This window comes from Mandrillus leucophaeus, unplaced genomic scaffold (genome assembly GCF_000951045.1).
Source record: "Mandrillus leucophaeus isolate KB7577 unplaced genomic scaffold, Mleu.le_1.0 Scaffold376, whole genome shotgun sequence".
Classification (NCBI taxonomy): domain Eukaryota; kingdom Metazoa; phylum Chordata; class Mammalia; order Primates; family Cercopithecidae; genus Mandrillus; species Mandrillus leucophaeus.
The window spans coordinates 2,105,851-2,208,302 of NW_012103987.1; the positions used below are offsets into that span (position 1 = coordinate 2,105,851).

At 36.4% G+C, this 102,452-nt stretch overlaps 1 protein-coding gene across 3 annotated transcripts; it reads left to right on the plus strand.

Annotated features, from left to right (window-relative positions):
- Window positions 1-20,352: 20,352 nt before the first annotated feature.
- A1CF (APOBEC1 complementation factor) lies at window positions 20,353-98,269 on the plus strand. 3 transcript variants are annotated; one of them, XM_011990284.1, is made up of 13 exons: window positions 20,353-20,447; window positions 45,888-46,031; window positions 55,736-55,880; window positions 62,595-62,729; window positions 64,751-64,881; window positions 70,080-70,318; window positions 78,063-78,227; window positions 84,038-84,135; window positions 88,401-88,674; window positions 90,667-90,848; window positions 93,649-93,785; window positions 94,800-94,942; window positions 97,948-98,269. In XM_011990284.1, exons 3-13 carry the CDS (start codon window positions 55,860-55,862, stop codon window positions 98,097-98,099), a joined length of 1,677 nt encoding a protein of 558 aa, XP_011845674.1. In that variant the 5' UTR covers window positions 20,353-20,447; window positions 45,888-46,031; window positions 55,736-55,859; the 3' UTR covers window positions 98,100-98,269. The 3 variants fall into 3 exon arrangements, with proteins under 3 accessions (XP_011845674.1, XP_011845672.1, XP_011845673.1); XM_011990282.1 differs by lacking the exon at window positions 55,736-55,880 and having other exon boundaries at window positions 20,377-20,447; window positions 90,643-90,848; XM_011990283.1 differs by lacking the exons at window positions 20,353-20,447; window positions 45,888-46,031 and having other exon boundaries at window positions 55,860-55,880; window positions 90,643-90,848.
- The last annotated feature ends 4,183 nt before the right edge of the window (window positions 98,270-102,452 follow it).

A 102,452-nucleotide genomic window follows, 5' to 3' on the forward strand; every position in this document is an offset into this window, starting at 1 on the left:
TGCATATATATTTAGGATAGTTAGCTCTTCTTGTTGAATTGATCCCTTTACCAATATGTAATCACCTTCTTTGTCTCTTTTGATCTTTGTTGGTTTAAAGTCTGTTTTATCAGAGACTAGGATTGCAAACCCTGCCTTTTTTCGTTTTCCATTTGCTTGGGAGATCTTCCTCCATCCCTTTATTTTGAGCCTATGTGTGTCTCTGCACGTGAGATGGGTCTCCTGAATACAGCATACTGATGTGTTTTGACTCTTTATCCAATTTGCGAGTCTGTGTCTTTTAATTGGCCCTTTTAGTCTATTTACATTTAATGTTAATATTGTTATGTGTGAACTTGATCCTGTCATTATGATGTTAGCTGTTTATTTTGCTTGTTAATTGATGCAGTTTCTTCCTAGCATCGATGGTCTTTACATTTTGGCATGTTTTTGCAATGGCTGGTACCGGTTGTACCTTTCCATGTTTAGTGCTTCCTTCAGGAGCTCTTGCAGGGCAGGCCTGGTGGTGACAAAATCTCTCAGCATTTGCTTGTCTGTAAAGGATTTTATTTATCCTTCACTTATGAAACTTAGTTTGACTGGATATGAAATTCTGTGTTGAAAATTCTTTTCTTTAAGGATGTTGAATATTGGCACCCACTCTCTTCTGGCTTGCAGAGTTTCTGCCAAGAGATCCGCTGTTAGTCTGATGGGCTTCCCTTTGTGGGTAACCCGGCCTTTCTCTCTGGCTGCCCTTAACATTTTTTCCTTCATTTCAACTTTGGTGAATCTGACAATTATGTCTTAGAGTTGCTCTTCTCGAGGAGTATCTTTGTGGCATTCTCTGCATTTCCTGAATTTGAATGTTGGCCTGCCTTGCTAGGTTGGGGAAGTTCTCCTGGATAATATCCTGCAGGTTTGAAAACCAAGTTTTCAAACTTGGTTCCATTCTCCCCGTCACTTTCAGGTACACCAATCAGACGTAGATTTGGTCTTTTCACATAGTCCCTTATTTCTTGGAGGCTTTGTTCATTTCTTTTTACTCTTTTCTTCTCTAAACTTCTCTTCTCGCTTCATTTCATTCATTTGATCTTCAATCACTGATACTCTTTCTTCCAGTTGATTGAGTCAGTTACTGAAGCTTGTGCATTTGCCACATAGTTCTCATGTCATGGTTCTCGTCTCTGTCAGGTCGTTCATGGACTTCTCTGCATTGGTTATTCTAATTAGCCATTCGTCAAATCTTTTTTCAAGGTTTTTAGTTTCTTTGCACTGGGTTCGTAGTTCCTCCTTTAGCTCAGAGAATTTTGATCGACTGAAGCCTTCTTCTCTCAGCTCGTCAAAGTCATTCTCCGTCCAGCTTTGTTCCATTGCTGGTGATGAGCTGCGTTCCTTTAGAGGGGGAGAGGCATTCTGACTTTTTGAATCTTCAGCTTTTCTGCACTGCTTTTTCCATATCTTTGTGGTTTTATCTACCTTTGGTCTTTGATGATGGTGATGCACAGATGGGGTTTTGGTGTGGATGTCCTTTCTGTTAGTTAGTTTTCCTTCTAACAGTCAGGACCCTCAGCCGCAGGTCTGTTGGAGTTTGCTTGAGGTCCGCTCCAGACGCTGTTTGCCTGGGTATTAGCAGCAGAGGCTGCAGAAGATAGAATATTGCTGAACAGCAAGTGTTGCTGTCTGATTGTGCCTCTGGAAGCGTCGTCTCAGAGGTGTACCTGGCCATATGCGGTGTGAGGTGTCAGCCTGCCCCTAGTGGGGGATGTCTCCCAGTTAGGCTACTTGGGGGTCAGGGACCCACTTGAGCAGGCAGTCTGTCCGTTCTCAGATCTCAACCCCTGTGCTGGGAGAATCACTACTCTCTTCAAAGCTCTGTTGGAAATGTAGAAAGCACCTGTCTTCTCTGTCGCTCACGCTGGGAGCTGGAGGCTGGAGCTGTTCCTATTCAGCCATCTTGGCACTCCTCCCCATTTTACTCTTTTATCTTTTAATTTTTGTGACTACATAGTAGGTGTATATATTTATTATGCACATGAGATATTTTGATACGAGTATACAATGTGTAATAATCACATCAGGGTAAATGGGATATCCATCACATCAAGCATTTATTCTTTGTGTTACAAACAATCTAATTATATTCCTTTAGTTACTTTAAATATGTAGCTAAATTATTTTTTATTATAGCCATCCTGTTGTGCTATCAACTACTAGATTATATTCATTCTTTTTAACTATTTTTTTGTACCCATTAACCATCCCCACTACCTCTCACCCCCATTCCAACCTCTTGTAACCATCATTCTATGCTACATCTCTATGAGTTTGTTTACTTTTGGCTCCCACAAATAAGTGAGAACATGTGAAGTTTGTCTTTTTATGTGTGGCTTATTTTACTTAATGTAATGACCTCCAGTTCCATCCATGTTGGTGCAAATGACTGGATCTCATTCTTTTTTATAGTTGCATAGTATTCAGAATATTGTTATGTACTACATTTTATTTATTCATTCCCCCATTGATGGACACTTAGGTTGCTTCCAAATCTTGCCTATTGTGCGTACTGCAGCAATAAATATGGAAGTGCAGATATCACTTTAATATACTGAATTCCTTTATTTGGAATATATACCTAGCAGTGGAATTGCTGGATCACATAGTAGCTCTATTTTTAGTTTTTTGAAGAACCTCCAAACTGTTATTTTATAGTGTTTTATAGAACTAATTTACATTCCTATCAACAGTGTATGAGGATTCCCTTTTCTCCACATCCCCGCCAACATTTGTTATGGTCTGTCTTCTGCTTTCCACAGTGGCTGAAACATTTATATTCCCACCAAAAGCATAGCATTCGCTTTTCTCTGCAACCTCACCAACATCTGTTACATTTTGACTTTTTAATAATAGCCACTCTTACTAGTGTCAGATGATATGTCATTGTGTTTTGGATTTGGATTTCTCTAATGATTAGTGATATTGAGCATTTTTCATATATTTATTGGCTGCATTTATGTCTTCTTTTGAGAAGTATCTGTTCAAGTCTTTTGCCGGTTTTCTAATGGAATTCTTTGTCTTTTGCTTGTTCAATTGAGTTCCTTATAAATTCTGGATATTAGACTTTTGGTGGAGGCATAATATATGAGTATTTTCTCCCTTTATCTTTGTGTTGCTTGTTTACTCTGTTGATAGTTTCTTTTGCTATGTAGAAACTTTTTAGTTTAATTAGATCTCACTTATCTATTTTATGTTTTGTTGCAATTACTTTCAGGGACTTAGTAATAAATTCTTTGCTACAGCTGAGATCAGAAGGGTCCTTCCTAGGTTTTCTTCTAGGATTTTTATGGTTTTAGGTCTTATATTTAAGTCTTTAAGTATTCTTAATTTTTGTGTGTGGTGAAAGGTAGAGATCTAGTTTTATTCTTCTGCATATGGCTAGCCAGTTTTCTCAGCATCATTTATTGAATAGGGAGTCATTTCCCTATTGCTTGTTATTGTCAACTTTGTTGCAGATCAGAGAGTTATAGATGTGCAGCTTTATTTCTGAGTTCTCTATCCTATTCTATTGGTCTATGTGTCTGTTTTTGTACCAATACCATGCTGTTTTGCAAATAAACCTATTTTCTTTACAAATTACCCAGCCTCTGGTATTCCTTTGTAGCAATACAAGTGGACAAATCCATTTCCATATCTTGGCTATTGTGAATAATTCTGCAATGGAAGTGCAGAATTTCAACTTTAATTTCTTTTGATACATACACAGAAGTGGGATTGCTGGATTACATGATAGTTATATTTTTAATTTTTTGAGGAACCTCCATACTGTGGCTGTACCATTGGACATCCCACCACCAGTGTACAAGGATTCCTATTTCTCCACATCCTCATAAATACTTGTTTTCTTTTCTATTTTTGATAATGGTCATCTTAACAGGTGTGAAATGTTATTTCACTGTATTTTTGACTTGCATATCCCCGATGATTAATGATACTGAACAACTTTTTATATACCTGTAGGCTATTTGGATGTCTTCTTTAGAAAAATGTCTATTCAAGTTCTTTGTTCACTTTTAAATCACGTTTTGTTTTGCAAGTATTTCTATTGAATTATAAAAGGTTCTTATATTTTGCATATTAAACCATTATCAGACAAATTGTTTGCAGAGATTTTCTCCTATTCTTTAGGTTGCCTTTTCACTCTAATTGCTCCTTTGTTGTACAGAAGCTTTTGGATTTGATGCAGTTTCACTTGTCTATTTCTGCTTTAGTTGCCCATGGTTTGCTATCATTTCCAAGAAATCACTGCCAAGACCAATGTCAAGAAAATTTTCCATTAGTTTTTCTCCTAAGAGTTTTATAGTTTCAGGTGTTAAGTCTTCAATCCAGTTTGAGTTGATTTTGTATATAGTAGAAGATATAAGACCTATTTCATTCTTTTGCATATAGATACTCAGTTTTTCCCACACCCTTTATTGAAGAAACTATCCTTTCCCCATCACATATTCATGGCACCCTTGTCAAAGATCAATGGACCACATACACATGAATTTATTTCTGGGCTCCCTATTCTGTTTCATTTGGCTGTATGTCTTTATGCTAGTAGTATACTGTTTTAATTACCATAGACTTTGTAACATAGTTTGAAGTCAGGAAGTGTGATGCCTCCAGCTTTGTTCTTCAAGAGAGATTTGGCTATTCACAGTCTTTTATGGTTCCCTTGGGAAGTTTAGGATTGCTTTTTCCATTTCTATAAAAAAAAATGCCATTAGGATTTTTCTGGGATATCATTGCATCTACAGATTAAGTAGTGTGGAGATTTTAACATTAAGTCTTCAAACTCATTAATACAGGATGTCTTTCCATTTATTTGTGTTTTCTTCAATTTATTTCATCAATTCTTTAGAGTTTTTAGTGGTTAAATCTATTCCTGTTGCTCCATTTATTATAAATTGAATTGTTTATTGATCTTTTTCATGTATTTCATTGTTTGTATATAGAAATGCAAATGATTTTTACATGTTAATTTTGTATTCTGCAACTTTACTGAATTTGTTAATTAATTCTAACAGTTTTTTTTGGTGTATTCCTCAGGCTTTTCTACATACAATATTATATAATCTGCAGAAAGACACAAAATATGTTATATTTTGTGCAGGTAATTACCAGAAATTTTGATGCTTATTGAATCCAGTAATCGGAAGAGATTTAGGTTTCAACAAAGGTGATAAACTTTAAAAATGTGCCTTGACATTATTAGTTTAAACAAAAGGAAAGAAAACCATCGTAGTGGACACTATGTGGTTGCCTTTCAACATTCTTTCCAGCCTCTTCCCTTTGTGTGCCAGCCCATGTAGATTTCAAATTGTACACTGATTAATCTTAATCATTATATTGTCATCCCCTCTTGCCAATAATCAAAGAAATGAGATGTAAGCCAAGCAGCGTACAGCTTTTCCCTACAGACAGAGTTTGTAGGAGAATGGACCCATGAAGATTGTCTTCCTCCGGACCTGTGTGTAAGGATGTAAGGCCTGAACCAACCTAAGCATGAGGCTGACACATGAAACCAAGAGCATTGGCTGGAAAATGAAGCCAGAAGCTCTATAGCAAAACCAAAGCCTGTGCTACTTGAGGATCTCCAGCTACCATATTTTATCAAATCTAATACACTGCCAGTGTAAGATATCCTACTTCATGTACCAGTAAGACAAGAAAAACCCTGCCCCGTGACATAATGCTTTTTTATCCTTTAGATTTTTTAAAAAACTTTCTTGCTGAAATAGTTTCTTTAGATTTATTTGGATATAGATTTTCATTACATAGGCTTTTATACATAATAATAAGGAGCAGATGGAAAACAAATTTAAGGTCATCACAAAACTTCTCACACTCAGTCTGGCTCTCGTTAGGTCTAGGTTTCTCCACATACTTTTCCTCCCTGTGCCAGTAAGACCACTGAATACACATTTTTAAAAAGAATCACACACTGCTATCTTCAGGACTTTGTTCCAAACCAGTGATAACTAATCCTTCAAATATTGATTTGCATGTCCAAGTAATAACATCATTATACTCACTATCTGGTCAACAGTGATTATAAGATGCAGTTTGAGACATTAAAATATGGAAAATGCATATTTTAGAATTGCTGAAATACGGTATGTATGCCAATAAATGTCCTTATTTTTTATTACTTCAGTGGACCCTGTCAACATGAAAACATGCCCCCTGAGAGGCCACCCTGCCTCCTGTCATCATTGCTGAATTACGTCTTTAGAACCACGTTGAACAACTAGAGAGCTGGAGCCAAGGAGAATGTTTGAGTTGAAGGATTTTGTAAGGCAGTAGTGATTTGCTGTTTGAATGGTGAATTATTATTGCAACTTTCCACATTATTATAAAACAATTCTTAAAGGGCATAGAAACTGGTTGGCAGTAGATATCACAGTTACAGCCATATTACAATTTGTGGTCCAACTCACCCAAACTGAGTAATATTTGACATTACTCGTCTTAATACAAATTCAAATTTGGTATTATTAGTTTAAAAGAAAATTTTCAAAAGTAGTATTCTATGTAAGTATGGTGAGTGATGATCTATGTTCTGGGTCATTAACAAGGGAGTGGGAGGTAGGTTTTTCATAGACTATGAGGTATGGCAGTTAACTAGAGCCTGGAAGCTATCTTCATAAATTAGACAACAAGTTAAGAGTAAACATATTTCAATTAATAATATTATTTTTACAAAAGAAATAATCTTATCTTGAAACTAAATATTCTTCAAAATCGGTTGTGTACAGCAAATGCGTTTTCAGCCTGAATCTCCTGATATTCCGTAACAGTCCTCCAAAAAAACAAAACATTATTTAAATTCTCAAATACATTTTGATCTCTAGAGAAGACAGAAGACAATGACAGCAGTAACAAAAGATATTTTAAAAGGCTATCATGTATTAAGTTATTTATATGTGACAGGCACTGTGTTATGCACTTAATACACAGTGCCCCATTTAGTCTTCACCTATGAAGTGGGCAATTTTAATATCACCATTTTATTAAATATAGAAGAAAAAACTGAAGTTTGAAAGTACTAGAAAACTTGCCTACAGTTCTGTTGGGAAATGCAAAGCTGTGAATCAAACCTGGTGTTTTAATATCCTACATGTATTTGCTTTCCTTTATACTTCATTACTTTTCAACATCAATTTCCAAGGTGACATAATAAACCTAAGGACCTCTTCTAGGTCTTCTCAGGCAGATCAAAAAGCTACTTTACTCAACTCTCTCCGGTGTGTTCAATTAGCTAATACTGATTTAAATATATAACCTGCTCAAATTTTTTAGTTCCTCCAGCAAACTGGGATATGGGAGAAATGTTTGTTAGATGCGTAACTTAGGCACTGAGTACAGGATTGGCAACATTTAAATATTTTCTTGAAATTTATGCTGACTTTTGAGGTCCATTTTTAATAGACAATATCTAGTTACATATAAATATGGAGAAAGAGAAAAAGAGAGAATTAATGAAAGAGGTGGTTATAGGCACGTGGATATAACTTTAGGGTTTTGAACATCTATAAAGTATTTCTCAATAGCAATATTCAGGGTCGCGTATGGGCATAAGGTTGGGCAATCCTGGGTTCAAGTTCTTGCTTACTGGGTGAGTGACCTTAGGGAAGTTACTTAACTTATCTGAGTTTAATCCCTTCATCTATAAAATAGGGAAAGCATTACTAATGCTTTCCTTTGACAACTGTTTTGAAGTTTTGGAATGGTATGCGTAATGTGCCTTACACAATGTTAATACATACTTATACCCGTTCATTCATACATTTCTCCACTTAATATTCACTGAGCATCTACTATGTTTCAGGCACACTTATAAGTATTGAGGATACAGCAATCAACACTCAAACAAAATAAGATACCTACCCTCCCCCCATAAAGTATATGATTTTATGAAGGGAAACTACATTAAATTTGAAAGTTATACAAATATATGTAAAATTACAACTGAGAAAAGTGTGCCTGGATGCAGCAACTAACTGAAAGAGCTCCCAATAGCCACACTGGAACAATTTGAATAATGAAAGTATTATTGGGTTATACCCTGAAGTGTAAAATAAATATTCATGAGTCAATACTGATTTAAATAAATGAGTAAATAAATAAATAAATAGGGGCAAATAGACAAATCTCCCATGCAGAAGAATTCCAAATAATATATGCAGATACTATACCCAAAAGGAGAATGAACATAACTTTCCACTTCTTAAATGTGGGCTATGCATGGTGATTTCCTTTCAAAGAGTACAGTATGGAAAGGGAAAGGAAAGAATAATTTTTCAATGGAGAAACATGACAAACACTATTTCATCTAGATGATCAAAGTCAACATCAACAGCCATATATCATGTTGCTAGAATATATCCTTGATAGAATGTCATAAAGGCAGCATTTTACCTCTGTGATCTTCCTACCAAAAACCTGTAATCCCAGTCTAATAATGAGAAAAACATCAGATAAATTCCAATTTTGGGACGTTCTGTAACATACTTAATCAGTACCTCTCAAAACTGTCCAGGTCTTCAAAAACAAAGTCTAAGAAACTGTCACAGGAAAAAGAGAGCTTAAGTAGACACGATGAATAAATGTCTATGGTATCCTCGATGAGATGCTATGATAGAGAATATGAAGTAAAATCTAGTGAAATCTGATTGAAGTATGGATTTTGGTTAAACATTAATACCCATATTGGTTCATCTATGATAACATGTGTACTATGTTAATACTATGTTAATAATAGGGGAAACAGGGTGTTGGGTATATAGAAACTGCACTACCTTTACAAATTTTTTGTAAATTTAAAGCTCCTGTAAAAATAATGTTTATCTTAAAGAAACAGTTGCAAAAACATCTAGAATGCACTTGTCCTACACCTTACTAAACATTCTTTCAAAAGTTAAAAAACGTTCCCCTAAAGAGAGGAGGAGGGAAGTAGTAGAGTAGGCAATAGCTATATTTGACTTTTGTATGTGTAGGTATATAAATGGCTTCCTGAGGCAGTCCTAGTGAAGCTGAGTTAAGACTCATTAAAGAGTAGCTACTTTTTTTCTGTTTTTATTCTGGCAAGTTTTGTTTGTTTAATTTTTAGAAAAAGGATCTTTGCCTCTTTATCTATAAATCTACACTAGTAGAGTCACTCACTGAGTTAGCCTAGCCAAGGACCATTGCCTGATTGCCTGGGAGAGAATAAGGTATATAAGTGTGCGTTCTCTCCAAGACAGCACCATTAGCCATTAGTCTACAAAGGAAATCAAAGTGTATTAAATGCTTACGTGCTCAGCAAGGCAGCAAGCTCTACATAGAGTATCCATCTCACTTTTTCTAGCACTCCCAAAGATAGGTATGAAAAACCCATTTTATAGATGAGGAAACTAAGGTTCAGCAATTATGTGGCTAGACCTGCCAGAGCTCAGAATTAAATCTTTGACTCCTGCTTTTTCTATACCAGCTAGAATAATTTGTTTGTATTGTATGCCATGGATAGCATAGCCCTAATGAGATAAAATCATTTTTAAAGGCTTGTCTTGGTCACAGTTATATAAGAATATATATAAAAATATATAAAGTTTACAGGAGGATAAAAATGTCAATCGACTATGCTAATTTTTTTAAGTATAGTGAAAAAACAATTCCTCTGGCATAAAGTCAGCAGTCAGATGTTTGAACTCAGAGGAGCTTAGCAAAGGAGGTCTTGCTGATTTAAGTGTGCCTTTAATTGGTGCTTTGCTTGAATGTCCTTTTTGCAGCAAATGAATCCACAATAACTATCATTAACACGAAGCTCATTTTCCAACTGAGTGAACAGAACTTAGTGAGGTTGTAAAGTGTCGTTGTTCCATTTTCAGTGGTGCTTCATTGTGTGAAGTTAATACATTAGAAGTAATCCATGTGGACAGGCCAAAATATTTCCAGCAACAAAACGCAGAAACATTTTGGTTGGCCAAAGCAAACACAATCTGGGATGCATTTTAAACCATGAGCTGCCTTCCTCTCCAATCCTCTTACTCCAAGATTTAGATATAATAACACTACCATGAGCTCCCAACATACATTTAAATTTATGTTTTCACACAGACTCAATATACTGTGAGCCCTTTCACTCTCTCTTTTATATTTTTGTCAGTAACAAATAAAGGACTCTCTTCTTCTCTTATTACTAAATCCTTCTTAATAATGAACTAATCATATCATTGGAACTCATGTTTTACTTAAATAATCTACAGTTAACATTCATTGAATACTTACTGTGCACTGACAATAGGCTAAGTGTTTTATAGAATTATCTTAATTAATCCTCAAAATACTCCATTTTATTTTAAAAAGCAGTTAAGAAACATGGAGAGTAGTTTGAGACATTTCAAAATGCATTTAATAGTGGATAAAGTATACATCATGTGAATTACATCTCAACAAAACTGTTTTGAAATAGAGCTGTATCTATCATCTATCTATCTATCCCTATCATCACCTATAAGTGAGATCCAGAAGAGAATAGAGGGAATGGTGCAGAGGTGAAGAGATAGCAGCTGATCATTTCTAGAATTGAATAAAGTCTAAGTTCTCTTAGAGGAAGCCCTAGATACACTCTAGTGAATCCGGAAAATAAGAGAGTGAGAACATTTTAACAGAATATATGCTTTGGAAGTCCTCCTTTATCTATCCCCTCAATCTCACATCCTCTTTCTCAAACCACTACTAGTAAAATTTGATGTATGGGAATACATATATAACTATATATTTATGCAAATATATTATGCAGTTTGCTATGCATGTGTTTTGGCTTTGTTTTGAATTATTTATTAAAAGGTATCATACAATACAATTGCTGTGCAATTTTCTCTTTTCATGTAACAGTAAACCATGAGGATCTTGACATGTAATTCTAGATGAATCCAGGTTTTTATTTACGGTAAGGTTTTCCATTTTTAATGCTATTTAAAAATAATCTTTGTGAACTTTTTTCAAATTCAGAGAAAAATAGAGAAGTTCATGATCCTCTCAAAAACAAAACAAAACAAAAATACTCCATTTTAGAGAGAAGGAAATTAAAATAATTTCATCAAGATTTCACAGCTAATGAATAGGGGTTCTAAACTTGAAGTAAGAAGGAAATCTAGCTTTAGGGCCCAAATGCTTAGCCCCTGCACCTTCCTACCAAGTACTTAGTAGTGTTACTTCTCAGCGTGTCTTCCCAGTGCACTCCAGTACTGACCTCCCAGGTCAAACCTAGAACTCACCAAGGTCTAATGTCAGAATTGAAGTGTTGGAGTTTCTTATCTCAGTTCCCTCTGTTCTCCTCCAAACTGATCCTTTTGCCAGCCCTGTATAGGTCATTTCCTTATGAGACTCAATTACCTAAATTGCTGAAAGAGATGGTCAGACTAAAAACTTTTTCAAATCTCATATTCTCTCTCTTTTCCTGTTGATTGGAACTTCTGATTTGATGGTCCACACACAAGTTCACTCTGAGCTTCCTACTTACCAGAACTTTAACCTCATCAAGTGCACCTGCCCTCTATGAGTCGTGGTACAACAAGTTGGTAGAATCACAGTCACAGAATGAAAGAATCACAAGATCTTACCACTGGAAGGGAAGTTAATAGTTACAGGGTGCCGATGAGTACCCAGGTGATGAGGGGCAACACAAAAGCAGAGGCCAGTAGCCCCCAATGCCATTTCTTCCTAAAGCCAGACTGAACTTAGCTGCACATCAAGGCATTTATACCCAAGTTCTGTTTCTTTCTCTGATTATTTTAGTAGAACAAAATGTGAGAAGGAGATTGGTGAACACTAGATAAAGATCACAAAAAAATGAAAAAGGAAAGAAGGCAAGAGACTATCAACTGCCACCACCCTACCGGTAGAGAGTGGGGAAGAAAAAACATTTGCCTGCTACTTAAAATATGCCCATTATGCTCTATGCACTGTAAAAAGCATTCTTTTTTAAAAGAGTAAAAAGTAAACAGTCACTCTTCAGCAGACTAAGAATATAAAACAAATGGCAGTGAGCAACCCCAGTCCTCTCTCTTTTTTGACCCAACTCTGTTCCAACACATCAAATTCAATTGGTTTAAACATCTCTTTACCTACCACTTTACTTAGGAACCTCATCGCCAATAGCAGTAGATTTAACTTTTTAGAATAATAGTCTAGATACTACTAAGATATCTTAGTGTCAAAATTCCAATAATACTGAAAATAATATTTTTAGTTGTCCAAGATTTTTCTTTTATAGTAACCTTTTTTAAATGAAGACAACTTTCCATCAAATGTCTCTGAGAATAATTCTTTGACAATCTAACTTTGGAATTTGTTGCTTCTCTTTCAGCGTTGCTGTTTTAAAAATACTTATTAATTTTGTCTGTTCGTTTCTTAATTTATCATCCCTGTTTGATTACTGTCAAATTTTAAATGTAGGTTTTATAGTAGTCTGCTTCCAGCAAGAGTGTGTGTGTGTGTGTTTGTGTGGAGAGAGAGAGTGGGTGAGGGGAGAGAGAGAGAGAGAGAGAGAGGCTGTGTGAGGACTGCTGAAGTTTACATAGTTTATCCTCTGGGTGCTGGGGTTCCTCATGCTACAGTCATAACCTACCTGGGCCGTTTGCCACTTTTCTAGTGCCAAAAATCACTAGCAAAGTGCTCTTAGTGAGGCTTTAGAGAGCAGTGTGCCCAGCTCTATCATTTCACCTCTCTAAGTGATTCTCCACATTCATAAAACAGGATCAGAAGACAGGCTTTCTAGACTTCCTTTCAATTGTAATGTTCTATGATCTAGAAAGCTGTATCAGTAAGAGTTCTCCAGAGAAACAGAACCAGCAAGGTGTGTTTATACGTGTCTCTGTGTGTGTGTGTGTGTGTGTGTGCAGATGTAAAATCTATATCTGTATGTGTGTGTATATATATTTTACACACACAGCTCACTCATGGTACAAACACATAGATCATTTAATTATTTTTAAAAATGTAACTTGGAGATTAATAGCCCTACTTTACAAATAAGAACACTGATATTCAAAGACGTGAAGACACCTTCCACGGCCTCTTAGTGAGTCGAGGGGCAAAGTCTGTATGCTTTTCTGTACCCCAAGCTGGTTCCTGGTGTGAGAATACTTTGCACAAAACATTTAACCTCATTATCTCATTTTCCTCCTCTTCTTCAAAACAGAAGAAATTGCCCCCCCCGCTCTAATTACTTTCCACAGTTGATATAAGGATAAAATATAAATACATATAACAATGTCTTAATTTCCAAAGTGATCTATGAAGCTCAAAGCACAAAGCTCAAAGCACTCCACAGTGTAAATACATGATGTCTTTAACCAAACCATGCAGATGGGCTTAGACCTTGTGGCAGAAAAACCCTATGGTTTTCAGACCAGTGTATTTTGAGACCACACGGAATCACAGTTTCATTTTTGTTTGCTAGGATAATGGAAGAAATACGGTTAATGTTCAAGACTCCTTTTAAAACTGATTAATATAAAATTAATATAGGTGAATACTTTTTATTTCTTGTTAAATGTAAGGGGTAGAAATGCAGTTCCATTACATGAGTATATTGCATAGAGTTAAGTCTGGCCTTTTAGTGTAACCATGACCCAAAAAGTGTACATTGTACCCGTTAAGTAATATTAAGTAATATCTCATCCCTCATCCCCCTCCTATCTCCCCATTCTTCCAAATACAGGTAAATATTTAACATGAATCTGTCATTGGACTAAGCACTTGCCGTCACATCTCTCCTCCGAGTCTCATGGGAACTCTTCGAAGTGGGCGCTATTATTATCCCCATTTCTAGATGTGAAAATAGATGCTTTGAGAGTGAGGTGACTTACCTGAAAGTAGGTAACCGGTGAGTAGTAGCCCAAGTAACTGGGCTGTAAAACCCAGGCTTTTTAACATTATACTCTACCAGCTTCTAATACTGACATGATTGTTGTTAAGACCCACTGAAAGTATAATGGAAACTGCAAAGCACATTTGAAAGATCATTTTCCATTTTGTATAAGTTACAAATAACACAAATTGAGAATTTGGCTCCTCAAACATAGCCTCAGTTTTGTTTGAAAGGTTAATATTCTCTTCACAAAAATCTTGCCATTAGTTTCAGATTTCTTTTTCTTTTTTTCCATTTGAAAACGTGTGAATGCATACAATTAGCATTTCATTATTCCACTTTTGTTACTCTTAACTCCCAAGTTATTCTAGTATTTATTAAGAAAATCAGAAAAAAATGCCCTTTTTATTTTATTGATAAATGTTTTCTACTTGGATATAGAAAGTATGGATTTGATGAATTAGTCCTGATTTAAATTCTGACAATTATAGTATCTACATCTAGTTTTTATTGGGGAAAAAATGAAAGAATACTGCCTAAATTGCCATAGTTAGCTTCTCAGAGTCATTTGTTAGTCATCTGTCAAATGTTTGTGTGGTGCACACACAAACACATGTGTATACTTATTTTAACTTTGCTTCCTCCAGTGTTCCCCACCTTTTGAAAAGAATATATCTCTTTCTATCAAAACTTAGTAAAATTAACTCATAGAAATAGGTAATGACATGATTATTAAAAGAGAGGTTATTTGATAACTTTTTCTCAGGTCATTATATAAAAGCTAGTGCAGATTTTTCTGTAAGAATTTGTTTATTTACAGTAAAGAGAATGGGGCAGATTCTAGTACAGATTAAAGACCCAATGATCTGTATTTTCTAACATGACTAAAAGGAATACACCATATTTGGTAACTGGATTTCTTTTTCTAAAGTTGCTCTTTTATACTAAATCAGTATTTGCATTTATGTTGGTTGTGCTAAATAATATTTCTTTTTTTAAAAAAAAAAAAGACCACATTGAAAAATTCTAATTTCAAAAACATTCATTAAACAAAGGAGTAAGGATGAAAAGGAACAAGGAAAGGTGGGAGGTACTTAACTCAGGGTGAAAGGTCAGGGCCAGGCTAGCATTCCACTGTTATGGTTTTTAGATGTAGCCAGGACTTTACATTAATTTTTAAGTTCTCATCTGATGCTACAATTATGTTATACTAAAATACCATTCCAACATGCCAGGAGAACAAGATGCAATTTCCTAAAGCACAAAACAAAGGAGAGAGAGAGAGAGAGGGAGAGAGAGACAGAGAGAATGTGTGTGTGTGTGTGTGTGTGTATACCTATGCGTGTGTACCTGTGTGTATGTTTAATCAACTCAACACTAGATGGCTCTAGTTACAAAACCAATACATTTTCAAAAATCTAAAACTCTGGGATAAGACATTAAAAGAACAGATGAATTCTAACCCACTGAATCAAATTCTGCTGTCTTCTAAAGTCTTCCAAGCATTAAGAATAGCATTGAGCATTTAGGTTTGAAATGTTATGAATCTCCAAAGGAACAGGCATAAATCCTAGAAGTTCTTACTTCACAGATCAAAACAAGAAGTTGCACTGACATCACCTCAAAGGCTACAGATCTAGTCTACTCTGTAATCATCACACTCTGTAAATACATGGTACTCTATTATTTTCAAGTCATTTTTACATATATCAATTCCCTTGGCCCTCTCAACAATCAGTGAGGTAGATTAGGGATGTAGTTATTTTCCCCATGAAAGGCAAGGACTCAGACTCAGAAAAGGGGCAGAAACTTGCTCAAGATTAAGTAGTTCATAAGTCATAGTGTCTTGGGATTGAAATGCTAAGGTCCTGACTCCTAGATCAGAGTACTTTCTAGTCAATAGGCAAGGAAAGAGAATGAGGCTTTTGCACTACTCAGTGTGTCTAATGTGGCCCCCTCAATTCTTTGAAATGCTCCCTTCCAGTGAATTCAATACCCCCAGCCACCCACTAAACACTCAAAAATGGAATGTTGAATTCCGAGGAGATTGAAATCAATGAAGTTTTGTGTTTGTTTTTTTTTTTTTTTTTTTTTTTTGAGATGGAGTCTTGTTCTGTTGTCCAGGCTAGGGTATAGTGGCGTGATCTCGGCTCACTGCAACCTCCACCTCCTAGATTCAAGCGATTCTCCTGCCTCAACCTCTCAAGTAGCTGGGATTACAGGCACCAGCCACCATGCCTGGCTAATTTTTGCATTTTTAGTAGAGACAGCATTCACTATCTTGGCCAGGCTGGTTTCGAACTCCTGACCTCGTGATCCACCCAGAAGAGATATTTTTATTGAGCCAGGGCAGGGAGGATGGTGGCAGGGAAGGAAGCTTCTTATTCTTGGTAATCTTTAACTTTTAGTTATATTATAGTTTTTTTAAAAGCTTTACATTTTACCTTCGCCAGCAAAAATTAATTAGTTTTACCTAAATGTAGTCTGATACTGAAAGCAAGATTTGTTGAAATCCATAAGCCAAATATTTCATGTATGAATGATTGATCATTGCAACCACCGAATGAGTACTTACTAAGGACCTGGTATAGCCTATTTTTGTAAGTATCTTCCTTTTTGAGCATTTTCATTTCAGCAAATAGTATCACCATCCAGCCAATGGCCACATCCAGTAATTTGAGACTTCTCCTTTAGATGTCATGCCCCCCTCAGTTCCCACATCCTCCTGATGATTTACCTCCTACACATTTCATGGACCATGTCTACTTTCCTCTCTTCCCAGAGCCACCACCCTAATCTTAACTACCATCACCTACCACCTCCCCTCTTACTGGTCTCTTTTAGATGCTTTGCCTCCTTCAAGTTCAAATCACCAATTTACTTGAATATGTACATGAGTAAAATTATTCTAAAATAACCAAGAAAAAAAAAAAAGGAGAGAGGCAGGCAATGTTATCCCATGGCAATTTATTCTCCACTCTACAGCCAGAATCTATACAAATAGTTCATCCATGTGGCTCCCCTTCTTCAGATGCCTCAGTGACTTCCCATTGGCCCAGGATAATGCTGGGAATCTCATGATGGCCTTTTGTGAATCGTCTGACTTAGCTACCTACTCCAGTCACTGTCCCCATCACTTTCCCTCTTGCCCTTCACAACCGACCTTCTATCAGTTGCTTGAATACGCCAAACTCATGCGAACTCAGGGCATCCGTGTGAGCTATATCCACTCACTAGAATGCCCACTTCCCATCCACACATCCTTCAGGTCTCAGCTTAAATGTCCTGTGTTCTGGAAGGCTTCCCTCAAGTACCTCCCAACCCACCCAGCCCTACATGAGGTTAGGTCCCTATGTTTTGTGTTCTGTTTAGTATTCTGTACTTCTCCTTCATAACACTTATTACAACTATAATTAGTTAATCATTGGGGTATTTGCTTAGTGTGTGTACCTTATATCTGGTCTGTTAACCACTGAATCCCTTAAGACTAGCACAGTATTTTCCAAATACTTAAAATTGTGATCCACAATAAAAAATAAAGTTTACTTCATAACAAATACACACAGATAGATACATAATTAGAAAAAAAGTTTTCTAAATAATATTACCCTTTCCAGATGCAATTCACTTGCTATTTTCTGTTCTATTTTAATATGTTAGATACAACCCACTTTATTGATTTTATAGCCTAATAGACTCAAATCTCATTTTAAGTAATCACCTTTCTAATGCAACACTTAGCAGAGAGAAGTGTCTCAGTAATTGTTTGTAGAATAAAGTAATAGAAAATTCACATTTACCAGCCACTATCTAAACTGGGTTTATTTTTACAATGTAAAGGCAAGCCTTGCCATCCTGGGTACAGTTAGCTCTCTCGATTAGACTGATGAGATCAAGGTCATAAACTTGATCTCATTCTGATCGATTGGTTTCTCTGTCCCAGGGCCACAGACTTTCTCTCTAAGTAGCCCTCAGAAGAAGAAAGGCTGATCCATTGTTTTTGTTTTTATTCCTGATCAATGTATTCCTATCCTTGTAACAAAATGGTTTAAAAAACAGAAGCAATAAAAACAGAAAGCAATAACCTAATAATCCATTACTACCAAATTCATTACTACGATTGGCTCTTAGGAGTAATATATGAATTGTCCTACCAAAATCATCAGATTTTGGGTTAATGCGATTATAGTCCTGCCCTGTTGAATGCCAGGATCCATCAAATAAGAAACTGACATATTTTAAATAACTGGTTACAATACTGAATGTTTGTGTTCCTCCTAAAGTTAATATATTGAAACCCTAACTCCCAGTGTGATGGTATTTGGAAATAGGTCCTTTTGGAAGTAATTATGATTGGAGTAGGTCATGAGGCTAGGTCCCTCATAGTAAGATTAATGCCCTTATTTTTAAAAAGGAGAAGACATGAGATCTCTATTTCTGCATGCATGCACCAACAAAGGCCAGGTAAGGACATAACCAAAAAGAGGGTCCTGCTGGTGGCCTGATTTTGGATTTCCAGCCTCCAGAACTATGAGAAACAAGTGTTTGTTGTTGAAGCTACCCATTGTATGGTTTTGTTTCTGTTTCCTTTGTTTTGTTTTTAGATGGAGTCTCGCTCTGTCGCCCAGGCTGGAGTGCAGTGGTGCGATCTCTGCTCACTGCGATCTTCACCTCCCGGGTTCAAGTGATTCCCCTGCCTCCGCCTCCCGAGTAGCTGGGACTACAGGTGTGCACCACCACGCCCAGCTAATTTGTTTGTATTTTAGTAGAGACAGGGTTTTGCCATTTTGGCCAGGATGGTCTCGATCTCCTTACCTCATGATCCACCCGCCTCGGCCTCCCAAAGTGCTGGGATTACAGGCGTGAGCCACCACACCCAGCCTTGTATGATATTTTACTATAGTAACCTGAATGAACTGAGACACTAGTTAATATCATTCTTTTTACCTTTTGGGTTTTGATGTTCTCCTTAGATACCTAGAAATCCTAGCTTTCCTTTCTTCATCTCCACTTATCACCATCTAAGCACCTATCACAAAAAACAGTAAAGGAAACCCTCTCCAAACTGTCCATCTTACAATATCAACAATTCTTTGTTGCACCAGGCAAACTCGAAGTAAGAATTCCCCACTCAACTGGGAACCATGCAACCCCAGACTGAGCTTTCACTAGGAAACCAACAGGTCTACTTTGTGAGGGAATCCCTTCCCAAGAAGGAAGTAGAGGGATGTGTCCCTCATTCAGCTATCTAGCTGGGTGGGCATAAATGCTTTCTCTAGGTCTAACATCAGGGGAGCAATTCTGGGGTTAAACAATTGTTCCTGGGATGTTTTTGTTAAACCCTGTCATCCATAGCTATGGGAAAATGGTAAATCATTTCATGTTTGAGAACTGAAATAATTTCATGTTTGAGAACTAAAAACTGTAAGCAGAACTAGCATTTCAACAGTATCTTTCATCTCTTCTCTTACGTATTCATAGATATGCTTAATTGATGGATCTTCCTTTGCGTCTATATTATAGAAGGATTGTTTGTTCTGTGCTTTTCTATAGACAAAAATGCTCCCCTAATAGTTGGTTCCTAGAAAATTAGGCTCCTCTTACTAGAACTAAAGGCAAGTAGGGGTATCCTTTAATTCTAGTTTTGGAATGTGTGGTTTCCAAACTCTGAAACCAAAACTTACTCAAAATTAGGAAGGTTTTGGTTCTTCTTCCTTTTTTAATAGTGGGCTTTATTACCCTTAGGGATTTCTTGTATAGACTACAGCTCTTACCAGAGAACTTAGAGTATAGAGTTTGTATTTCTGTAAATACCATTTCTCTATTTTTCAAGAAACTCAGTTAGCACTGAGATTTCAGGCAATGAACAATAGCATCAGCTATCATATAACCCCAGTTTGTAGCTGATTATTGTGCTTCTCACAGAGTGGCCCCCTCTTAAAATCTAAATGAGCAGCTTGTATACAAAAAAGTATGCTTTCCCCAACCTGATCTGGCCTAAATCTATCTACTTTGTTATATAAATGCTTTGTGTGTTTTCTGTTTATAAGCCAGCATTTATCAATGTACTTGACCTAAAACTCTATACTTTACTCCATGTAATACAGTGATATAAAAAGTGTAAAACAGAGAAATATTCTCCTAAATTACCTTAGCCATAATATCACTTTGGCATAGTAAAAAACGAAGAAACTAACATAAAGAAAAGCTTAGGTACCAAATTGCAGTGAGTTTTACTTTTTAAATATATCGTATAAGTCAATAAAATATCTTCAAAATAATATTTACCCCAATATTTTTACAACATTTATTTTAATTTTGTAAACAAATAGCAAAGATAGTTTTAGTAGATTATATCTGGGCTGTAGTGACCCAATTATCTGGTCAAAGGGCTGCATGGATGCAAGAGACAGGGTGAGTTAAAGTTTAACTCCCAGGAATTGTAAACCAAACCTAAAGCCACTGAACCTTTGGAGTTTGATATGACGATTAGAGCATAACCCGAGTAACACGTTGAATTCGCCATAATCAAGGAAACCTTTTCCGGGTGGGGATCTCTGAAATTACTCAGGTATGATCCATGTGTTTCGCTTTTTTCTATTTCAACTCTGTGGAACTGTGCATTGTGGTATCAGTGGGAATGCAGTAAAAACAGCTTTTACCTTCTTCTATTATCGAGCCTAATTCAAGGAATTATCTAGCTTGTTTTTAGACAAATGAAACAAGCAGAAAACAAAAGAATAGATTGGAATTATTATATAATCTCAAAATGAGATAGCTGCCAGGATTTAATAAATTTCTGTAGACTTACCACGGAGGGTTCAAGAGTGGAGCCAATGTTGTGAGAAGTTTATTTAGCTCTAATCAGACAGCAGGCAGAGTTGTGGTTGAGTGCCTGTCCGGATTCTAGGACCCTGAGAAACAGAAATGTAATTAACAAAAGAAACAGTTTTAATATCACCGGCAGATTTTCAGTTCTGTGTGTGGGTCGTAATTCCTATCATACTTTAGACTTCGTGTATTCGATTATCTCCTGAGCTACTACCACCATAAAAAAGAAAGTCTTGGTAAACTCTTGTGATTTCCCCTGCCATTATCTTGCTAACCAAAGGAATGTTTAAACTATTCACTTCTGATTCTGGCCCAAAAAATATTACGGAAAATGACTGGTTTTCAGTGTGTTTTATCTCAATCTTGGAATGGCTAATTATTATATTGTTTCCACAATTTGGGCAACTGTGCTGAGGTGGATGTATTTTCACATTATTTTCTGTACTCCAAAAACATTATTCACAACCAGAATATAATGGTATTTAAAGAAAGAAATCAATCTGGACATTTACCAAAAATATCCTGTTTCTACCAGAAGCCCCCTAAACTCTCTGACTTTTTGTCATGATTACCTATGTAAGTTCCAAGAAGAATGGATTCCAAACTAAACGAGTTTATTTACTATAGGAATTTTCAGATATGTATTGTAATTCTCCAAGACGATGAAGAACATAGCATTATTTGCACATTGTGCAGGATTAGTGTTTTGTAGAGCATATTTTGGTAAATTCAGCTCTAGTTATAATTTAGGAGCATCAAAAAATGTGTTGGTCTGCTCTGAAACTTTCTTTATAATGTGTGCTATGGAGCATGCAATGGAAGCATAGGTCTGGAAATGACAGTGATATCACCTATTTGTCAAAGCAGTAAGGTTTTGCCCTGCTAAATACAGAGAAAGAGACAAATGACTTATAAGGTTCATACTTTCTGGAATAACATTGACTCTTGCCCATTTTAGACAACTCTTAACATTTTACTGTTCCATTTTACTATTTATCGATTTTAAGGGAAAAAAGAAGACAGCTGGCAAGGAAAAGAAATATTGTTGTGGGCAAACATTATAAAATGACATAATGGATATTAAAACACTATAAATACTTAGTTCTTATTTTCTACTGCACTAATACCAAGCTGGTTTAATGTCATTTCAAATATCAACATTTCCGACACTATATTCAGTGGATGTTAATGAATGTGGCTCAAAAGAAAAGTGACTCCATTGTCAAGTAAGTTGAGGAAATGATATTAGAAAAGTTATAGCAGGTCTTGTTACCACATGAGTGTTTTAAGTAATAATGATAGCAAGTATCTATGAAGTACTATATTATCAGGTCTACTTCTTTTTTTTGTTTTGTTTTGTTTTTGTTTTTTGTTTTTTGTTTTTGTTTTTGTTTTTTGTTTTTTGTTTTTGTTTTTGTTGTTTTATTATTATACTTTAAGTTCTAGGGTACATGTGCACAACGTGCAGGTTTGTTACATATGTATATACATGTGCCATGTTGGTGTGCTGCACCCATTAACTCGTCATTTACATTAGGTTTATCTCCTAATGCTATCCCTCCCCGCTCCCACCTCCCCACAATAGGACCTGGTGTGTGATGTTCCCCTTCCTGTGTCCAAGTGGGTCTACTTCTAAGTTCTCTCCATGCATTATCTCATGTTATTCTTAGAACAACTCTATGGTGTAGATGCTATTATAACAGTTTATAAATGGGAAAATGGAGGCACAGACAAGTTACCTAACAGGTTCAGCTACTCAGTTAGCAAGTGGCAGAGCCAGGCTCCTTTGTCTGGCGGTCTCATCCAGAGCCCAAGCATGTAACCATTATATCACACCCTCAAGCACTGGGGACTCATGACACATGCAAATATTGTCATTTATCACAATTATCTAAGAGAGTAGGCAATGTTTTGCTTCCTGGGCTTAATTTACAACAGAACATCTTCTTTCAGGAATATCTATCACTATCTCTCAAAATTAGTATTTCTCAGAATACAGGAGAGAAAGAACAAATTGCTTTTATAGCCCATGTCCAGCATTCATAACAATGAGAATCAGTTGAAATCATCACAATTGAAACATCTAAAGGACTTTAGAGTCTAGTCTTCTTCCACCAAATAGGACTACGCCTATCTGAGAAACTTTTAAAATTAATTACAGAAAGAACACTAGGCTTTTTGCCTCGACACAGCTAAGTGGAAACGCCTATTGCAAAACTCCCTAGGTTTGTGACCTTGGGCATATTGTTTGACTCCTCTGAATCTCAGATTCCTCAAATGTGAAATGGGGGTAACATCTGACCCACAGTATTTTGTGAAGGTTAAATTAGATGATAAAGCAAAGGAGAGAAATGTGGCCCTGGGTGCTTAAGAATTCAGCAAAAATCCCACTTCCCTTTTCACCCTCCTATTTGTAATAACCTCCAGAAAAATTTTCTAAAATTGCCCAAGTATACCTATTAGGCCTTGTTTGTCAAAACAATACTAATAAAGTTGAAATCATAAACTGTACATAAAAAAATTTTGATGAATCACAAATAGTAGCACTATTCCATTTATTCAGAGAAAGTCAGTCTGTAATTTTTTTCAGTATTAAAGCACACACACAGAGTATATTTTTATTTTAGAGATTATCGCTGAAGAAAACTCTTAGTTATAAAACCCCGACACCTTTCCACCCAAACCCATGGGACACCCTGACACGGGGCATGCTTATTTCATCATGGAGGCAGTTGATGTTAAAAATCTGTTTCAGTAACTGTCTTTTAAAATATTGTCATCCCTTAGAAAGCTTAGTAGTACTGTGGGTACTATTGCACAATGGTTTTCATTGCCTTATGTGTCTCTAAAATGACTCAATAAGTTCAAACAAGACAGTATTGATCGGCAGAGGATAAACACTATTTTATCTTATTCACAGAAACAGTAACCAGGCTCCTGCAAAGTGCAGCTCTCACAATCCAACTGCCCCCAGGAAAAGCATCTGGAAAAGGAGCAGCACCCTTGCGGTGACATTCCATATTAGAAATCTGTATCCCATCTGCTCCTTGGCCTGATCCTGTAAAATCCAGAGAGTTATTAACAAATGTTTGCTGCCGATTCAACCAGGAAAGCTACTTCATTGTTTTATTTCATCAAATCTACTCCAACTAGGTTATCAGGTTTTTGTTGTTGTTGTTTGTTTGAGATGGAATATCATTCTGTTGCCTAGGCTGGAGTGCAGTGGTGCAATCTCAGCTCATCAGAACCTCCGCCTCCTGGGTTCAAGTGATTCTCCTGCCTCAGCCTCCTGAGTAGCTGGGATTACAGGTGCACACCACCATGCCCAACTAATTTTTGTATTTTTAGTAGAGACGAGGTTTCATTATGTTGGCCAGACTGGTCTCGAACTCCTGACCTCGTGATCTACTTGCCTCGGCCTCCCAAAGTGCTGGGATTACAGGTGTGAGCCACCACGCGCAGCCTAGGTTATCAGTTTTAATAACCACTTAGAATTTTTAATTTAATAAACTAAAATTTTGTATTGAATATTTTTTATTGATGCAATCCAAAAATTAAAACATGTCCTTTTGTAAAAAAATTATTGTCTTGACTAAAACATGCTGGTATCTTGAGAGCTCTAATTTGATTTCTTTTAAACATATGTAAGCTAATTTTCCTATATAGATTTATATGTGGAGTTTTATGCATATATGTATTAATCACATGAAGAACATTTTCCAAGTTTGTTTATTCAATAAGAATTGGTCCCTGGTAATATTAAGAGGGAAATATTAATAAGGATGTAAGATAAATCCCTCTGATTTGCACAGTTAGGTGCAATGCTCTGCTCCAGACATAATATGAGTGAAGAGAATTAGCTCATGACAATTTAGGCAGACAGAATGTCTAAGTGAGCAGATCGGTTTGTAATTCTATAAAATCTCACTTGCAATGATGTAGTGATGCCTTCCCTTCCTCCAGCAATTAAAAAATAATCATTGCTTTAGGATGCCCAATTGATTTAAAAATCACTAGGTTGAAGTAATAGAACTAACTACAACAATACCTTATTTCTATAGGATATTCTAGTTTATAAAGTTTTTCATATAGTACTTATATAGATTTTTAATGGCAAATTTCTTCATAGTTGATGTCAATTCAGTATGCCTAGTTTCTTCAAGGTAACTGTGTCAATGTTCACCATTCCAATTGTACAAATCTGATTAACTGAAAGATGCTCCCACCTAACGTTTATAAGCCCAACTCTGTTTATGTAGCACAATGATGATTAGATAGTGGGCCTTTAACATCTTCACTGGATATTAATGTGCCTATCAATTAAGAGGTTAGATGAGGACAGGCGCAGTGGCTCATGCCTGCAATTCCAGCACTTTGGGAGGCCGAGGTCGGCAGATCACCTGAGGTCAGGAGTTCAAGACCAGCCCGGCTAATATGGTGAAACCCTGTCTCTAGAAAAATACAAAAATTAGCCAGGCATGGTGGTGGGTGCCTATAATCCCAGCTACCCGGGAGGCTAAGGCAGGAGAATTGCTTGAACCCGGTAGGCGGAGGTTGCAGTGAACCTAGATCATGCCATTGCACTCCAGCCTGGGCAACAGAGTGAGACTCAATCTCAAACAAAAAAAAAAAGAAAGAAAGAAAGAAAAAGAGGTAAATGAAAACAGTGAAGAGCGGACATATGGGTTCATGTGGAAGGTGAGAGAAGAACCACTCCCATATAGGACCTAGAAGAAAATAGCCCTAAAAAGATGTAATTATAACTCAGTCCAGATGCTGTAACTAACACAGTGAAAGATATAAAGGAACAGAGGTTTATAAAATCTCCTACCTGCCTGGCAGGGGACTGGCAAAGCATTGTGTACAAATGAAATTTTTTATTTCTATTGATTTTAGTATTCTTCTATCCACCTCTTCTATTGGGATTCTGCTTAGTGCTTATCTTTCCAGCTGGGGCCTTCAGCATGAACTAAATAGTACTTTAAATTATTAGGTGTAATTAAATGCTAATGCCTCTGACTTTTTGCAATGGAAGTCAGAAATCAAAATCTGGTTCCATAGGGGGAAAAGTGTGTTGACACATATAGATGTTCATCTCAGGAATCCTCTTTCTAACTTTCTTTTCTGAAGATCCCTAACAACTCCTTGCCATTGATGTACTTATTACCAACTAATTATAATTGGCACTCTATGATGATGGTAACGATGATGTTAATAAAAGCCCTTACATCCTGTTACATCCTGCCACATGCCAGGCACATAGGTGAACTCATTTAATCCTCCATCTCTCTATGGAATGGGTACTATTGCTATGCCATTTTTCCCATAAAGCAACTACGGCTTAGGGACACAGAGAAACTTGCCCCAGGTCACACCACTAGTAAGTGGTGCAGGAGGGGGTCCAGGCAGTCTGGCACAGGCCACCCTGTGAACAAAGGACAAATGGAACACTGGGAAGCATCGAGGCTTAGAACTAGAAGAAAACTTTTGAGATCTTTTATTTGACAGAGAAAAGCAAGTTGGCTTCCCCAAGTTAGGTTTTTGTTAGAATGAAAACCCAAGGGCAGAACCCAAACCCTCAGTGGGGCTTTTCCATTGTACCACTTCCCACTGTATAGCATGTCTAATTCAAGCCGATTCTCTATGAAAATTCTGAGAGATGAATTACTAGAACCCCTGTGGTTACAGAGGAATACTCCATTCACTCCAAGTCTCACCTTCTTTTCTGTGCCCAGACTCATGGACTGACGTAGCCAGAGACTCAGTTAAAGGAGACCCATTCTGTGACTTGGAGAGACTGACAGGCCCACATCACAGAGGAAATACATGCAGACATAGGCATGGATATGGTTTAGCTTTTCGTCCCCACCCAAATCTCATCTTGAACTGTAATCCTTAGACCTGTAGGAAAGAACCTGGTGGGAAGTGATAGGATTATGGGGGTGGTTCCCCCAGCTGTTTTCATGATAATGAGTGAATTCTCATGAGATCTGGTGGTTTTGTAAGTGTTTGACTTCCCTCCTGCACACGCTACTTCTTTCTCCTGCTGTCATGTAAGAAGGCCCAAGCTTGCTTCCCCTTTGCCTTCCGCCATAATTGTGAGTTTCCTGAGGCCTCCCCAGCCATGCAGAATTGTGAGTCAATTAAACCTCTTTTCTTTATAAATTACCCAGTCTCAGGTATTCTTTATAGTGATGTGAGAACAGGCTAATACAGGCACCATGACCATAGTGACAGGATAAACCATGGAGACATTACTGAAAATACAAAGTAATTGTCGTAAATGACTTGGTTGCCTTACACTCAAATTCTGTTAGTGTCTGAAGAGGACATAGCACCTCCTACCTGGAGGACATACCGTTTTCCCCATGGAAAAAATAATTGGGCTGCCAGGTCTGTATCTGCTAAGGGAGTCCCATATTTAAACTGACCTAATTTAGAACTTTAAATTGAGACTCAGATGCCCCCAAATAGCAGCTCCACCAACCTGAATAGAGTTATTCATTTAGAATAAGAGTTTGTTTCCACGAGTTTTGTTAAAATACAAATTAGTTGGGATGTGGGGTGTGAGCGATAGAGACTAAAATCGCTTAACAGACTAACTAGCCTGGCAAAGCCTTGTGGGAAGCAAGTTTTGATGATGGGGAAGAGAAGATGTCAAGAGCAGATGGTCCAGGGAGGAAGTGTCACCAGTAACTTGGGGGTGATATAAGGGACATGAGTAGCAGGTATTTGTCCGATCTTTAAGGAATAATTAACTTACTAGAGAATTTTGTCAGTAAAGTCATTTGAGTATCACACTTGCAAGATACTAATTCATCCATGTCTAGTTTTCTCATTATTTCACAGATATTAAACAGGTGCATTGACTTGAATTGACATCATGCAGGAAATGCCATTATATGAACCCTTAAGATATTTTAAGAGAAAAACCTATAATGCCTGGAAACTCTTAGTTTTCTCTGACATTTAAAAACAGCTGTAAAGTTAAATCCTTTCTATAATAATTTAGTAAATCAGAATTGCAAAGCATTTCCTAAAGCCCAAGGATCCAAAGCTCTGACCTGTGGTGTTGGCATAGCAGAGTGAGAGACAAATTACATGTTAAAGCAGAAGGCTCTGGACCTGGAATGCTTGGATACAAATTCTGGCTCCACCACTTGCTACCGTTTAACTCTAGGCAAATTACTGAACTCTGTGACTATTTCCTCTTCTGTAAAGTCAGGGTTGTTTTAATAATTAGATCAGAAATTATAAAGTGCTTAGAGTAATACCAAGCAAGTGTGCATAAACTTTAGCCATTTAGCTATAACTCTCATCATATTTCTGTGTTGATTACAAAATGCTTTACTAGAGGAAAATAGATGAGAAAGAGGCCATGAGGTAAAAATGTAGAGTGCTTTTTAGAGTAGAATGAGCTTAGAAATTAACTCTATCCCCATCACTGGCTTGCAGTGGAAATTTGAAACAGTCTCTCCATAATTTTCTTGTAGTGTTTTTTTTTTCTTTCTTTTTTTTTTTTTTTAAGAATCTCAGTCCATCTCCCAGGCTGGAGTGCAGTGGTGCAATCTCGGCTCACTGCAACCTCCACTTCCCCAGTTCAAGCAATTCTCCTGCCTCAGCCTCCTGAGTAGTTGGGACTACAAGTGTGTGCCATCACGCCTGGCTAATTGTTTGTATTTTTAGTAGAGACAGAGTTTCACTGTGTTAGCCAGAATGGTCTCGAACTCCTGACCTCATGATCCTCCTGCCTGAGCCTCCCAAAGTGCTGGGATTACAGGCATGAGCCACTGCACCTGGCCCTCTTTCAGATTTTTTTCTAAGACAGAGACACTCCCTATCACAGACAGGGTCTTCTAAATTAGTACAGAATGATTTGAAGGAACCTGGGTAATTATCAGAGGAAGCAAAAGAGAAATACAGATCCTCACATCAGAAAGCAAATCTCTAAGACTTTATCATTTTCATCGTTATGAAAGAAAAGATCAGTACTCAAAGCCACTTATGATGATGCACGTAAATTAGTATAAAATCAGAACAAATACAATATGGCTTTAAAATAGAAACATAAGGCTATCTTTCCTTACAAGTGTCAGATTGCTTCTGTGCCACTGTAACACAGAGCTTTAGATGGATTTTTTTAAGCTTCAATCAGAGATCAAATATATTCCATTAGTCAGTGATTGACAGACTTGGTGAAAATTGAGTTTTCAACTTAAACTTCTCCAAATTGTCTGAGAAAATCAGATGCAGCAACTAAGTTCAGAAGGTCAGAGTCTCAGGCTAAAAAGAGAGGGAGAAACCTAACACTAGAAGAAGAATGAATAGAGCACACACAGCTCATTAGGTCTCTATAATATACCACGCAAATCATTGGTACAAGGACTATCGAATAATCAACCGCTTTTAAGCTGAAGAATATCATTATATGCCATGATTACTGCTTCACCGATTCATAAGACAACTTAAAAATTAAACATATATACAAAGACATTCTACTTTTCTCATTAGTCCATGCCATTATATAATTTCTAAATTCTGCCAACTCTCTTTCCTAGGAATCTTCTAGAAGTCAGGCATTTTGGGAATAGCTGAGTATCATAACTGAATAAAGACACCACAACAGTCACCTGTAGTAGTCAGATCTTACAGGTACTAGAACAATAACAGCACAAAGACCGAGTTATGTGTATGTATTAGTCAGCATTCTCTAGAAAAAACATAATATATGTATATATAGGCAATAAATTTATAAATGCATAAAACATGTAAAAATATAAATTTATGTAAATAGGCATATAAATATGTAATACTACACATATAAATACAAATAAAGAGATTTATTCTATGGGATTGGCTCATGCAATTATAGAAGCAGAAGTTCCAAGATTTGCAGTAAGCAAGCTGGAGATTCAGGGGAGCCCATGCATAGTTCCAGCCCAAGTCCAAAGGTTTGAAACCCAGAAAAGTCAATGATATAAGTTCCAGTCCAGAAGCCATCAGGTTACAGTTGCAAGAAGAGCCAATATTTCAAGTCTGAAGATCAGGAAAGGCCAATGTCACTGCTCTGTCATGCAGGCCGAGCTCAGCTTTTATGTTTTATTCAGGTCTTCGGTTGATTGGATGAGGCCCACTAACATTGCATCTGCTGTTAAAATTTTTCAAGATCTTTTTGGGGTGAAAAAAACCTATCATTCATCTTTCAATCTTCAGTGTTGACAAGGACAGGACATTTATGAGTATTCCTGTTTCTGAGTTTCTGATAAGCTTGTCCAAGTTGAGCACAGGCTGGAAAATGTATAAGAGTATTGGAGGCAGAGCAGTTACAAAAGGAAAGGGGCATATACAAAGGTCTCTTGTGTGATGTTGTGCTGCAAACACTGATCTTTCAGAGTTTATTCACCCCTGTGTATATATACATATTCATGTCTGCACATGTGTGCTAGTACCCATATACATCTATACACACACACAATCACACATACCTGAGACCTAATGGAATAGACATGAATTTGCCTTAGCCAGGGAAATTATAGAAAGAATAATGGGAAACAAGGACAAAGGCACCTAGATAAAATAAAAAGCAACTGGTGTGCCTAGGAGACCTGATGGACTTGGGCGTGGAATAGCTCCAGACTTGCACTGAAAGAAAATCAGGAAAGTCAAGTTAGGACCAAGTCATGGCAGGCACTGAATGTCAGGTTAAGGGGCTGAACTGTTTCTTTCTAGTTAGTGATGGGTCCAGTGAAGGATTTAGGGCAGGAGAATACTAGAGGGAATATTTTAGGGAGATTGATCTTCCAGTGGTGTGCAGAACAGATATGCCATGCCTACAGGGTAGTAAGCAGTGACGTTTCTTTCACTCTACACTTTAGCCGAGCTCAGGTTAAGTCCGATAATGGAAGATGGGGTGGGAAATAGAGCTAGGAGTGTAGAGGTGGCAACAGGTAAGGATACGTATGTACCGAAAGCAGAAAACAAGTTAAGATCCAGGCTTCATGAGATGCCTATATTGAAAATTGCTCTGGATAAAGAGACTGTTAGGACTTCAGAGTTAGAATTCATAGCAATTCACAGAACTGCTCAGGCTCTTCATTATTCATCTGACTCAACGTTCCTACATCTGCTCCTTTCTCATAAGAGCTTTCCTTGCTCTCTGTCCTTTTTCTACCCCACAGCTTTTGCTTCCTTTCCATACATAGAACCACACAACAAATACTTGTTGTATGCATGCAGTGGTCATATAAATATCTTATTGGCTAGTCCTCATCAAAATTAAGTTGAAACAAATCATTTGAGCCAGAATCTACTAAGAGTCAGATTTTTTAAGGTAGTTCAAGGTTTTTATTTATAAATACTAACAACTAGGAGAACATTTACTCATTCGAAATGATGAAAACCTAGACAAAACAGTTATTAGAGAAAATTTTGAATTATTCTTTTCTCCTGCTATCTAATTTCTACCTTTCTCATGTAGTCTTTTTCTTTTTAATTAGATTTTTTATGTGAGCATATGGCCCATTTATTTGGCAGGTGGAATAAATTCAATTACTCTCAATTGTTTTGTTTGACCTGTAACATGTATAAGTTAGAGCTTTAGTCAGCTGTTCTAGATGCAACTGCATATTGTTATCACCTGAGAAGCTTTATAATCTATCATTTCCTGGGCCCCATTCCAAACCAGCTGAATCAGAATCCTTCCAGGGTGGGGAAGATGATGCCTAAGCACAGGTGATTCTACCATGAGTCCAGGCAGGGAGCCTGGTTTTTGTGCACAGCTTCTGTATGTCATAGCTATCGGCACCTGGCTCTGCTCTAGCTGTTCTTAAGTAATCTTTTAATGCCAATTGGGAGTATGTTTTAATAGTGGTACAATATTTTAAGAATAAGGGTTTAAAGCAAGTTATTGCAAGTAACAGTTAAGGGATTTACTCAAACTGGACACAACCTCTGTTGGAGCAGATTACAGTGAAGTTTTGAGGGCATGGGATAAAAAAGAGGAAGGAGAGATTTAACGGAATGAACATTATTTGCTAAAAGTTAAGAACGCTTGCAGTTAAATCTCGTGCTATTTTGACAAGATGTGCACAGGTGCATAGGTGAATGCTTCCTCTTCTGATATTTCCTTGTGTAATTTATAGTTCAAACTAAATCCTAGGGATTTAAAATGCTTCTCATTGATATTTAAAGGGCATTTTAAACCAGTGGGAAAATGTCTTTCGAAACAGATAAAATGTACCTTTATAAAATCCACTTAATGAGAATATGCTAAAAAGCAAGATGTGTTTCTATTGGATCATAAATTATATAATTTTAAACGAGTTTTTAAATGAAAGTAAATTGTTCCAACTATTTGAAATTACTTTTTCCTCAAACAAAACAAAAAAAATTTCTAGATGTCAGGATTGTTTTACAAAAATGATGATCTGATGATCTGTTGGCCAGATTAATATGCTTAACTTTCCTAAGAGTTAAGGTAACATTATTCCTTTAATGAGCTTGTATATGATTTCTGATTTGATGTAGTTTTTTAAAAATTGGGAAAACATGCTTTCTCTACCCCTTGCATGTTTTAATGCCCTGATTTAATACCGGGGTGTGTGTGTATGTGCATATACACAGATATACACATATATACACAAACACATATTAAAATTATAATAATCATTTGTTCATTATATATTTGCTTATTCTTTTTCTCTGATAAACTCTAAGACAGTGGTTCCTATGGTATTTTTTTTCTCTGACATAGTTTTTCTTTTCTCTATAGATATTTTCACTACAGTGCAATTTTTCCAGTATCTTAGGTTTTGCTATCTTAAGTTACTCTACTTAGGACTTAGAATGATTCCAAATAGGGTGGTATATAGATTTTAAACCTCAACAAACAGTAATCAAACATCAGCTAGCCCTATACGTCCTTGCAAAAATAACAATTTATTTAGAAATTGTATCAGCATTACTCCTTTACAACATTTAATATCTTGCCTTGAAAGTTCATTATACGTGTCAGATGGATTCAGAAACTTCTTTAGCCATAGATATCACCAAAAGAGCAGGAAAGAGAACAAAAAAATTAAAGAATAAAACAGAAAAAGAGATAGAAGAAGGAAAAATGAATTACATGGACATTCGAGAATGGAGAGAGGGAAGACCCTACTCATTCCCTGTGTGTAGCTGTATGTAACACAACTACACAAAGTAGTTGTGTTGGGTGTCTTGAGAAGCACTTGGGGCTTTGATTACCTCAACTACAACCTCATGAGATATTTGGTCTATAGATAATTTCTTCCTCTCTTGCTATCTACAATCCTGAAGAACTAAAAATCAGTGGAAAGAAGAATCAACATCTTAAATAATTTAAATGGCTGGGCACAGTGGCTTACACCTGTAATCCCAGCATTTTGGGAGGCTAAGGCGGGTGGATCACTAGAGGTCAGGAGTTCAAGACCAGCCTGGTCAACACGGCAAAACCCCGTCTCTACTAAAAATACAAAAATTAGCCAAGCATAGTGGCATGCATCTGTAATCCCAGCTACCCAGGAGGCTGAGGCAGGAGAATTTCTTGAACCCAGGAGGAGGAGTTTGCAGTGAGCTGAGATCACCCCACCACACTCCAGCCTGGGTGATAGAGCGAGATTCTGTCTTTAAAAAAAGCAAAAGAATTTAAATATAAGAATAAAAGTAAGCACAAAAGCTGAGCCAGATCTTGCCAAATGATACATCACTTGGTAAACCATGAAGGTGCCACACTTGCCAAGGAGTAATATTTCAATGAGATGTGACTCAGTGCATAGCAGACAGCTGAGTCCATTTGGACCATATCCACAGGGGGTCAATCCTTGATGTGTCCGAGTGAAGCGTCAGACAATCTACCCACAACACTCCTCAAAGGAGCTATTACCATAGCTCACTTTCATTCCGGCAAAGAGGCTAAGTTACCATAGTGCTTCAGATGCTCCAGACCATGTGCCCCTATGGAAGAGAATGTGGACCACAGCATCACCCTCATCAGCTCATTACGGTGTCCTGTTTTCTTCACAGCAACACTTTAAGGAAGGCAGGGTAGCTATAATCTCCACATCTCCTGTCTAACTTTTTTTAACATGAGGAAACTGGAAAGAAGTAAAATTAGTAATTAGGAACACAATCTTAGCCTCCAGGCTACTTAAATTCAGATCATCTGTCTGCCACTCATTACCAGTGTAAACTTAAGCACTTTAAGCTCTCTATTCCTTGATTTATTACCCGTATCATAGGAATAATAATAGCTACACCACTGAGCTTTTATGAGGATTAAATGAATTATGTTTAAAATTTTCAGAACATAGCATTTGTGTTCAGTAAATGTTAGCTATGTTTATTATTCTTACTTAAAATATTTTTAAATGTTGCCACATAATAGGCAAAAAAATGTTATCTTGGTTTTTTGTTTTAATTTGCCTTTTCCTGATCACTAAAGATTACCATTTTTAAATCATAAGTTTATAAGCTATTCTGATTTCTTTTCTTTAAATTGACTGTTCATTTCCTTTGCTCATTTGTCCACTGATTTGTGTCTATTATTTATTTAAAAGTAATCTGTATATTACAGATAATATTTCTCTATCTACTATATAAATAACAATTATTCTCTTCCAGTCTGTGGGCTTTTTAAATTTCATTTATTTTGCCATTACAGAAGTTTGTAATATTTTTGTAATCAAATCTGCTAGTCTTTTCATTTATGGTTCTTAATATGCTTGGTTCAGAAGACCTTCTGTACCCTGAGATTATAAAAACACGCCTACATTTTCTTCTGGAGGTTACACAATGTTTTTAAAGGTTATTTCTTTATTCTATTTAGAATGCTGGCATGTAATGAGGTGATATGCCCGCTTTATTTTTTTTCTCAAATTGTTTATGATCCCCCTATGAATTTGAAATAGCACCTATTGGTGAATTCCAGTACAAACAAAACTATGGGTCCAGAGTTTTTATTTTACTCCATTCATCTGGTTCTCTATTTCTATGCTTGTTGTAATCTTAACTGTTAATTAGGGTGGTTCCAAATCATTATAAACTGTCAATATATGTTGTGGCATTTATTGTACATTGTTCCTGCCAGGTGAATTTTGAAATCAATTTGTCAAATTTCAGAATAATTTCATTGGACTTTAAATTAGAATTGCATTAAAGTAATAATTTGGGAAAAACTGATCTTTTTACATCAATAAGGCTTCCATTTATTAAGGCCTTTAGATCTTTCAGTCAAATTTTATAATTTTTATATAGGGTTTAAACATTTCTTATTAAGTTTATTCATATTTTATGTTTTTATTCTATTGTTTAGACCTTATTATACTTCACTTGCTATTTCTGTTCAATACAGAACATTTATTTTATAAGTTTCTTTGTAGTAGTCTTTCATTAGTTTCAATTGTATTATATAGTTGATTTACTTGTTTTTAATGAGAATAAATGATTGTGGTGTTTCATTACTAAGTCTAATGTTTGTTTCATGTTTCTGAGAGACGCTTTTTATCAATTTAAGGATGTTTTGTTCTATTGCTAACTTATGAAGATGTTTTCTTAAACCAATAGTGGGTATTAACTTTCATTAAGTGCCACTTGTAGATTTACTGTGATGATCGCGTGTTTTCTCTTTATCAATGAAATGAATTAAACTTCCAGAATCCCTAATGTTCAATAAACTTTATATTTTTGTACTGCTCTCATCTTGCTCATTGTATATTATTATTTTGTATGCTTTTTCATATATAGTTCATATCTATACTCCTATATTTGTCTAGTGTTCTACTTTGTAGTAAATTTTTCTCTATCATATATGATGAGTTTGTAGATAATTTCAGAAGTTTTCTATTAGTTTCTACTCTCCAAAAGGCTTTATATAGCAAAGGAATAATTTGCTTCTAAAGTGATTTATAAAACTTGCCTAATAAAACAATCTGGACCTGGTGTTATTTGGGAGGAGAACATTGAATGTTTTCAATGTAGATTATGATTACTAGTTTATTCAAATTTTTAACTTATCCTTGAGATAATTTTAAAAATTCACACTTTTCTAAGGTTTTGTCCACTGTATGTATATTTTTCAAATTATTGGTAAAAGTATTCTCTTTTGTAAAAGTCTATGACTCTTTGGTTATATCCAATTTTTCTCTTGTTTTGAAAATTTATTTACTCCTTTTTACCTTGTCAGGATTGCTAGCTGGATGCTAATTTACTACTACAATCAGCTGTTACATACATTTATCAAGTATACAGATTTGTTTTATTAATTCTACTTTTATCTTTGATTCCTTCTAATTTCTTTTTGTCCATTTCACTCTTATCCTAGCTTCTTTAGTTGAATGCTTATTTTCAGCGTTTATTGTCTTGTAATTAATAATAAACAGACTATAGTTTACAAAAGTCTACTGTACATTTCAAAATAGCTAGAGAGAATGATGTGAATGTTTTCAGCATAAAGAAGAGACAAATGTTTAAAGTGATAGATATCCCAATTATACTGTTTTAAGCTTTACAAACGATATAAAAGGATTAAATTATCACATGTACCCTCAAAATATGTACACCTATTATGTATTAATTTAAAAAAAAAGCAAGAATAGAAACTTGACCACATCTTAATGAAAAGCATGACATTTTCATTAACATTCATTTATTAACATAATTTTAACTTTTATATTTTGTATTATGAGCAAGAGCTATATATCATAGAAAGCTAAAAATAGTCAAATAAGCAAGAATGAAGAAAACAAAAATAATTTGTTAATTCACTCACCCAGAGATAACCAATTAGCCTTGTGTAATCAAAGTATTTTTGAATATAAAAATAAATACAAATGAAATCAGACCATACATTCGGTTTTGTAACCTGCCTTTTCCACTTTACTATATTTCACAAATATCTCTCTAAATTATTATATATTCTTCTAGAACATTGATTTGATTAGCTATACTTTATCACTGCTTATCCAAATATTTCTTTATCATTAGATATTTCAGTTGTGCCTACCTTTCATAACAATACTAATATGTTCTATGAGAGGTGACAAGCATGAACAGTCTTAGGACCTTAACGACTTTTCTACTATGCAGCAAAAACAAAGATAAATGAAATAACTGGATCCATTATTAAGGCAACATAAAAGAGCTCAAGATAATGCATTTGAAATTGAATTTTTCTCTGCATTGGAGAAACAGGAGGAGAATAACCAAAGAGAAAATCACAGATCATGGCTAAGATGAGTTAAACAAAGCAGCAAATGAAGAATAAGAATGGAATATTTCTATAGCACCTTCTACATGCCAGGTACTATGTTAGGCACTCTCACATTCATTACTTTATTTATTTCATGCTTAAAAAAACCTTCAAGTTAGGTATCAGTATTCTTATCCTTTTTTAGACTAGAAAACCAGACCTCAGAAAAGTTAAAATCATGGCGGCAGAACTAATTTTTTTTTACTTTTTTTTAAGTTCAGGGGTACAAGTGCAGATTTATTACATAGGTAAACTTGTGTCATGGGGGTTTGTTGTGCAGATTATTTCATCACCCAGGTGTTAAGCCCAGTACCCATTAGTTATTTTTCCTGTTCCTCTCCTTTCTCCCACCCTCCATCCTCCAAAAGGCACCAGTGTGTGTCGTCCCCCTCTATGTGTCCATGTGTTCCCATCACTTAGCTCCCACTTATAAGTGAGAACATATGGTATTTGGTTTTCTGTTACCCTCCTCTGCAGCAGGTTCCACAAGTTTAAAGATGCTTACATTTACATTTCAGTTCTGTGACTGTGTAAGTTTGCTACAGATAATGCAGGAACAGAACTGAAATTTCAGTGTAAGCTTGTCCTTCTTTAAAAATGTGGAAACCTACTACAGAAGAAAATTTTTGTCAATACTTATAAGTAAAATTAACATGTCCACTATGAACAACTTTTACATTTCTTTTCTTTCTTTAATTTAAGCCTTGTCTTGGCCCAAATTGACAAGTTCCAAATTAATATATGATTTATTACTAATGCCTTAATAACATAGAGGAGGTTCTGGTTAATATTTTTTTCTAGTATTGTTTTAAAAAACTAAGATGTTGCATATTGGGACTTTGTGTGATGTCTTCATGGCTACATTTTGAAATCTTATGTATACGTATTCTCTATTAATTTTGCTACAGCTCATGATGCATGACCAAAATGCATGCTACCACATGAATTAATTTCCAAAATAGACTTAAGATCAATTGTAAATATTTTTCCAATGTGGATATTAGAGCTTTATAGCAAGCAATGCAAAGTAATATTTACTTAGCATCATCAGGCAAATTAGACTTCAGTCATAAATCCTTCACCAACCATTTCAGTACTATCTAGAATTTCTTTCATGTAAAATTCCCAGGAGATACTCAAGGGCTGAAATTCATGCTAAAACCACTTGTACAACTCGCATGTTACAGAAAAGTTATGTCAAGGCACAATTAAACGTTGAGGAAAGACTGGATTCAGTTTGGAGAGGTCCCAGTGGCAAGTGAAGCCATCATGGATTTGAAATGCACATGGAGCACACCACTGTACAGACCCCAGTGGCCTCTCACTCAATTACAAAAGAACACTTCTCTGCTTACCAAGTCAGAAATAGTCTTTGTCCCCATTCAGTTTTCTTATCCAATTTCTTCTGAAAAATCAAATCAAAATGGTAAACATACTATTAAGAGAATGCCTCTATTTCCTAACTCTAAATTGTTTACCACGGTGCAGATATTAAATTAATATTTGCTGACCATTTTGTTAAAGTCGAGGATAATTACTTTAATTTTTAACCAAGAAACCTTCTAACTTTAATTCTGTGTTTATCTTTTGTCTCCTTTCTGTTCTTCTCTGCCTGTCATTCACACTGACCATTTCTTTTGTTTGTATAAACTTTTGGGGTACAAGTGTAATTTTGTTATATGCCTAGATTGCAGAGTGGTTAAGACTTTTAGGGTATCCATCATCCAAATAATCTACATTGTAACCATGAAGGAATCCCTCATCATCCACCACCTTCTCACCTCATTACCTTTCCAGATCTCCATTGTCTATCATTTCACTCTCTACCTCCATGTGTACACATTATGTAACTCCCATTTATGAATGAGAACAGATTTGTTTTTCTGTGCCTGACTTGTTTCACTTAAGAAAATAGCCTCCAGTTCCACCTAGGTTGCTGCAAAAGATAAAATAAAATGAAATAATTTCGTGATTTTTTTATGGCTGAATAAAATTCTACTATATATTATATATATAATACATTAATACATAATATATATACTATATATATATATAATTTTCTTTATCCAATTGTTGATGGATACTTATGTTGATTCCATATCTTTGCCATTATGAATATTGCTGCTATAAACATATGAGTGCAGGTATGTTTCTGATATATTGATTTCTTTTCCTTTGAATAGATACCCAGTAGTGCCCAACTACCATTTCTAGTTCTGTTTTTGCCAAGCTATGCTTTCGTGACTCTTTAAATGTGTTTTTCTGGTATGTACTCCTCTTACCTTTGTCTTGTATCTTTCCCAATTTACCATTTGAAAGACTTTTAAGAAAAAAAAAAACAGGCCAGGCATGTTGGATCACGCCTGTAATCCCAGCACTCTAGGAGGCCGAGATGGGAAGACTGCTTGAGCCCAGGAGTTCGAGACCAACCTGGGCAACATAGATAGCCCCATCTGTATTTTCTTTTAAAAAAATTTATACATATATAATAAAATACTCATTTTCCTTCTTTCTCTGTTTCCCTAGCTGCCAACTTAATGGTACACTAGGGCAGTAAGACCTTCTACCATTCTCATAACTTCAGGCAAATCTAGATAACAAATCTCACTCAAAATCCTCGCTTAGTTTTCTTTCCATGACTTGGTTCCTCATGTGGGATCAGTTTTTTAGGTACAAGATAAAAGTGTTTCCTCTTTCTAGCTCAGGGTTATAATCAAAGAGCAGGACATACTATCCAGCTAACAGGTTTAGATTTAGAAAAGTCAGAATGTACTACCCTGCCTGTGTCTCTCTTCCAACTTCCTTCTCATCTGTTTCCCTGCCAACTTCCCTGAAACTGGACCCACTGGCACCTGAGGCCAACAGGGTCAGGAACTGCAGCTCCAACTTTGCCCAATTTCCATTGAGTAGTTGCAGCCAAGTGACAAGGTGAGCTATTCATTCCAACCCCTCTCTGCCTTTCAGGAAGGCAGAAGTCTTGAACCCCCAATAATTTCTGGATCTTTGTTTTCTTGGTCAAATAGTCACTGGTGTTGCAAATATAAAACCAGAAAGAGATAGAAAAGTGTACAAATATCAATTTTATATTTTAATCACTCTGCACTCTGAATTTTTTTACTTTTCTTGTCTCTCTCACAAGTATGATGACATATTCATAAATGCGGAGAAACCACAAAGATCAATTTCTTATATAAAACAAATCCATTCCAGGATAGAACTTTCAGGAAGTAACTGGAAAAAGAGAAATAATAAGTATCAGGACTTTCAATTCAGATTAATTTTACTTCTGATTGACTGTAAGTCACTGTAATTTATAAAATTGCTGATCCAAAGTTTTGCATTTCTTCTATAACTGTCTATTAAGCACTTAGCATAATGTCAAGCTGAGCCTTCTGGGCAAACAAAGATGAAGTACAAGATAGTCCCTGTGCTCAGAAAGCTCACAGTTTAGTGAGAAAGTTAGACATGGAATCCGATAAATACAGTCATGTGTGAAACAATAAAAGGACATACAGGTTTTCTTTGAGAGCACTGAGGAGCTGACACTTAAAGGTTACCTACAGAGGTTGTCAAAGAAAGCAAGCATCACAGAGCAAAGAAGATGTTAATCAAGTCTAGAAGAATCAGTAAGGCCAATGTGGCGAAGTTAGGAGGCATGGGAAGGAAAAGGCATTCCAAGCAGGGAAACTGGAGGTGTAAGAAAGTATGGGATGGCCCAGTGGCAGGGCATGTGAATGACACCGAAAGGGGAGTCTAGGATCTAGTCCTGAAGGGACAACGTGTCATGCTAAGAACCTGGGACTTTATCCTTCTCACAGTTGGTTTTGAAATTCTGCCTCTTAGATTTAGAGATTGATAATTATAATAATTAAAATTATATAATAGCTACTTTTTATTGGATATTTATTAAATGCCAGAAACCATTTTAAGTATTTTAAATGTATATTCATTATTTAGCTCCCAATATTAATATTGACTCCTCAAAGAACATTATGACGGATGTATTATTATCCTAATTGTATTAATTTAGTATTAGTAGTAGTATTTTGAGACAGGATCTCATTCTGTCACCCAGGCTGAAGTGCAGTGCAGCTCATTGTAGGCTCAATCTCCCAGGCTCAAGTGATTCACAGCCCAGGTAGCATGACTACAGGTGCATGCCACTACACCTGGCTAATTTTTTGTATTTTTTGTAGAGGTGAGCTTTTGCCAGGTTACCCAGGCTGGTCTGGAACTCCTGGACCTCCCAAAATGCTGGGATTACAGGCATGAGCCACCACATCCGGTCCCCTCCTAATTTTCTGTGTAAAGAAACAGGCTCAGACAGCTTCCTCTAGGACGAAAGTGGAAGAAGAAAAGATGGGACCCGCCGGGAGGATTGGCCAGGCGCGGTGGCTCACGCCTATAATCCCAGCACTTTCGGAGGCTGAGGCGGGCAGATCACCTGAGGGCAGGAGTTCGAGACCAGCCTGACCAACATGGAGAAACCCCATCTCTACTAAAAATACAACATTAGCCAGGCGTGGTGGCGCATGCCTGTAATCCCAGCTACTCAGGAGGCTGGGGCAGGAGAATTGCTGGAACCCGGGAGGCGGAGGTTGCGGTGAGCCAAAATCATGCCATTGCACTTCAGTCTGGGCAACAAGAGCAAAAGTCCATCTCCAAAAAAAAAAAAAAAAGAAAGAAAGAAAGAAAAGAGGTGACCATTTTTACATAGCAGGTTTGGTGGTGAGGATACATTTGAACCAAGTGTTCCATTGCTAATAAAAACATACTGTCTGAGAGGACAAGGAGACACTGATCACCAGTTAATGGAAGCTGTAAGAACTAGAGGAAGCCCTGGCTTTCAATACTTTGTATCCTTTCCTTATCCCATTGTTAGAAGGGATATAAAGAAGAAGGGAAAGGGGAGGAAATCATACAAGCAGGAGTTGACATTTCATCAGGCCCTTTCTGGAGTTCTTTTGCTGTTCCTCTACTCTGCTTCTCTCCTCCAACATGAGCTGTTAGCAAACCTAGGGCAATTCTTCACAGGTGTTTTCTAATTTCATCTTCACAACAATATGATGCACAGCCTGCTCATCACTCCGGTTCACAAATGAGGAAATTGATGCTTAGAGACAGTATGTGAATATATGATTCTTTCCTGTAATATTGACTGTAGCCTTCCCCTCCATCCAATCTCCATCTTTTTTGACCCTTTCTGCTCTCAGCCATCCTCAACTAGATAACAGTGCTGTGCCACAAACCTGTGGATTTTCTCCACAAAAATTATATAAGTACACTATATTTTACTTAGTCTGTATTGATATATATTAGTTGTACATATTTTGAGGGTACATGTGATATTATGATACCTCTATACAATGTATAATGATCAAATCAAGGTAATTAGAATATCACATCAAACATTTATTTTCTCTTTATGTTTGCGACATTATGAATCTTCTCTTCTAGTTATTTTAAAATATATAATGAATTATTGTTAACTATAATTTCCCTACTATACTATCAAATACTAGAACTTCTGTCTTGCTGTACCTTGTACCCCTTAACCAACTTCTATTCATCTCCTTCTCCCCATTACCTTTCTCGGCCTCTGGTAACCACCTTTATACTTTTAACCTCCATGAGATCCACTTTTTGTATTCTAGTTATTGATCTTATTTATTATCTCTCTCACCCCCTATAAAACTCCATGATATTTTGGGGGATGAGAGGTTTGGTTTTTTTCTCATTTCCATCCCTATGTCTTGAAAATTCTTAGAAGACAGTAGATATTCAATACATAATTTCAGAATTAATAGGTGATAAATACTCATGAATACTTTTCTCTGTCTTTCCAAAGTCTTAATGCCTGCCCTGTTTGTTTTAAATTCTATTGCTTCAATAAGATAGTTTGAGAACTATCCTTTCATAATTCTGATCTGAAGAACTTACAAGGTGCTAAATTAGAAGATGTATTGCAAAGCCTTTATTTCAAATTGGCCAATATGTTTAATAAAAGTTTGACTTGCTTAAAAGAAATATTTATCTGGGATTCAAGTTCACTCCTTAGAATAGGTCAACACTTTGAGAGGGAGTTGTTTTTGCAAAGTAAAAATTAAAGGTTAAGTGTTTCTTGTGGCAAATTTTGAATTTTATTTCCATGCCCTGATTCCCAATTACGTGACACTATAGTTGAGATATTATACCGATTTTCTCAATAACTTCAGAATGAATTTATATGTGATCAAAAGACTTTTCTGATTTCAAGATACCTTTAATAACCTTTACTAATTATTAACCAAAACTAAAGGCAGATTTTGCAAATACAAACTTGTCATTTCACCATGACTGTTATCTTTTTGATGGAAAAGATGAAGTTCAGCAAAGAACAAATCTACAACTTGGCCAGAAGACGGTAGACTTTGCCTTCAAAGAGTTGTAACACGTACATAAATAATCTCATCAGACCCTATCCTTACTCTTGCAGGTTAATTAAGCACAGTGGGAGGGTTTGAGAGTGTCCTCATGAAAAGACAATTTTAGTAACATTTGGGAAAAGAGCAAGGGTTAAATTTTATCTGAAAGACTAGTTTCCTTTGTAAGTCTTCAAAATGTTTTGCCTTTTGCAAAGTACAGACGCTGAAGCTGGCATGTTAGCTTACTAAGTTAGCAGATTCCCCCTAAAACACGATGCCCTAAAGCCAGGCAGAGGGTAGAACTGGCAAACAGAGAGCATTAACTGTATGCTTCTTGAAACAATCAGTGAATGCAAACTGAATTGCCCTGGGTCAGCAGCAAGCAAGAACAATCAGAAAGGTGAAGGCAAGAATGTCCATGTTTATATAAAGAGGATGACATTGTTCTGCCCTAAAAAGAGCTAACTCTGTATAATCTCATGTTTTCCTTTGATATTCTAAATTATACTGAAAATATACTTCCTTTTTTTTTGAGACAGAGTCTCACTCTGTTGCCCAGGCTGCAGTGCAATGGCATGATCTCAGCTTACTGCAACCTTCACCTCCCAGGTTCAAGCAATTCTCATGCTTCAGCTTCCCAAGTACTTGGGATTACAGGCATGCACCACCACTCCTGGCTAATTTTTACATTTTCGATAGAGATGGGGTTTCACCATGTAGGCCAGGCTGATCTCAGACTCCTGACCTCAGGTGATCTACCTGCCTTGGCCTCCCAAAGTGCTGGGATTACAGGGATGAGCCACCGCACCTGGCAAAAATATTACTTTCTAAATGATACTTATCTGTTAGCTTGGGGACATTTATTTAATTATACTACTTCAGTAGTAGAATACCTATTTCTATTACTAATAGTAGTACTATAGTAATACTAATCATAATGATAGTAGTAATCGTAATAACTAGTAATTATAATACTCTAATGATAGTAGTAATAGTAATATTAATAGTATTAGTAATACTACTATTAGTATTGCTATTGCTACTAATATTACTATCGCTACTACTATTACTATATTGGTATTATTACTACTATTAGTAATACTAGCACTGTCATTACTAATAGTGCTACAATTAGCAATACTAGTGCTACTAGTAATATTAGCACTAATATTAGTGTTATTAGTAACGGTTGTACTATTAATACTAATATTAGTAGGTAGTCCTAATAATATTGTTATTGTTACTAATAGTAATACTCTATTACTATTCTGTCATTCAAGTAATAGCAATTTTAGTAATAGAATACCTTAAAGCTGCATTTTTCAGAAATGATCACTTCAGCTTCACTTTTTTCTTTCACCCAATTTTTCACCCAGTTTCTTATATTATAAATGATGTCTTCATTCTGAGCCTTTAAAGGACAATGTGAAGCAGTACATGCATATGACAGAATTTCAAAAGTACCTATATTCAAATACATTCAGGTTGCATTTGATTCAGATCATTGTAAAACATATTTCCTCTGTCCTGGTTGGCAGAGCACATTCAGCAGGGTGAAAACCCAGCATAGAACCTTCCCTGAGCCACCGATAACTGCAATCCAGTGTGGCAGTCTTCACCTCTGTGTATGTGGGAAACTCCAGGGCCTCACACTCCCACAGCTTAGAACCTTCAAAATGGACATTATCTTGTTCTGGGAATCTGTGGATATGAGCAACCATCACATTTGGAATGTGATTCAAATCTTGTTCCCAAAATAGAAAATATAGACAATGAAATGCTGAAATTATATATTTATATCTGTATGCACAAACATGAACATACGTAAACTTTCAACACCTTTTAGAATTTACAGAAGTTTCATTGTACTCTACCGAACACGTCTGTGGTATGTGATCTGGATGTTAGCAAACCCTTCCACGTCAACTCAAAAGCATCCATTGTTCTTGCTTTGTTAAAATTAATGTCACATTTTTATTTCATAGAGTACTTTGCATGATGACTTCTGTGTATATGATACTGGCACATTTTGTTCTAAACGTTTGTCTTTGGAGAATAAGTATATAACTATATTAGTGGACATATAGACTAAAGATCAATCTCTGAGAATTCTGATGCCTTATCTTAGTCGTTAGAATTAGTGACAGTGCCCTCTTCCTGCATCTGTAAGGAACATCCTTCATATTATTTTAATAGATGTGAGTTGATCTGTTTTGGAGTATTTGGTGACATACTGAGATAAGTGGATTCAGAATTGCTAATCTGCATTCTAATTGGAGAATGGATATTGTTCATTTTTTTTTTGTTTCTAAATTTCAACTAATATTGTGCATTTTTAAAAGTTTTTTTTAGAGTACATTTACACAGCCTTGTTTGTATGCTACTCTTAGTTGCTCTAACTTTAATGACTCATTTACAGAGAATATTCCCTAAAGATGTCCTTCATAAAAAGGAGAAGTTTGGACTTGACAACAGTAATTTACTTAATTTATCTTAAATTTGGTTTCAGTGAGCAACCCTAATTAACCTGATTTTTTGCTGATAATCACTCTCAATGGAATCAAATCACAAATCCGGGGATGGATTGAGCGGCACCCAGAAGGAAGCAGCCCTCCGCGCACTGGTCCAGCGCACAGGATATAGCTTGGTCCAGGTAGGAATTTCTTGTGAAATCTGCTGAGACTCACCACTGAATTTGCACGGTGGTGGGAATATTAGTGGTCCTAAGATGCAAAATGGGAATGGTCAGTTACATAGCTCTTTAAAGAAATGTCCCTTTCTAAAAGAGAAGGAAATTGCAACATTTCTGTTTTGTAGATGACCCTGAATTCATAGGATGTAACCTTCTGAATGTAACCTTCTTTCTACTCTAAGTTATCAGTTCAACCTTAACTTGTCGCAGAATCAGTGTCCACAGTTATAGAGATTATCACAAAAAGGCAGCTAGAATTTGCCACCCAACGCTGTGAAGTAGCACCACATTGGTGTTTCAGGAATCAGCAGAAAATAAACTACAGCAGGAACCAGGCTTAGCTTCCAGAGAGATCACTGCACACATAAGACTTCTACATGTGGGATCCAAGGAACGAACGCTTTGTGTCTAGCTGCTGAAGTTTATTTTCTCAGAACACTTGCTCATCCAGTCTAGGATATGTAATACTAACTTCTCTCCACTTTCAGCATTTTGTAAAAGGAAAAAATAAAACACCACAATCTTAAAACTGTCTATTTGTAGACACTGTCTTTTAGAAATTATCTCTGTGTGTGTGTGTGTGTGTATATATATATATGTATCTCTTTATGATATCTTCTTTTAGAGAACTAAAATGCATTAAAAAATGTAGTGTTAGATACATATATTATCTTATTTAAAGAGAAAAATGGTGCTTTTCTACAGTAGGACAAAATATTTTAATTTCTCAGCTATTTTCTTTCACTCACATATTTTCCCAACTTAACCAAATCTAGATACTACTATGAATTCAAATGTCATGTGTGATTAGCAATAAAATATACAATAGTGTCCTTTCACTAGATGCTCCTTTGTCAGTTGCAAATTTTACATTTATTTTATTTATTTATTTATTTATTTTTGAGATGGAGTCTCGCTCTGTCACCCAGGTTGGAGTGCAGTGGCACAATCTTGGCTCACTGCAAGCTCCGCCTCCCGGGTTCACACCATTCTCCTGCCTCAGCCTCTGAAGTAACTGGGACTACAGGCGCCCACCACCACGTCTGACTAATTTTTGTGTGTGTGTATATATATACATACACACACACACACACACACACACATATATACATATATATATGTGTATATGTGTGTGTGTGTGTGTGTGTGTGTGTGTGTGTGTGTGTGTGTGTATGTGTGTGTGTGTGTGTGTGTGTGTATATGTGTGTGTGTATGTGTGTGTGTATGTGTGTATATATATATATATATTTTTTTAGTAGAGACGGGGTTTCACTGTGTTAGCCAGGATGGTCTCGATCTCCTGACCTCGTGATCCATCCACCTTGGCCTCCCAAAGTGCTGGGATTATAGGCGTGAGCCACTGCTCCCGGCCAAAATGTACATTTATTTTTAATTAATTTTTATAAATCATAGCATGCTTTGTTAGACATAATATAATAATAAAGTTATTTTCTTCATCCTAATTAAGAGTGTTAGTCTTTTTTAAGATTTCAAAAAGTTTCTATTATTTCATAAGTGACTTTTTGAAGTTTTGTTTAAGTCAATGGAGATACTGACATATTAGTTTTTTTAATACTTAAAAGTCAAATTATTCCAGGCTCATTAATAAACTTTTGAAAAGAACGTTTTCTTTCTTTTTGCAATCAACACTTTCATAAATGTTATAAAAACAAGAATGTTTTTGAATCTTTTTAAAATTTTGAACTTCTTGATATTAGAAACATTTGTGCAAAGACAGTGGAAATAGAAAACATTTCAAGCCTTTCAAACAGCAATCTGTTAATATTTACATATAAGAGTGTTCCCTTTCTGGAACTGTATTTCTAATGACCCATAATATAAGATAGAAATATGTATAAATCTGTCTAGGGTGAGATTAGCTGTAATGCATATCACAAACTTAAATGTATAAATATAAGAAAATTATTAAGTGAACTATGAATGTGTAATTATTATACTCAACAAGCAGAATTTATGAAAAATAATCTTAAAACAATATAAATTGTCAATTTCATTGAATTCAATTCTGGATAATGGTTCTTCCTTTTCCCCCAGATGAAATTCAGGTTAAGTCTCATAACTTTTCTGGTAACGTCCAGGTAATAAAAGATCCTTCATTAAAAAAATTGTTATTTTTTCATATTGATGTTATTCCAAACTAGATCGTTCGGAATAATAGTAAAGACATAAAATCGTTCAAAGTTACAGTTATTTCCCTTTCCCAAGTATGTCAGAGTGGAGGATAATTTCTTTTCTGTTTTTCTGCACTGTGTTTTCCTTTTTCAACACCAGTTTGGTAACTACAATTTCTGACTCCTGATGGAAGCAGAAGGGAGAAATAAAAGCAAAGGAAATGATGAAGGGAAGCTTTTACTGAGCTACCTGCATTGGGTTCTTGGGCCTAACAGGTTATTGAAGCTTGTGAGATTCTTTGTAGGATCCTCAGACACCTAGCCTTCTGCTGGGTTCTCTTTGATATTTGAAGCAGCCCTCATGGAGAGGATGGAAGATAATCATTAATTCCTACATGTGGCCAAACTCTGGTCCCCTGGAAACACGCATTCCCTGGAATGTGGAAACACCTAGCAAAATCTGGAAACACCCCTGGAAACACCCAGCAAAATCTGGAAGTTGAGGTGTCTCAAAGCAACCACCTCTCCTTGCCAACAACAAAGCTGCAGGCCAACCCATTGTTCACAGTGAGAGATTTCAGAACTGAGTTAGACCCACCAGCTTAGTGTGTTCCCCAAACACAAAGGCAGGGAATACACATCAAACTGTTTAAGTGGTTTCTCCTGCTTTAGGCAAAATGATAGGCGCCTCCCAGTCCCTCCCACTTAGGGGGAACTAAGACTCACAACACAACAGCAGTTGTCTCCAAATATCTTTCTGTAAATTCCAAAACTCCTCTCAAACTCTCCAATCTCTTTTCTAAGCTTAGGGTGTAAGGTGACAGTTAACAAGAGAAAAATAGTTTCCTGCTACCTTCTCATCCTGCTTGGCGCTCTAGTCACTTGGTTTCATACCTAAACCAGAGGCCAGAGTTAATGATAATTTATTACATATTTCAAAATAGCTAGAAGAGAAGATTTGAAATGTTCCTAACACAAATAAATGTTTGAGGTGAAGGATATCCTATAACCTGATTTGATCCTTACCTGATTTGATCATTACATATTGTATGCATATATTAAAATATCACACATGGACTCCTTAAATGTGTACAATCATTATGCATCCATTTTAAAAGTCCAATTCCATCTTAAAATCTTGTTACAGATGAAATAGTATTCAGTTACTAACAGTAATCATATAAAAAATTCTGAAGGGCAATTGTAACATATTACTGTTAAAGCTATGAAGAAAGCTTGCAAATAATTTTTTTGAAAAGAGACCCAAATAACAATGGAGATAATCTTACTCCATTAAAAAATTTTACTCCATTGTAAGGTCAAATGTTATGATTTAAGGACATTTATCTGATACAGAAAATAATGATATGTATAATTTAAAATATTTACATATAAAATACTCCTAAAATATATGGCCAATCTTTATTTTATGTTGATCTTATCTATTCAATAATATTCAGAAAATGTTTATAATAACGACTTAGACCACAAGTTAATTGTAATAATAATAATAATAACAAAAAATATTCTAACTGCTTTGTGTATACTAACTCATCTAGTCCTTACAATACACTGTATGGTAGCTACTATGTTTATCCCCAATTTCCTGATGAAGAAAACAAGGCACAAACAATTTAGGTAACTTATGAGATGAAGATTCTGTTGTTATTGGCCAAAATTTTTGGTTAGACTCAGAAAACTAAGAGTTGTTATAATGTTGTTGCAATGTGACTTTTAAGATTGCAATTTTAGAGATCAGCATGCTACAGCATATGAAAAACATTTTTTTGGAACCTAAACTTTGTAACATGATTCACTTTAAGTAATATTCATTAGCAGCATGACTGTTGAATCAGAAGTGCTTCAATAATGTAGAAGCCTAATGTTCCAAAAGCTAGTTATCTATACCTAAGTCCTCTAATCAAAAATGTAAATACCTATATAATTCAATCATTTTGAATGAATTGAAGAATGCCTCCTGATTTTGGCTACAGAGTGTGGAAAATTATCCAAGACTTTAAATCAGAAGGCCTATAATCTAATCTAGTCCCTACCGCATATGAGTTGTACAATCTTGAATAAATCCCTTAACATCTCCAGGCCATAATCTCCTGGAAGATCAGCTAGGAAATACCCAACTATTTGTCCATGATTTTTGTGATTCTAGTATCTTCTGAATCTACTCACTGGTTAGCACACTGGACTATTCGGTCGAAAGGGTAGCCTAAATATGTAGAAACACAACTTCAAACTCTTTGTAACTTAAGGAAAATCCTTTAGTCTTACTAATACTTCAGCCTTCCTACTCTGGATTATACAAAAGATTAATACGATTATCCAAAAAGAAAGAAAGAAAGGCAACATTAAGAACATCAAGTTTACTTTTTTAAAAAAGTTTTTGTACAAAAATTAAGATAAAGAAACATCCTAATACAATCCAAGAAGCATACCCATAAAATGATAGTTTAGAATTTTGTAAATTAGGGTTTGAAGGATTTACTTTTGCTGTATCTTTGCAGTCTCTGATATTGAATGTTGAATATTTGCAGAACAAGAATTCAAAAAACAGAGGGTGATGAATTTGTGCTCTCTTATCACTAGCAGGACAAATACAGCTATCAAAAATAGAATTTTGTGAGTTACTTAATAACGTGACCCAGGCTTTTATGTAGCAACTGATGCAATAATGCCTGCTTCTAAGGGTTTGGAAATATGCTTTGTGATCTCTTTTTAAAATAATTAAATATCTTTGGATATTGATGGCTGAAGTTTTTATCAAAGTACTTTAGAGAATAAAAGAGACGTAATGCAGTACCCCGCATATAGTAAGTATTCAATACATACTCTTGATGAAAACTGTGTAATGTTACTAAGTTAAACTTTAAGCTTCATAATTGTATTATGCCTTGTAAAAATATTTTTAAAGAAAGTATGCTACAGTATTAACATGTGAATAGTCTTTGTCTCTGGGTAATGGAATTATGTATGGGGATTCTTTTCTCTACTTTTTTATTCTTAACTGTACTTACAAATTTCAAAAGCTAGTATATACTTCTCTGATAGCTAAAGACAAAAAAATATCACATTATGATGAGCCTTTCCTCAAGAATGCGTTAATGATGTGGGTCATAAACTATGATATGTGATGCTCCTCCCACATGAAATTTTCTCCTTAGAACTAGAAAAATACATTCTCATAGGTGAGCATATTCAGAAACATATACACTTCCACCCAATGTGGTGTCTGTTGACATCAAGTTTAATTCTACTGCAACTAAACCTAAATGTATATTTAATAAAAATCACCCTCAAGTAGTCTGAATATTTTTAAAAATAGACTCATTATATCCAATATATATAAAATTTAAAATGTGGTGTGTATTAGCTTTGTTTACCCAGTTATCCTATTGGTAATCTATTTTCTAAAAATCGTTACAGCACAATTTTTATGAGGTATGATAGTCCCCTTGCTTTCGTAAACCAGTGATCATCCTACATAAACATCAAGATTTTTTGTTTTGTTTTGTTCTTCTCTTTTGCTTCCTTAGTCCCTATTATTGAGAAAAATGTATTAGTGCCAGGTCTTGGGATTATAGAATATAAAAATGCAGTGCCTGACCTAAAGTTCATATAAAGTGGGTGAAATGAAAAAGAATGCATCCAAAATTTACAACAACAACATAAGGCAGCCTCAAATGAGCAATACAGCTGTGAGTACCAAAAAGATCAGCATTTTCTGTATAGAGCCTTAAAAGTGACAATGCTCTTTGACCTGAGGAATGAGGACAAACATTTAGGCATAACGATGTTCATCATGCTGAAATTTATAATTTTTTAGAAATTTAAACTTAAACATATCCTAAATATCCAATATAATATTAATGGTCAAATAAACTATGATCATTCTTATATTTTCAAATTATATAATAATATAAAATTATGATTTCAAATAATTTTCAAAGACATGGAGAAGTATTCAAATTTTAACATTTAGTTAAAAATCTGAAGGCTACATATAAATTTGTGAAGAATATTTTAAGAAATTATTCACATATAATAAAGAATATTATAAAATAACAAAGTTTAATCCCTTAGTTTTTCTTGTCTGATGCTCTTCTTCATTTTCTAAATTTTCTATAATAAATGCAGATCATTTTTATTACAAGGAAAAAATCTCATAAGGCAGAAAAGATTTCTAAGGGTCATTCAGTCAGGAGTAAAAAAAAAAAGAAAAAAATCATGGAAAAAAACTTCATGATTAAATTTGGGTGATAAGTCCCTAGGTTCACTAGACTATTCTTTCTAATTCTACATATACATGAAATTTGTTTAATATTGATATAGTCCAATCCTTCTGTTTTGCAGTTAGAAAATAAGCCCCAGAGGTACACAATTATAAATTAGGGGTCAACAAACTATGCCCCACGAACCAAATGTGGCTACAGCTTGTTTATGTAGTAATTGCAGGCTATGAATTTTGTTTTTTTACATTTTAAGGATTTAAAAAAAAAAAAAAAAAAAACCTAAAATATCAACTATTTGGCCTTTTACCAAAAAAAAAAAAAAAAAAAAAAAAATTGCTGACTCCAACCTGATTCCTTAACCTAGCGCTCTATATTAGAAGCGAGTCTAGGTTTTAAAGAAAATTATTTAATTTAGTATTTAATCTTCTGTAAAAGAAGTAGGTGCATCCCTTCTTGTGCTGCCTATTCACACCAACTCAAGCACTGGGCCCTCACTCATTCATTTATTAATTCATTTGTTGATTCCACCACAAAGAGAGACACGTTTCTACCTTTATGAAGATTAGTCTCATAGAAAAGATAGAAAATAAACAGATAAAGAAACAAGCAAAGTAATTACAGATCATGGTAAGTGCCAAGAATGTGATAAACCAGGTTGTATAAAACAGAAAGCCAGGTGACCTTCTTTAGGAAAAATGACAGTGGAAGCTAATACTTGTAAGACGAGAGCAAATGTACTTTGCAAGGAGCCAAGTATCCCTGGAAGATGGAACACACAAGCAGTACTCCTTAAAGAAAATATTTATAAAATACAGAACACTTTTGGGTAGTGAAGACATTAATGTGTCTTAATCTCAAAGATCTAGTGAGATTACAGCAGATAAGTAGGTGGCTTTCATCTTTCCCTTCCTCTATTAATCAGCCATGGACCTGGTGTCCTGGGAACAATCTCCTCAAGCTAGGAACAAAGTACAGTATTCTATTCCCACCCCTCACACTTTCCTTTCTACGTATACTCTCTTGTATGGAATTTCAATGAAATCACTTGTTTTGATTCTAATTTATTCAATTCTTCAGCAAATACAAGCCATCAGGTACAAAGGATGGCGCTAGATCAAGTCTAACTAGAATACCGTTCCTCTTCGAAGAGTGCCCCAAATTAAGTTAACTCTCCATCCATCTTTCCGGTTTGAGATAATGTATTTAGGTAATCTTAATTGAATGTTTCTCAAATGGCATTTTTTTCCTATAAATAATACAATAAAAATAACCTGAGGGCCTCGGGTTTACTAATTGGCTTCATCTAGACTGGCTCCAAGAGGAGCAGATGGAAAAACACTGTGGCATTGACATTCTTTTTCAACCACTGCACAAAAAATCCTAGGGACAGAAATAGGAATTTGACTTCATGGCAAAATATAGCTCCTGGGTCCTACTTTTTCCTCTATTGCCTGTTCTCGCCACCTGCTCACATCCCTGCTATCCAAGGACTTAGGTCATTCACCAAGTGCATGGATACCAACTCTTTAAATAGGTAGCAATAAGCATCAGAACAGGATGGGACCAGTAGATCATCACAGGGTCATGCTTCCCTAAGCTTATCACCCCAGCCACCCAGAGGCCAACTTTATTTTAAAGCTCAGAAGCAATCTTTCTTCTACTAGCCAGAGATGCCATAGCATGGTGCAAAAGACTCCAAATGAAGGAGCAGTTCTGCGAATCCCTTTATGGAGGGGGTGTGTGCCCAACATTTGTGGGAACTTCATTACCCCAAGGAACACAGATATGTTCCAGAAGCTATTATTTCCAAATAGCAATGAATTTCTCCTCAAATAGCCTCATAGGGTGTTGGCTATATGTGAAGTCTTTGATACAAGATTCAAAATCTTCATAAACTACACAAGGTAGTGTTTTCCCTTAAGCTAGAAGGACAGAGTTTTTCTATTTTATCAGCTTAAAAATTGGTGTGAACCTCATGACCCAAACATGCAGAAGCATGACCAGGTCTTGTGAACTTTGGACTGTGTGTGCTGACAAATTCACAGTTTTTTAAAAGTGCTATTCATTTGTTAGTACTGATTGGCAAATAAAATTAAGTGACTCTTCACCATCAGAACCTGAAAGCTTACCATTATGAGATACAAAGACAGCTTTCAAGCAAGCTAGGCAAAGAAGAAATTATTGAGATCACAGTTCCTTGCAGTCATGAATTTGTATAGGATTTCAGCAGCTGTGATCCTTTATAACATTGTTAAAGAGGGGCTGAGCAGGGAACCAAGATGACATTAAATGGTACATTGTCCACATCATTAAATAACATCCAATCCCATATAGAGAGAATTATTCCACTTTCAGTTCTCCTTCAGGCTTTTAGGTGAGGAAAGTTAGTTGTTGGAGGTATGATTTAAACACCTCTCCAGGCCCTGCTAACCTTTTTAAGTCCCGAGAGCAGGACTAGAACGCAGAGCTTTTAGTAGATGACAGTGTCTAGGTAGAAGTTGATCATGATTTCCCTTGTTTGCAATTGTTTTTATAATTACCGTCCATTTGTGGGAAATGATACTGATATTCCACTTATAAGAACAATATATATTTTCTTTTTGGTATAAGTTTATTTAAGTAACAAAGTGAATCCACGCATAAAGTCATTAGGTAATTAACAGAATAGGTGTCAATTGGACATGGAATTGGAGATACACTGATTTTTAAAATTACAACAACATCCTCTTAAGGCTCCAATTGACTAACTCACAAAACATCCTATGAACATTTTCCTCCATTAAACATGATATCAAATTCAGCCTTCCTTTCACAAGCACCCTCACACTCCCACAGGACTACTGCAATCACCTAGTCAACCCTCCTACTCCTTCATAAATGAAATAAAGTCAGAAAAGATTTAGTGCCTTGCCGAGTCCCTCAGCTTGTCAGAAATTAAAATTCACAAGGGTGTTGTAAGGAGAAGAATGATTGTATAAAATTCCTTACATGCCTCAAACCCGGTGCATTAGATGGGATTATGTTTGGCATATGTTGAACTAGGAAAAGACAGAAGAGCAGTTAACCAAACCAAATGTTCTTTATTATGTCTTTATCTGCACATGGGAAGTTTCTCACAACTTAATGAGATCTAGAGGCAATAATAATAATTAATTCCGAAAGGCAAATTGTATCTGTAAGTAAACAAAATGTTATTGGGCCTATTGAATAAATTACACATTCTGTAAGGATAAAAGCCCCAAATGGATTAAGGAATGACTAAAGTTGTCATCTAATTACTTCTTGGAAGGAATTTAGAGGTTCCTATAGATGGAAGCAGTGTGTCTGGGCACGTGCCCAGAGCCAGAAGTGAGCATGAGCACAGCAATTCCTGACCTCAAAAAAAAGGAAATAATGCTTTGCAGTCCATCATTATGCAAACTTTGCTGGAAAAGGTAAGCAGAGGGTCGTAGAAGTGACTTGGCATTTTACAGATTCTCTTTTATAGAAAAACACACACACAAATGCTTTTTGTTTTCTAATTTTGAAAAACACTCAAAAAAATTTTCTGTTTTGTAATTTTGAAAGAAAAAATGTTTTGTTTTCTAATTTTGTCTATTTTCAAATTCAATATTCTTATGAATGACCAAAATCTTACATTATAAGAAGTTTTGCAAAACACAACATTTTAAAAAGCCTATTTTCTTTTGAATGCTTCAAATGTTGATACTGAATAATCCTTAAACATAAAGGGAAATTATTAAAATATGTTATTAAATGCATCAATTTGATAACATAAATTGCTTCTGCTTCCATAAGATAGTTAACAACTTCAAGTGAAATTAGGATTAATTTCCTTGGAAATAGACTTTTAATAGTCAACCTTCCCAAGTGAAACAGGAAGGTGACTCATAATTTACTAATAGTTGTTTCCTCAGAAGAACCATATCATACATTTTTTAAAGATAAAAATGTCAGGGCTTTGTAAAAAGTGAAACCAATAAATGAATTTTCAAGAGCCAAGAGCCATTTGCATCTTTCTTCATGATTTTTGCCATAGATACATGCCACCAATATTATTTATTTAGAATTCATTCAATCAACTCACTATTTTTAGTCATTTACTTTAAAAGTAAACTTTTTCTCACTTATGTAAGAAACCCACAGGTTTTGTGTGCTAATTATGCTTTTTCTAATGTACATTAAAATAAATGCATAATTATTAAAATAAGAAATATTGACCTATAAACTACCTAATATCATCCTCATATATTTTGGAAACTCTAGGCTGTATGATGATAAAGCTAAATTAATATTTGAATATTATGTTCATATCCTAGCTTTTCCTGTCATTGTTTCTAATTCTACATCTCTACAAAATTTCCACAACTCATTTAGTCTTTATATCACAATTTTTATTACTCTTCATACTTTAGGAACATTATATCTGGCATACACCTTGTAAAAATTGTAGAAAATAACTAATAGAAATAATGCCAACTTCTACAGTATATTAAGCCAAATAAATTCTGCTTTCTAAATTCCAGTCTAAAAACAGATTTTACCAACATGAAATCACTGATTTTAACAAGATGTGAAGGTGAACAAACTATACAAAATAGATAATTATTTTATATACAATTTAAAAATGAATATTCCCTACAGCACTGTTTGTTGTCCTCAGGCAATAAAAACTTTGGAAGAGACTAAAGGCAAAATCACATTGAAGAGGGTCCTGTTGGTACATTTTAAGGCCCCATAGACTTTCCTTAAACTATCTATCACATAATGAAGGATCTAGTATATAGGTGGAATACAATAGAAATAATGTCTAATAAATACTTTTATTCAATTTCACAAATCAATAACTAGGAAAAGGCAGTATAGACTCATGAAACACAAGTGACATAGTCAAGAGAGATGACCTCCATGCCTTGTTGTCAACTTTAAGAACCATACACAGGAGTTTGGTCACAGAACCACTGTTCTGGGCATGGTCCTGGTGACTGGCAAGCTGGTAAAGGCTTGAAGTGCTACTAAGCAAGCGTAGATTGGCCAGGACCCAAGGGAACAGGAGCAAGAATAAATACAAACCTGATCAATTCGAAAATGCATAGGAAAACATCTGAAACAAGTTTAGTTATGAAAAATACACAGTTTCTTCCCTCCTACGGAGAGGGGAAAAAAGAAACAAAGAACCAAAGAGAACCACAAAGATGATTACAAACTGGAAATACGAACTTTCCAAAGAGCCATTAAAGAGACTGAAATTACTACTCAGGAAAAAACAGGCTGAATGAGGGTTCATTAATTAATGTCCTTCCAGTTTTGAATGAGCTTGTTTATGGGAAACAGTAAACATCTGGTGTCCATGATTGGTGAAGTTGAGCAGGAAAATAAACGTAACACACAACATGAGGATTTAAGAGGCTGGTAAGCCTGAGAAGAATAATCATCACAATTTTTGAATACTATATAGGCCATAAAGTTCACCAAATTGAGAACTGCAAGGAAGCCTGGAAAAATCAATGATAGGACCTTTATTCTAGTGTTTTCTACAATAAATTAAACCAGTGTGATATTAGACAAGTTATGTATCTCTGGCCTTAGTTTCCTCCTCTATAAAATTAGTATATTGTGTTAATGTAAAAATGAAAGAGAGATAATGTAACTACAAGTGTCTTCATATTTTGTCTCTGCTGTTTACTGCTTGTATGAATTTGGACATATTTTATGCCTTGGATTCCTTGTCTATAAAATGAAAATAATAGTAGTAGCATCCTCATAGATTTGTTGAGAAGATCAAATGAATGTAAAACACTCAGCAAAATACCTAACTCAATTGGAGATAGTTGTTTTTGCTGCCATTACTATCATGTGCAACTAACAGAAGCTAACTCTAACTGGCTAAGTAGGAAAGAGTTTATTGAAAGGATACTGGTTCACAGAAACTTTAGATGTGGAGAATCCGATTCAAGGGTAAGCTTTTAACAACAAAACCCAAAACCACATCACATATTTGTCATGATAAGAAAATGTTATCTACCATCACAGAATGCTCAAAATTAAAGTTTGCACCATTTGTGACTTTTGCATCAGAACTCAATTTTAGTAAAGGAAACCATGATTGTCCATGGTTTAGTAAAGGAAACCATGGTTTTCCAATAACCATGATGGCCCCAGCTGCAAGGAAGGCTGGAAAAATCAAGTGTCTGTCATTTTTAAGTTCTATAGGAGAAGGCAATTTTTGCCCAGATTCCCCAGGTATATAACAAGTTCAAATGCTCAGTGGCCAAAATTAACTCAGTTCATTCAACCTCCATGCTAAGACTTATGGCTTAGAATGATTTATTGAGGAAGGTTTTGTGGGTTTTATCCAAGGTCAAGAAGATGATAGACATAATCTCTTGAAGACTCAATGGCTCCATCATGAAGGACTTGAAATATCTGTGATAGGAGGAAATTTCCAAGTAATCTTGACATATGAACTGAGTAATTGGGTAGGCTCAGCATCCAATATTTAAATTAAAGCCACTAGATTTATAGTTAGAAATTGTGTCCTCAATTGTTAATTTACATAGGTGAAGACTTTCCACCTATTTGTATATGACTCTAGAGAGACAAAGGTTTCTAAGTCTTTGATTGGAAAAATAAAAGTTTCCAGAGTTTAATAAACATTCTCTCATGAAAAGCAAAAATCTATATTCTTTTAGTCTGAACTATTAATACATTTGTGCTGCTGGGGAGAATGCTTCCCTTGAGGAAGACATCAGCTAGGAGGGAAAAGACCAGTTATAACTGGGCTTTATCTATTTTAAACTCCTCAACTGAGAAAATAGTGCCTGACATATTAGCAACCTAGAACCCAACTGTCCTTTCTGAGTAATGGACAGCTATTCTAACCCCATGACTAATGCCTAGTGCCTGTCTTAAATTGATCTGAACTTCCATTACTGGTACATTCCAAGAGCAGTGGGTGGCTCACAGAGCAAATCTCCCCCACTGAGTGAACTGCAGGGCATTCCTGAACTGGTCAGACTCTTTACAGTCTCAAAAAATATTCTTTAGATTTTTTTCATGTGTTTATTAAAAAAAAAGACAATATGCTTTCTTGACCAATTATTTCAGATTATAAGCAGGTAAATCCTGCTATACACACCTTACGCATAAATAGTTGGCATTTTCAGCAATTATAGCAATCAAGCAAGTTGAAGATACATTTTAAAAGGTCAATCTGAGGGTTGTCTATTTATTTTCAAACTACCAAAGCTTTTCAAAGCAGAATTTCTGGAATTACCACTTTACTATTATGGAATGAAAGTTTGGTTTCCTCAACTTGAAGGGTAAAAATACCACCGAATGTATAGTAAATTTATTTCTATAATCTGTTGAATGTTATACACATCAAAGATATACAAAAATTGGCTCAGAGGAATCATTGTCACCCAAATGGAGTTTGTCCAGGGAGGAGGATGGTAATTTGGCAATTCAGGTTGAGTATCTTTTATCCAAAATGCTTAGGACCAGAAGTATTTTGGATTTCAGATTTTTTTTAATTTTAGAATTTTTGCATATGCATAATAAAGATATCTTGGGGATGGGACCTAAAGTATAAACACAAAATTCATTTATGTTTCATATGCACCTTACACACATAGCTTGAAGGTGATTTTATACAATGTTTTTAATAATTTTGTTACCCCTCACATGAGGCCAAGTGTGGAATTTTCTACTTGTGGCATGATGTTGACACTGAAAAATTTTGAATTTTGGATTTTGGGGTTAGAAATAAGAGATACATTTTTCCAAATATTTTATGTAATAAAATGATTGGAAATTAAAATGATTTTAAATTGTAGTAGGGAATTTACTATTTAATGGCATGATATATTTTTTCATAAATAAGGAGTTTTGTTTGTTTGTTTGTTTTGAGACAGAGTCTCGCCCTGTCGCCCAGGCTGGAGTGCAGTGGCGCGATCTTGGCTCACTGCAAGCTCCGCCTCCCAGGTTCAGACCATTCTCCTGCCTCAGCCTCCTGAGTAGCTGGGACCACAGGTGCCCGCCACTATGCCCGGCTAATTTTGTGTATTTTTAGTAGAGATGGCGTTTTACCGTGTTAGCCAGGATGGTCTCGATCTCCTGACCTAGTGATCCGCCCACCTCGGCCTCCCAACATGCTGGGATTACAGGCATGAGCCACTGTGCCCAGCCCTTTCTTCCTTCCTTTCTTTCTTTCTCTTTCTTTCTTTCTTTCTTTCTTTCTTTCTTTCTTTCTTTTCTTTTGTTTTCTTTTGTTTTCTTTTGTTTTCTTTTTTCTTTTTCTCTCTTTTTTTTTTTTTGAGACAGAGTCTCGCTCTGTCACCCAGGCTGGAGTGCAGTGACACCATCTCAGCTCACTGCAACATCTGCTTCCCGGGTTCAAGTGATTCTCATGCCTCAGCCTCCCAAGTAACTGGGATTACAGGCACGTGCCACCATTTCCAATTAATTTCTGTATTTTTAGTAGAGACAGGGTTTCACCATGTTGGCCAGGATGGTCTCAAACTCCTAGGCTCAAGCCGTCCACCCAGCTCGGCCTCCCAAAGTCCTGGGATTATAGGCGTGAGCCACCATGCCACACCAATAGGGAATATTTTAATGTATGTATCTGTTGTAAGTGGCTTCCATACATCAAAGGAGCAAAACGGAGAAATTAAGCTGATGAACTTTGATGCCTGACTGCCTGGGTTCAAATTCTGGCTTCTCCACTTCCCCACCATGTGACTTTGACAAATTACTTAATTTATCTGGGCTTTGGTACCTTGTGTAAATGGGATAATAACAGTCCTTAATCCATGACATTAAGTAATGATAGAGCAATATCTGACATATAGTAAGTGTTATATAGGTATTTGTTTGAAAATAAGTAAATAAATGTGTCTGAAAATATCGATTGCACATATTTAAGGTAATTATTGGTTGAGATATAAACCACTAAATTACCAAGGTTTGGGGTTTTTTCTATAAGCATAAAGACTTCCATTTCTCAGGTTTCTCTGTGATATCAAAGTTTTACTACTGGACAAGAATATTAGGGTAAGAAAAAAATACAAGAACTCTCTAGGCAAAAATTTAAATATTCAGTTAGATTGAAAACATACTCAGTTGTTTAAAACAAAAAAAAAAAGGAATCCAGGTAAAGTAGAAGACTCATATGACATTTTTTAAATTACTATTTTTAAAAACATTGTAGGAATTATTATAAATAAAAAAGTGATCATGACCACAGACACCACAGACATCAATTAAATAATGTGATCCAAAGAACCTTTGTGCTAACACTTACAAAATAATTGAGAAAGACTCAAGTTGGTGTATATGAAGATTTAACAGGGACACCACAAGCTGCTTTACTTCAATTTTAAACAACAAACAACTGTCATACAAAACAGTGTCTTTAAACAACTAATATATGTCTTTTAAAAATCTACATAGAAAAATATTTGAAAAGGCCTATGAAATTTTAAACAGTAACTACTTCTAAGGATGAGTAGAGTCATACATTGGATAATTTTTCTTTTTACTTTACATGTCACCATGTTTTTTCCACAACATGTATTATTATATAGCATAAAACTTCTTAAAATATTCGTTGTAGAAGTTAGTAATGAACTCCTGGGCTCAACACATCCTTCCGCCTCAGCCAGAGTAAGTTCTAGTGTTCTATAGCACTGCAGGATGACTACAGTTAACAATAATATATTCTCAATATGTAGTTGTAAATAGCTAGAAGAAGGCTATTCCTTGCGTTCCCAACACAAAGAAATGATAAATGTTTGAGAGGATGGATATACTAATTACCCTGATCTGTTCACTCTTTGATGTGATAAGAAGATAGATCTCTTAAGTATTCTTACTTAATGAAATTAAAAAAGAAAAAAAAAACATATTGGCCTAGCAGTTTACAAGTTTTCACAATGTTTTTCTCAAGCAAGCTGCTGAAGCACAGAGTGTGGTACTATAATCCACATAAAAAGCTTTATTTTTTCTCCTTTAACCAGTCCACTATTATTATTTGTCAATGATAAATACATTCCTTATTGTGAAATGATTTTGAAAAATACTCAAGGAAACTGAATTAAAGACTTGATCATTTTCTTCTCTCCTTCACACCTGCCCTGGATTTGCAGGAAAATGGACAAAGAAAATATGGTGGCCCTCCACCTGGCTGGGATGCTGCACCCCCTGAAAGAGGCTGTGAAATTTTTATTGGAAAACTTCCCCGAGACCTTTTTGAGGATGAGCTTATACCATTATGTGAAAAAGTGAGTCCAAGTTTAACATTTAATTTTTCTTATCTTTCAAGGGAAAAATACTATTCTCTTCACTTTGCTTTCATTCTCAGTCTTTTTGGTCAATGATTGTTTCTATTCAAATTACCATTCGTCAATTATGGACAAAGTTTCTAGTGATTGTCCCTTTATAATCACTGCCTTGACCTAGCTCTTGTCCTGTTACTGACAGCTTGAATTGCTACTATTTCTAATGACTTTCAAATCTATATCTTCTTCCCCAATCTTTCCACTGTCATGCCATCTAACTACAAACTATCCATCTACAATAATCCTACAACAACCTGTCTACAATTAGATATTGCTCCAACTTGACATTTTAGTATGATTTTATAAAGTACATTTTCATTTTAAAAGAATGTATACGTTTGACATGGCTCAACATGTACCTATAATCCAGAATGAAATCTTCTCCAAGTCTGAATTTTTCATCTACCTAAATGCATCAGGAAGATTAAGAATATGGCTTTTCAATTAAAGGAAGAATACAAAATTCAATTTCATTTTTAATAATTTACCGAGCAGTTTTTAGCAACAAGCACATTCCTGAAAAATTTAGTAAATATGATAATTTAGCTCTCTGCCTAAATGCCAAAATCAAATTTTGTGTGTATGTTAACAGCCTCAGATTCAGAACTGCACCTAATTTTACACATACAATCCCTGTTGGCACAAGGGCAAATGATGAGGACTTAATTCTGTAAGAATCTTATACATTGAATCTGAAAATGAGCATCAAGAAACACCTGAAACATAGAGATGAAACGTGCGCAAACTCTTTCCTAATAAGCCCAGAAGAAATAGGTGTTCATTACTGAATACATGGGGGTGGGGTAGGGTAAGGCTGAGCTGAGAAGTGGCCAACCACAAAGGTAATGGCATGTGCTTAATAGCACTTCTCTCCAGACATGCCCCATCATATTTATTTAGGTAACCCTTCCTACAGCAGCCAGCAATAGTAAATTGCTCAGTCTAGACTGCTGCAGGACAGTTGTGGGGGTAGAAGGGTGTATTATATGGGCAAGTAGAGTCACTATAGCCAGGGGAATAGAGTTCTCTCCTGCTCTGGAGGCCCTGGCCCTGAGTTGGTAGCATTTAGGCTAGCATTTATATTCAGCCAGCAGACTGAGAAAATGACAAGCCTCCCAGATCATACGCTGAAACATACCTGTGTTCATTTTGATGTCATGGCTGAGGAAAATGACAGCTAAGAAGTTAGTTTGGTGAATGAGCATTCTTGTATTTTGTTTTAAAGATCAATGATAGAATAGGACCAACTGGAAATAAAACTATGGAGATTTCAGAGGACAATTTAGAGGGAATGGACATATACATCAAAAAAGTGCTCTTTATTTATTATTATTTTTTTTGAGACAGTGTCTTGCTCTGTTTTCCAGGCTGGAGTACAGTGGCACAATTATGTGTCATTACAGCCTTGATCGCCTGGGCTCAAGCAGTTCTCCCACCTCTGCCTTCCAAGTAGCTGGGACTACAAGCACGTGCCACCATGCTCAGCTAATTTTTGTATTTTTTGTAGACTCAGGGTGTCACCATCTTGCCCAAACTGGTTTCAAATTCCCAGGGTCAAGCAATCCACCTGCCCTGGGCTCCCAAAATGCTGGAATTACAGGTGTAAGAAACTATACTTATGATAAAATGTGTTTTCATGTCTCTAAGATGTTCCAGATAATTATGTGATGAAAGGTAATTTGCTCTACTAAAAACACATTCTGTTAACTCAGGCTGAAATGTCACTTGGACACATTTTATTTAACTTAAGTTATCTCATGAATCAGATAACTGATCTGAACCCACATGAAAATATGCAAACCATTCCACATGGGATGCAAATGCCAAGTAGTACTGGCAGGAGGCAAACTTCAGAAAACATTGTGTGTGTGTGTGTGTGTGTGTGTGTGTGTGTGTGTATCAGCACACGCACACATACATTCAGAAGTACAAATATATAAATTTTCTATTTCTATTACTTGCAGATCGGTAAAATTTATGAAATGAGAATGATGATGGATTTTAATGGCAACAATAGAGGATATGCATTTGTAACATTCTCAAATAAACTGGAAGCCAAGAATGCAATCAAGCAACTTAATAATTATGAAATTAGGTAAGCTCTGCCTCTTCTAGATTAAAAGTGAAACAGACAATGCATCTGTATCTGTTTTTCTATCAAGTTTATCTAATATGGTATATGCCAAAAAAAAAGCCAAGCCAGAAATGAAACAGATTAATAATTTTCCTTGGCAAAAATAAATTTGATTAAATATTTGTTTAATATCAATACTATATGAAGTACCAAACTAAGTTCTATGAGTGTTCAAAGAAACAAAACTTAATAATTTGCCTGTTTCATAAATATATTTTGGGCAGTGTTCAAAATATTGGGAATATATCAAGGTATAATTTCCTACTCGCACAGCAAATATATAAGATCACTCAAAATAGTACAAAAAAAATCAAACAGGGATGGGATAAAGTTGTGTGAGAAGGTGGCTACTCTAATTTTGTGTATTTAAGAAAATACTCTCTGGCAGAATGAAACTTAATCTGAGATTTGAATGAAAAGAGCCAGTCATGACAGTCAGACCTTGGGAAGGTTATTTCAGGAAAGGAGAGAACATCAAATGTAAATTTCCCAAAGTGAAAACAAGCGTGATGTGTTTGAGGGGAGGAAAGCAAGCCCATGTGGTCAAAGAGGGTAGAGAGGAGAACTGAAAGCAATACAGTTGGAGAGCTGTGTACTCAGTGGGGAAGTATAGATGAAGTATAGCAGTCTCTGTGGTAAAGAATTTGAATTTTCTTCTAATAGAAGGGAGGAAAGAGTTTTGATTACATTTACAGTTTTTTAAACATTCCTCTGCTGTTGGGTTGAGAATGTACTATGGCAAGTGAGATTTGAAAGAGGACACCAGTTAGAAGGCTGCTGCAGTTGTCCAGATCTGGACAAGAGATGGTGGTAGTTGGATGAGGGGGTCAGTGGTGGACAAGATAAGAAAGGGTGAGATCTGGAATATATTTTAGATCGAGTACACAAAACTGGCTAGATGTTGGATTTAGACTGTGAGAGAATTCAGAATTTTGGGAGGAAACCTAGGATTTTCGTCCAAGTATCTGTGAACTTGCTAGTGCCATTGCAATGGAAAAGACTGGAAGGATAGCACAGGAAGGACTCTTTGGGGCACTTTACATTTGAGATGCACATTGAACATCCCAGGCGAGGTGTTGAGAAGGTGACTGTCTGCATTGTAGTGGAGTCAGGAGACAGGTCACAGTTGGAATATAAATTTGGGGGTCAGTTAAATATAGATAGCAATTAAGACTATGGGACTAGGGGAGAGTCCCATGTAACTGACTTTGTGCAACCAATAACCAGTTTTGATAAACTGGAAATAAAACTGATATCATGAAATTGTCTGATTTCTAAAACCTTCACTTGGAGAGGGAACTGTCATAAATTATTTCTTAAATGAAGCCCTGAGCCATGTGAGAGGAAGATTAGTACAGCAGTTACAGATCAATAGTTTTGGAGTCAGCCATGCTTCGTTTGAGTGCCACTAAGTAACTTCACCATTCTAAGCCTCAATTTCCTCATCTATAAAATGGGGATACTATCTATTTCATAGGTTTATTGCAGTGATATTATAACAACTTTACAGTGCTTAACCCAGTGTTTGGAACACAGTAATAGGTTGACAAATGATTTTTAAAAATTATATTTTTGCACAGTTCATTAATTCTAGATGCAGTTTTTTAAATATCTCATCCCTTTCTGAAACAGAGCTGCACCTTAAAATAGGTAGATCTTAAATCTGATGAATGCAGAAAGAGCAGATTTACCACAATTATTTTTCTCTCACTTTCTATAAGATGAAAAGAAGTCGTACATTATCCTCACAGTCTGTAAATCAATTAACTACTGGCTCATTTTATTAAAAACTCCTGGGCTGGACACAGTGGCTCACTCCTGTAATCCTAGCACTTTGGGAGGCTGAAGCGGGTGGATCTCCTGAGGTTGGGAGTTTGAGACCAGTCTGACCAACATGGAGAAACCCCATCTCTACTAAAAATACAAAATTAGCAGGGCGTGGTGGTGCATGCCTATAGTCCCAGCTACTCGGGAGGCTGAGGCAGGAGAATCACTTGAACCTGGCGGGGCGGAGGTTGCAGTGAGCCGAGATCACACCACTGCACTCCAGCCTGGGCAACAAGAGCGAAACTCTGTCTCAAAAAACAAGCAAACAACTCCTTAGCCACAGGAAGATCAGCTAGATTCAGCAACTACTTGTAGTCTAACCATTCAGTTCCAAGGTTAGATTCTAGAAGAGAGTCTTGGAGAAAACATAAAGAAGGTTCCCCTCCCACAGGTGCCTCCATAGACCCGAAAGAGCTTTGTGTAGTATGTGGAGGATTGTTTGCAGTAGGAATCAGGAGACCTGGGATCCAGCCCAGGTTCCTTTGGACAAATGCTTTAACCTCTTTGAGCATCACTTTTATTATTGGCACCTGAACACAGAGATGTTCTGAGCATTCACTACATGAAAGAATATATACTAAAGTGTTTTGAAAGGGCTACAAAATGCTACATTATAGTTTTACGATTTCCAGAATTGGAAGGTTCCCCCATTCCTTGGTCTTTCATGGAACCTGGACATGGTAACAGTAATACCCAAAATGGTATCTGAGTTGAGATGGATATGGAATTGGCTCTGTAGGGAATCAAGTGGATTTGCTGTATCTACTTAACACATTGTTACCCAATAGGGCCTGTAAATATTCATAGGATATGAATAATGAATACAATCAATCCACCATGGCCACTGATAATTAACAGTATCCTCTGTGAATTTTAGTGCCTTTGTCTGTAAAATAGAGATAAAAATATACCTACCTCATGAGGTGTTTTGAAAAATAAATGAAATAATGTACATACATCTCAGTGCTGACACATACTAGGTGCTCTGTGAATGTTTGCAGAAGGTTATGGTGGTGATGATGGAGGAGGAGAAGGGAAAAGGAAAGGAAAAATATGACAGAAATTAGGAAGGGAAAGTTACTGGCCAGGATTCCAGTGAAAGAACAGGTTGGATGCCAGAAGCAAGGTAAAGGCAGAGTGTTGTCTTAAAAATTAGGGGGTAGAATAAATGGAATAAGACAAACCAGAATAAACACCCCATAGACAACCTCACCTACTTCCACTCTGCCTTGGGTCAGTCCTGCCAGGGAGAGAACTTTTGATGCAGAGAAGAAAACTTTAATTTGCTTTTATCCACCATTTCTCACCCACATATCATTATATGAGCTTCTACTTCATCAAATATTCACTGATCATCATCTAAATGTCTGGCTTCTAGAGACATTAAAGTTGTGGCCTCAGCTTTTGAGAGGAGATGGCTCTTTGTCTCCAAATAATTCCGGCAAAGGCTCCTGACAAACCACAACAGTTTAAAAATAAAATATGGAATTCTAGGCTCCCCCTGCTGGTGACTGATATATGACCGGCTCCCTAACTATCAAAAATAATATAATTTCTAAATACATTAATACTGTGGAAAAGGTTTTAGTGTTTTCTTTTTTAAATGAAGTTTAAAAAAAAAAAAAAAAAAAACTTGGAAGATTATTTTATCAACCTTTCCCTCCCCTTGCGAACCACGCTCCTGGCACAATTCTTACTAGACTGAGATGGAGCTGTCACAGATCTGACACACAGTCCTTGCTTCTTCAGCAAAGCATAGGAGACAGCTGGGATAGTGGCCTAACCCTGGTCAGAAAACCTGCCACACAACCAAGAGCCATTCGCTCCACGGATAGCAGACAAATCGCCCGCCCACGCAGCTGGCTGAGAGCTTGTGTTCACTGCAAATGGGTCATTTCTGCTAAGCATACCTCACCCATTTTTAATAACTTAGTGTTATTACAAAAGTCATACAGCCTAATATGTCACACATGGAAAACATAAAAAAAGCATAAAGTAATAAAAGTTAAAACCATTTCTCTGTAACTCCATTGCCCCAAAATAACCACTATGTTGACATTTTATTGTCTTTCCAGATTTTTCTATACATTTTTAATCAAAATGGTCTTCACATATACTTATTTTATAGCTTTTTAGAGCCAACAGCCTATTGTGAACTGGTTTTTTTAAACCAATAAATATTCTTCTACGTTACTCTTTTTCATGACTACAGAGCATGCAATGGTATGAATGCCTGTCTTTTGTTTATCAGTGATTCTCAACCAGGAGAATACTGTCCACCCAAGGGGGCATTTAGAAAGGTGGGGAGGCATTTTTGAATGATCTGATTGGTCACTATTGGCATGTAGTAGGCAAGAACTAGAGATGATAAACATACTATGGTATGCAATGAGAAAATCTCCAGTTCAAATCCAGTAACATCTCAGTTGAGAGACATTAAACCAGTTCTTTACCGTGAGGTATTTTGCTCATTTCCAATTTGGGGGAGATTTTAAAGAGCAGTAATAAATATCCTTAAACATAAATTCTAGTGCTGATTTTTATTTTCCAGGGACATATTCCCAGAAGATACTTTATTTGGTCAAAGGTTGTGCACACTTAAGACTTTTGATAAATTTTGCTAAATGTTCTCCATAATAGTTTAATCAATGTATACTCTGCCAGTGCAGGTGTATATACCTCAATTTGCTAAGAAGCAACTCTGAACAGTGGAAGAAACAGGAACTAAGATCCCAGAGCTAGGTTTCATTCCTTATATTCTATAACATTTTAAGCAACTCTTTTAATTTCTTGGCATTTCAAGTTCATCTGTAAATGGAAATAACATCTACTCTGCCCATCCCACAGTCTTTTTGTGTGGGCCAGATAAGATCATATGTGAAAATGTGTTCAAGTATAAGAGACTGTTTTTAACAGAGGTCACATCAGAACAGCTTTTCTCTTTGGCTGCAAAAACAAAGGAATGTCAGGTGTTGCAAACTCAAGTGACTGCAGGGCCAGGCAGGTGGCTTCAGTAACCTGGGTTAGGTGTAGGGGCCTCAGTGTTAGAGTTGCTTCAGGGAGTGGCGAGGATTCACAACTCTTGAATCCACATCTAGCCCAAAGAAAGCAGATGCTACTCAGCTTCAAATAGCTTTTTTCTTTGAACATGTAGAGCACATATTGACACATCTAATAGTCTTGCAAAAGAAGCCACAACTCTACAAAAATGGTTTCAACACTATGAATCCAAACATCCCACATCTTCAGGCAACATCTGGCCCAGGGCCATACATTTTCAACCTGAATCCTACAAGGATTCTCATCAATCAAAATCCCTGCTCTTTTTGCAGAAATGGGCGCCTCTTAGGGGTTTGTGCCAGTGTGGACAACTGCCGATTATTTGTTGGGGGCATCCCAAAAACCAAAAAGAGAGAAGAAATCTTATCGGAGATGAAAAAGGTTACTGAAGGTGTTGTCGATGTCATCGTCTACCCAAGCGCTGCAGATAAAACCAAAAACCGAGGCTTTGCCTTTGTGGAGTATGAGAGTCATCGAGTGGCTGCCATGGCAAGGAGGAAACTGCTACCAGGTTAGCAATACCCTCCTCAAAGATGAGATTTCTGTGCTCTATCCTGCCTGCCTCCACAAAGAAAATAAGCATTTTTAATTTTTTTGGCTCTCTATCTTTCATTATGTTGCGTTTTAAATTTTTTTATCCTTCTTCACTATCTCACAGTTGATTCCATTCCCTGAAGTTTTCACAGACTCAGTTTTGAAAAATATTCATTCTGTGCATTGAGGGTAATTTACATGCACTAAAGAAACCCAGAACTTTAAGTGACAGCAATCCTACGATGAATAAAGAGTCTTCTTAAAATTGAGTATATCAATCACAGTTACTTTTGTGTATAGATTTTGTTATCAGGCTTATTAGAATTAGGGTATATTCTCCATGACAACGTAGAAATAAAAACCTCAAGTGATACATTATTCCAATGACAACTAGGTGACATACTTTCATCATGACTCCCTGTTGTCTAATAATTTCTGTCTAATTTGAGAGAAGAGAGATAAAAACTCTCCTTAGAAAGTCACCTTTATTTGTTAGTTATTACAACCACAGGATAGATCCCATTTGGTGAATAACTAGCAAATTCTCTATCCACCCCAGCACTGCCTCGGTCAGATCAACTTAGGAAAGTTGTTTAGGGTTCTTGACTCATTCTACAACATTCACTACAACTTACACAGGTTTTTAAATGAATACTAAAATAAGAAGATTTCAAGAATGACAGACTGGACATATTGGAATGAACTTTTCTCATGAAAATTATGAGAGAGCCACCAGAATTCAAAACAAAACAACCACAACAAAGACGTCTACATTTATGTTGCCTTTGTACACACTCTTCAAAACAAACCAATACTAGATCAGCCCCCTAGATATCTTCAAAACTAGGAGACAGCTTCTAGCTTGGGGAAGATCTTTCAATAATATCTTCATGAAGGCAACTTAAAGTGAAAAACAAAAGGAGACAGTTCCAAAGATTGCTGAATCTTTTACAGAAGTAGATATTTTTAATGTTGAATCTTTCATTCACAACTTCTTCCCTCTTCACTGGCCAGCAGTCAAGTCATCAAAATCACAGGTCCATAGATAGACTGACTAAGACTCCTCATGGGGGCATACTTTTTGGTGACCTGGACATAGTATTTTGCTATCTGCTTCAATTCTTCTTTCTTCTTCAACATCGACAACTCTACCATTGAAAAGTCTTTTGTATCCATCCTGTTCTCAGGCCACCACTGAAGTATAAACACACATATTCTAAACCTTATGTAATTTTTTTCAAGATCTAATTATTCTCCCAGCTCTGCTTTCTCTTCCATGTGCCCCACCCTCCGACTTCTCCATCCTGAACATTACCACCAGATTAATGTTTCCAAAATATCCTATTATCCTTTCAATACCTTCTTGCAAACAGTAGGAATTCAATCTCAGGAATTCAATCTCTATCTATAGGCTAAATGATGTCTGTCACTAACTGGCCAGTTCAAAAATATTCATAACTCCTTGTTGTGTATAAGAACTAAGTATGTGATTTCATTATTTAAGACCTTTTATTCATTTCCTGGTCTTTTATGACCATATTTGCTACCTTCTATTTCCCAATAAAAACTCTTCCTTCTATCAGGACAGACAACGCAATGACCTAGACACTTCCATGCTTATGTCTGTCTCCTTTATTTCTAATGCTATATCCTCTACTAGGAATACCTGCCCCTCCTTCACTTGTGACAGTCACCCCAGTTCAGCCAGTACCTTCTTGAGAAACCTGCCTCCAGTATTCCAGCCCGAATTAGTCACTTTCCTCCCTCAATGTAGGAAGCCATTCATTATCTGTAAAAACAGATATGTGAAATAATTTTGGGTGTGGGGGAGTAGGAGAGTGAAAGAGGGTCCAAAACAGGTGAAAGACAGTTTCCAGGGTCAAGACAATCCAGTAATCCCGGAGAAGCTCAACCTCCTGAAAGCTTCCCCATCTCTTCAAAGAGAATGGCACATTGGCCCACTAAGGAACTTCTTTATGTAAGTCAAGCTGACTAGGCTGGCCAGGGCCTGTCAGATAAGCTTAGAAATTCTCAAGCACAGTCCTAACTTTTCCTTGTGGATTCTCTGTCCAGGATACACCATAGGGTATTCACCATGATCCAATGCAACCTCCTTACCTATGGCCCTTTGAGCCAGTCTCAGGTGGATTTCACTCAGCTGGATTTTAGTCAGCAACTAACTCATCAGCAAACTAACAAGATGAGGCACAGTGGTGAGTAAGCCAGCCAGAGCAAACTCCTTCGCCTCTAATGAGATCTCAGAACAAAACCTATCACCCATTTGGATCATTCTACCAGTTACCCCATTGCAGACTCACCCACGACAAAGGAATTCTGTAATTGCCAACCCTTTGAGAAGCTAGTTTAAAAGAACAAGGAGACTGTTGAGAAAAAATTATAAGTGAAGACAACAAGAAACTTTTTCTTAATTGACCCAGACTTGGAGACAGAGACAATGGTTGTCTAAAGGGATGTAACTGCTCCTCAGCCAGTTACCTCCTCTCTAAACAGTGGCAGTTCCCCCTTGACAAATCTCACCTTTACTGAGCTCTTTAGAGGACAAAGTCGCTGCATCCCACTCAGAAACTAGAAAGGCATTCTAAGAATGCTCTGAAGAAAAGTCCTGGCAGTGATTCTCAACGTCAGGCTGCATCAGCATCACCTGGGAGGCTTGTTATAGCACAGATTGCTAGATCCCACCACCAGAGTTCTTGATTCAGTAGGTCTGGTGTCGGGCCAGGTAATTTGCATTTACAACAACCTCCCAGGATGCTACTGCTCCCAGGACTGCACATTTGAAAACCCATTATTTGAATCAATGATTTTCCATCCTAGGCTGCACATTGGAATTACCTGATGTCTTCAAACAATATTAGTACCCATGTCAGCCTCTAATCAATTGAATCTGCATCACTGGAATATAAAGTTAGGGAACTGGTGTTTTAAGTTTTCCAGATGATTCTATTCTTCAGTCAAATTGTGTGATTCACAGCTAAATCTATTAGCTAATGATACTGGGTATTCATCTTCATGGCATGTAAATAGAAATACCTGGGAATCGCTCAGTCAGTAAATATTTATTAAGCATCTAGAACATATATTGCTCCCTTCTGAATGATATGAGAGATTCTTAAAAAAAAAAAAAAAAAAAAAGGAGAACCTAACCATTGCACTCGAAGAGTGCGTATTCTGAGAAAACTATACACATACAAAAACAGGAAAAATTATTAAAAGGAGAGTGTATTGTTGAATCATCATTTAAAAGTTATTAAGTCTTATCTGCATCATCTTTTCTTGACCTCACAACAATAGTAGGTTGTAGATAAGGAAACTGATGTTAGAAAGGATATGTTTTCTAGCCAGGATCATTGTTCTGACATTTGAACTTGTCTTACTTCAAGTTCATGTTCTCAAATCACTCTGTAACACTCGCTTTCACCAGAGGCCTTCAAAAGGATATTGGTGGAAATCACTGCTTCCTATATTTACTCTCACGTCTGTTCTCTTAGCCTTATGCAGCAGTTCATGGTCCTAGGCTGAGAAGACTAAAGCTAGAGCAGTAGTACTCAACTGTAGCTGCATTTTAGAATTAACTAAGCTACTTGTAAAACTCCTGAGATCCAGCCCACTTATATCAGAATTGGGAAGGGCAGTCCGGAGGTCAGTAATGAGCTGGTAAATCTTTAACAGCCAGCTCCTAGAGAAAAAAACAAAAGCCCTGATTTGTAGCATTTGCCAATTTCAATGGTATTAACACTCCCAATGTGGCTGATTTCAAGTTACCAACGTGGCTTTAACTGGCTCACAAAATTCTGATACTTTCTTTGTCTATTTATCTGTTGATGAACATTTAGGTTGATTCCATACCATGGTAATTGTGAATAATGCTTCCATAAACATGGGAATGCAGGTATCTCTTTAGCATAATGATTTCATTTGGGGAGAATATATACCCAGTATGGTGACTGCGGGATCATATGGTAGCTCTATTTTTATTTTTTTTGAGGAACCTGCATATTATTTTCCATAATGGCTGTACCAACTTACATTCCCATCAACAGTATGCAAGCATTCTCGTTTCTCCAAATCCTTGAAAACATTATCTTTGATCTTTTTCATAATGGCCATTCTACCAGGTGTGAGGTGATAACTCATTTTAGTTTTGATTTATATTTTCCTGATTAGGGATGTTGAGCATTTTTTCATATACCTGTTGGTCATTTATATTTCTTCTTTTGAGATATGTCTATTCAAATCCATTGACCTTTTTTTTTTATTTTTGAGACGGAGTTTCACTCTTATTGCCCAGGCTAGAGTGCAATGGCATGATCTTGGCTCACTGCAACCTCTGCCTCCCAGGTTCAAGTGATTTTCCTGCCTCAGCCTCCTGAGTAGCTGGGATTACAGGCATGCGCCACCACAACTGGCTAATTTTGTGTTTTTAGTAGAGATGGGGTTTCTCCATGTTGGCCAGGCTGGTGTCAAACTCCTGACCTCAGAAGATCCACTGGCCTTGGCCTCCCAAAGTGGTGGGATTACAGGCATGAACCAGCACACCTGGCCTTTTGCTCATTTTTAATTGGGTTATTTGTTTTCCTACTATTGATTGTTTGAGTTATTTATATATTTGGGGTATTAACTCCTTATCGAATGTATGCTTTGTAAATATTTTTTCCCATTCCTTAGGTTATCTCTTTCCTCCATTGATTGTTTCCTTTGCTGTGCAGAAACTTTAGTTTGACGCAATCCCATTCATCTATTTTTGCTTTTGTTGCCTGTGCTTTGGGGGTTATAGCCGAGAAACAATTTTCCAGACCAATGTCAAGAAATTTTCCCTTATTGTTTCTTTCTAGTAGTTTTACTGTTTCAGGTCTTACATTTAAATCTTATTCCATTTTAACTAGGCTTATGTGTATGTTGTAAGATAAGGGTCCCATTTCATTCTTCTGCATATGGATATCCAATTTTCCTTACATCATTTGTTGAAGAGGCTGTTCCTTCCCCATTGTGTGTTCTTGGCATCTTTGCAAAGATCAGTTGACCTTAAGTGTGTGGATTTATTTCTGGACTCTATTTTGTTTCACTGGCTTAAATGTCTGTTTTTATGCCAGTATCATACTGTTTCGATTACTACAGCTTTGTAGTATATTTTGAAATCAAGTAGTGTGATGACCCCAGCTTTGTTCTTTTGGTTCAGATTTCTTTGGCTAAGGTCTTTTGTGGCCCCATACAAATTTTAGAATCGTATTTTCTATTTCTGTGAAAAACATCACTGGATTTTCGATAGAGATTGCATGGAATCTGTAGATTGCTCTAGGTAGTGTGGACCTTTTAACAATAATAATGCCTCCAATCCATGAACATAGGCTATTTTTCCATTTATTTGTTTCTTCTTTAATTTTTTATCAATATTTTATAGTTTTAAGTATACAGATCTTTCATCTTGTTGGTTAAATTTATTTCTAAGTATTTTTGTGGGGGGGATGGTATTATAAATGAGATGTTTTCTTGATTTCTTTTTCAGTTTTCTTGATTTCTTGTTGTTAGTGTATAGAAAGGCTACTTACTTATGTATGTTAGTTTTGTATTTTACAGCTGTACTGAGCTTATTAGTTACAATGGAATATTATTCAGTCTTTACAAAGAAGGAAATTCTGTCATTTGCAACAACATGGGTGAACCTGGAGCACATTATATTAAGTGAAATAAGCCAGGCACAGAGAGACAAATATTGCATAATCTCACTTATATGTGGAATCTAAAAAGTTGAATTCATATAAGCACAGTGTTGAATGGTGGTTACCAGGGCTGGAGGCAGAGGTATGGAGAGATATTGGTCAAATGATACAAAGTTTCCATTAAAATGAATAATTTCTGGAAATCTATTGTATAATATGACTATAGTTAATGTATTTGTATACTCGAAAATTGCTAAGGGAGTAGATCTTAAATGTTATCACCACAAAAAAAAGTATGTGAGGTGATGGATATGTTAATTAACTTCATTTAATCATTTTACAATGTATACATGTATCAAAACATCATGTTGTATACCATAAATAGATGCAATTTTGACTAATCGTAACTTTAAAAAGCGTGGAAGGAGAAATGCAAAAATAATCTATTTTTGCAAGTAGAGAAGAACTGGCTCTAGTACATCATTGGGTGGAATCCAGGTTTCATTATTTTTTAAACCTCACCCAATATGGGGCCAAGGATAAGCTTGGCCAAAACCAGAGCTACCAAAACCAGAGTTACATGGGAGCCTTGGGGATCTTGGGGATCTTGGGATAATACAAACAAAAAAAAGTCTAATGTAAAGCATAAAAGGGGAAGGGAAGAGAGTAATGAAGAAAACTAGCCCCTGGAATGCAATACAGAACAAGACGGTCACAGCTAGGGTAACAAGAGCCAGCTTCTCTAAGGTCGGTTATCTCTTAAGACATGCCTATTCTCCATTTGGGTTTTAGAATGCCAGTGCCGCGGACACTTTTACTGACTGCTTTTCAAGGAATATAAAGATACATTCTTATTGAAAATAATTGCTTCCCATGTGTAGTAATTAAACAAATAAACCCTTACCAATACTGAGTATTCCTGACTTTGTTCTCTTAAGCTTTGTATTGCTTATGGGATAAAGTTTGTTCCCAAACAATGAATAAAAAACAAACTAGATTTCCAATGAAATTTAGAACTTGGGTTGACTCTCACTCCCCTCTCATCACTTCAACAAGATCTGCACTGTGTAGGGGTACAGGAGCAGAGTCACCAAAAAACCAAACCAAAACAACAACAAAAAAGGGGGAGGCGGTTAAGTAGAACAGGTCTGGGAAAGTTATCCTCTCTAAAGCTCCTTTCCCATTCTGTAAAATTGGGAGTCATTCACTTCCCCACAGGGTTACTGTGAGAAGGAACTGAGATAGCACATGAAAAACAGATGGTACAGTACAAGACACTCAATAAAATGTGTTTATAGTAATACAAAAATATATGTAGCCATGGAGAACAACTACCCTTTTCAGAAGAGTTAAATTTTTCATCATAGGCTCTTCCGTTGCTTGTCATCTGTCTTCTTAATTAGGATTTTTAAAAAAATGTCTCCAGATTCCAGATTTATTCATGTTGTGAAAGAGGATTAAGAGGGAACACAGCTGGTCTAAGCCTTGACCAAGTGTGAGGGACAGAAAACAAGCTAAGGATGCCTGAGCCCCACCCACCTTTGCCGAAACACCATTTTTTGAACATCTCAATTGTGGTACTTAGCCTAATTAACAACACAGATTCAAACGGCAGTAAATACTCTTCCTAGTAACCTTCTTAATGTTCTGTGGAGTCAGACTCTATATCTGGGCCCTAAATCCATACTTTTCCTTTCTCCCTTTTGCTATCTTACCTTAAGTGACTACCTTCATCCAATGAGTGTTGTTGTAAGAGCCAAATGTGCCCTCTGCTGCCTCATTTCTGTTCAACCTCAAACCGCATCCTGGTTCCCCTTATAATCAATAGTTATAACAAGTCACTGGTCACACAGAACTCCCTTCTAGTCAGTTACTCCATTTATTTGGAATGTCTCTTAAGATCAATACTCACCAATTTTAATGGTCTTCTTGCTCATTCAAGACCTCAAGGGTCAGGCTAATTTAAAAGACCATCAGTATAAACTGAGACGATGTTGTCCTGATTTGTACATAATTAATCATAATTGTGATCATTTTCAACAGGAAGAATTCAGTTGTGGGGACATCCTATTGCAGTAGACTGGGCAGAGCCAGAAGTAGAAGTTGATGAAGATACAATGTCTTCAGTGAAAATCCTATATGTAAGAAATCTTATGCTGTCTACCTCTGAAGAGATGATTGAAAAGGAATTCAACAATATCAAACCAGGTAGGACATATATACAAGATTAGTTTTTCAAAACATTCTTTAAAAGCACCTATGCTTGCGATGACTTCCCATAACTTTAAGTAGAAATGCTTTTATTTAGCTCATCTCATAATTGCATGCAAACCTCTCAAACTATGTTCCTAACTTTGGATTAGAAAATCAAGCCATATGGTCCAATAATATTTATCAATATTATAATTTTATATTTATCTATGTGATTATTTAATGAATACCTATTTTCTTCACTAAACTATAAATTTCGTGAGTTTTTTTTTCCCCTCTTATTGTTTCCTCCTTCCTCGGACATTTAAGCTCTGGGGTACAACGATTGCTCAATAAATATTTACTGTAATAAACAATGCATGCCATAACTATATGTCTGATGCAGGGTTTCTCAGCCTCACCACTATTGATATTTTGGAACAGATCATTCTTGGCTGTAGAGGTCTGTCCAGTGGATTGTAAGATGTTTAGCAGCATCCCAGGCCCGTCCCTGTTAGATACCAGTAGCAACCTCCAAGATGTAATAATCAAAAATGCCTTCAGACATTGCAAAATATACTCTATGGGTGGGCAAAATTGCCCCAGTTTAGAACCACTGGCCTAACGGAATACACTTGTGACATAAGTAAAAGGTGACAATCCTAGGAACCTCATTTAAATGAAGAGGAAGGGAAAGGAATAAAGGGAAGGTGGAAGGGGATAGTTAGTTGCTACTCATCTTGCCAATATTTTTCAGTATCAATTCTAAGCCACCAGATTGACTTCCCATCTCTTTCTTTTCCATATAGGAGCTACAACACTGAGAGAGGTAGAGCATTTCAAGAAACAATGTGCAAATTACCATTTCCCAAAAACAGTTCAGAACATTAATTCTATAATCTTTTGGTAGATGTTACTGATAAAAGTGCTCCATGGTCAAATAAACTTGTAAACACCAGATTCTGCAAAATTAAATTAATTTCTTCATTATGGAACTTATCAGTCTTTAGCCTTCTGACATGCTTTGAAATTCTCCGAGATACAGAAAGCTTCATTTTTCAAATTTCTGAAGCACGACTGCTCTTTGTTGGCATATCATCTTGTGGGATTACTGTGTCTTTAAACACACTCTGGGCAGCAGTGGCTTAGGGTTATCATAGTAGTAATATCCTTTCATAACTGAGAATGTCCCAGCCTCCTGGCAAATTCTATAGGTTGTTAATAAGCTTAGGCCATGGTACTGTCATGTCAAAGCTACCTGAGAATACTCACTTGCACATACTCAAATTGTCTGTTTCCAACTCTGGGTGATATTTCAGATAGAACAGAATGATAAGCTGATGATTTGCTCTGAAGGATATTCAGTAAGGATGTCACTGCTCCATTTTGAAAGACTCACCAAGGATCTTTCTCCAGCCTCAAGAACTCTGCCTTCCCTGAAATATTAGTGTCATGGTGTGGCTCCACACCAACAGCTGTGAATCCATGACTAAGCTAGAAACTGCAAACGATGGACTACCTTACTGTGTGCCAAGCATTGCAGTGGGCCCTTTCACAGCATGTGTCATTTATTCATCACAACTCTATAATACAGGTTGCTTTATTCATTCCATTACTTTATAGATAAGAAAACCAGGACCCAGAGTAGTTAAGTGGTTTGCCCAGGGTCACACAGCTAGCAGGTGGCAGATCCTGGATTTGAACTCAAATCTGGTAAAGGACATGTTCTTAAAAACTTTAATACTCTCATGCCCAATCTTTATTCCATTCACTTACTCATTCATTCAACTGTCTTTCCTTCAGTAGCTCCTATGTGCGAGGCACTGGGGAAGGAACCAACAAGTATGATGTGTGCGTGGAAAAAGTTTAAGAAATTCCAGAAAAAATACATCTTAGACAGACTACTCTTGGAGTGAAGAGAAGATTTGTGTTTCGAAGTGACATCTAAGCTGAGATCTGAATGTTGATGCAGTTGTAGGCATAGGAACCATAATGTGTGTGTATAAATATTGCCCACTATTCTCCCCTCATTGCATGTTGACTTTCTACCTTCCCAGAGTGAATAATACTTCTTATTTTTATCTAATTAAAACAGCACCCTTTTTTTGCCAAGGGTTAGAATGAGAAACTACTAAAAGGCTGCTTCCTTTCCTAGTCCCTGGTCATTAGCTTTCCCAGTCTGTGTATTGGCATATATTGAAGAGACATGTGTGCCCGAATCCTACTAATTATCATGAAAATAATGAACGTCACATATCTCTCTGTTGCTTGCTCTCTCACTTTCTCTTTCTTCTTGGGACTAAAGTGTGTCCAGAGATTTCAGGTCATAGTCTGCAGCTGGTGGCACAACTCTCAGGGCTATATAATGATGTGTGGCTTGTTCTTCCTGGCCCTCTGCAAAAAAAAATATGAATTGCTGAAGGTGAACAACTAGCAGACATCTGCTGCATTGAGAGGGAAACGTCAGAGCTAACTAGTTTGCTTCATCTTGGAAAGTATGTACTGTGCCAAGGCTATACTTATCTAGAAAAATTTATGGAAAGAAACAGGAAAATGACTCTTTAAAAATTCCATTTAAAGTTTAGGTCCCTCAGAGGAACCTACCTATTACCTCAAAATATTTGACCATGTATCATTTTAACCATGGTGAACTTGAATAATACTATATTGCCACTCAGAGACATAAATGATAATTAGAACAAAAATTGGGATCTGAAGATGGTTTGTTCTTCCCTACTGTAGCCTAAGGGTATCTGCTGAATTTCCCATTATAGTCATTCTACAAAATCTGATCTTCCTACAAGAGTTTAGCAGTATTAGAATCACCTGAAGGGCATGTTAAATCGCTGATTGTATGGCCCATCGTGGGTGGGCTCAAGCATTTCCATTTCTATTAAGTTTCCAGGCAAAGCTGATTCTGCTGGTCTGGGGACCACACTTGGGGAACCATGACCCTCTGATAACCTTCCCTTTGGCGTGCAGGTGTATTTCTCCTCAGGTTTATGTGTTGTGACAAGTTGATAATAAACACAGCAATAATTTTCCAATTCCTTGCATCATGATTTCAGAGGATCTTTTTCTTCTTTGCTAATGGATGATTGGGTAATAATGATCATTCATATTCTGTGGATTCACCCTCTGCCAGATGAGGATCAATTATTAAACAAACTCCTATGCACTAAAGAAGAAACATATTAAAATAAGCCATGTGGTGAATGCTATTGTAGAGAAAACCAACTTTTATGACACAAACTCTAACTTTTTAACTTGTCTGTTTTATAAGACTAAATTTTTAAATATCAAATTTTCCAAAACCAGATGCATCTGGAAATTATCCAACAGTGTAAGATAATTTGAAATATCTGCAAACAGAATTTCAGAAAATCTAAATTCATTATCATCTGAAATGCCACCTAACTGGTGTAGATGACAGAAGTTGGGGTTTGAATTAACTGATAATATTCCCTTATTCCATGTGTATTTATAGAGTAACTCCTGTGTCCAAGGCAGTAGGCAGGAACCAGGTGAAGATGATACCACAAAGTCTCTGAAGCAGGTCCTCGTCTCAGGGAGATAACAGACCAGGGAGTCTAGGTGGAGAATGACATTGAAATATGAACTGAGCAAAGACTGGAAAGGTGAAGGTCATCATTGGCCAATGTCTTTCTTCTCAATTACAAAAACGAGTCATGGGATTGAGTCATGATCATCACCCCGTGTGACACTGAAAGGAGTGAAGAGACCATATTGGATATTCAGTTAATTATATGTCCCATGCTTCATGGTCTCAGAGAGCTTTATTTATCCTTAGCCTGGCCAGATGATTTTGCTCTGTATAACCATTGCCATAAGAAGTCAAGGGTCGAATGTTGAAGGGAGTGTAAAGAGAAGTATCACAATGTCTTTAAATTGTCCTTATGTTACAGGTTCACTATTATTCCAAAGGAAGATAATTCTTAGTCATTGAACCATGTGAGGGAGTAAAAACTCTAATTACCTTTGTTACCTTGAATCTAAGAGGATAATGAAACTTTGATAGGGACAGAAAGGACTTCCCCCTCTTCTTTTCCCTGGAATAATGTCTCATCCTATGTTGTCTCCCTAGACTCTCAAGGTACACCCAAGTGAGTGTAGGGTAAAAGAAGATAATTGGCATGCTAAACTAACAGTGGTTAAACAAATTTCCACCTTACCTTCACTCTAAGCAAAAGGTCTATTTTTAAAATTGAGTAAGCAACAACATTTTAAAAATACAACATCCAACTATCTCGGTACAACTATCTTTTTCATTTTTATATGTTGCTATCATGTTCAGCAGTTCCTTTACATAAAAATAGATGGTTTGTTTGGGTTTTCTACACAAATAACATAAATAAATTTTGCAAATATTTGTAAAATGCCAAATATATCAATTACAAAATGAAAATCCCCTTCATTCTTCCCAACTTTTCTGCCCATTCCTGAAGTAACCCCTGTTAAGAGTTTGGTCTCTATCTTTTCAGTTTGCTTTCTGTATAAGTGTATTTAAATTTTGTGCATATATATACAGTTTTGGATTATTAAAAACACAAATGCTATAATGTTGTACTTGCTATTTTATAACTTTTTAAAACTTAACAGTAGATCTTGGGCCAGGCATAGTGGCTCATGCCTGTAATCCCAATACTTTGGGAGGCCGAGGTGGGCAGATTACCTGAGGTCTGGAGTTCGAGACCAGCCTGATCAACATGGTGAAACTCCTTCTCTACTAAAAATACAAAATTAGCCAGGCACATGGTGGCACATGCCTGTAATCCCAGCTACTCAGGAGACTGAGGCAGAAGAATCGCTTGAACCAGGGAGGCGGAGGTTGCAGTGAGCTGAGATCGCGCCATTGCACTCTAGCCTGGGCAACAAGAGCAAAACTCTGTCTGAAAAAAATATATATATAGGTCTTTAATCTTTGCATGTAATCACATACAGGTCTATTTTCTGTATAGACTCCTTGGTGTTGGTATAAATGTAGCAGATTTAATCACTCATGAAAATAGACATTAAATTGTTTTATTTTTGCTCTTTCAACAGTAGTGTAATTGATATTCTTATGCATGATTCTTGTACATGTGTGTGAGTGTTTCTGTATGAGACATTCCTCAAAGTAGAATAGTAGATATTTACATTGTTTCCAGTCTTTAGCTATCATGACAGCAAGGCAGGCAACTTATCTTGGTTCCCAGATGTTCTTGTGGAAACAACTTTCTTTTTCTTCTTTTTGCTTTTCTATTTAAAGATTAATGGATAAGGATATAGGGAATACAATTGTAGTTCCTCTCTGTGTGGACTCTAAATCTCAGTTACCTTATCAGAACTGTAGTTACCTAATATTTAAGTTTTAAAAAGTAAATTAAAGTTAATTACATAAGACAAAAGAGATAAAGACATTTTGCTGGGATGAAAAGCATAAAACTTAAAAAAGTAATCACCTAAATATACGTTTGTAAAATGATCAGTAATTGAGTTCAACTCAACAAATATTTTGCCATGCAAAAGGTACTATCTTTTACATTACATAAGATGCAAAGGAAGGTGGAATTCCTATGCTTAGAGACCTTATAATCTAGGAAGTGGAAAACACAAATCCATAACAAATTATAATAAGTCAGAATATAAATTTTATTTTTAAAACTGCCAAAAAAACATCTTCAGTTGAATGTTCTTGATGAGATCCTTTCTTAAATATGAGATATCCATGAAAAAATGCAATACTCTTTGCAGCTAGGTGCTAAAATATATCACTTTCAGGGCTCTCTTAAGTTTGTTAATGGGGCAACTTTCACTCTATTTTACAGGTGCTGTGGAGAGGGTGAAGAAAATTCGAGACTATGCTTTTGTGCACTTCAGTAACCGAGAAGATGCAGTTGAGGCTATGAAAGCTTTAAATGGCAAGGTAAGGTAGAACAAAGAAAAAAATATGCAGATTCCATCCAAGTTTGGTGCGGACATTACATTCAAAAGCACAGTCCTGCGAGTCTGTCTCACTCCAGCCTTCTCTGACATGGCTGCCTCAGTCCATTTAAGATGTACTAAAGAGAAATGATGGAAAATACAATGGAAATTGGAGATGTACCTAATATATCCAACTTTAGCTCTATTTTTTTTCTAATTTGGACAAGGCACTGAAACTCAATTTCCATGGAAAGAGGAGATTGAAGTAGATTATTTCAAGGTGTTTTTCACAATTCCAGTTTTCTCTCATTACTTCAAAGAGATTATCATCATTTTATTGCAGTATTTTAGAAGCTGATGAATTAAAAACATGTCAAGATAGCTGTTATTCTGCCTTCATAGTTTGATCTTCCACTGGGAAAGCTTAGAGTCTCTCACCTTGCCAAGAGTCGGGGCTGGGGAAGCTTCTATATCCTCACTACTGAGTTGTATACAGAAACCAATATAATATTTATGTATCAAGCCAATAAACATTTAAAACCTTCTGTAGACCACTTATCATGCTAGGATACAGAAAGAATCAAAGATGTTTGACAAACAGTTAAAAGTTGGTTGGAGGAATAAGACAACTACACAAACATGTGCAAAGTACAGTCAAGTAAATATCATAAAAAGAGATCAACGTGGTGAGCAAGTTCAAAGGAAGAAGTGGGCCATAAAGAATAAAACATCTTCATGGATATGAGAAGATAATATTTAAAAGAAGCCATGAAAATTGGGTATAATTTCAAAAATCAAAATATGGAAAGACAGGCAGTCTTAGACAGAGGCACAGAATTTGAGAAGAGAAAGACAAGATTGGAGAACAGGAAAATGTGGAGTAACTTGGTTGGAACATAATGCACATGGGACTGTTTTACCTATTGGATCTGGCATCAGCCAGGGTCCCAAAAGAAAACAAATAGCAAAGGAATTAATTACAAAAGTGTGAGTTGGGACTAGGGAAATCAAAAAAAGAGTGTCAGAATTTGGGGCTCACAGCATTCTGGAGTCAAAGGTACAAGGGGCTGGAGAATTAATAGAAATCCTGAAAGGGGAGAGAATTGTGTAGAGCAGATCTCTTTGCAATAAGTAGCTGGGTGCAGTGGCTCACACCTGTAATCTCAGCACTTTGGGAGGCTGAGGTGGAAGGTTTGCTTGAGCCCAGGACTCCGAGACCAGCCTGGACAAGATGGCAAGACCTCATCTCCACAAAAAGTTAGCCAAGCATGGTGGCATGGACTACTACAGTAGTCCCAGCTACTCCAGAGGCTGAGGTGGGAGGATCTCTTGATCTCAGAAGGCTGAGACTGCAGTGATCTATGATTGTGCCATTGCATTGCAACCTGGACAACAGAGTGAAACCCCATCATTAAGGAAAAAAAGAAAAGAGAACAGAAAGAAGTAGTGATTTTGGTCAAAGGACACAGTCAGCCCAAGGTGACCTTTCAAAGAGGGCAGAATAAATGCCCCAAATTCACTGTTGTCTCTTTCTCCAACCTCCTACCAGCATTCCGCATTGGTTAAATCCAATCACAATCTAGAAGGCTAAAGAGGATCCCATGTAGAATAGTCTCCCAGAGCAGAGAGCAGACCGGAGCTAGTAGGTGGTGAATTCCATAGGGAGTGGATCCAGATGGCAAAGGGAGGATCTCTTAGCCTAGGCCCTTCAGACACTGTGGAGCCTCTTGCATATTAGCTCCTCAGGGGCCCGCTCAAACTCAAAAATATTTGAGTGCTGGAGGGTGGGGTGGAGAATGTATTCACTCTGAAATACAAAAAAGACAACTGCAAAGCAAAAACTAATGCATAGTTAAATACATGTCTATAAAGAAAAGCATTATTTCATCTTCATTGATTATCACATTTAATGTCATAAAAGTGTTATTACTTGGAAAACAATCTATAAGTTCGATTTTCTCTATATGGAAACATTCCTGAGTATACACGATGATTGCTGGAAAGGAACAGCCATCACAAATTAAATGCCAATAATTACATTGGAATAATTACAATGGAAACATATTCAAATTATTCCCAATTTTTGCAGCTAGATATTTTTATAGTAATATTTACACATATTATTTAGTTAAATATATATTTAATATTACACTTGACTATAATACGGTATGGAAAAATCTAGAGTAAGTTTTCCTAGGAACTATGGTTTTTGAGCATATATATAGAAATTTATATTTAATTTATTAGATGAGGTGAGATCTTGAATTTTTTTGTGCAGTAATTATCACATTTACAATTTAGGAAAATTAGCCTAGTAAGAATTGCCTTTTTAATACAGGTGAGAGAAACATGTCATAGAAACTAGTTATAAAGCTATTATAGTCACCCAAATGGGACAAAATAAGGTCTTGAACTTAGGTAGGAATGGAATGCAGGAGACAACTATGTACAGAACAGTAGGGGTAAATTCAAAGGACCCAGGAACTGATTGGAGATAGGGGTGAAAAAGAAGGAGAAGTCATTATAAGCTTCAAATATGGGAGGTTGTTATGAAATTCAGGAAGGGAAGCCTATTCAGAGAGAAAAATAATGAATTGAGCTTCAGAATGATTATTCATTTATTCCAAGTCTGTGAAGTGAAAGAAATTTTACTAAGCTTGGGTTATACTGATTAATAAGATGTTGTCCTAGCTCTTGAAATATCTAAACTAAATAACTAAAATACAATATTGAGTTTAAAATGCTTTTGGATGGGACAGAGGAAGGCAGAACAAAATGTATTACAAGAAATCTGAATTTGCAGCAAAGAATCATTCCATGCAAAATGTATCTTGATATGGAAGTACCTATAAGCAGAGACCTATTTGAGTCTCTCATCTTCCTCAAGACCAGACTGAAGATATAAATAATCTTATACCCAAGGTCCTCCCCTATTTTCAGTATGCCAGTTCTATTTTTTCTAATTACATCAACATCAATATAAGATTGTTGAATATCATCTGGATTCTATCAGAGTATTCCATCTAACTTATTTGACACTGGCTCCTGCTACTAAAAAGTAAGGTAAATACATAATACTGGAGACAAACTGACCCACAGGCTGAACAAAATGGTCAGGATGACCATGAAGCACAAGCTTTGTCCAGCAGACTTCGATAATCCAGGAACCACTGAGGCACTGTTGAAATCAGAGGGTAAGAGTGCACACTCAGCTGCTGTGAATGTGAATTTCTGTAGAAACACTTTAAATAAAAGTCTTCTGTATATAAAACAGAGGATCATCACATTCTTATTCAAAAAAAAAAAGCCACAAATGCTTTGTGACAATACTTTGTTCCTTTGATAATAAATACATCAATCTATCAAGAACTTGTTGAGACCCATGTTTGTTTCTTGTGTAGGTAAGCAATACATAGAAGTTAGTAGCACGTGTAGATCTACATACATTCATTATCTTCGACATCTGGAGCTGTTCACACTCTCAAAATTTGTGTCAATAATTTTTGAGGACAAGTTTTAAGCGGTGCATGATCTGAGAACCTCAATACTACTCTCACTCCCAACTACTCCTGACCACTGTCATCCCTGTTTATTAGTTCCCAACTGTTCAGCAGATCAAAAGGTGGCTTCACAAGGAAGAACCTGTGGCAGGCAATGCAACAGCCTCCCAGATTCCTCTTCCTTTGGTAGAGCCACAGTATGCCTCTCTTCTCCTGTGAAAATTTACTTGTGCGGCTGATCTAAGGAGCAAGGCAGTTAGTAGGCTATCAGCTGGAAGGGCCTGATTTGGCTGCCCATGCTAAATGCTAATAATTGATAAGATTTTGTTATTGGTTTCCTTTCACCTTCATCTTACTGTGCTAGGTAATGGAGATTTTATACCATCCATAACAAAACTAAATTTTATTGTAGTTATATAATTATATAGATATGTAATTTAAAACACATATATGACCTAATAAAAATATTACATAAGTTTCTGTCTCAGTGACTGTAACCAGATTATAAATTTATAATGAATATGTCAGTGGACACCGGCCAATATGTCACTGTCAAACCTGTTGGCATCTTATGCATCTTACCAACAAAATGGCTCAGAAAAAACTCAACTGGCATACAAACACAAACCTATAAAATGACAAGATACAATCAATAAACCTACAGCAAGTAGTCTAACACTTAGAAGGAATCATGTTATTAGGGCTCAGCCACACTTGGTTATCTTCGTATCATCTCATGTTGATTTTTCTTTGCTCTCTACAACAGGTGCTGGACGGTTCCCCCATTGAAGTCACCCTAGCAAAACCAGTGGACAAGGACAGTTATGTTAGGTACACCCGAGGCACAGGTGGAAGGGGCACCATGCTGCAAGGAGAGTACACCTACTCTTTGGGCCAAGTTTATGATCCCACCACAACCTACCTTGGAGCTCCTGTCTTCTATGCCCCTCAGGCTTATGCAGCAATTCCCAGTCTTCATTTCCCAGCCACCAAAGGACACCTCAGCAACAGAGCCATTATCCGAGCCCCTTCTATTAGAGGTAACTCCAGTCAGATCTTGCTTTAGAGTAATCCTAAAATTTCAAATGACTCAAATTGCAGTAGCCTTAGATACATTGGAAGGGTCCACTGGGAGAAAAGCACTGAAAATTTTTTTTTATTAAAAAAATCAAGTATTATATCAATAGTTTTCCTTTGATAGGAGTCTTTTTTCACATTACAACTGGTTATTGAAAAAACGTGGTCAGAACATTGTGCAAATGAGCCTAGTGCACAGATTCAAACTTTACATGGGTCCATAAAATTTGCACAAACTAAAACCTAGTTCTATAACTGTTAGCTTCTTTTGTATCACTTGTCCACCATTGTGCAGTCATCTGTGGTTCATTACAACACTTCTGGAATAGACCAGTATAGTCCAGTGGAAACCAATTACCTCAAATAGCAAAACCCTTTCAAGGCATGTGTGTATTTGATGGTGACTCAGTTGCATTGTCTTAATATACAAATCACAAATTATTATAAATATAATCTAACAGACACATGAGAGGTTCTCATCTGATGTCCTCCAAGAAATATGTGTTATACTTTCTTAAAGGCCAAATTATTAAGGAAATTACTATATTTCTTTAGTACATGAAGAACTAAATAAACACCAAATAGAAAAAACCCTCAATCAGGCTGCTAATAAAACAATAAACATTTCACATTTGAATCCTGTAAGAATTCTAAATGTTTGAGTAGTTTTCCAAGCTCCATTTCTTCAAGGAAGCTAGAAGATAAAGAAAGCCTTTATTTTATTTCCAAGAAACTAGCTTGTCCCTGCCTTTTTGGCTCCTTCAGATTAGTTTTTCTAGGATATGGCTAACGCCAACTGAATTCCAGTTCTGTCCTCTAAATACGACATGAATCTGGGCAATTCGATAAATAAACTGTGTATTTAAGTCTATTCTTGGGTTTGACATAGAAGCAAAGAGGCACATCTAGATTACTGTGGAAACAATTATCTTACTATGTTTTACTATTTTTCAGTATAATTGAATTGATCATCCTAGGAGCTCTAGTCTTCAACGGCCTTAAAAGTTTCATACTCATAATTACTTGCCCCAAAATTTTAATGTAAATTAAGTAATCAGGATTTCCTTTAGGATAACTTGTCTATGTGACAATAAATTATATCATTGTAACATTATGCATTTATAATGAAAAATCACATCATTAACCAATCCATACATTAAATACAAATTGTCAACCAGTTATGATGTAGAAAAAAACAAACTCCACTATAACGGAAAAAAATGCCTATCTTATAACAAGAAAGGAATCAATGAATGATATTCATGGATGAAGGGTAATCAATTTAATTTTGTATCTCTATGCCATCAACATAAAATCAAAGTAGCAACATGGCAAAACAAAAATCAAAAGGAATCTATGCATGAAACTCAATGGAAACTTAAGCCTCACATTGACCGAACATCAGAGAGAGGATGGTGAACCTAAAAGCATGCTTTCTAAATGCTTGTTTTCCAATAAGTCACTGGAGGTGGGATAATTAGAGAAGCCAGAATTTATTTCTAATATGCTGATCAGTGACAGTCTCTATGTAAGACTGATTTCAAAACAAGTGGTCGCATTATGTTGGAATGTTGTAATAAATACATTCCCAGTCTTTATTAGTCTATATTAGAAAATATCAAGAAAAGGTAACCTAAAGACAAAAATTGCAAAATTTCTCTCCCAACATTTTTAAGTTGCTTATGTACTTATCAACAGTATTGTACTTATCAATGGCATCGCTATCTTCTGAAGGTAGTTTTTCAAAAAAGAGAAAGACACCTATGTTAAACCTTACCTTATGTTGAGTTTCATTACATTAGAATCCTAGAGTTTCCCACCCATCTTCAGGGCAATAATCAACGTGAATTGGGCTAACTTTTCCATTACAGTAAGATTCAGGGTGATTTTCTGGTGGTTTGATTCAGTTTAATGCCTTCTTACATTCCTAGAAATTTACATGAATGTACCTGTAGGGGCTGCGGGAGTGAGAGGACTGGGCGGCCGTGGCTATTTGGCATACACAGGCCTGGGTCGAGGATACCAGGCCAAAGGAGACAAAAGAGAAGACAAACTCTATGATATTTTACCTGGGATGGAGCTCACGCCAATGAATCCTGTCTCGTTAAAACCCCAAGGAATTAAACTCGCTCCCCAGGTAGGTAATGTTATTCCAGAAATAGTTTCTTTAAGTTGTGCCAATGAGCATCATTCACTTTTACCAAATGATTTGACTTGATCCCTACTCAAGCTATGGGTTTTTTTTTTTCTTTTAATATATAAAGCATTCAATCAATGTCACACCCTTTGAGGGAATGCTGGGCATCAGGTGCCGTTATTCTATTATAGGTCCTTTCTCTTTTTAAAAAAATCTTAAAGCTTAACACCTTGAACAATATTCCACTGAAATGCAAAGAATCTGAAAGCTATTAAGAATTATCAACCCATACCCTAAATGAAAATAAAATGAGGCAAAGACCCCATCTCAGAATAAATGCCTATTGTATGTCAGCCAGGTTGGTTGGCAAATGAAGGGCATTATGGCAGAGCCCTGAATAGACCATTTAGGACATCTTTTCTTGGAAATACTGTATCTAAGAGAAAACTCCACCATGATATCTAGGTGAATTATGAACTATGAGATGTCGTCAGTCATACCAAATTAACTCTTCCTCCATAGTTATATTGCGGCAGTGGCATTACAGAGAGGGGTTTCTTTTGTGTTCATTTAAGAGTTCTAAGTTTCCATACTTCAACATTAACCTGTGTTTTTTATTACTGGAAAATTAAAAGTTATACAAGTTTCAATACGGAAACTGACTCCCAGGGTTAAAAATAAAACAAAACAGGGTCTATGCTCACCCTGAGACTGTTCCCTGTGGGAGTGTGATAGGTGCTGATCTCTCTGAAATATATTTTGGCTGAATAATCAGTTACAGTTTGTGTGTCTTAAAGGAAACTTCCCTATTCCCGTGACAAAGGTAGGCTTATAGCCCCACATTTATGGAAGTAGCCCTTATAATTTCAATCCAGAAGAAAACTTGGTTTTCTAAAAGCTCATCTTGGGTAATTTTTCAGTGGGATTTCTGACTTTCTTTTATGCACAAATTAGCTTATCTAAGGTTTCTGCTAGCCCCACCCAGGGAATTAAAAAAAAAGAAAGCCTACCAGAGTGCTAAACAGCAATCATTTGTTTGTTCACAAAAGATTTAGTAAACTTCTCTTATGCACCATGTAGTGCACTAGGTGCTGGAGATGCAGAAGTGAATATAAAAAAATCCTTACCACCAAAAATTAGATGGCAATCCGGTGGGAAAAAAACTGACACATAAACATATAACCATAATGAAATCTGGAAGTGATATGATGAAGTTTGTTCAGAAAATATAAAAGCCAGTCACCCAGTTTCTCTTGGGTTAAAACCCAAAACCAAGAACCTGATTAAAGTACTGGAATCCTTAGAAATCTTTTACGAAAATAAAAAATAATAGTCACAAAGTCTGTATAATAGTAGTTCTGATAGCTGTGATAGTATGAAAAGAGATCTCTTCGTTTCACGTCAAACTCAAGTTAGAAATTCATCATGTCTTATATTAATATGTCAGTAATAATCTCTATCAATTAATGAAAGTGTCTCTGTCCCCAGAAAAATAACTGGGGACAGCCAGTGTACCCGCTGCACTCTGCTATTGGACAAGACCAAAGACAACTATTCTTATACAAAAGACAAATTAATAATATTGTTCTCTGACCTTCTACAACTATGGCTTAGAAATGAACACCATGCCACCACCAACCAATATAGATGGGGCCTAAACAACCCCAAAGTAGAGTTATGAACTTCCAGCCAGAAGCAGAGACAAATACTGCCCTGCAAAGTCAGCAGTGAGAGCTGGTGTTCCTTCCACCCGGGTTTGCTCACCTGGCATAAACAGGCAGGCGTCATATCTACCAGCAAAAGCTCCATTATTATTGCCCAAGAACTGCAGAGAATGCTCTGAGGATGACAAGGGATCCTACACAACAAGAGTATTAAAAGGAAAATGTCAATAGAGAAAATAGGAACAATCTACAAATTAATAAACTGGAAAATATCATGCTATTGCAGCTGGGTTAGTTAGCATAAATGAGGTAAGAAACCCCAGAGACACATCCTGAGGCACTGTTCTGTCTTCCAGAGTTATTTTCTCAGCCTTATGCCCTGCTTTCCACAGTCTACTGAATCTGCTGACTAACGAGAGCGTCAGGACCTCTGGACAACCAAAAATGGCTTCAGAATAAAGAAACTATGAATCTTTAGAAAATATTCAGTTTGGAGTAATTACAGAAGAAAACAACGTGCAGGAGGATGCTAAAAAGCATATTGTCATTAAGCAAAAGAAAAAAAAAAGCCAGAAATAGTGTCTTACCAAACAAATAAAAACATTACAACTGTCAACACCCGTCTAGGAATGCTCAGTAAATACCAATCCATTAAACTTTTTAATTCTATTTTTATGAAATTGTGAGATTAAAACCCTATGGCAAATGACATGAAATAAAAATATATTCTTAGGTTATCATCTCTAAATGATTATAAACACAGAGACTGAGGGTAATAATGAGTAAATCTATACAAATCTATGCACACAGTGTTGGAGCAACAGTTTTTACAAAAACAAATATTCCAAACAAATCATAAAATTAAGCTTTTGGTAAAAAGTTACAGCTAATGGACTAAACTAAAAATATATTACAGTAAATGGTGTGAAAGTGATTTTATGAACTAATAGACCTAACATTTTAAATGGAGTTCAAATAGAGTTCATCTTAAATTTTATGAGTCATTAAACCATGTGGCATTTTATATCTTCTGATATTAGCTTGAACTCTGAAAATTAGAGTTTAAAAATCTGAAAACTTGGGATATAATGTGAATGTGTCATTTGAGGGGAAAATAACTTTTTTTATTCTTGTAGATATTAGAAGAGATTTGCCAGAAAAATAACTGGGGACAGCCAGTGTACCAGCTGCACTCTGCCATTGGACAAGACCAAAGACAACTATTCTTATACAAAATAACCATTCCTGCCCTAGCCAGCCAGAATCCTGCAATGTGCGTAACTTCTCCAAATTCCTTACCATTTTAGAGCAGGATGCGCTTGTAAATTAAATGCACTTAATCACCATCTAAACAAGATACTGAGGCCTACTACCTACTCATTTGTCATTAAATGTAAGCATTGAGATGTATAGTTGGGATGTGCCAGCCATGAAGCTGGCATATAAAGGCCCCCAAATTTCATACACACAATGAAGGTTGTGTAGTATCACCAACCATTGGAAAACAGTCAGTAGTGTAAAATGTAATAGAAACAAAAACTATAGCCCATTCTTGGCTGGGCGTGGTGGCTCATGCCTATAATCCCAGCACTTTGGGAGGCTGAGGCAGGTAGATCACTTGAGGTCAGGAGTTTGAGACCAGCCTGGCCAACATGGTGAAACCCCATCTCTACTAAAAATACAAAAATTAGCCGGGTGTGGTGGCAGGCGCCTGTAGTCGTAGTTATTAGGGAGGCTGAGACAGGATAATCACTTGAACCTGGGAGGTGGAGGTTGCTGAGATCATGCCACTGCACTCCAACCTGGGCAATAGAGTGAGACTCCATTTCAAACAAACAAAGCTATAGCCCATTATTTCATCTGTGCAATGTTTAAGTTGAAGCATATGAAATTACCATTTTTATACATAATAAGACAATGGCCCATCATTTAATTTGGGACCAAATATATGACCTCTCTGTTAGCGGATATCACCTCCTGAATTTTACCATGAGCCTGCACTTCTATATCTTTTAGAAACAATTTGTTTCACTTGTGCTTTAGAAAAGGCATGTAGTGAATTATTTGTATGTCCCAGGAATGTCATAAACCACTGATGTTCTAGATCAATTTGTAAATATTCCTACATGCAACCTATATTTAGAAACTTTAATAGCAAACAGAATGTAAAACACCCACTCAAAAAACCACCATCCAGTCATTTTACAAAACTGATAGTGCCTTAGGTTTTCACCTGACTCAGTTGTACCAGTTTAAAAATGCCTACCCTGACTGACTTGCTTTCCAGCCACCCTTTCACACCTCCGAAGCTGAGTGCCTATGTGGATGAAGCAAAGACGTACGCAGCCGAATACACCCTGCAGACCCTGGGCATCCCCACTGATGGAGGCGATGCTGGCACCATGGCTACTGCTGCTACTGCTTTCCCAGGTATGGGAAAATTGTGCCAGAAATGGCGCCCTGCAGAGAGTATTTGGGAAACCCTTTTTTGGTACCATTGAATCATAGAAATGTTTGTGAACCCCACTTACAGCAATCTGACTTGCACCACCTTGGGACCAAAAAGAGTTTCCCAAATGAGTGACTCATTAAAACACAAGGCAAGAAAATCAAGCTGGGCAACAGAGTGGGTTCTGGTCTTGGCTCAGCTTTAAACTGCTGTGTGATCTTGAATGAGTCAGTCTCTCTGAGTCTGGTTTGTTTTGGTTTTTACTTTTAGTAAGAGAGTTTGAAACTACCTATAGATATATGATGTTTATTGGAGCTCTTACTGTGTGCTAGGCACTCACCTAAATGGTCGGGAAGCATTATAATATCTTAGTAACGCTCATGATACCACCAAGAGTTAGGTTCCATCAGAAGGTCCAGTACACAAATGAAGAGCCCATGTATGAAAAGATTAAGTAATTTGGCCAATGGCAATTAGCTTTTCAGCAATTTTTTTCTCCCTCTCCAATCTTCAATCTACTTTTATTAATTTGATTCCAAAAGAGATTTTTTAAAGTCAAAAATTGTGTGTGTGAGAGTGAGAGACAGACAGAGATCCTTTCAATATGTGAATAATCAGGACTCAACTTATTTGTTCTATAATTTTGGTCTGGGGCATATGCTGATTGCTTAAAGCAAAGCCTATCTGTGGATCAACAATGCGTTCAGAGGTCACATGTTAAAAGACTTGTCCCCATTTATTATGTACCCACAACAAATGGTAATAATTAAAAATGAATCCTTTAGAGACTGAAGGGGACCAGGAAGAAAGTTGTTTAGGAAATTTTTTCTCAGATGAAAATTTTTGTCCTTTTTTTTTTTAGTAAAAGATTATTTCTATTGAAGAAATCTATCATTTTGACTTGTCACTGTGTCAGCATGTTCTACATAAGTCCAAATTAGAGCTCTAAGTATACCTAGAAAGATGACATTCTTATCGATTAATTAATTCATATACTGGTCATGTGTAGGTGTGAGAAATTTTATATTCCTCACACCCACTGCACCTGGGGCTCATTCTCAGCATTTTGTTTTGTTTTGTTTTCTCAAAAGTTGTGAATATATCCTCCATTCTGGTCAGTGAGGCTAATATTAATGATGTTTCACATCTGAAAGTGACCTCAATTCTGGCTTTGTTTCTCTGTAAGAACATGGAGACGCTCTGTGGTGAGTCCCTCGGAGGTTACCAAGGTAATAGCTGACACTGCAGAGGGCAAGGTCCTTCCTGGGCAGTGCGGGGCCAGCAACCGGTGCTTGCTTTCCACATAACAGGGTGTTTACATGTCCATGTACTCAGGACGCCTGCTAGGGCTTCTCAGTTCTTAGAGAAAGTTGAGCTCCTGTCTTGCAGAAAGCTGCACCCCAAAGACACCTAACAAATGTACTATTAAACTAATGAGCCACTGTCAGAAGAATTTCAAAGTTTGCTTTCACATTGGAAAGGATTTGCTTTTACCCAAGAATGTTTTATCTTATTCTCACTTCTATTGGCTTCTGTGAAAAGTTAAAAATATTTGGGGTATGAGTGTTGTCTGGGGAATGCCTAAGAATCTGAGAGCCTCTCTTATAACTTTGCTGTGGAGTCAAGCAAAGAATAATAGGCTCCAAGGGAAGAATCGGTTTGAAACCCAAACACCTTGGCACTTAACAAATTTACCAAGTTGAAAAACAAAATTCAAAATCCCTAAAGGTAAAATATGTGCCACGAACACATGCATGCATGTGTGCACACGCTCACACAATTATATTACTCACTTAGTTTAGAAATACTGTTTCCAAAATTATGAAAGTAACTGTTAACACATGTCTCCTATCCTTGGAAAATGGACCAAACTTCTCTAGTGCATTAATCAGCATTACTGACCAAAGTGAATGCGCCAAGAATGGATTCAATTTTTGTTCAAAATAATCCAACCAGCTTCCTGCCACCACTTTCTGAGAAGCCACCAGAAAAAAATCAATGTGTCTGGTGTTGGGCAGGCTTCTACCGCACATAAACCAAATGAGGTTTAAAACAACAATGAAAAACAGGTGTCCATTTGTACTTAAGTATACTTCTCTCTTTCTCTTGTTATCTTTTACAATTTCTGGATCATCTCAGAAATACTCAGGTTTTTAGACTAAAACAATACAGAGAAATAATGCTTTAGATGGTAGCTAATATGCTCTCTTCTTCAAAAGTGAATGTTCATCCACTAGACACAATGCTAACATGAAAGCGCATAGATTTTTTTTTTAATTCTTGGATACTTTGGTTCTCTGAGGGGGAGAACCAGCATCAAGGCCTCTGAATACACCAAGCACAGGCTTGATGAGGGGCTTGGGAGGTACGAAGGTCTTCTGCCATTCATAGTTAGATCTAAATATGGACAGGTTAGGCATTTGCTTTTAAGGTATTATGGAGAACTACACTTAACCATTACAGTATTTCTCCTACTGATCTCCCAGTCTCTACACATCTTCTCGGGTAAAGGCAAATGTTTTAAATGTTTCATTTAGGCAGGTGTGGGGTTGCAGGAGAACCGGTCCCACAGAGCCCCACCTCCCCACATACCATGCCTGGCCAGCCCCTCAGTCACCTTTTCTCATTTATAAATTTGGAAACCTTCAAAAAGTTATAAATCACAAGCTTTAATCAACTCAGCATCCTGTTAAGTTTCTCTTTCTTGGGCCCTATCCCAGGCATCTTCAATTCTCTTAAGTATGAAGTGATTCTGACACAGGTGGTTGATCCCACTTTTGGGAACATTGTCCTAGGACTTTTTGAATGTGATTGAAAATCACTGAGTCCACATACTGTGTCCTTAAGGGCACTTTTTAAAACATACATATTAACTTTTAGCTTTAAGTAATATGTTAAAAGTTCGTATGTCTAAAAGAAGACAAATAAGCCAAAAGGGAGCAAATGTGAATTCCTTTCATGAAGTTTTCTCTGCCTCTTCCTCCAGGATATGCTGTCCCTAATGCAACTGCACCTGTGTCTGCTGCCCAGCTCAAGCAAGCGGTAACCCTTGGACAAGACTTAGCAGCATATACAACCTATGAGGTCTACCCAACTTTTGCAGTGACTGCTCGAGGGGATGGATATGGCGCCTTCTGAAGATACTTTTTTAAATTTAAGAATAAGACACACAAAACTCTATTAAAAAAACAAAAACAAAAACAAAAAAAACCTCTAACTCGGTCCCCCAATGATCATAAATAATATCTTTCCTAAAGAAATGCCTTTCCAGAGACAGTATAGCTTATATCAATTGTAGAATGGTGAAGAGCGTTCACGACTGTAGAATCCGAAGAACGTAAGAACGTTATTCTGAAATGAAATCAAATGTTAAAGAGCATTTTGTTTAACAGAAAGCTGGAGAGCCACTGCCCCAAAAGTTGTTCTTCCAATGTTCCTGAGTGTTTGGGGAGCATGTTTACAAATCCTGCCAGGGTGGAGAGAGATCTTTTAGCTGGCAAGAGTTGGGAGGGACAGAGCAGACCCGGGCAGTCAGTAACAATCAAGGGAAGCCAAGTAAACTCCAGAGTCTTACCTCTGGCTCACAGCTGCTTTTGTGATACACAAAGTCACAAAGAGGAAAAGGGAAGGGAGGAGGCTGCTTTTCAAAATGCATGCACCATGGCTCACTGTATGGGGCGTGATTGCAGGGCTAAGCTCATGAAAGACTATCCAAGATTTTGTGGGTTCAACTTCTCTTCAGCCTGAAAATTCCATCCAGTCCATTTGTCACAGATCAGGATCTTCCTGTCCCCTGCAGCCCATGGGGACTTCCTAGAAATAGATATGATATGTTGTAGGTATGGTCGAAACAAATACAGGCCCCATTGTTTATTCAGCTCATTAGTCCACACCTATTTTTCCCTAGAACTCCTACCTTTTCCAATAATCATGCCAACATGAAATGACCTTTTCTAATTTAAAATTTTTTGACTTGTTCATAGTGATTGATTTTCATCATCTCAGACTTATTTTTCTCCTACCTAATATCATAAAAAAGTAAATCAGATATACAGAATATCATTTATGATACTTCTTCCTTTCAGCAAATTGACTGAAAAGCCATTTTAAAGAGAGAAGTGCAGATTTGTTCTCATTTCTTTGATATTGTTGCAGTATCCACCCCGCCAACTAGCAATCAGAGACAGTTATATTAACTTGGGGTTAGCTTTGAATTATCTAACCCATTTATTTTCAATCTTCCAGGAGATCCTCTAACTTTCCTTCCTTTTTGTTTTAATAAATATCAGGCGGCTTCACCATACCTGAGTCCTTTTGTCTTGAAGCTGCCACAGAAAAATCTTACATCAATCATTGCTGATTAGAAACTGTTTCAGACAATTAGCATGGGTGTTATTTACCAAATTCCCCCTAGAGTCCTGGACCTCTTCTCCAGGAACATCTGATGATGAAGTGGGGGAGGGCAACGGCGCTACAAAACCCGGAACTGAGGTAAAGAGAAGGCACTACTTTCTTGCCATACTTGTAAATGATTGCTTTGTTCAAACATAAATAATCTAAGTCCAACACCAAATACCTGTTACTCCTACATCAGTCTCATTAGTGGTTTAAGACACAGTACTAGAATTTTCATTTTTTAAAATCCCTTGGCGGCCAGGCACAATGGCTCACGCCTGTAATCCCAGCACTTTGGGAGGCCGAGGTGGGCGGATCACGAGGTCAGAAGATCGAGACCATCTTTGCTAACACGGTGAAACCCGTCTCTACCAAAAATACAAAAATTAGCAGGGCGCGGTGGCGGGCGCCTGTAGTCCCAGCTACATGGGAGGCTGAGGCAGGAGAATGGCGTGAACCCGGGAGGCAGAGCTTGCAGTGAGTGGAGATTGCACCACTGCACTCCAGCCTGGGCGACAGAGCGAGACTCCGTCTCAAAAAACAAACAAACAAACAAACAAACAAATCCCTTGGCCCTTAAATAAAAATTTACAGAACACAAAGGAAAACATAAACACAAAGACATGGAAAATTTTGTCAACTCCTTAATAGAATTCTGTGATCCAAAAGCAGGCAAGATTCTAATCAAAATCAGGTAAATTTCAATCACAATCAGAAGTACTTGTAACATTTCAGTTGTCCTAACTCCAATGAGATAACAAAGCCTCCAAGTCTACAGCTGAAACTCTGAAAGACCCTGTGCTTTCTATTTTACATTTAGCTTCTAATATTTCTTAGGACAGTAGTCCCCAAAGTAGGCTGTACATTAGAATCTCCTGGAGAGCTTTTAAAAATGCTAATGCCAATATCATATCTCATAACATTTACACTAGAATTTCTTTGGATGGGTGCCTGGCATCAGTATTTTTTAATGATCTCTAGGTGATTTCAATGTGCACCTAGGTTTGGAAATTGCTATATTCTTGCATTTGTACTCTATCTCTTAATTTCTTTTCCTTTTTATTTCACTTTTATTAAATAGAAAAAGTGCAATTAAAAAATCATCTAAGACAAATAGCCAAATCATATTTGTCCCTTAAATAGTATGAATTTAAATATAACTTATGTAGGCTTCAAACTAACTCTAAAAATGAGAAAGTAAAACAACCTTGTCCTAAAACAATTCTTAGATCCAAATTTACACTCCCCTACAGATCTGCTTTTATTCTCAAAGACAGTAATTACATTGACATAACAAATGCCCATTGGAGCAGGAAAATTTCTACTCCATCTAAAAAGCATTCCAAATTCTAGAAGCAAAAGTTCTGATTTTCCTTAAAATCTTTGCAAATAAATAGCAAAGGTTTTTTGTCTTGTCAATGCAAATTAGGTTTGATTTAAAGAAGTTTTAAATTTAATCAAAATGAAAAGATTAGTTAATACAGGAATCTCTTTATGGGAAAAAAAATCATTATTCTGGATAAAGTCATAATTGCTTTTTTACAAGATTAAGAGCAGACACCTAGACATACAATAATACCAAAATATTGAGAAAATTACCACTGGAACACCATCCCAAGTTATCACACCATTTACCTCTTTGGAGCCAGTTTTCTACAAGTAGGTAGATGTGGTTTTGGTTTTTTTGCTAAAATTTTACCTTGTTTTAGTAATATCTAGGAAATACTTTGAATTCCATTAAAATAAATTCATAGAAAGTGTTCATGTGTCTACCATGCCATACGTTTATTTTTATTTTCCCCAAGTTAAGTAGATAAAGCAAGTCCTGCTACCGTAAGTTTAAAACTGTTAAGACAACGGGTTTTTTTAAATTGCTGGTAGAACCAAAGGCTAATTCTGCATAAGGTTTATATTTTTAGACTTAAGATAGTAGCACCTATTTAATACCTTCATACCTTCTGCATCACTATCAATTTTTCTATAATTTCTTATTTGAATGCTTCCTAATTCCTTACAGAGAAAATTAAAATTAGTCAGCCAACCAGGTGATAATAACAAAACAATAATTTAGGAACATCCAGTAAATTTGAATTGATTCTGTAAATTTTGGTAATTAATAGCTTATTGATAAATAAAATCACCTTAATGTTGCTTAAGTAGGAGGAAATTGATCAGCAATGAGATTGGGTATCTATTTTCTTTCCTATAAAAATCTGCCTCTTTTCAAATTGCTTTACTTCTCTCCTACTGCATTAGTAACAGCACCTTCAACTGCAACAACATATAATTCTCCTAGTTGACTAGGATATCCTCCAATCTGGTATCATGCCAAACAACACTGTGTTTGGGGAACAGCACCCAAAATGCTGCTAAAAAGCTACCTCATGTCAAGAAAATATGGATTTCAAAAAATACTTGGCACAGTGGCCCATGCCTGTAACCCCAGTAGGTCAAGGCAGGAGGATTGCTGGAGGCCAGGAGTTCAAGACCAGCCTGAGCAACATGGAAAGATGCCTACCTCTCCAAAAAAAAATTTAATTGGCCAGGTGTGGTGTGGGCCTGTGGTCCCAGCTACTTGGGAAGCTGAGGCAGGAGGATTGCTGGAGCCCCGGAGGGCAAGGCTGCAGTGAGCCATGTTCACATCGCTGCACTCCAGCCTGGGTGACAAAGTAAGATTCTGCCTTCAAAACAAGCAAAAATAAATATCTAACAAAAAGGGACCTGTTTCCAAATCACAGTTTCTTAACTTTTTCAAGGTGGAATAGAAATTAAACTATAAGTATATACTGATAACAGCTGTGTAGGAAATTGGTTTTTATTTTACTTAAAAGTATTTTTTAGAAAAAAATATTCTTCTGATTGCATAGATTAGCAAAATATTGCATCAATATAATTTTCCATTTTCATTAATTTTTGTTATATTCTAATGACTGTTTTATAATTCTGTCTTGGATAACTGGGCCACAATTCGAATGCACATAGACAGGGATGTTCTTAGGTGTGCCATTTGTAGAATAAAGGGCAATCAAGTTATTATTTGGGGTAAATTTTCATTGCATTTTAACCTATGGAGTTTGATAAAGTATATGATCGTTG

Excerpts from the sequence above, each read along its gene's own strand:
- A1CF (XM_011990282.1), top strand. The coding sequence starts at position 45,933 with ATGGAATCAAATCACAAATCCGGGGATGGATTGAGCGGCACCCAGAAG. Across the intron at positions 90,849-93,648 it reads GAATTAAACTCGCTCCCCAG|ATATTAGAAGAGATTTGCCA; the intron begins GTAGGTAATGTT and ends TTATTCTTGTAG. Across the intron at positions 94,943-97,947 it reads TGCTGCTACTGCTTTCCCAG|GATATGCTGTCCCTAATGCA; the intron begins GTATGGGAAAAT and ends CTCTTCCTCCAG.